Here is a 144,179-nt window from a genome sequence, read left to right as displayed (position 1 = left end):
GAGAACTAGCTATTTGGATACAGAACTGGCTCAAAGGTAGAAGACAGAGGGTGGTGGTGGTGGAGGGTTGTTTTTCAGACTGGAGACCTGTGACCAGTGGAGTGCCACAAGGATCGGTACTGGGCCCTCTACATAAATGATTTGGATGCAAGCATAAGAGGTACAGTTAGTAAGTTTGCAGATGACACCAAAATTGAAGGTGTCGTGGACAGCGAAGAGGGTTACCTCAGATTACAACAGGATCTGGACCAGATGGGCCAATGGGCTGAGAAGTGGCAGATGGAGTTTAAATCAGATTTAAACTGAGGTGCTGCATTTTGGGAAAGCAAATCTTAGCAGGACTTATACACTTAATGCTAAGGTCCTAAGGAATGTTGCTGAAAAAAGAGACTTTGGAGTGCAAGTTCATAGCTCCTTGAAAGTGGAGTCACAGGTAGATAGGATAGTGAAGAAGGTGTTTGGTGTGCTTTCCTTTATTTGTCAGAGTATTGAGTACAGGAATTGGGAGGTCATGTTGCGGCTGTATAGGACATTGGTTAGGCCACTGTTGGAATATTGCATGCAATTCTGGTCTCCTTCCTGTCAGAAAGATGTTGTGAAACTTGAAAGGGTTCAGAAAAGATTTACAAGGATGTTGTCAGGGTTGGAGGATCTGAGCTACAGGAAGAGGCTGAACAGGCTGGGGCTGTTTTCCCTGGAGCGTCAGAGGTTGAGGGGTGACCTTATAGAGGTTTACAAAATTATGAGGGGCATAGATAGGATAAATAGACAAAGTCTTTTCCCTGGGGTCGGGGAGTCCAGAACTAGAGGGCATAGGTTTAGGGTGAGAGGAGAAAGATATAAAAGAGACCTAAGGGGCAACTTTTTCACACAGAGGGTGGTACGTGTATGGAATAAGCTGCCAGAGGAAATGGTGGAGGTTGGTACAATTGCAACATTTAAGAGGCATTTGGATGGGTATATGAATAGGAAGGGTTTGGAGGGATATGGACTGGGTGCTGGCAGGTGGGACTAGATTGGGTTGGGATATCTGGTCAGCATGGATGGGTTGGACCGAAGTATTCCCATGCTGTACACTTCTATGACTCGATGACTGTAAGTGACTGCGATGATGCACTAATTCCTCAGCAAACCAATCCAACTTACAACTGTACCAATAACTGAAGGAGTGCAGCTGGGGTTCTACTGGGTGCAGGGGGTCAGTAAGTGCCTACTTTAAGGGGTGCCCTAAGTAATTGGTTCAAATGATTGGTGTCGGAGAATTGTCCAATTACAAATAGAGACCAACCATGGATCTTGTGAAATTGACAAACACTGATTTATTTCTCGCGATATCACAGGAAGAGAAATTGATGGGACTGATGCAAAATGAACACTTTGCACAGTTAAATTGAGGATTCTCATGCCCGAGCACTAGGTACAGTCAGTTTTATGGGGTTACAGTTGTGTAATGTTGATTACAAGACAATGCAGTTTTGAAATCCAGTTTTTAGAAAACAATTGCTTGTCTGGCAGTATCCATCAGTCACACTTGTCACAGGGGGTTTAACTAATCTGCAAAAATAAGTGATAATTGTTGTGGTTCTGTCCGCTGAGCTGGGAATTTGTGTTGCAGACATTTCGTCCTCTGTCTAGGTGACATCCTCAGTGCTTAGGAGCCTCCTGTGAAGCGCTTCTGTGATCTTTCCTCCGGCATTTGTAGTGGTTTGAATCTGCCGCTTCCGGTTGTCAGTTCCAGCTGTCCGTTGCAGTGGCCGGTATATTGGGTCCAGGTCGATGTGCTTGTTGATTGAATCAGTGGATGAGTCCAGCACACCGACCTGGACCCAATATACCGACCACTGCAACGGACAGCTGGAACTGATAACCGGAAGCGGCAGATTCAAACCATTACAAATGCAGGAGGAAACATCACAGAAGCGCTTCACAGGAGGCTCCCAAGCACTGAGGATGTCACCTAGACAGGGGACGAAACGTCTGCAACACAAATTCCCAACTCGGCGAACAGAACCACAACAACGAGCACCCGAGCTACAAATCTTCTCACAAACTTTGAACAAGTGCTAATGGCTAGCATCCTGGCTTCAACAGATCCCTAGGGTAGTGGTCATTCTTGTCAGGTATCTTGGTGCCACCTAGTCAATGTGGGCTTTGTGGGGATTGAGTACCTGGGGAGACAGGGAATGTCCTCAGAGCTTCAGCAGCAGCGACACTATTGTGAGGTAGAAAATCAGTTAGCAGATCATCTCGGTAGCAGACTCCTCCAATCAGGGAAACAGCTTAGGTAATGTCTCATTTCACTGTTAATTCCTGAGCTGAGTGTGCTCAAGTTGAGGTACTAGTGGCATTATGGGTACACTGTCTTTGACTAAAAACAGACAAGGTTTCTGTAAGCAAGTGGTGAGCAAGCAAAGTGGTTTGCTTTTCTCCCACACTTTAGTTTTAATACACTGTTTGGGCAGAATCTTCGAACAGTTGGAGTTGTTGTTTGGTTCACTGAGCTGGTTGAACATTTAGCAAACATTTCATCCCCTTACTGGGTGACACCTTCAGGGTTGTGTAGCTTCCGGATGAAACTCTGTTGCTGTGATCTGCCCTGAATTTATAAATTCCGTATAAACCGTATAAAGTCAGGACAGATCACAGCTACAGAGCTTCATCCCAAGGCTCCACAGCACTGAAGATATTAGGGAGACGACACATTTGCAGATAAATCAACCAACTCAGCGAACCGACCAACTTCAACCACAATCTGAGGTACACATCTTCACAAAAACCTGAGAATAGTGTATCAATAGTTGCATTGATGCAATGCACTTAATATGACAAAACATCGAGGTCCTTTACAGAAGCATTAGCAACAAGGTTTGTCTGCAAGCCACATAAAGGGATATTAGAGCAGATAACCAAAGGCTTGGTCAAAGAGTCATAGAGATGTACAGCACAGACACAGACCCTTCAGTCCAGCTTGTCCATGCCAACCAGGTATCCTAACCTAATCTAGTTCCATTTGCCAGCACTTGGTTCATATCCCTCCAAACCCTTCCTATTCATATTCTCATCCAAATGCCTTTTAAATGCTGTAATTGTACCAGCCTCCACCACTTCCTCTGGCAGCTTATTCTATACATGTACCACCCTCTGTGTGAAAAAGTTGCCCTTTAGGTCCGTTTTATATCTTTCCCCTCTCACTCTAAACCTATGCCCTCTAGTTCTGGACACCCCCACCCCAGGGAAAAGACTTTCTCTATTAATCCTCTCCACGCCCCTCGTGATTTTATAAACCTCTCAGCATCCGACACTCCAGGCAAAACAGCCCCAGCCTACTCAGCCTCGACCTGTAGCTCAAGTCCTCCAACCCTGGCAACATCCTTGTAAATCTTTTCTGAACACTTCCAAGTTACACAATATCCTTCAGTGGGGTTTCAAAGAATGTCATAAAGAAGAAGGAAAGGACAGAGACTTAGGAGGGAATTCCACACTTGGGGTCTAGCCAGTGCAATACGTACAACCTGAGCGATGTTATCATGATGTGAAGCCTGTCTGTAATTGATTTTCCTGGTGAGATTCTGCACCAAGAATGTGCAACTGGAAAATCAGCCCGAGTACATTTCTAGAGTTCAAGCAAAGAGAGGTATTAAATTTAGAATCTAATTTTCTTAACATTGTGAATTAATATCCAATGAGAGAGCAAATTTGTGAGCATTAAATTCACAACATGAGCTAATCAACCCTTCAAATTCATGAGTAACAGTTGCAATCTTCTGATTTGGACAGCTTGCATAGATGACACGCGTTGAATGATTTTTTACAATCCCCATGGCACCAGTAGCTCCTGAGAAATAATTGAATGACAAGGCTGGTATTTAATTGTCAAAGTGGGCATTGTCTTTTGCAGCTCAAACAACTTTGTGGTGAGATTGTAGAAACAGGAAATACTAACCTGTCTGCTCAATTAGCAATTGTTTAGAGCGTGTTCTTTCCTTGCAAGAGATTTGATGAACGTGAACAGTTGGGACCTGCAATGATAATACCATACAGTGTATTCTGCTGGTCATAACTAGTGGTAGTTGGGTCAAACAGTTTAGCAGCAGCAGCTGAGTTTGAAATCTGTTCCTCAAACTAGCAGGAGATGCAACACAACAGAAATCCTGTCTCCTACTGTCATTCCAACTCCACACCAACTGACTGGTTTGTAACTCATGGTATCGATGGATGTGATTAGATTCCTACAGTGTGAAAACAGGCCCTTCAGCCCAACAAGTCCACACTGACCCTCCGAAAAGGAACCCACCCAGACCCATTTCCCTCTGACTAATGCACCTAACACTATGGACAATTCACCTGGTCTGTGGGTGGAAACCGGAGCACCCGGAGGAAACCTACGCAGAGATGGGGGGGATTGTGCAAACTCCACACAGACAATCACCCAAGGCTGGAATTGAACCCGGGACCCTGGCGGTGTAGAGGCAGCAGTGTTAACCACTGAGCCACTGTGCCAGATGTGTGCACCTTTGAAGAAGAAATCACAGATACTGAGCAGAAATGTAAACACCCAATCTTTTTGAAGTCAGATTAAAAAAAAGAAAATGTTATCATATGAATATGCCAAAGTTGTTGATGGGGAAAAATGGCCATCTAATCTAACCCAGACGCTCATGCTTCCCTATACATATCTCTATCTTTCTGGAGACATGTTATATTGTAGGAGAGGTAAGAAAGAAAATGAAAACCCAGATCAATCTGACAGAAAAAAATCTTAGGTCATCTAAAGTAGTCCAGTAATGAAACAGTGCAGGAAATCATATCAATTCTGAATGTGTTCTATAGATCTTCGGTACAAGGTAATCTCCTGCTTACACAGAGATATGTCCATAACATTTTAGATGGCTCATAACTATTATTCCCAGCTCTCAGTTACCATGTTGTTGCTTCAAGACCTAGACAAAAAACACAACTCCAGACCCATACTGCAATGCAGGACAGTGGGGGCTTTGCACTGTTGTAGGGGCCATATTTTGAATGAGTTGTATCTCTCATCTGAATGCAAAGAAATCCCTTGGCACTATTTCAAAGGAGTGCAGTGGGGAGTTTTTACAGCACCCTGGCCAATATTTAACTTTCTACAAATGCCTTTAAGAAACAGATGACCTGGTTATTCTAAGATAGTTACAACAGGACCTTTGATGAGCTCAATGTTTTTAATTGTTCATAGGATGATGCGTTGCTGGCTAGACCAGCATTTATTGCCCATCCATATTTGCCCAGAGAACAATTAAGGGTCAGACATATTGCTATGGATCTGGATTTACGTCCAGATAACAACAGCAGGTTTACTTCCCAAAAGGACATTAATGAACCAATTAATTCAACCACTATATATTCAGCATAACAATAGTGAGTACAAATCAGAAATACTAAATACTTGGCTCTGCGCGGTTTGGATCATTTTAAGGTTGTGAAAGGCACTATGTAAGTGGCAATTCTATGTTTGTATTTTCATATTAACCCAAACCATGCATTTGACCATTTTGATGCAGTTTTAAAGGAGATCAGTATTCTTTTCTGCTTGTTGTGTTGCGTGTCACAGTGAGCATGCAATATACCTTTAAGAAACATATTCATGATATCATCACCATGTCATAGCATGTAACTGCATGGTATAAAGATCTTTTTTTTTCATCTTACTGAGACCTCTTGAGGCAAAACATGCCAGGGGATGCAGAAACAGTCTGTAACCCAATTGCTTAGTATTAGCCCAGGTATGGCAGTAAATGTGATTGTGATATACAAAGAGCTGTAGTAAACATCTACTGAATCTTTCAGTATTAGGTAACTCCTGTTTAGTTCTAATGTCATGGGAGTTAACATAAATATTACCTCATCAGGGACAAATACCTTGCTGAAGGTCAAAAGCTCATCTAGAGCAAATTATGAAGACAGAATGGATCAGTGTGAACAGCAGTGGTCTGTTTATAAAGAAATGACTGCTGGATCCCACATATCACACCATACCACATCAACGCTAACCTGCACATTCCTAAATTAGTGAAGCGGAGATATCCTTTACAACTACCTCTGTTTATCTTTGGATTTTTGACAAGAAAAATTCAGTTTACTTAAAGGTGGATGTTTTTGAAATCTACACAGAACAGATTCATTCCAAAGAAGCCTGCAAATGACTGTTGGCCCCATCATAGTTCCATCAGTTAACTCATATATATGATATTCCTTTGGTAGGGTCACTTGATGTATTTGTTTGTTGCATCTAATCTCTCTTTGTCGAAAAGTTGTTTCATCTAAATTACGTGTCCATCTTCACCATTACATCTTCATATTGTCAAGCCTTTTCTTTCAGTATCCAACACGGAACTATAGAAACAAATTTAATGTAAGAAATTTGTCAGAGAGCCAGAGAAATCTCTCCTCACAGCAAAACATTATTGGATGATCCCAGCCGATGTTATAGATTCATAGAGTCATAGAGATGTACAACACGAAAACTGACCCTTCAGTCCAACTTGTCCACGCCGACCAGATATCCCAAACCAATCTAGTCCAACCTGCCAGCACTTGGCCCATATCCCTTTAGACCCTTCCTATTCATATACCCATCCAGGTGCCTTTTAAATGCTATAATTGTACCAGCCTCCACCACTTCCTCTGGCAGTTCATTCCATGCACGTACCACCCTCTGCGTGAAAAAGTTGCCCCTTAGGTCCGTTTTATATCTTTGCCCTCTCACCCTAAACCTATGCCCTCTAGTTCTGGACTCCCCCATCCCAGGGAAAAAGTGAGGACTGCTGTTGCTGGAAAAGCGCAGCAGGTCAGGCAGCATCCAAGGAGCAGGAGAATCAACGTTTCGGGCATGAGCTCTTCTTCAGGAAGAAGGGGTCATGCCCGAAACGTCGATTCTCCTGCTCCTCGGATGTTGCCTGACCTACTGCGCTTTTCCAGCAACACATTTTCAGCTCCCCCCCATCCCAGGGAAAAGACTTTGTCTATTTATCCTATCCATGCCCCTCATGATTTTATAAACCTCTATAAAGTCACCCCTCAGCCTCCGATGCTCCAGGGAAAACAGCCCTAGCCTATTCAACCTATAGCTCAAATCCTCCAACCCTGGCAACATCCTTGTCTGAACCCTTTCAAGTTTCACAACATCTTTCTGATAAGAAGGAGACCAGAATTGCACGCAACATGACCATTCAACTCCTGTACTCAACACTCTGACCAATAAAGGAAAGCATACCAAATGCTTTCTTCACTATCCCACCTACCTATGACTCCACTTTCAAGGAACTATGAACCTGCACTCCAAGGTCTCTTTGTTTAGCAACACTCCTTAGGACCTTACCATTAAGTGTATAAGTCCTGCTAAGATTTGCTTTGCCAAAATGCAGCATCTCACATTTATCTAAATTGTACTCCATCTGCCACGTCTCAACCCATTGGCCCATTGTAATCTGAGTTAACCTTCTTCCCTGTCCACTACACCTCCAATTTTGGTGTCATCTGAAAATTTACTAACTATATCTCTTATGCTCACATCCAAATTATTTTTATAATGATGAAAAGTAGATCTTCACTTAACTGTGGCTTCAATTCCCTGTTTGTAACTCTGGTTGCCTCTTCCTTGAATTTTTGTACAATCAAGTTATGATTTTATCTGATACAAATAACATCTTTAGAGCGTTAACCAAACAATCTAGTTTGAAACCTTAAAACTGAACTCTTTACATTCAGGTAATCTACTTCTTAACAGTACTAAACTGCCTGCCTTCTTTCAGAGAAACTATGTCACACATCCACCTTCAGTCAACAGTTCAGCAAAACTATCCAGTACAAAAAGGCTTTCTTGAAGCCATAGCGGTCTTCCCTAATCCAAAAAAAATCCAGAATCTTCTAACTGAAATCCAATGCTCAGAATTATTTACCCTATATTTGTGAATGTAAACGAGTTCCCAGTACCTCCAAGAACTATCGTTTTCATGCTGTTTGTTTTTAGTCACTGTGGCTACCAAAATACTTACAATTAATCATTAAATCTCTTCTCACACACACACAGAAAACTCATTTGTCACTAGTTCAAAATCAAAAAGAATCTTATCACACATCTTAAATGATACAAGTCAACTTTCTGAAATAGATTGTGCAAAGGAACAAAGCAGTATGGGAACTGGGCATGCAAATGACTGAAGCTATCACCTCACATAGAGAGTAAATGGGGGTTTGAACTATAGGGAGAGGCTGAGTAGACTTGGGGCTATTTTCCCTGGAGCATCGGAGACTGAGGGGTTACTTTATCAAAGTTTATAAAATCATGAGGGGCATGGATAGGGTAAATAGACAAGGTCTTTTCCCTGGGGTGGGGGAGTTCAGAACTGGAGGGTTTAAGGTGAGAGGAGAAAGATTTAAAAGAGACCTAAGGGACCACTTTTTCACGCAGAGGGTGGTGCATATATGGAATGAGCTGCCAGAGGAAGTGGTGGAGGCTGGTACAATTACAACATTCAAAAGGCAACTGGATGAGTATATGAAGAGGAGGGGTTTAGAGGGATATAGATTAAATGCTGGTAAATGGGACTAGATTAATTTAGAACATCTGGCCAGCATGGACAAGTTCGACCTATGGTTTATTTCCATGCTGTACATCTCTATGACTCTAAGTACTAACATCGATTTGTTAAACCAAATGGCTGACTTCCATACATGTCATTCCTCTGCTTGGAATGTGCTATTGGTGCCTGATGTTGCTGTCAGTAGCCTCAAGGCAAATTATCTGTAATTTCTCGTTTACCAAACATTAAATGTTTTATATCTTTTGGGTCTGGCTGCAGTAAATGATTGTTGAAGAAGCAGAATTGCAAAATTGGAGGGTAAGTTTGTTTTGCTGGTTTTTATATAAAGCAGATTTTGAGAAGATAGCTAAAAGAGTAACAACTGACAAAAGGGCCCTGATTTAAATTAAATAGAATTAATCAGAAAAACGTTTTAAAGCTTCATTTTGCACTGAGTTTGGAAGTGCTAGGATGAAATTTGTGTTGGTTCACCAGCTCTTTTAGATCTTATCTTGTGCAGGAAACTCTTGACTGTTACGTTTTGGTAAGGTGGAAACATTTCAGGAAAATATGCAATTTCTGAACCTCAACAGTACTTCAGTTGTTGACAAAAATGTTGCTACCTCTGAATTCGTGCAATGCACTAAGTAAACACAAGCTCTTTATTTCATAAGCCTCACTCCAGGGAACCATAATGCCTTTTTAAAAATTATTATTCACATAATACACAGCAAACTGGATATTGACCCTTACCTATAAGTAAAGACTATATTTTCTACAGGTTGGTGAAAGGTTGACAAACATTTCACACTGAACTGATTTAAAAAGACATCATTTCTACAAGTCACTTGGCAAAAACATATTGGTCTGATTTGTTTTAAATGTTTATTGTATCCCCAGGTATTCACATTCCCTCCCTTATGTTATAATTAATCATGGATCAAACAAGCATTACTATTACAAGCAGTTTCCACCATGGAAGTTATTATGGTTACGTAACTATTTTTCACTGTTCCATTTGAATATCTTGGGATGTTACGTGAGCCAAGAATCTCAAAACACTTCATAAATGAGCACCAGGTGCAGAAAAGTTCTGCAGAAAAGTCACAGGTGAAGTTAGGAAAGTGACTCCCAATGGCAGAGCTGGAGGGAAAATGCCAACAAAAGTCAAATTAAACTGGGGGGTATTCGACGATACAAAGGCTGGGTGTCTGACAGAATTTGTCCAGAAACAAAATCTGTGGCTGGAGATCAGGCTTTAAATCTCAGACGCTAGCTTTGACTCCGATGGTTTCATTCTGTCTTGCCTCTGAGTCAGGATAGTTGTGGAGAGACTGTACACAGAAGTTAGGCTGACACAGCTGTCGAGCACTGAGTCAAGGCTGCCATTCTTTTAGATGAGGTGTTAAACTGAGACACAGGCCCTGTTATCTTTACATAACCTAACCTTATTTTGTCAGCAATCTCTGCATGTTTCTGTAAATAAGTTCTATTGGTAACAAATTTGTTATTCTTCATTGACAATGGAAACCTGCCTGAATCATTCCCAATACTAAGCCTGGTACAGTCTAAGGCCTACATAACTTGCTGTGTCATCAGTCTGGTTAATTTATAATATGTTATGAGTGATGGAGGAGTGATCGATTTATTCCTCCAACCTTGGTCAGAACAAGTACTTTGATGGTTCTAAAATACTTTGGGGTTCCTGAGGTCATAGAAGATGTTGCATAACACAAATCTTTCCAATTCCCCTGGGCAAACGGGGATTCTGTTGCAATCTGTAGAAAGGGGCCCTCAACAAAGTCGAGGCTGTGGCCGAGCAGTTAGTCATTCCCATGTGAGTTTCTCCTCTCTCCGTCCCAGCTGATTTCCAGCAGACTAGTTCAGACTGTGTAACTGGCCTTGGTCCCGAAACAGACGAGGAACAACGAACAGGCCTCAGCAAAAACAATAACACCTTGAGATGCCAAGGTTGGAACACAGAGCTTCTCTTCCAGCACGTCCCTGGACATCAGAAAGGAAGGATCTGAAACTGACTATTCCAATTTGGCAGGGATTCAGGGAGCCATTCAGTCTGGAATGGAAACCACCCAAGTCACTGTGCAGACAGGAATAGACTCCACAGTCAATATTTCACACCCTTGTTACTACAATGCTGCTGTAATTTCTACCATTTCTGATTACCTTTTGTCCACAAATATTTGATAGTAAATACTCATAAGCCCTATCACTAAATAATTTGGATCTAATATTCGGAAAATATAATGTCCCAACTTGTATCTTTCACTATGTCAGATCACTGCCAGGAACTTTAAGCCAATTAAATAATTTTGAAGTGTGTTTACTGGTGTGATGTAGGAAACACAGCAACCAGTTTGCGCCTCCTACAATAGTGAGGTGTTAAGGACAAATCCATTGGTTTTAAAAGTAAAGCTGGTGTTGATCAAACAATTGGTATTGGCAAAAACTGAGTGGCGCCTTCCAAGGCCACTTGGAGAGAGCAGACAGGACCTCGGTGTAACATCTTGTCTAAAAGACAGCATTCTGATAGTGCAACACAGTGTGGCTTGTACAGGGAGGTGGTGGTATCACAGTAACATCAAACCATAAGTAATCTGGAGTTCCAGACTAATATTCTGTGGAGATGGACTTGAATCTCACAATGGCAATGAAAAACCTGAAGAAGTCAGTCTAATAGCAACCATTGTCATAAATACCCATCATTAAGGTTCTTTATTCCACTGGTATCAGCTCCATTACAAACATGAAGAGAAATTCAGATGGAAGTATTCACATGAAATGAAGCCCATGGTTTACAGTGGGTTGTGGAATCCTTTGTCTGTTCCCTTTTCCCTTGAGGCTCTTTTCCCCCAAAGACTCCCCTTTTCCCAGGATGGCCAGTTCGACTGTTCCAACTGCCCTCCCTCGCTGTTGCCACCTGCTGCTGGAAACTCTGTCACACATTTCCCTGCTTGAAACCTGTTCACATAGCACACAGCGACTGTTTGCGAAACAGTTGCATGACTAACAGGTTCAGTTGATGGCTAGAATGTTCCAATCCACACAGTAGCAGCATTCCCTTCTTGAGTCATTGACCTGAGCAGATGGGAGGAGTAGGAGTAACATCCAGCATTTCTTCGAGAAGACCTTCTTAGACTCTTCTCTGTACCGGCATTTTCTAAGGGATCTTGGATCTGTGGCAGATCATTGTGACCAAGTGCGGTCAGGTGTCCAGGAGTCATATGATCTACAGGACTTACTGTTTCAATTTTTCACTCTCAATGGGTCCCAAGTGCATCATTCACCAGGGCAGAGTTCTATCCCCCCTCAAAGCAATCCCTGGATTCACAACGCAAACAGGACATTCCAACTTCATTTCGTTCAAACCATCACATACCAACACTTCAGGTTCTGAGTGGATATCTGGGAGACAGTGAGGTCTGCAGATGCTGGAGATCAGAGCTGAGAGTGTGTTGCTGGAAAAGCACAGCAGTCAGGCAGCATCTGAAGAGCAGGAGAATCGACGTTTCGGGCCAGAGCCCTTCATCAGGAATGAGGCTGGGAGACTCGGGGGAACCTCCCATTTATCTCTCTACCCCAGAGGCTCCCAGCCTCATTCCTGATGAACAGCTCTGGCCCGAAAGATCGATTTTCCTGCTCCACGGATGCTGCCTGACATGCTGTGCTTTTCCAGCAATACACTCTCAGCTCTGAGTGGATATCACTAAGTGGAAGGGGTAACCCCACACCTTCCACCAGCCTCCTGGCCTAAAGCAATCCCTCTCCCTCTGTGGCCTGACCTCAGGCTGCTCTCCTGTAAGTGGTTCAACAAATTGGGTGTGTCCACCTGTGTCCTGCTCCTTGAATACTCTGAGCAGTTCAGGCTCCTGCACTTCCTGGATCTTATTCCAACTTGTGATTTTCTGATTTCAGAGGAATACTCTTGTGCTGATTGGATCATGAGTTCTGTCGGTCTTGCAATTGTTCGATATTTTGTCTTCTCCTCATTTCTCCCTCACTCATCTTGGATACCATCTCGAATGCCTGGTGAGATGGTCAGCCCTCCATCCATTCAACCAGCCATCTCCATCAGAAAATGTGGGAACGCAAAGAGACGGTCCAGAGGAAGGACTGAGTCTCATCCACAGAAGAGACAGTGTGGAGAATACCCTGTAATTAGTGTTGGGTATGATTACAAACATAAACCGACACAGAAGGTGCTCAGGCTGCATTTGCTCACTTTCATAAGATGTATGATCATATACTATGAGCATATCATCTGGTCATGTGATCAGAGTCTAGATTAGAGTGGTGCTGGAAAAGCACAGCATGTCAGGCAGCATCCGAGGAGCAGACTTTTGCCCGAAATGTTGATTCTCCTGCTCCTCGGATGTTGCCTGACCTGCTGTGCTTTTCCAGCACCACTCTAATCTAGACTCTGATTTCCAGCATCTGCAGTCCTCGCTTTTGCCTAGTTGATTTTAACCTTACTGCAAATCCTCTTGCAAGGATGACTACCTTGAAGATGTTCTCCTCCTCTCTCTACAAGAATCTCAGTGCAACCCCCAAGTCATCTCCTCTGCCCTGAAGCTCTTGGCTACCTTCTCCCCAGCCCCACCCCCCCTCCCATTTATGTCACCACCCTGGAGGGTCCCTGCCTTCATTCCTGATGAAGGACTTTTGCCCGAAACGTCAATTTTCCTGCTCCTTGGATGCTGCCTGACATGCTGTGCTTTTCCAGCACCATTCTGATCTAGACTCTGATTTCCAGCATCTGCAGTTCTCACTTTTGTCTGGTTATATGGTCAGACAGTTATGCAGATTATGGCTGAATCCTTTGCATTGTCCATTACACTCTGGATGATAAAGGGTGCTGCAGTTCTAGTAAGTAATGCTATAGCTCTTCCAAAACTCACGTAGGAACTTGCTCTTGAAGCTGTACTTCTGTTCTTTGTGAATCCAACGTGGAATACCAAAATGGAGCAAACAATTTTGTGCTAACACTCTGGCTATAGGTGAGGCTTTTTGGTCACGTGTGGGAATGGCCTGTGTGAACCTAGATCCTTGAGCTCTTATTACATGGATCAAGTCTTGAGATCCATTGTAAGGACATCTTGAGGTCTCTTGATGACTTAATTCCCTCTGCTAATATATGAGCTTTCAATGATCCTGGAGCAGCTTCAGCCTCCTTCACAGACATGGCCAGATTTAACTCCTCCACAGCCTACACAATCTCAGCCAGGTCCCTTCTACCCTCATCCACCATGACTTGATGCCTGTGCTGTGGAATCCTACTGATTGTGCCGGAAATATAACAGAGAATTGATCACATGAATAGCCCAAAGAGTATGAAGCAAGGCTTCTTTATTCCTCTGGCATCAGGTCATCAGAAACATAAAAGGAAATCCAGATTAAACAAAGAGTATTTACAGAATTAAATTGAATGAAGTCTGTGGTTTAGATTATGACATTTCTTCCAATGAAACCATCTTTCCCCTAAGACCTGTTTTTTTTTTTGCCAAAGAGGGTCTATTTGACTGTTCCAACTGTCCTCCTTCACCATCACCACCTGCTGGTAGAGATCTCAGCACAACTGCTTGATGTCCTTGCTCAACGTCCTCACTCATTCTTGCTACCTGCTGCTGGAAGTTTAGTTACACTTAATTGGTGTAGCCAACATGTGACTCCAGACCCACAGCAACGTGATTGGTTCTTAACTGCCCTCTGAAATGGCCTCCATGCCACTTATTTCATCAACAATAAAAATTGGCCAAGGCAGTGATGCGCAAATCATTGGAATGTGTTTTTTTCTAAATATTGCTTTCAGAAATATATTAGAGCATCAGCTTTGGTTTTGAGGCTCCAAGGTCTGAATTCTAATTTGAACGAAAAACCTTTGAACTTGGAAGCGAGGGTGGTACCAGCTGAACCACAGTTAACATTCTGACACAGACTTCTGAAGGGAGTGCAGAGTCGAAAATGACTTACTTTATACACATGGTTCTCTAATGGAAGAATTAATCTCAACTTAAATAGTGCCAAGAGCATGTTATAGGAAGGGATTTTAGTCACGTAGCCTCTGACATAACGGAAGTTATAGACCTCTGTTTGCTTTCCATAAGGTCTGAGATTTTTCAGCTAATAGACTATTTTGTCTACATTTGTTGCCCAGTTCCAGTCAGAAGGCAATTCCAGTTTGTGTATAATTCACTCCAGTCAAGAACAAAACTGTGTACTATTACCAACAAAGTAACTCTTACCTTCAACCTCTCCCAATGTCAGCACTTTGAATTTTTTTTTTATGGCCTCAGGAGTAACATCCCCAACTTGCGATGAACTAGCATGTTTGTGAGTAGGTTGAAACTCTGCAAATTGATATCACTTAAACAATGGCAGAAGACTCTCAAAACCAATTGCGACCTTTTTGTCCTCACTATTCTTTGTTTGACTCCCGTCTAAATCCCGGAGATGACTAAGGAAAATGCTCAGATGTTGCAGTAGGTATAACCATCCAGAAATACTTTTGGTGCTCACAACATTTGAAAGCGTGCCTGTGTAACTCCAAGTCAACAGAACAAAATTGCATTTATTTAATGCCTTTACAATTTTAAAGGTTCTTCACAAAAGTTGCGACCCATCCCCAGTCTGCAATTCCTGCCTTCCATATTGAGGGCATAAGACTCCAGTTAGCAATTATTAAAATGGGGGCTTGGATCCAGTCTTTTCATGCCAGGCTACATTGGAGAAAATTTATTTTTCCAACAACATCAGTGTATATAGCTATATTGATAGCTATTAACCTTTTAATGTTATAACCCAAAAGAGCTGAATTCCTGGACAATTAATTATCTCCTCATTTACTGTCTATAACTTGAACTGGTGCACTAGTCGAAATAATAAGTGACTATATTTTGAAAATAATTTAATGCAGATGAAGTACTTTGCCAAGATGTGGTGAGGTGCTTCATAAATGCAACATTGGGATACTCTGTTAATGTGATAAATGCAAGATTTCTTTTAGTTTTTCCGCCTGCACAGACATTAATAACAGTGCTAAACGGCTTACCGCCCATACCATATTCTCAGTTGACTCGCAAATACTAACACATTTGTGATAAATCTCCCTCATAGACTGCTTACTTGAGATGAACTGTAGCAAGCCAGATGCTGATCTTCTCACATTGAACAGTCCCAGCACAACGTTCTCACATGCCAAAACTCCACGCCCTCTCATTCCTCAAGTTGAACTCCATCAACAAAAACCAGCTGTGTGAGCCCTAGTTTTTTTTTGCAAACTACGACTGAGCTCTTCTGTTATGGGTTGTTGCAACTTTGCAGCAGCTCCTGATACCGTGATCGCTGGATCAGAAAGCGAGGACCACTTCATTCTTTTGATTTCACAAGCAACGGCAACGGATTCTTTTGCTAAGACCAACAAACAAGATAGTGTTAAATACTTTTATGGTCGAAGACCCCGTATAGGGGAAGCTATTGGACGGGATTAAAAATTAGGTTGGAGGTTTAATATTTGAATGAAGCCCAGATTAGTCTTTCTCTTCCATTGATAATCCGGGCCCAATTATTTTTCCTCTCAAGAAGCTTTGGGGCGAATGGCCTCACCTTCTCCATTTGGCTCAGTGGTTAGCACGGCTGCCTCACAGCACTAAGGCCCCAGGTTCGATTCCAGCCTCAGCAAAACTATTTGTACGGAATTTGCGCATTCTTCCAGTCTTCCTCCAGGTACTCCAATTTCCTCCCACAGTCCAAAGATGTACAGGTTAGGTGAATTGTCTGTGCTGAATTGCCCACAGTGTTCAGGGATGTGTAGGTTGGGGGCATTAGTCAGGGGAAATGTAAAGTATTGGGGTAGGGTATGGGGCTGGGTGGGTTACTCTTTGGAGGGTCGGTGTGGACTGTAGGGATTCTATGAATTGTTTCATTTTGAGTTCTTCTTAGTTTTCCTGCTACTGTCTTCCTGGAGCATAAGCTGAATGGTATGCTATTCCAAAGAAACTAAGTGGGACTTAGTTTGTTTATGCACTTTTGTTTCTCAGAGATAAACACTACAAGCATGAATCCATTTGTCCAACAACCTAAGTTTTAGTCTGTTTTTTCCTATAGTGACACAAGTGGCTCCCCGTATAATAATAACCATCACCTTCGCATCATGAAATATCATTAGTATACAACAAGCAACACTGCAGACTTGCTGTTGGTTCCTGTGTGTTCAAACCACAGATCTTTGCATATTCTCACTCAATATTTGAGCCCAGTAACTCATTCACGAGAGCATGAGTACTTTGCCTCCTTAAAAGCTCGGAGTCTCAGTGTTCATTTAGACACTGTTGGACTCAGAACCCAGGATAAATGAGTACTTTCTATATTAACAATAACTTTGTTGCTAATTTTAGCACTGAAGTGAACTTGAGCTCCAGACAACTGACAAAGCTGAGATCCCAAGGGGCAGAACTTAACTGAATGATAGCAGCTCAACAACACTTTGGGGAAAGAAATATATTTGCAAATATGTAGCATGTTTGTAATAACATAGATTGCAGATTCTTTTATCAGAACATGGCCGGGGGATGGACAGAAGAAGAAAGCAAAAACAACAATGATAATGTACTATTCACAACAATGTTCACTTGGTCACAGTCGTAATGACTGAAAAGGGTTCTCTCAAGCTAAAACTACAATGACCTTGAAAAACAGTGACAATATTAGTTTTTACTATTAAGTAACCACATCGCCAAAGCAGCATAACAACAATACACTTTAATTATGGAAGGAATCTTCAAATGGATTGCATTGACAAATTACATTTTGATGTCTTGCAAAAGGTGCTGCACTTTGGAAAAGCAAATCAGGGCAGGACTTATACACTTGATGGTAAGGTCCTGGGGAGTGTTGCTGAACCAAGAAACCTTGGCGCGCAGGTTCATGGTTCCATGAAAGTGGAGTCACAGACAATGAGGAAGGCATTTGTATTTTTGACTTTATTGATCTGTGAATTGAGTTTAGGAGTTGGGAGGCCATGTTGCAGCTGTATGAGACATTGGTTAGACCACTTTTGGAATATTGTGTCTGCTACCTGCTATAGGAATGATGTTGTGAAACTTGGAAGGGTTCAGAAAAGATTTACAAGGATTTTGCCAGGGTTGGAGGGTTTAAGCTAGAGGGAGAGGCTGAATCAGCTGTGGCTATTTTCTCTGGAGTGTCGGAGGCTGAGGAGTGACCTTATTAAAATCATAGGGAGCATAGATAGGGTAAATAGACAAGGTCTTTTCCCTGGGTTGGGGGAGTCAAAAACTAGGGCATAGGTTTAAGGTGAGAGGGGAAAGATTTAAAAAGGATCGAAAAGGCAAACTTGTCATGCAGAGGGTGGTGCGTGTATGGAATGAGCTGCCAGAGGAAGTGGTGGAGCCTGGTACAATTGCACCATTTAAAAAGCATCTGGCTGGGTAGAATAGGAAGGGTAGAGAGGGATATGGGCCAAATGTTGGCAAATGGGATTAGATTTATCTAGGATATCTGGTCGGCATGGACGAGTTGGACCGAAGGGTCTGTTTCCGTGCTATACAACTCTATGACTTTATGACTGTACATACAGTAAGATAACTTGTCACACAGAGAGCTGAGCATAGCTTTGTCAGGCAAGAAAGGGTATGGGCAGGAACAATTTGGAATGGGCTGGTATTTGTAATGTTTCCTACATGATGAAACCGAACAGGCAAATAAACAGCAGCAACTTTATCCTACATTGCTGCTTCCTAACGATGTCTGGATGTCCTGAAGTGGTGAAGATAACAAACTAAATCCAAGTCTTCCTTTCAAATTCTCGAAAGACAGTGCTGTTATTGAAGTTCAGAGGGAGGACGGAATAAAAGTCTTACATTTCACCAATTTAGTTTTGGTGACTGTAAACACTGCTGTGAAGATATTCAGTGAACAGGGAAATTAAATTCTAAAGAATCTTAGAATGACATGGAACAGAGGCAAGTCAGCTGACCCTGTGCCAGCTCCAATTAGTCCCTTCTCCCCTTGCCCCTCCCCACAGACTTGGAAAATGTGCCCTTCACCTGTTTGCCCAATTTCTTTTTGAACGTTCTTATTGAATCTGAATCCGCTATCCCTTCAGGCAAAGCATTCCAGATCATAACACATTCTCCTCCGCTCACCTCCAATTCCTTTGACAATTACTGTAATTACATGGAGCTGTTTACATGTTTGACCTTATGGAATGCTTCATCCTAAAGAGGTAGATCATTCCAGATTACACACAGCAATTTATTAACCATGCTATGTGACAAAGACATCATTATCTGAATGTAGTCAGTGAGGAAAATGCTATGGATGGAATCCTCTGCTTTCTGATGTGGTGCACACTGATGGAGAGAATTTTTACCTGCCAAACGCAAGGCCATCATTCCAGATGTAAGGGACAATTTATGTCATATTTGGAAGCAACTCCAAGCTTCTCAAGTAACTGTTGGGGAGTGAGCTTTACTCCTGTGGGGCTCAGCCTGTTGCTGTAGAGCCTGTTTGTACAACAGGCCAAACCCTTTCTGAACTGTTGGGTGAGGTAGTGGACAAGAAAATGTTAATTCATGAGCGAAGCTGAAGCTCCTCCCATTCTGTGATATTACAGAGCCTCAGGTGACTGTCCGTGTGGAGTTTGCACATTCTCCCAGTGTCTGAGTGGGTTTCCTCTGGGTGCTCCGGTTTCCTCCCACAGTCCAAAAATGTGCAGGTTAGGTGAATTGGCCATGCTAAATTGCCCGTAGTGTTAGGTGTACGGGAATGGGTCTGGGTGGGTTGCTCTTCGGAGGGTCGGTGTGGACTTGTTGGGCTGAAGGGCCTGTTTCCACACTGTAAGTAATCTAGTCTAATTCTGATAGAGCATCAAACAGTATTGGAGAAGCTCTGTGTGGATGTAGCTGAAGACGGTCCTGTCTTTTACTCCTCATTTAACCATCAGCATACAGTTCCTTGGATATGGTTACTTAGATGTAACAAAACTTGATACACTTTATTTAAGGTATCATCTGCTGAGATTTATTTGCGGTTTGCCCTGAACCACAAGTCATAGAGTCATAGAGATGTACAGCATGGAAACAGACCCTTCAGTCCAACCTGTCCATGCTGACCAGATATCCCAACCCAATCTAGTCCCACCTGCCAGCACCTGGCCAATATCCTTCCAAGCCCTTCCTATTCATATACCCATCCAAATGCCTCTTAAACGTTGCAATTGTACCAGCCTCCACCATTTCCTCTGGCAGCTAATTCCATATATGTACCACCTTCTGCGTGAAAAAGTTGCCCCTTAGGTCTCTTTTATATCTTTCCCCTCTAGTTCCCCTAAACCTATGCCCTCTAGTGAAAGCTCCTAGTTCAGCAGAGAAAGAAGGATTGGTGACAACACTCTGTCTAACAACAAGGCCTTAACATCACCTCCAATACCACTCTTGAAATAGTGAGCACAGAGGCTTAAAAAAAGTGTCCCATACATCCAGCAGCCAAACAGAGGGAAATATGTTGGTGGGGATCATTTTTCATTTCCATGTTATTTTAAATAAGGAGGCTAGTTTAGGGATGACCTCACCAAATGATGCTCAGCCCAAGAGAAAGAGGAAGAGAGAGCAGGCGACAGGATAGATTATGAAGCTTCTAGTTGGACTGTTTTGGATCAAACAAAATTATCTGCTCTGGACCAAGCAGGATCGATTCAACTATTTTGCAGAAAACAATCAGATGTCATAACCACTGGATAGCTAAGAACTATCTTTTGGGATTTGTTCAGTAGAAACTTCCATTTCTCTACTACTCCCATCTTTGTCATCCCTGGCTAACTTCCAAAAGAATAATTTTCTACTTGCTTCTTCTTGGTGTCTTCTTCGGGTTTTAGGCCAGTGAGCAATGATTCAGGAAATGAATAATGATGCAACTCAAAGAGTTCCAATTGTTTGGAAGTAGTACAGGACCTCAGGGAGGTTACGCTCCAGCTGTACAGGTACTGGTAAGGCCACACCTGGAGTACTGTGTACAGTTTTGGTCTCCTTACTTGAGAAAGGATGTCCTGGCTTGGGAGGACATGAAGAGGAGGTTTCACCAGGTTGATTCTGGAGTTGCGAGGGTTGCCTTATGAAGAGACATTAAGTAGACTGGGACTATACACCGTGCGTGACATGGTGGCTCAGTGGTTAGCACTGCTGCCTCACAGCGCTAGGGACCCAGATTCGATTCCAGCCTCGGGCAACTGTCTGTGTGGAGTTTGTACATTCTCCCCGTGTCTGTGCGGGTTTCCTCTGGGTGCTCCAGTTTCTTCCCACAGTCCAAAGATGTGCAGGTTAGATGAATGGCCATATTAAATTGCCCATAGTGTTAGGGTCATTATTCAGAGGGAAATGGGTCTGGGTGGGTTACTCTTCAAAGTGTCAGTGTGGACTTGTTGGGCTAAAGAGCCTGTTTCCACACTGGGAAACTCCAGGGGAATCTACTCTACACTCACTAGAATTTAGAAGAATAAGGGGGCATCTTATAGAAACATATAAAATTATGAAGGAAATAGATAAGATAGAAGCAGGGGGGTTATTCCCACTGGCAGGTGAAACTAGAACTAAGGGGCATAGGCCCAAAGTAAGGGGGAGCAGATTTAGGACTGAGTTGAGGAGAAACGTTTTAATTGAAAAAGTTGTGAATCTGTGGAATTCCCTGCCCAGTGAAGCAGTTGAGGCTACCTCATTGAATTTTTTCAAAGCTAAGTTAAGTAGATTTTTGAACAGTCAAGGAATTAAAGGATATGGTGAGTGGGTGGGTAAGTGGAGCTGAGTCCATGAAACGATCCGCCCTGATCTTATTGAATGGTGGAGCAGGCTGGAGGGGGGGAAATGGCTTACTCCTGCTCCTAGTTGTTACGTTCTTATGTATATGTTCACTGATGTTTTGTGGCAATACAGAAACTGCTTCACCTTTCAACAATTGGTCAGCTTTATCGTTTGGCTCAGAGTTTTCTTGAGGGTCTCAAATCAGTGACTGAGGTTTGTCTCTTCATCGGGGATAGCACCGTGTCTTCAGTAACAAAGTTCAGGAATTTCTACTTTTGTTTCAGATATCCAGCATCTGCAGGTCTTTGTTTATTTTGAGTTTTCAGTCATGTTTTTTTTAATGGAGACTGGAGTTCTTAGCCTGCAAAAAGCATCACACAGCAACCTGCCCATAGTATGGTTTATTTAACTTCATACTTTCTGGGCATATAATTGCTTTACTTTGTAACTTTGAACTGATCATCAAAGTGTGGCTTGTTTAGGGAAAGCTAACTACAAACAGGTTTTATGTACACACACCCACATTTACTTATACACTAGAAACCAATCTGCTGGGAATAAACTCCTCCAATTGATACCAGGATGGCAGAGGTGAACAATTGGCCCATATTTCACCAAGAACTTGCTGTGTAGCCATGATGCGGAGGTTCCAGTGTTGGACTGGGGTGGACAGAGTTAAAAATCACACAATACCAGCTTATAGTCCAACAGGTTTATTTGGGAGTATTTCAGAGTGCTGCTCCTTCCTCAGATTTTTAAGTTTGCTCTGTAGAGTAATTCCTCCTAAGTATTTGTTTGATCTGATGTATGTTTTCTTATACTTATGGTCTTTTTTGAACCTAATGGAAGTGCTAAGTGACTCCATGTCCACTTTATCAAAATCCTTTCAAGATGTTAAGAGCCTCTATCAGATCCTCTCTTAGTCTTCTCTTTTCCACATTTTCCAGAGAAAGAGAGAGCAGCACTGAAGAGATTGACGAGGAACTCATTCATTGACCCTCAAGTTGAAAAAGGAATGGGCTATGTTTGCATTTTACTCAAGGAGGGGGTGTTGACAGGGAGACACACAGGAGGAAAAACGCTCACATATGGAATGGTTTGAAGGATAAAATGCACTTTAGGATTCATCTTATTCAAATTTAGATGCAAAGTGTAACAAATCTTGTCATGTAGGCAGGTAAAGATCCAGGTATGGACATCGATGGTGACCAAATATATATCTGGATGATAGCCTAATGGTTGTGATATAATTGTTGGAGGGAAAACATGAAGGTTGGAGCAGATACTCTGGAGGGAATGTGTTCTCTTTATTTTGACATGTAGGATAGGAAGCAACATATACTGGTGCTGTGGACTGCAGAGTTTGATCCCAAGGAATCCTTGTCAGGATCCTTCTGGTAGTTGGTGATAGGACAACTGTTTACCACAGACTTTAGACCATGCCAGGTGGGCACTAGGAACCAGGATTGCCTCATCAGGAAAATGGTACTTCTTTTTATTCATTCACAGGATGAGGGGATCAATGGCCAGGACAGCATTTATTGCCCATCCCTGATTATCCAGGGAGCAGTTAAGAGTCAACCACATCACTGTGGGTCTGGAGTCACATTGAGGCCAGACCAGGCAAGGATGGCAGTTTCTTTCCCTCAAGGACATTAGTGAACAAGATAGGTTGTTCCAACTTTCGACATCATTAGATTCTTCAGATTTTACTGAGCTCAAAGTCCACCATCTGTCATGGTGGGATTCAAACCTGGGTCCCCAGATCATTTCCTGGGCCTTTGCATTAACAGTTTAGTGATAATACCACTCGGCCATTGCCCCCCCTCCCCCAAGTGATGCATCACTTGGGGGAGGGGGGGCAGAACCCCTCAAAACATTTCAAGAAGGTAGCCCAGACCTTAACTTTGCTAGTTGTTTTCAGCAGGTGTAAAGTGGATATTCCAGGAGAAATGCTGTGGGTCAAACCACTTTGTTTTTAACAAAACAGAATGTATTTACAAGATTACTGAATGAAACACAAACAACAGAAACCAGAATACTGAATAATTTAACCTCTCTGAAAACCCAACAGATCATCCCAACTTAATGATGCTGTTCCCAATACTTGCAACAATTCCCATAAACATCCCTTAGCACAAAAGGTAAAATCAAACACAGATTTTTGTCAGTATAGAAGTCAGAGAGAGAGTACCAGCCTGGACCTGCTCCTTTTCCCCATTATTGCTAAGAAACCAAACCAAACCAAACCAAAGAAAAGCTGAGCCAGGAGAACTGGCCACTCCCCTTTCATGGTACAAGAATTCCTTTTTAAAACCTGAAAGTCTTCTGCTTGAGGCAGTATCTGTTAGCTATTATCAAATTGGCCCTAAAACCCTTCAACCCCAGACATTTCAGTCTGTGTGTCTTATGACCTCTCTGACGAAAAGCCAAGGACAACATAACCTTGTTAAAGGAGCAGCTTCTTTACAACTCTGACCATGTGCTCAACAAGAACATATCTCATGGAAGGGCGCCTCCTTCAGTTAGAGATAGAAAACTTCAATAACAGCTGACTGCTTGGCTGTGGTGTTAATCATAATAGGCACTGGATCCTTGGTATATCAATTTGTATCTTCATAACTAACCTCCAGGTCATAGCTTCAGCACACATTATGCCAAATTTCACATAGTTTCTTCAACAACTTTCAATGTGAAAGCCACTTTGACGATTGCAATGTCCATTTCTAATCTTTTGGCACACTTACTGATTGCGAGATGCATTATCCAATTGCAATGCCAGTACATTTGGAAAAGGGACAAGCTGGTTATGAGGTTGACTTCTCCTGCCAGATCAATCACAATCCTGTTGGATGGTGGAGCAGGCTGAAAGGGACAAATGGCCTACTCCTGCTCCTATTTCTCCTTGGTTCTTCAGGATGTTCAGCTGCAAGTAAGTGCAATCTAGACCCCCTCTTCCATAACCACTTCCACGTTTTACTAAAAGCCTCTTTCAGAGCATCATTATTAACCCTGCAAGCAGAATCCTCTCAGCGTGTTCCTGGGGAATCCTGAATCACGACGGGAAACTCTTTAGGTGCATTTCCCAAATTGCAAAGTTAACATTCATTGAGGCTATATTTTCAAGTGCCATGGACTTGTGTCACAAATCTAACATAGTAGAACAGAAAGTAAAACAGGAAGCGTTGGAGAACCTCAGCAAATCTGGCAACATCTGTGGAAAAAGAAACCAAGTTAGTGTTTTGAGTCTGACATGACACTTCTTTGGAACTACTGGTAGTCAGGACATTATATACCTTTCCTTGCATTGCATCAAATTCTTCATCAGATTGTCATTGAGAATTAACAGTCAACTTCAAGAACACATTTGCTTGGAGAAAGTAGAAAATATTTGCAAGCTAACTGAACCATGTCACGGGTATTTCTTTGTTAACCAGCAAGTCCTGGAGATAGCCTTGAACCCAGATCTTCTGGGCTTGCAAGCAAAGATGGTGCTACCCACTGAGCCATCATGCCTGTGAGTAGCAATCTCACCTTTCAGGACGAGAACAACACGTCACTGAGACAGTGGCCGACTGGAGAGATTGCAATCAAGGATGCTGCACAGAGAGAAAAAAAAAAGGTTGCAAGATGTTGCTGCAAGGACAACGCTGCTCAAGCAGTTGAGATCGGACATAGAACACAGAACATAGGACAATACTACACATGAACAGGCCCTTTGGCCCACCATGTTGCCATTCTAAATGAATCCCAACTGCCTGCACATGGTCTGTATCCCTCTTTTCCCTGCCTGTTCATGTGTTTGGCTAAATGCCTCTTTAATGTTGCCATCGTATCTGCATCTACCACCTCCCCTGGCAGTCCATTCCAGGCAGGTCAGTCAGCATCCGAGGAGCAGGAGAATCAAGATGGCGGGCTTATGCCCAAAACATCGATGCTCCTGCTCCTCGGATGCTGCCAGACCTGCTGTGCTTTTCCAGCATCACACTCTCGACTCTGATCTCCAGCATCTCAGTTTCTCCTAGTCCATTCCTCTGTGTGAAAAACTTGCCCCCTCTCACCCTAAACCTATGCCCCCGTAGTATTTGACATTTCTGCCCTGGGAACAAGACTCCAACTATTCACCCTATCTGCGCTTCCCATAATTTTCTATACTTCTATCAGGTCGCTCCTCAGCCTCTAACCTTCTAGTGAAAACAATCCAAGTTTGTCTAAATTCTCCTTCGAGCTAAAGCACTCCAATCCAGGCAAAGTTGGTCAAGATCTGTTGAACCATTAGTGTTGAGTTTATCCATTTGAGATGCTGGTGGTTTAGCTTTTCCTTTTGTCAGGATAACATTTTATTTGGGGAAATCATAACTCCCCAACTTCTGACCCAACCTGACAGGGACAATAAAACAGCCAGACAACACAAGGCAAATCATTTAATTTTCCACTGTAACACTGTAAACCAGACATTAATTGCCGTGCACACACTGTGATTACTGAATATTTGTAACGTAATAAGTGACAACTCTGAGCATTTACTTCTTTCCCCATTCCCTGTGACCATACTCTGAACTGTAAGCGTTCAATTTTCTCAAGAATGATATATGGAGAAGGATGTGAAGATCGCTGATTAATCATGATTATTCACATGTGCCTTAATTGTCCCTTTAAGATTTGCCAAGAACACACATTTTTGCTAAGTCGAGAACAATGCTACAATCTTAGCCTCTTGGGCAATGCATTCTGTAGCTAAACCCATCTCGCCCTCAGCATTAATATCTCTCAAGTCACACCAAGGGGCCGATACGTTAAAGCTTCAGATGTAGAGAAATTGTTTTCCTCCTCTTTAAATGAAAGTAAACAAATTATTTGTAATTATTCCTCACCTGTTAAGTAGTTTTCCAAAGAAAATGTGTTAAATATCCTCCTTTTACCCTTACCCAGATTGTGATTTATGTCTAGAAGCAGTCCCGAAAAAGGGAAAAGCTTTCATTTTGTCACAAGCAAGCTGATAGCAAGCTATCACAATCTGAAGCAGCACTGGAGAGAATTCATCTTAGCAGCAATGAATTTCATTTCAAGGAATATAGTCTTGTCAATGCAGTGACAGCCATTTCAACCATCTCTTCCCTCAGTATGGGTTATTTTCCCTGAATGTTTTAATTGTTAGGAGGACAAAAGCTCCACATGCTCATTGATTAGTTTTAATTAAACCTCTTACACTGATACCATCATGCACTAATTAACAGGATGTCAAGCGCAACTCAGGGGCTCCACTGAGAGGGAAGCTTCACCTTGGCAATATGTTGAGATCTTGTAAGATGCCGACTGGCATGTTGATAAGCGACATGTATTTGCATTTGCCTCTGGGTTAATGGTTCATTTTCAGTTGAGAACTCTTTCCACAGTCACTAACTCCACCTAGTGACATTATTGAGAATATAAATGGTTGGACTATGGCACGGCAAATCCATTTTTACATCAGGGTGAAGCAACATATTGGATCATATCTCCAGAAAATTCAAGAGTACAAATTATTTGTTTAATGTTAGATAAGTGGGAAGAAGGTTTGTGTCAGTCTAACATAAAGGCACCGTAATTAAGCACTTAGGATCAATAAAGAGCTCTTAATAAACTAGAAGGGCCCCGAAGACATTTTCTAATCTGAATTATGCTAATTATCAAATTTCCCTGACTTGGTTCAGTTCAGATCAGTTTGAAAGCAGGAAGACAGCTTTGTCTAATGCAGTTTAAAGCAGCAGCAATTCACAAAACATCTGAAAATCAAGCGTGGAAAAAGATCGAGCACAGAATTAGAAACGAGGTCCCAATTTAAATGAATAAAATATGGGCAAAGTGCAAGAGAATATTTATTACAATGGTACCACAATTGTGAGGTTATTCCAATTGATAAGCATACTGGTGCAGCAGGCAGTGAAGAAGGAAAATTATATGTTGGTATTCAGAGTGAGAGGATTTAAGTACAGAGCAGGGATGTCTTGCTGTAATTATTCAGGGAGGAGAAAGTAAGGACCGCAGATGCTGGAGATCAGAGTTGAGAGTGTGGTGTTGGAAAGACACAGCAGGAGATTCATTCCTGATGAAGGGCTAATGCCCAAAGTGTCAGTTCTCCTGCTCGTCGGATGCTGTCTGACCTGCTGTGTCTTTCCAGCACTATACTCTCGACCAATTATTCAGGACCTTGGCGAGACCACACCTGGAGTATTGTGTGCAAATTTGGTCTCCTTATCTGAGAACAGATTTCACAGAATTTCATAGAGTCCCTACAGTGTGGAAACAGGCCATTTAGCCTAACAAGTCCACACCGACTCTGCAAAGGGTATCCCATCCAGATCCACACCACGATCCTGATATTCCACAATTTCCCCTGACGAATGCACTTAGCCTACACATCCCGAAACACTATGGGCAATTTAGCATGTCCAATTCACCTAACCTGCACATCTTTGCACTGGCTTTCAAAGGAGTGCAACAAAGTCTTACCAGTGATTGATTCCTGGGAAATGATAAAACCGTAGACAGGGTGAACACAGGAAGAATGCTTCCAATGACCAGGAACCCCAAATCAGGAATCCCAGTCGAAGGACATATTTAAAACTGAGATGAGGAGAAATATCTTCACCCAGAGATTGGTGAGGCAGTGGAATCCACTACTACAGAAAGCAAATGAGGGCAAAATGTTGCATGTTTTCAAGGAGGAGTTAGACAAAGTTCCTCGGCTTAGAGGGATCGGGAACAAAGTACTGAGTTGGATGATTAACCATGACCAAATTCAAGAACAGAGCAGGCCCAGAGGAATGAATGGCCTATACGGCACCTATTTTCAATGTTTCTACCAGCAGAGTCAAAGAGTCATAGAGATGTACAGCATGGAAATAGACCCTTCAGTCCAACCCGTCCATGCCGACCAGATATCCCAACCCAATCTAGCCCCACCTGCCAGCACCCGGCCCATATCCCTCCAAACCCTTCCTATTCATATACGCATCCAAATGCCTCTTAAATGCTGCAATTGTACCAGGCTTCACCACATCCTCTGGCAGCTCATTCCATACACGTACCACCCTCTGCGTGAAAAAGTTGCTCCTTAGGTCTCTTTTATATCTTTCCCCTCTCACCCCAAACCTATGCCCTCTAGTTCTGGACTCCCCGACCCCAGGGAAAAGACTTTGTCTATTTATCCTATCCATGCCCCTCATAATTTTGTAAACCTCTATAAGGTCACCCCTCAGCCTCCGACGCTCCAGGGAAAACAGCCTCTCCCTGTAGCTCAGATTCTCTAACCCTGGCAACATCCTTGTAAATCTTTTCTGAACCCTTTCAAGTTTCACAAGTTTCACTCCTTCCGCTAGGAAGGAGTCCAGAATTGCACACAATATTCCAACAGTACCCACGGTGGAACAGTGGTTAGCACTGCTGCCTCACAGCGCCAGAGACCTGGGTTCAATTCCCACCTCAAGCGACTGTCTGTGTGGAGTTTGCACGTTCTCCCTGTGTCTGCGTGGGTTTCCTCCGGGTGTTCCGGTTTCCTCCCACAGTCCAAAGATGTGCAGGTCAGGTGAATTGGCCATTCTAAATTGCCTGTAGTGTTAGGTTAGGGGTATGGGTGGGTTGCGCTTCGGCGGGGCGGTGTGGACTTGTTGGGCCGAAGGGCCTGTTTCCACACTGTAAGTAATCTAATCTAATCTAATCTAATCAATGTCCTGTACAGCCGCAACATGACCTCCCAACTCCAGTACTCAATACTCTGACCAACAAAGGAAAGCATACCAAACGCCTTCTTCACTATCCTATCTACCTGCGACTCCACTCTCAAGGAGCTATGAACCTGCACTCCAGGTCTCTTTGTTCAGCAACACTAAGTGTATAGGTCCTGCTAAGATTTTCTTTCCCAAAATGCAGCACCTCGCGTTTATCTGAATTAAACTCCACTGCCACTTCTCAGCTCATTGGCCCATCTGGTCAAGATCCTGTTGTAATCTGAGGTAACCCTCTCCACTGTCCACTACACCTCCAATTTTGATGTCATCTGCAAACTTACTAACTGTACCTCTTATGCTCGCATCCAACTCATTTATGTAAATGACAAAAAGTCGATGGCCCAGCACCGATCCTTGTGGCACTCCACTGGTCACAGGCCTCCAGTCTGAAAAACTACCCTCCACCACCCTCTGTCTTCTACCTTTGAGCCAGTTCTGTATCCGAATGGCTAGTTCTCCCTGTATTCCATGAGATCTAACCTTGCTAATCAGTCTCCAATGGGGAACCTTGTCGAATGCCTTACTGAAGTCCATATAGATTACATCTACTGCTCTGCCCTCATCAATCTTCTTTGTTACTTCTTCAAAAAACTCAATTGAGTTTGTGAGACATGATTTCCCACGCACAAAGCCATGTTGACTATCCATGTTGCCTTTCCAAATACATGTACATCCTGTCCCTCAGGATTCACTCCAACAACTTGCCCACCACCAAGGTCAGGCTCACCGGTCTATAGTTCCCTGGCTTGTCTTTATCGCCCTTCTTAAACAGTGGCACCATGTTTGCCAACTTCCAGTCTTCTGGCACCTCACCTGTGACTATCAATGATACAAATATCTCAGCAAGAGGCCCAGCAATCATTTCCCTAGCTTCCCACAGAGTTCTCGGGTACACCTGATCAGGTCCTGGGGATTTATCCACCTTTAACCATTTCAAGACATCCAGCACTTCCTCCTCTGTAATATGGGCATTTTGCAAGAGGTCACATTTATTTCCCTAAAGTCTATATCTTCCATATCCTTTTCCACAGTAAATACTGATGCAAAATATTCATTTAGTATCTCCCCCATTTTCTGTGGCTCCACACAAAAGGACCTTGCTGATCTTTGGGGGGCCTATTCTCTCCCTAGTTACCCTTTGTCCTTAATATATTTGTAAAACCCCTTTGGATTCTCCTTAATTGTATTTGCCAAAGCTATCTCATGTTTCTGTTTTGCCCTCCTGATTTCCCTCTTAAGTATACTCCTACTTTCTTAATACTCTTCTAAGGATTCATTCGATCTATCCTGTCTATATATGACATAAGCTTCCTTCTTTTTCTTAACCAATCCCTCAATTTCTTTAGTCATCCAGTATTCCCTATACCTACCAGCCTTCCCTTTCACCCTGACAGGAATATACTTTCTCTGGATTCTTGTTATCTCACTTCTGAAGGCTTCCCATTTTCCAGCCGTCTATTTACCTGTGAACATGTGCCTCCAATCAGCTTTCAAAAGTTCTTCCCTAATACCGTCAAAATTGGCCTTTCTCCAATTTAGAACTTCAACTTTTAGATCTGGTCTATCCTTTTCCGTCACTATTTTAAAACAAATAGAATTATGGTCGCTGGCCCCAAAGTGCTCCCCCACTGACACCTCAGTCACCTGCCCTGCCTTATTTCCCAAGAGTAGGTCAAGTTTTGCACCCTCTCTAGTAGGTACATCCACAAACTGAATCAGAAACTTGTCTTGTACACACTTAAGAAATTCCTCTCCATCTAAACCTTTAACATTATGGCAGTCCCAGTCGATGTTTGGAAACTTAAAATCCCCTACCATAACTACCCTATTATTCTTACAGATAGCTGAGATCTCCTTACAAGTTTGTTTCTCAATTTCCTTCTGACTATTGGGGGGTCTATAATACAATCCCAATAAGGTGATCATCCCTTTCTTATTTCTCAGTTCCACCCAAATAACTTCCCTGGATGTATTTCCCGGAATATCCTTAGAGATTGAAGAAATCCTGTCTCTTTGCTTCAGAAATGAGAAGCTGATGAGTGACCTCATAGAGGATTTTAACGTTATGAAGGAGTTTGATATAGTCAATGCAAAGAGGATGCAGATGAAGCCAAACAGCAAGATATATAAAAAGGTTACCCAGCAAATCTAACCATGAACTCAGAAGAAAACTCTCTCCTCAGAGAGTGGTTAGAAGATGGACCTTGCTCCCAAATAAAGTAGCCAAGTTTATATTAGATTAGATTACATTACAGTGTGGAAACAGGCCCTTCGGCCCAACAAGTCCACACCGACCCGTCGAAGCGCAACCCACCCATCCCATACCCCTACATTTACCCCTTACCTAACACTACGGGCAATTTAGCATAGCCAATTCACCTTACCTACACATCTTTGGACTGTGGGAGGAAACCGGAGAGACACGGGGAGAACGTGCAAACTCCACACAGTCAGTCGCCTGAGGCGGGAATTGAACCCGGGTCTCTGGCGCTGTGAGGCAACAGTGCTAACCACTGTGCCAACCTGCCGCCCATTTGGAATGGCATGGCAGCTCAGGAATCTAGGGAAGGTGGAATACACCTGTAGAAGGATGTGCTGATGAGGTGAAAGGCGGGGGAAGAGTCACACTGAGCAGCAATAACTTGACTGACCTTAGAATCAAGAAGACTTAGCAAAACGGGACCTCAATTGGAGTGGAAATAGAGAGGGAATGAGCAGTTATGGTTGTTGGAGGACAATCATCCCAGTCTCAGGACATTACTGCAGGATAACATCCTAAAGTCCTACTGTCCCACTCTCTCCAGCTCCTTCATCAATGATCTTCCCATCCATCATAAGGTTACAGGTAGGAATGCCAGCTGATAATTTCATAATGTTCAGCACCATTAATGACACCTCAAATACCGAACTAGCCCACGTCCAAAAGCAGAACGACCTTGGACAATATCCAGGCTTCATTCATATAAATACTGTGATAACAAGAGCAGGGTAGAGGCTGAGAACTCTACGGTGAGAAACCCACCTCCTGAATTCTCAAAATCTGTCCATCACTCACAGTAGTATGATGGAATACCAACCACTTGTCTGGAGGAGTGCAGTTCCAGTAACACTCAAGAAGCTCAGCACTGTCAAGGACAAAGCAACCTGCTTGATTGGTATCATACCTGCTATTTTGCATAATAATCTGCCGAGTCAGAGGCATCCCACGAAAGAAGAGAAAAGTAATTCTATGTCCAAATCAACAAAAGTGACAGACTGATCTCGAAGTTAATTGAATTGAAAAGCAGAGGTTACAATCTAATCCAAATTCAGAAAACCTTGATCAAAATTCAATTCTAAGTGGATGTAAAATTTAAGTTAGTCTGCTAAGTACTGTGTCAAATCACATGCCCAAATTCAAACTAAGTTTCAAATCTTCAATTGCAAACATTAAAATTGTAATCCTGGATTAAACATAATTTTGTATTTTAACAATGTAATATCAATTGAGTGGTGACACAGTTGACCACAAGACATTTGGAAGACCAAGGTGGGATGATAAATCATCTTGTAGAATGTGTGCATATGGTTGTGACAGTATTGTCCTTTCATCCATCGAGAAAGATGGAATGAGAGTCCGCTGATTCTAACAATTGTGAAACATCTTAAGTGAAATTAATTTGGGCACACTGGGCCGTAGCTATAATCTATTATTTTATACCTGAAGAGCACGAGGCCTTTAAAAGTACAATGTTATTAGAAATTCAGGGTGTAGTTTAATCGTTGCTGTTAAATCAGCAAAGATGTGATTTGCTGACTTTACCTCACCATTGTGCATGCAAAAAATAAGTTAATTTAAATTTTTGTTAAATATTGATTTTTTTTTGCCAAGATGCAGTTTCTTTTTCTTCTCACTATTATTGAATTAATTTTAATTCAAATATATTCAACTGTATTCAAATAGTGCACAGAAGAGTTTTACCTGTGACAGACTCTAGTTGAGGAATCAAAATTGTTCTCCTCAGAGAAGGTTTCAAGGGGATTTATTGGAGGTGTCCAAAATCAGAAAGAAGAGAGAAAGAAAATTTGTTTTCTCTGTTAAAATGGCAAAAAACTAAAGGATATGGATTTAGGATTATAACCAATGGGTTGATGAAAAGAAATTGTATTTTGCAGCCCTCTATGCTGAAAGAAGAACAATCCCAGCTTCTCTTGTCTCTCCACATGAACTGGAATCCCTCATTCTGAGAGCAATTCTAGTAAATTCCTATAAACTTCTCTGTTACTTTAAGAGAGTTGTTTTGAAATGAAATAGTCAAGATTAGAGTGGTGCTGAAAAAGCACAGCAGGTCAGGCAACATTCCAGGATCGGGAAGATTGACGTTTTGGGCAAAAGCTCTCCATCAGGATTCCTGATGAAGGCTTTTGTCCGAAATGTCGATTGTCCTGCTCCTTGGATGCTGCCTGACCTGCTGTGCTTTTCCAGCACCACTCTTATCTTGACTCTAATCTCCAGCATCTTTAGTACCCACTTCTGCCTCGTTGAAATGAAGTAGGCTGTCTGAAAGGCTGATAGAGGTTGATTTGATAGTAGCTTTCAAAAGGGAATTGGATACATTTTTGAAAATGGAAAAAACACTCAGGGATATGGGAAAAGAATAGCAGAGCAGGACAAATTGGATAGCTTTTCCAAAGAGCCATCAAGGCTCAATGGGCTGATTCACCTCCTTCTGATCTGTAAGACTGTATAAAAATACTGTATAACTACTAAGCATTTCATCACTATGGGATTTGGGTCTGCAGTTTCACAGATCACTGAAGGCCGCAGCACAGATAGATAAAGTAAGAAAAAAGGCCTGTGGTACGCTTGCCTTCATTGGAAGGGACATTGAGTATAAGGATAAGTTATGCTGCAGCTTTATCGAACTTTAATTAGGTCACACTTGGAATATTGCGTACATTCCAGTCACCACACTACCCGAAGGATGTGGATGCTTTGGAGAGGGTCCATTTGTTTTCACTGGAAAGCAGGAGGTTGAGAGGTGACCTGATAGAGGTTTAGAAGAATATGAATAGCATGGAGAGAGTGAAAAGTATGAGGCTTTTTTCCAGGGTGGAGGGGCCAATTACTGGGGGACACAGGTTCAAGGTGCAAGGTGGGGGCAAGTTTAAAAGAGATGTGCGAGGCAGGTTTTTCACAGAAAGGGTCTGAGTGACAGGAATGCGCTGCCAGAGGAGGTGGTGGAAGCAGACACAATAGCAGCATTCACGAAGCACCTGGATGAACACATGATTAGGAAGGGAATAGAGGGATACGGATCCTCTAAGGGAAGACAGTTTTAGTATGGAAGGGCAAAATGTGTTGGCGCACCTTTGGAGGGCCGGAGGGCCTGTTCCTGTGTTGTATTTTTGTTTATTCTTTATTCTTCTTTGTATTATCAGTATTAACTTCTAGTTAATACCATTAAAATCTTACTTGCTTTTGAAAACATCTATTTAGTTAGAGTCTAAATGTTTACATATAGAACAAATTCTTGTGTTGGTCACACTTGATTGTAATTCTAAAAGAGTTAAAGAGATCTCATCTTTCATTTTATCAGGGATGTGTTTGAAAAATGCACACCACGTAGTATAGTTTCACACATTTTCAGTCAACACAGTAACAGCAGTGTCAGTCAGTTGGACAGTGAGTTGCTAGATGTAACAAGAGTCACAAATCCTGCTTTGTGTTTCCCACACCAATCTCTCATTGTAATATACAGCAAACTTTGTTTTAATTGGCACATGATCAACTGGCACCCTTAACAAACCTTCAAAAATTATATACCTCAAATACTGTGATCTACTGTGATGTCAGGGTATTTGTGTTATTAATAAAGTATAACAGTAAAGTGTGTACCCCTGCATTACATTTCTATTACTTACTGTGTGTTTTTATATTGATTTTAGGAGGTGTGTTGATATTCTTATACCACTTATAGCTACCATGTTATTCCAGCTATTTGGTTTGTCTCCAGCACCACCTTATTTTGAATTTTTTTGTAATTATTTCTCTGCCTCAATCAATTGGATTGTAGGTCATCCCTTCACTTGCCATTCAGCTGTTTACACTTTACTCACACCATCTGACACTTTTGATCATCTGTAGAGACTTACTATTCAGCCTATCGACACTCCACTCACACCATTTGTCTGATCTTTTGATCTCTCTACTTATTGATCTTTCTGCCTATAAATTCTGTGCCTGTGCGCTTTTCTTCACTCCACCTGGTAAAGGAGCAGCGCTCCAAAATCTTGTGATTTTAAATAAACCTGTTGGACCACAACTTGGTGTCTGTGACTTCTGACCTTGTCCACCCCAGTCCAACACCAGCACCACCATGTCATTGCCATTTTTACTTAGATTTTTCAAGATATGTTGATGTTTTGAAGCTTCGCTTACTGCGGTCAGATGTACTTCTTGATCATCGGGAATATTAGATCAACTGGCACACCTTCTGATCCCAAGGGTATTGGTTAATGAAGAGTTTGCTTTATGTTATACATCCATGCATACTACAAAATGCAACAGATGGAATTGTGTTTGATCAGAACCTGTTGTTGCAGGGAAAGCCCATGAATTATTCATTCTGGCTGAACATTTTTGCAATTATTTCTGCTTCACATTGTGTTGGGGTGTCCCATTAATGAGGATGGGGATGTTTGTGGAAACTCCTCCATTGATTAATATTATAATTGGCCACCAGCATTCATGACTGACTGTGGCAGAAGTGCAGAGCTTGTTGTGATCTGTTGACAGTGGGATTGTCAAGTACATCTCTCTAGGGCAAAAGTGAGGACTGCAGATGCTGGAAACCAGAGTTTAGATCAGAGTGGTGCTGGAAAAGCACAGCAGGTCAGGCAGCATCCGAGGAGCAGGAAAATTGACATATCCGGCAAAAGCCCTTCATCAGGAATACAGGCAGAGAGCCTCTGGGGTGGAGAGGTAAATAGGGGGTGGGGCCGGGGAGAAGGTAGCAAAGAGTACAATAGGTGAATAGGGATGAGGATGGAGATGATAGGTCAGAGAGGAGGGTGGGGGAAGGTTGCAAAGAGTTCAATAGTTAAATGGGGGTGGGGATGGAGGTGATAGGTCAGAGGGGAGGGTGGAGTGGATAGGTGGGAAGGGGGATTGGCAGGTAGGACAGGTCATGAGGACAGTACTGAGCTGGAAGGTTGGAACTGGGGTGAGGTGGAGGGAGGGGGAATGAGGAAACTGGTGAAGTCCACATTGATGCCCTGGATTGAAGTGTTCCAAGGCGGAAGATGCGGCGTTCTTCCTCCAGGGTCGGGTGGTGAGGGAGCGGCGGTGAAGGAGGCCCAGGACCTGAATGTCCTTAGCAGAATGGGAGGGGGAGTTGAAAGTTTGGCCCACAGGGTGGTGGGGTTGACTGGTGTGGGTGTCCTGGAGATGTTGCCTGAAGCGCTCTGCGAGGAGGTGTCCAGACTCCCCAATGTAGAGGAGACCACATCGGGAGCAACTGATACAATAAATTACATTGGTGGATTTGTAGGTGAAACTTTGATGGATGTGGAAGGCTCATTGGGGCCTTGGATGGAGGTGAGGGAGGAAGTGTGGGCGCAGGTTTTGCAATTCCTGTGTTGGCAGGGGAGGGTGCCAGGATGGGAGGGTGGGTTGTTGGGGGGGCGTGGACCTGACCAGCTAGTCACGGAGGGAGCAGTCTTTGCAGAAAGCGGAAAGGGGTAGGAAGGGAATTATATCCCTGGTGGTGGGATCCGATTGGAGATGGCGGAAATGTCGGCGGTTGATGCGATTTATGCGAAGGTTGGTCGGGTGGAAAGTGAGGACCAGGGGGGTTCTATCCTTGTTACGGTTGGAGGGATGGGGTTTGAGGGCAGAAGTGCGGGATATGGATGAGATGTGTTGGAGGGCATCTTCAACCACGTGGGAAGGGAACTTAGAATCTCTAAAGAAGGAGGCCACCTGGTGTGTTCTGTGGTGGAACTGGTCCTCCTGGGACTAGATTAGAGTGGTGCTGAAAAAGCGCAGCAGGTCAGGCTGTGGAACAGGAAAATCAATGGTTCGGGCAAAAGGTGTAGAGCTCTATTCCTGATGAAGGGCTTTTGCCCGAAACGTCGATTTTCCTGCTCCTCAGATGCTGCTGTGCCTTTCCAGCACCACTGTAATCTAGACTCTGGTTTCCAGCATCTGCAGTCCTTGTTTTTACCTGGTCCTCCTGGGAGCAGACACGACGGAGGCAGAGGAATTGGGAATACGGGATGGCATTTTTGCAGGAGGTAGGGTGGAAAGAGGTATAATTCAGGTAGCTGTGGGAGTTTGTAAAAAAAATGTAAAGTCAGTCGTCATTAATGGAGATAGAGAGGTCCAGGAAGGGGAAGCTGGTGTAGAGATGGTCCAGGTGAATTTAAGGTTGGGGTGGAATGTGTTGTTGAAGTTGATGAATTGCTCAACCTCCTTGCGGGAGCACAAGGTGGTGCTGATGCAGTCATTAATGTAGCAGAGGAAGAGTTGGGGGAGTGGTGCCAGTGTAACTACGGAAGATGGGCTGTTCTATGTAGCCGAATAAGAGACAGGCATAACTGGGGCCCATAAGGGTGCCCATGGCTACCCTTTTGGTCTGGAGGAAGTGGGAGGATTCGAAAGAGAAATTGTTGAGGGTAAGGACCAGTTCGGCCAAATGAATGAGAGTATCTGTGGAAGGGTACTGTTGGGGACTTCGGGAGAGGAAGAAACGGAGGGTTTGGAGGCCCTGGTCATGATGGATGGAGGTGTAGAGGGATTGGATGGCCATGGTGAAGATGAGGCCAAGGAAATGGGAGTCTTGGAGGAGGTGGAAGGCGTGGGTGGTGTCTTGAACATATGTGAGGGGTTCCTGGACTGGGGGGATAGGACAGTATCGAGGTAGATGAAGATGAGTTCGGTGGGGCAGGAGTATGCTGAGACAATGGGTCGGCCAGGGTGGTCAGGCTTGTGGATCTTGGGAAGGAGGTAGTATCGGGCATTGCAGGACTCCCGGACTACGAGGATGGAAGCTGTGGGTGAGAGGTGACCTGAGGTGATGAGGTTCCGTATGGTCTGGGAGATAATGGTTTGGTGATGGGGGGGGTGGGGTCATGGTCGAGGGGGCAGTAGGAGGATGTGTCTGAGTTGGCGCCTAGCTTCAGCGGTGTAGAGGTCAGTGTACCAAACTACCACTGCACCCCCTTTATCTGCTGGTTTGATGGTGAGGTTGGGATTGGAGCAGAGGGATTGGAGGGCTGCGCATTGTGAGGGTGAGAGGTTGGAGTGGGGGAGGGGGGTAGACAATTTGAAGCGGTTAATGTCTTGGTGGCAGTTGGAAATGAAGAGGTCGAGGGCAGGTAATAGGTCGATGGAGTGTGTTGGAGGTGAGTGCAGGGGTCCTTGGAAGGTGGGCGGGAGTCCTGATTGTAAAAGTAAACTCGGAGGCGGAGGCGGCAGAAGAAGTGTTCAACATCACGATGTGTATTAAGTTCATTGATGCGTGGACTGAGGGGGATAAAGGTAAGGCCTTTGCTAAGGGCTGATCGTTTGTCCTCAGTGATGGGAAGGTCTGGGGGGATGGTGAAAACTTGGCAGGGCTGGGTGCTAGGAGCTAGGAGCTAGGAGCTAGGAACTAGGACCTGGTGTAGGTGTGGAGCTGGGAGTGGGGGCGGAGCCTGTAGCTGGAGTGGGTGTGGTAGTAGGGGAAATGGGGGTGGAGTCATGAGCAGGGGAGTATCTCTCCCTCTACCAGGGGATCAATCCTGTTTAAATGAGGAGAATATGGCAGCATCCACAGTCGGTGCATCCATTAATAAGGTACCAACCAGAATTAATATCTTATTGTTTAATCAAACAAAAACTACTTGTAAATTGGAAAATCTCTGTCAAGATTCCTTTTGGCCGTCACAGCTAAAAGGAAAGCATCTCCCCAGCTTCCCTACTGTAAGTCATCTCAAATACCATTCTAGCATCTCTTCCGCATCCTCTCCAAGTCCTGAATGCAGCTCCTAACATGCTGTACCCAGAACTGACTTTTTAACTGAGATCCAGAGTCACAGGATTGTAGCTCCTGTGAAACTGGCCTATTTGATTAAAATTGTAGTCCCTTACGTGGGAACAGAGTTATACTTGGTCATGGTGATGTTAGCACATGATTGTTGAATCAAGATCCCCCTGTTCAAAACATGGTAACGTCGTTGAAAACAGTTGTCAAATTTAGATGTAAATTGTCACATTCAGACATGTCAACATTTCTGTGAGGGCTGATATACATTGCAGGAAGGTGAATATTGTTTGTGGAGCTCAACAAACCATAACGTTAAAAATGGAAAGTGTGATGACTGATATTCGAAAGTGTTTGTGGATTTCCTTTTCACAGGTTTAAATACTTACTTAAGCTCTGAAGGGAAAATCTTCTGTAAAATCATTAAAGCCAATGAACTGAGGTTCTGAAGAAGGGTCACTCAACCTGGAACGTTAACTCTGATGCTTCCAGACATGCTGAGCTTTTCCAGCAATTTCTGTTTTTGTTGATCATGTTCAACTGGTTTGCTGGAACTCTTTTGAAGAGGCAACAGGAAGGTGGAAATTGGCTTTCAAAAGTCATTCGCTACAATGTCATTTATCATACTTGTGAGAAAAGTTATAGCTCATGGAATAACACAGACAGCAGAACCATGGTTACCAAGTTTATTGTGTAATAGGTAACCAAGAGCTGTAGTCGAGGGATGTTCTTTGGGCTGGGTGTCCCCAGGACACCTCCTTTTCCAGATTTGTCATAGAGATCTCAATATTGGTGTGCAGAGGGCAGTTTTAAAAGATGACGGATTATATGAAACATTGGAAACTTTGAGGGCAAAAGTGAAGAACTTCAAAAGGATGTAGATAGGTTGGTAAAGTGGGCAGGTAGGTGGGAGATAAATTTCAGTGCAGAGAAGCATGAAGTGATGCAGTTTTGTAAGAATTACATTGGGAGACAGTATAAAATATAGGGTACAATGCTTAGGAAGGTGCAAGAACAGATGGATCTGGGTGTGTATATCGTTGAAAGTGGGAGGGCAGGTGGAGTGCAGTTAATAACACATAAAGTATCCTGGACTTTATTAATAGAGGCAGATAGTACAAGAACAAGGAGCTTATGTTGAATATGTATAAGACACATGTTAGACTTCAGCTGGGTACTATATACAGTTCTGGACACCATACTACCGGAAGGATGTAAATGCATTACAGAGAGTACAGAAGAGGTTTACACAATTGTTCCAGGGAAGAGAAACTTCAATTACGTGGATACTTCAGAGTTTGGGACTTGCTCTCATGGAAAGCAGAAAGCTAAAAGGAGATCTGATAGAAGTTTTCAAAATCATGAATATAGGATAGAGTAGATAGAGAGAGACTGTTCCTGCTTGCAAAAGGATTGAGGACAAGAGGACACAGATTTAAGATGACTTGCAACTGAAGCAAATGTGATGTGAGAAGAAATTTTATGACCTAAGATCTGAACATGTGGTGGAAGTAGTTAATTGAGACATTCAAGACAGTGATGGAAGGCGATTTGAAGAGAACCAATATGCAAGCGTATAAAGAAAAGGCAAGAAAATGGCACTTAGTTGTAATGCTCCTCGGAGACTTGGCAGAAACACAATGAACCAAATGGCCTCTTTTTGCACTGTAACAGATCTGTGATTCTATGATTATGTAAACTGTCAGTGTCGAAGTTGATTGTTAAAGTGTTCCAAAATATTGAGTGACAATGGCGTCCACACTACTGATAAATGAATGACACTGAGCCACTCAGTCGAGATTTATAGTGATATAATCAACATATAATCACCCGCAACACAGCAAATGGGTTCAAAAAGCTTGAGGTACTTATTAAGCCAAAAACATTCAAGCAAATTAGAACTGCTACCTGCACCTTTAAGTCTATTCATTAAAAACTGTGATCCTGCAGTGGAGAAAGCAGTTTAATTCTTTAAATGCAAGTTACAGTCCTATGACACTCATATGAGAAAAATGATGAAAATGACATGACTGCTGCCTTTTAGTCAGCCATCAGTAATGCTCAACTACAAGACAATAAGACTTTTCATCATTCATACAAATGATTTGGATGTAAATAGAAGAGGCATGGTTAGTAAGTTTGCAGATGACACCAAAATAGGTGGTGTCGTGGACAGTGAAGAAGGTTATCTGAGTGTACAATGGGACTTTGATCAGGTGGGCCAGTAGGCTGAGGAGTGGCAGATGGGATCTAATTAAATAAATGTGAGATGTTGCATTTTAGTACGGTAAATCAGGATGGGACTTATGCAGTTAATGGTAGGGTCCTGGGGAGTCTTGCCAATATAGACCTAAGGGTGTAGGTGCATAATTTCTTAAGAATGGAGTTGCAGATAGACAGGGTGGTGAATAAGGCATTTGGCATGTTTGCCTTCATTGGTCAGGATATTGAGTATAGCAGTTGAGACGTCATGTTATGGCTGTACAGGACACTGGTGAGTCCATTTTTGGTCACCTTTTTGTCGAAAGGACGTGGTTAAACTTGTCAGGGTGCAGAAAAGATTTACAAGGATGTTGCTGGGATTGGAGGGTTTGAGCTATCGGGAGAGGCTGAATAGGCTGAGGCTTTTTATCCTGGAGCATCAGAGGCTGAGGTTTATAAAATCGTGAGGGGAATGCATAGCATAAATAACCAGGGTCTTTTCCCTAAGTGGAAGAGTTCAAAACTAGACGGTATAGGTTTAAGGTGAGAGAGGAAATATTTAAAAAGAACCTGAGGGGTAACTTTTCACACAGAGGATGGTGCATGTAAGGAATGAGCTGCCAGACGACGTGGTGGAGGCTGGTACAATTTCAACATGTAAAAGGCACCTAGATGGTGACCTGAATAGGAAGCGTTCAGAGGGATATAGGCCAAATGCTGGCAAATGGGATTAGATCAGATTGGGATATGTGGTCTGAGCGGACAAGTTGGACTGAAGGGTCTCTTTCCATTCTGTAATAATCTAGGACTGTACCATTCTACAACTCTCAGTGTAGAGCTATGTTGGCAGGTTTTACATATTCTTTTGCCATTTCCAAATCTTGTTATTTCCAAGATGGCAATCTTTTCCCAATTTTCTCTATCTCTTTCCCACTAGACTGCATTAATCCTCTCAGATCGACTTAATTTTATAGCCTCATTTTAATAGATTTCACTACCCAGTTTTCATTACTTCTCACAGCTCAGTTTTACTTTATTTTACTGTATAATTTTACAACATTTCAATGACTAATTTAATTACATTCCATGGTCCGATTTATATATTTCATAACCCAATTTTATTACTTCTCACACAGTCGGTTTCTGACTGTATCACATTCATATGAATTATTCTAATACTGGATAATCCAAAATTACTAAAGTTAAAACTCACATATCGTAAGGCAAAGCAGGTTGGTACACTAACTCTTCTTTCTCACATTATTAATTCATGGATTGTTGGCTTCACTGACAGGAGCAGCATTTATTGCCTATCACTCAATGTTCTCAAGAAACACATTGAAGCATTTCAGATCCTTAAAGGGTTTGACAGGATAACAGCTGTTTACTCCAGGCTGGCATTAGGACTGATAGACTCACAGAACCTCTACAGTGTAGAAGCAGGCCATTTGGCCCATCCAGTCCACACCAACTCTATGAAGACCATTCCACCCAGACCCTATAACCCTGCATTTCCCATGGTTAACCCACCTAACCTGCACACTACAAAGAACTTAGCATGGCCAATCCACCTAACCTGCAGATCTTTGGATAGTGGGAGGAAACCTATGCAGACATGGGGAGAATGTGTAAACGCCACAGGGACAATCACCCAAGGCTGGAATTGGTCCCTGGTGCTGTGAGGCAGCAGTGCTAACTACTATGCCATCCCAGGTTCTGAGCAGCAGGAGGGCCTGATGAAGGGCTTATGCCCGAAACGTTGATTCTCCTCGGATGCTGCCTGACTGGCTGTGCTTTTTCAGCAACACACCTTTTGACTCTGATCTCCAGCATCTGCAGTCCTCACTTTCGCCTAGAGGGCAATTAAGAGTCAACCACATTGCTGTGGGTCTGGAGTCACATGTAGGCCAGGCTGGATAAGAATAGCAGTTTCCTTCCCTGAAGGACATTAGTGAACCAGATTGTTTTTTCAGTGGTTTCAAGGCATTGAACAACCAAGTGAAATGTTTGTTTTTGTAAGGGAACATTGAAGCAATTCTAATGTATTTGATGTTTTGTTGCATCAATGAGTCTGTGTTCTCTTTCAATAGTGAAGACCGATAACTTTATTTCCTGTCAGGATTGTTCCTGAGCTATGCCTGTGCTGGATAATGAATTGGTTGGTGATATGTCAATGAGATGGCAGGGGGACTATTAACAGCCATGAAGATGATTGACACAGATAGGTTAAAAGGAGACATGGATGATCAAGTATGTTAGCATGGGGGTATGGGGCATTGTGAGGACGATGGGCAATGGGAGTGGGGGTGCAGAGCACACATTCATGTGATGGCATGAATAGTACATGGAAAAATGAGGGAATGACAGCAGGAGGCATGTTTTATGTTTAATCTTTCTTTCTTAAACTTTGAACACTGTGCTGGACACCCCAGGCAGGCATTCCAACCAGCCTCCTCATCCCTTCACTTCTGCTGGGTCACTGGGCTCAATGGCCATATTAGACCATCCCCTCCCAGCCCTTCACAATAAAATCACGTCACATCATGAAATGAACAGATTACTGCATGAGGAAAGGCTGGGTTTGTATCTCTGGAGTTTAAAAGAGTCAAATTAAGGTTCAAAAAGCGTTAGTTGAAACAGTTAAGATCTTAAGGGGACTTGATTGGGTGAATACGGAAAGAATGTTTCCTCTTGCACAAGAATCTAGAACTTGAAGTCATAGTTTAAAACTAAAGGAGGGGGGGGGGCTTTAAAACAAAGTTGTATGACCAATACAGGGAAAACTCTCCACAGCTCACAATACAGGAACTGAAGAAAGAATTCTTACATCAAATCTACAGATTGGACAGGGAAAATAGATTTCTATGGTATTTTTGAGTAACTGTAAAGTTGAGACTTTTGTTGTTCTGCTTATTTTGAAATCTTCCAAACTGTGTTATATTTAAATAGCTTAGTTTGCTTTCTCATAATTCAATTTATTTTGTGTAATAGACTTCTCAATTATTATTAAAACCAAATCTACACAGAGTCATAGAGATGTACAGCACGGAAACAGACCCTTCGGTCCAACCCGTCCATGCCGACCAGATATCCCAACCCAATCTAGTCCCACCTGCCAGCGCCCGGCCCATATCCCTCCAAACCCTTCCTATTCATATACCCATCCAAATGCCTCTTAAATGTTGCAATTGTACCAGCCTCCACTACTTCCTCTGGCAGCTCATTTTGTTTCAGTGATAGACAGTCACTTTAAATTAAAAAAGTGATATATGAACTGTCGAGACAGATTTCATACTGGGACCTGATATGTCCAGTAGTAACTTTAGCTGCAATCATAGCAAGAACATATAAAAAAAAATCAAAGGCTGGCACAGCTCCATAAATTCTCCAGGAACCAACTCAGTGAAAATTATATCTGGTGCAATATTCATTTCTTTGTACTTTCATTTAATAAGATTTATGAGTACGTTTTGATATAGAGATGGTTTCTTTATCACAATATTAATTTCACTCTTCCAACTTATCAGTCAAAGCATTACTCATTCCAATTATTGATTATGATAAACAGTGGTCAGTGGAAGTCAAGCCCTATCTACAAGAAGGATAAAATGTTCCCCATGGTTGACCCCAGCCAAGTTTTCCAAAATGTCTTTATTGCAATCAAACAGAGTCATAGAATCATAGAGAGTGGCTCAGTGATTAGCACTGCTGCCTCACAGCGCCAGGGTCCCAGATTCGATTCCAGCCTCGGGTGACTGTCTGTGTGGAGCTTGCACATTCTCCCCGTGTCTGTGTGGGTTCCCTCCGGGTGTTCCGGTTTCCTCCCACAGTCCAAAGATGTGCAGGTCAGGTGAACTGGCCGTGTTAAATTGCCCGTAGTGTTAGGTGCATTAATCAGAGGGAAATGGGTCTGGGTGGGTTACTCTTTGGAGGGTCGGTGTGGACTGGTTGGGCCGAAGGGCCTGTTTCCACACTGTAGGGAACCTAATCTAAAACAGAAGGGTCTCCTGAGTAAAAGCATGGTCATTGGAAAGGGTGTAGATTTCAACAAGTGCCACTAGAGGGAGGCAGACTGTTACCTTGCAGTTAACCTACTTGATAATGTCAGGAGGAAACATTGGGTATAGCATGAGTTGGGAAGTGTTAGACTGAAGCGGTGAGTTGTAGTTAGCTTAACAAGTAACAATTATTTGAAACATTTATTTCAAATGTGTTTCCCATTTATTCTTATTCAAGAAAAATAGGTTGAAGAGTTAAACACACAAACAGGCTCAGGATGCCGATAGAGCAGACAGACAGAATTTCGTAAAAGTTTGCAATGTGGCCCGAGGTCCGATTTGGAGATGGAATGACCCTGTACCATTGAACAAACATGTTGAAGACATCGCAGTGGGATTTAGTCAAGATGGGAATGAAGCACAGGCTCTGGGAAAGAAACAGGCAAATGGTTGCAAACAGATAGCTGCCTCTGCCATTTTGGAACATGTGAGAAGCAAGGTGTTTGTCTGAACAATGTACTGTCTATTTGACTTTCAATGTATCAATACCTTGGTGAGGGCAGAGTCTATCTCAGAGTCTTCTCTGGATAGTGCTCTCTCAATGCATTAAACAATTGTTAACCTGTATCTGAGTCTCCTGAGATTGTTTCATAAAATAATCTACCATCCAACAGTATGAGAATATTTTTCTGAGAGAGCACAATGCCACAAAACTGTGTCGGCAGAAGATCAGTTTTATGGCAGGTTAAAAAAAAGAAATGAAGTTCATTTTCTATTTGAATAGAGCTAGAGTTACTGGGACAAGTGAAACCAAAGGAAAATACATTTCTTACTTGGCTTTGTAGTTCAATGCTACAAGGGAATAGGGGTGATGCTACCTCACCACATTCCTTCAAGCTCGAGCTGGTTCTTGTCCATGCTGGGAGATACCTTCCTCGGTGGTCTTTCAGCAGTACCTGGTGGTCTCTCAGCCCAGTGTGGTGGCCTTTCGGCAGTATGTGCTGGTCTCTCAGCCCGGTGTGGTGGTCTTTCGGCAGTATGTGGTAGTCTCTCAGCCCGGCGTGGTGGTCTTTCGGCAGTATGTGCTGGTCTCTCAGCCGGTGTGGTGGTCTTTCAGCAGTATGTGCTGGTCTCTCAGCCGGTGTGGTGGTCTTTCAGCAGTATGTGGTGGTCTTTCGGCTGGTGTGTTGGTCTTTCGGCAGTATGTGCTGGTCTCTCAGCCCGGTGTGGTGGTCTTTCGGCAGTATGTGCTGGTCTCTCAGCCGGTGTGGTGGTCTTTCAGCAGTATGTGCTGGTCTTTCAGCAGTATGTGCTGGCCTTTCGGCAGTATGTGGTGGTCTCTCAGCCCAGCGTGGTGGTCTTTCGGCAGTATGTGCTGGTCTCTCAGCCCGGTGTGGTGGTCTTTCGGCAGTATGTGCTGGTCTCTCAGCCCGGTGTGGTGGTCTTTCAGCAGTATGTGCTGGTCTCTCAGCCGGTGTGGTGGTCTTTCGGCAGTATGTGGTGGTCTCTCAGCCCGGTGTGGTGGTCTTTCGGCAGTATGTGGTGGTCTCTCAGTCCAGTGTAGTGATTTTAAGATGTGTCTTCGAAGTGCAGTCCCACTGTGGGGCTAAGCACTTAAGAAATGTTTGAACTTTCAGCTTTATTTCTTTATTTTCTACTTCAAATTGAGAAGGTCTGTAATGTATAACTTTTAACTTTTTTTGTATATTTTATGCTGTACTATAATTACTGCAATGTTTAACTTTGTTTCTCCTTTCTACCTTGTTCTTAAGATTCTGCACCTGGGTACTTGTACCTGAGATGGTGCCTTGTGTGGCGACATTCGACACTTTTCACTGTAATTTTATACTTGAGTACACGTGACAATAAAATCAAACATCAAAAGGCTGGAGGGAGGAGGAGAGAATTGATTTCACTCCCTAATAGGATCATCTATTCTTTCATCCCTGATGAAGAGCTTATACTCGAAACGTTGATTCTTCTGCTCCTCGGATGCTGCCTGACTGGTTGTCTTTTTGCAGCACCACACTCTCAACTCATCTATTCTTTCACTGTTCACAGGGCCCTAGATGCTCTGGACAGGTGGGAACTGTACAAGACCACAACTGTGTGAGACAGGCTGGAAAAAAACACAAGATCTTTTATATCTGTGAGTTTGGAATGTTTAAGTGTACTTGATGTAGTGAAGTAGCACAGAGCTGGGCGTGGGAAACGTTATCTTAAGGATTGAATAGAAACAGCAAAGCAATGGAATAAAATGAGGTTGAATTTATAAAACATATGAAAAGGCATTCAGCCTAACCAGTTTGTGGTAGCATTTTTTTACAGCCCACTTTGTCCTTCTATTCTTTGCCTCTTACGTATGCTTACCTAAGCTTCCCCCTCAAAGTCAACCCTGCTGTCAAAAGATTGGAAGAGATCACCCTGGAGAAAACTGGAAACCATAAACATTAACAATTAGCAGTCCTTTTCAGACACACACATGAGAAAAGGTTAAAAATAAAAGACTAAATGGAGATATTTAGCAAAGGCTGATGCCGTCACGTAGCAATTTGATTGGGGTATGCCTTGCATTGAACAGGCCATGAACATGAAGGAACATTAGAGGGGACATAAGCAGAGAGAACAAAAAGTGATTTGGAGAACTATTAAGAGTGGGCAGGTAGATAATATTTAATATAATATTAAAACAGCCTCGGGGCACCAGCAGTAAATAATTAAGAGAGCAAACAGGAGGTTAAAGTACCAGACAAAGTTAGTGGTAGGCACAGCTGGGAAAAAGACGAGAAGGTACTTACAGAGGGAAGAGGATAACGATTGTGGAAGGGGACAATCATCTTAAGTGTTGACAACTGCAGTGATTTAGCAATTCAGCAATCCCAGAGGAGAGCAGCACTCTGAGGGACAAGAACTCAGGAAATGGATGGTGCATTACCGGTTGTGTTCCTCGGACTTCCTGAGGTGTGAGCACTGCTTTTAGCTTACATTGTTTTCTCAGTAACAAGAAAATGGATCAAGACTTGTTATGCACAGCTACAGAGGAGCAGCACAATGATTATGACTCAGTTGTGCCAAGATCATTAGAGCTGATACAAGGAATTGTGCCACATTGTTAATAAACATGTTCTTTTCCTTTGCTTGGTGATTTTGTTTCTTGCATTCATCATGAAGAAACATGTCAGGAGCATGAAACGTCAACCCTTTACATTTTGGATATCCAGCGTCAGGATCAAGCATTGGAAAAGTTAAATCCAAAGTAACCTTCATAAGAGTGTGCTATTCACCTCCATTTTCTCATGAGTTGGGCAACAGATATTAGCCCATATCCAATGGATAAATGCAAAAACAAAGTTTTTTTTGTGAGAGGTCGAATGCATCCCCTCCATGCTTTATCAGTTAACAATGTTTGATATTTACCAGTCAGAGGCTGCAAGTTTCATGCCAATTTAAGTTAAACTAGGTGTCATTTTGTGCTGTGAGTGTATGAAATGAGTCCAGTTTCCTCGTGAACAGGTGATCTTCGCAGTAATCAATAAGGGGGGGGTGGGGGTGGAGTTTTCAGTCACCACCAGAGGATGGAAAATTACAAGGGTCTGGGTGGCATTTGCGGTTTGATGTTGTGCGACTTATAAAGAAAATGGATATAGGGTGGAGGAATTGGATACCACACTCCTCCAATCCTGGCCACAATCTTTAACCTAGGGTTGCTGATGCAAGGCTGGACACATTCCTGGAGGTTTCATTTCACTGCCTCCTGTGTCCAACAGCACCATTTCCATGCCCATCCTTGCCTACTAAAATGTCCTGGTTAAAAATCATAATTTGTGCGTAGTTCTGTCTTCCCAGCCTGTAGGTGTCGCCATACAGGGAGGTCCCCTCAGGTGACAGTACCCGTGATTTCCCCTCCCCTCCTGCGGGTGTCGCTGTACCAGGAGGTCCCCACCGGTGACGGTATCTGTAATTCTACTCCCCTCCCGAGTGGTGGGAAGTTTCCTTTCGTTCATTATCTTTCTGTCCTATGGGAGGCGCTGTTTGAGGAGGGCTCCACATTGTCAGCGTCGTTGTTTTTAGGTAGGGCTCTTAATGTGGTTTTTTTTGTAGATTTAACTGCCTTCTTGCCAATGTCGCTAGCCTCTTGTGGGTCTTCCAGTATCTGTGGATTATCCTCCCTTCCCTGAATTTCGTTCTTTTGGGAGGGCTTCTCCTGTTGGTGCCGATGTCCATGTGTCTCCATTCTGTCTTTGTGTGTTGCTCGGGGCCTAGTCTGTGCATTGTCCTCCCAGCCTGTGGGAGACGCTGTGTTGGGAGGATTCTACCTGCGAATTGTCCTCCAATCCTATTGGTGCCGCTCCATTTGGGAGGATCGTACCGGCGCATTGTCCTTCCAGCCTGTCGGTGTTGCTGTGTTGGGAGGCCTCCACCTGTTCATTGCCCTCCCAGCCTGTGGCTGCCGCTGTTTGGGGAGGCCTCCACCTGTTCATTGCCCTCCCAGCCTGTGGGTGCCGCTGTGTTGGGAGGGCTCCACCTATGCATTGTCCTCCCAGCCTGTGGGTGCCGCTGTGTTAGGAGGACTCCTGTGTGTGTGTGTGTGTGTGTGTGTGTGTCGTGGGGCCTGGGTTTGTGTGAATCTATGGTCCGGGTCGGGCCTGGATTTGGAGCCTGTCCCGGGTGAGTATGGAAGACATTCGGGGTCGGTCTGAGGTAATGGACCCGGATTAACCATACACCGGTCTGGGTTCAGGTATTAACCCGGATTAACCATGGACCGGTCTGGGTTCAGGTATTAACCCGGATTAACCATGGACCGGTCTGGGTTCAGATATTAACCCGGATTAACCATACACCGGTCTGGGTTCAGATATTAACCTGATTAACCGTGGACCGGTCTGGGTTCAGATATTAACCCGGATTAACCGTAGACCGGTCTGGGTTCAGATATTAACCTGATTAACCATGGACCGGTCTGGGTTCAGATATTAACCCGGATTAACCATACACCGGTCTGGGTTCAGATATTAACCTGATTAACCGTGGACCGGTCTGGGTTCAGATATTAACCCGGATTAACCGTAGACCGGTCTGGGTTCAGATATTAACCTGATTAACCATGGACCGGTCTGGGTTCAGATATTAACCGGCTTAACCATTGACCGGTCTGGTTTCAGATATTAACCCGGATTAACCATGGACAGGTCTGGGTTCAGGTATTAACCCGGATTAACCATGGACCGGTCTGGGTTCAGGTATTAACCCGGATTAACCGTAGACCGTTCTGGGTTCAGATATTAACCAGGATTAACCATGGACCGGTCTGGCTTCAGGTATTAACCCGGATTAACCGTAGACTGTTCTGGGTTCAGATATTAACCAGGATTAACCACGGACCGGTCTGGGTTCAGGTATTAACCCGGATTAACCGTAGACTGTTCTGGGTTCAGATATTAACCAGGATTAACCATGGACCGGTCTGGGTTCGGATATTAACCCGGATTAACCATACACCGGTCTGGGTTCAGATATTAATCCGGATTAACCATAGACCGGTCTGGTTCAATTATTAATCCGGATTAACCATGGACCGGTCTGGGTTCAGATATTAACCCGGATTAACCATAGTCAGGTCTGGGTTCAATTATTAATCCGGATTAACCATGGACCGGTCTGGGTTAATTATTGACCCAGATTAACCATAGACCGGTCTATGGTTAATCCGGATTAATATCTGAACCCAGACCGGTGTATGGTTAATCCGGGTTAATATCTGAACCCAGACCAGTCCATGGTTAATCCGGATTAATAATTGAACCCAGACCTGACTATGGTTAATCCAGGTTAATATCTGAACCCAGACCAGTTCTGGGTTCAGGTATTATTCCGGATTAACCATGGACTGGTCTGGGTTCACTTATTAACCCAGATTAACCATAGACCGGCCTGGGTTCAGGTATTAATCTGGATTACCCACAACCCTGCCTGGGTTCAGATATTAACTGGGATTAAACATAGGATATTCAAAGTACATATATTAATCTGTATTAAATATCACGTATTAAAATATTTAAAATTGTACCAATTTGGATTCTGTTTTTAAACTAGGTTAGACATGGACTGATAATATTTTTAAACAGTTATAGGGATTGTATTTTCAATGTCGCTTTGTTCCTTTTTGCTTGTCTGTAAACTGTTTGTATCGCACAAGTGAATGCAGAAGTTATGCTCATTTTGATTGAAGTTTATGAGAATAATGTCTATGGAACTTCCATTAAATTATATTTACTAAAATTGTTTTATGAATGAACAGATAAATATAACTGTTGACAAACTTTAATTGAGGTGAAGATAAGCAATAAACAGATGTAGACTACAGTTGTTGCATTAATTTATTTGCACAATGTTTGCTAAACAGCATATTTAAGATAAAGTAAATAAAAATTGTGGGTCCAATAGTGTCACCAGCATGGAGAGAGAAGCAGAGTTTATACTTCAAATTACTGATATTCCGTTCAAACTGAATTAAATAGATTTGAGACAATATTTTTCACTCCGAGTCCCTGTAAACTCTACAGAGGGCACAATTTGGCATGAAGTATTCCAAATATTTGTTTTATTTATAGAGAGAGAGAAATAAAAGAATATTTGTAGTCATCCCATTAAGAGATTATGTGACCCATGGACTTGAACTTTGTGACTCAGAGGACCATGGTGCCATGAACAATGTTTTTGTATGTTATTTGTGTGCTCAAAATTTTTAACTAAATCCATTCACTCTATCTCTCCAATGAACAGATTGTATAAAATGCCGACCGCAGGAGATCCTGCAGCTGATGATTCAGCAGGTTGCCACAGACCAGGTGTGGCTGATTCTGAAGCTCACTTCATTTCGGCGGCTCCCCAGACTCTTCAAGATAATGGATTCTTGGCTAGTTATCTAGATGCTCCTGCTGACTGTGATACCTCGGATAGCAGACCATCCACTTCCACTGCCTTCCAGCCTGCCGACATAAGGAGCACTCAGAAAATCGTCCAGATTGATCGGCAGCAGATCCAAGCCGTGGACCAGAGTGCCCAGGCTCTGGAGCTGCAAGGTCTCGGAGTCGATGTCTATGACCAGGATGTATTGGAGCAGGGAGTTCTCCAGCAAGTGGACAGAGCGATTAGTGAAGCCAGTCAAGCCGCCAAAAGAGCAGATGCAGAGAAAGAGTACTGTTCTGTTTTAGATGATCTGAGGTACTGAAGATTTTAAATGATACTGGGCTAAAGCAATTCAATTTAATGTTTCTGATCAAGATTGACAATGTTCACTCTCACTGATATGCATAATTCTGATTTTGGTAATCTGTATTGAATTTATAAAATATATACTCTGGACTAGGCTAGGCTGTAAATCAATGTACTTGATACTGCATTGGACATAAATGGCAGTGGCGATATCATTTGGAAGGGGGACTGGAATTGAATTTGCTGCTCCCAAAGCGTTATGCTGTAGTATTGCTGCTGACCCCTTCCTACATTTCTAGCACCCAAATACTGACACATTGCCAGTTCTGCACCTTGTGGCAGGAATCAGGTTCTGATGGATTGGGCCTTGAAGAAGCTGCAAATGCTAACTTCTCAGTGGGAGCTGCTCTGTGATCAGTTACCAATGGAAACCTGGCTTCAAAAGGTTGGGTTTTCCTTTGGAGAGCGCGGTGCAGCCTTCAACTGGAGATTTGGGGCTTTCCTGGGAATTGTCTGCCACACAATTGGCAGGAAAAAAAAGACAGGAGGGGCAACTCTTTTACAGAGTGTGTGGTATGACCGTCCAGAGGAAGCGTTCAAAGCAAACATTTAAAAGACATTTGGATAAGTACATGAATAAGAAGAGCTTGGGGGGGATATTGGCCTGGAGCAGGCAGGTGGGACTAGTTTAGTTTGGGATTGTGGTTGGCATGGACTGGTTGGACCAAAGGGTCTGTTTCTGTACAGTATGACTCTATGACTGTAAGTGTCCACATTGGTGAGGCTTCCTGGTTCCTCAAGGTAAGAAACCCCCAACACGAAGATTCAAGAAGCAACCAGAGCCATATGGTGGGCACGGATATCTCTCCATGCCCATTTAGAATATAAACAGGGAACCTCTGAGGCTTTTAGAGTCAACAATTCCTGTCCAATATAGCACCCCTATCAATGGTTTTAGAAGCAGATTTTTTCAGAGGGGCGATTGAAAAGTGTGGTTGAGTGTGTGATGCTGGAAAAGCACAGCCGGTCAGGCAGCATTCGAGGAACGGGAGAATCGGCATTCTGGGCATAAGCCCTTCATCAGGAATGAGATTCAAATGTTAGACCCAAAACGTCGATTCTCCTGCTCCTCGAATACTGCCTGACCAGCTGCGCTTTTTCAGCACCACACACTTGACTCTGATCTCCAGTATCTGCAGTCCTCACTCTCTCCCGATTGATATTGAATAAAGGAAGTCATAAGGAACTGAGTGAGATTTGGTTCAGTGTTTCAGACTGCAATGAGTTAGGCTGTGTCAGTCAGTTTAACTGCAGTCATGAATTGAAACCCATCTGTCCTAGATTTCTGACAATCCCATCATCAGCTCTTCATTAGCTGTGCACCAATCTGCCTGGATTCGTTTGTCACTGCAGTTCTGACGCAAAGTTTTTCTGTTTTGTGAGGCGAGAATTATTCACGTGTTTACCTTTAACTTTAGGTCCACCACCATCTGTCTGAAGCAAACAAATAAGATCATTGAGCAGTTGACTCCTCATGCTGCTACAAACAAGGAAGTAAGGAGAAAGCTGGAGTCTGTGAAAAGGCAGAAGGATAACAAGGTGCAGTTCGTCTCTTGTTTATCGTGCCACCCTTCAAGAGTCCTTTCATCCTTTTTTAGAGATGGCAAATTATTGTCATTTATTCCAATTTTTTCACTCGAGAATCACTTTTATTTTTCATTCATGGAGGTGTGTGTGTGTGTGTGTGCGCCTTCACTTTTATTTTTCATTCATGGAGGGGTGTGTGTGTGTGTGTGTGTGTGTGTGTGTGTGTGTGCGCCTTCACTTTTATTTTTCATTCATGGAGGGGTGTGTGTGTGTGTGTCTGTCCCTAAAGACAACAGCCTAAATAGAGATCAAATAATGTACCTTGCGTGCACATATAATGTCTAATTGCATGCACGGCGGCATGGTGTCTCAGTGATTAGCACTGCTGCCTTGTAGCGCCAGGGACCTTTATTCGATTCTACCTTCTGGTGACTGCGTGGTATTTGCACATTTCACGCCATGTCTCTGGGTGTTCTGGTTTCCTCTCACAGTCTAGAGATGTGCAGGTTAGGGTGGATTGGCCATGCTAAGTTGCCCATAGTATCCATTGATATGCAGGCTCGGTGGGTTAGCTATGGGAAATGCAAAATTACAGGGCTGGGGTGGGTCTGGGTGGGATGCTCTTTGGAGGATTGGTATGGACTCGATGGGCCAAATGGCTGCTTCTACACTGTCGGGATTCTATGATCCTTTCTATGTAAACAGTGTAATTATACAGGGCATCCGCAATCAATATATATTCTCTTAGAGGAACATCCTTGTCTCTGATCAAGTAGTTTGTGAGTATTATTCTCCTTGGTGACTTTGTTTTATCCCTGTTCCTAAGGAAAGACAGTTGAAAAAGATAAAGGCTAAACAGAAACACCTCCAGGCAGTGCTCAGTGGTGCTGACATTCAGAAGCTTGAAGCTGAATACGAATCGTGCGATGAAGGTAAACAAAAGTTTAAGGTGACAGTTTAATATCTGCTTTATATAGATTTTCACCTGTCAGTCTTTCATCACGTCTGCTATATTTTTTCTAAATGGATCAGAGATGGCAAAACCTCATTATGATCAAGATTTCTTTTAATCAACAAGGTTGATTGTTTACCTCTGAGTAGTTAATGAGCATCATGCAGTTATAGTGTCCCTAACTCTGAGCCAGAATGTTTGGGTTCAAGTCCCATCTGCTTCAGAGGGTGTGTAATAACATTTTCAAACAGGTAGATTCTAAAACATTAACCAGTATTCTGTGTGGCTGATTGGAATTGTCAAGTACTCTTGAAACACCCACAGTTTTGACATTAGTGAGAATATCATGTGAATGCTGGGGAGATTCAGAGTCTTTTAGTCCCATTTGTCAGCTATCATGTTCACAGTGCTTGATTATTTTTTATTTGAAGGAGCCGGTGTTGGACTCGGGTGTACAAAGTTAAAAATCACACAACACCAGGTTATAGTCCAACAGGTTTATCTGGAAGCACTAGCTTTTGGAGCGCTGCTCCTTCAACCACCTGATGAAGGAGCAGCGCTCCGAAAGCTAGTGCTTCCAAATAAACCTGTTGAACTATAACCTGGTGTTGTGTGATTTTTAACTCCGATTATTTTGGTGTTTTGATTTGTCGTCTTAATTTCCACAGTTTATCTCAAAACCACAAAGTGCATGAAGTGGATATTGAAACACTAGTGATTTGCTATCACGCTTAGTAAATGTAGCAGTACAACAAATTTAACTTTCTGGTAGCAAGCTCAGTGCAGTTATACACAAAAAAGCACTGGACAGGAATAGGCCATTTGACCTAATTATGGACCTTCATCCCCTCCCCCACTCACCTATTGTACTCTATGCTACTTTCTCCCCACCCCCACCCTCGTCTAGGTTATCTTTCCACGCTTCAGGCACTCTGCCTTTATTCCTGATGAAGGGCTTTTGCCCGAAATGTCGATTTTCCTGCTCCTCGGATGCTGCCTGAACTGCTGTGCTCTTCCAGCACCACTGATCCAGAATCTGGTTTCCAGCATCTGCAGTCATTGTTTTTACCCATTTGACTTAATTAGTCTGTGTTGATGTTTCACTTGAGTCTACTCCTATTCCATTGGCTTACTCTTTCAGAAAATCTTCCTATTGCCTTTACACTTATTTATTTGTTAAAGGTTCTTTTTTGAAAGCGTCTAAGCCAGTTGTTCACCACTTGCTATGGTAACGAGTTCCTTACTGAAACTACTTGGAGTAAAGAAATTTCCCCTTATTCCCCTGTTAGATTTATTAGTCAATATTGCATATTTATAGTCCCTCGTTTTGGATTCTGCTACAAATAGAAGCAGTCCACATCTTTCCTATCCAGTGTCCATTATTTTCCAAGTCTTCTATTTTCTGAAGAGAAAAGAAAACCCTGTTTGATTTTTCCTTATCTTTGTGATCTGGTACCATTCCTCATAAGGGTTTTCAATGTCATTTGTTTAGTATGGAAACCAGAATGGTACACTGTATGCTAGAGTAGCCTGACCAGGAAACTGTACAAGAATGACATTACTTCATAACCTTTCAAGTGTGTTCCTCTTCAGGTAAAACCTGTGCTTTACTAGTATTTTTAAATGTAATGCTTCACTGAGCTGTGATCCTGCTTTTACTGATTTGTTCACCTGAAACTCCCTTTGCTCTACCACTCCATTCCAATTATGTGGAGGTTACATTTCTGCCTTTGCCACCAATGTGTACACCTCCCACTTATTGGTATTTAAATTTATTTGCTACTTACCTGCGCAATTTAGCAATTGTTTCAAAAATCCGGTGTTATTCTTCCTCGGTATTAACTTTATCCCTGTTTGGCGAATTTTGATATTGAGTTATTTATTTGTGGCTGCCAATTATGTATAACAGTGATGCCAGCACTGACCTTATAGAATGCTGCTTGTTGCCTTCTTTCCTTCAGTCAAAATCATCACTCGTTTCCCCCACTCTCTGCTTTCCCGTCTTTAGCCAATTTACTATCCATTCACCTATTTGTTCCGTGTTTCCTGGTGCCCTAATCTTTGACATCAACCTATCGTCTGGTATCTTATCAAAAGCCTTTGTAAATTCAAGAACATGACATCTCTCTTTCTGTCCCAACTGTATCAATATTCATTTTAAGTTCATCCTCTAGTGCCATGTTTCTTTCTTTATCATCATATTAAAATTTGATTTACAGTCGGATTGAGTGATCAGATCATTATTGCATTTGTTGCAAATAATTTTAAGTAGAATAACACAAGTATAAGAGTGAATGTTGCAGTATGACCGAGGGTCCTATTCCTAGCTGGTGCTAAGCATTCAGGACCCCTGCCTACTGTTTCTCTTTATGAGGGCCCTGGCCTGGCACTCATCTCCCAAGGTTTTGGTCCACCTTACTCCCCTTTCTATGATCTTCAATTTGTGTAAAATGCTATCAAACTTTCTTTGCTTATAAACTGATGTATTTGCCAAGTATATTCTGATTTTCATTGCTAATGACCTAAACAGGTCCTAATGACCTAAATAAGTTCCCGGTCTCTTATCCACAAACTTGTGTAACCTGGGCAGGAATGGATAGCCAACAGATATTTAATGAAGCCAAGTGGCTTCAGAAAAATAAACCAGACGGCCTAACTATGTTGTGCTGTCTTTTGTATCTATCTGTAGTATTTAAAGAGTTCAATGTTGCCATTTCTGAAAAATAAATTGAGGAATGAATCATATTGGTTTTCAAAAGCAACAGTTGTTGAACATACATTGAGCCTTTCATTTAACCCAAGAGTTACAAGATAGGGTAAGTAGCCAAAATTTAATTTTGAATTAAACATTGCATTGAAGTGAGACAATTCCTGTCTGAATTTTTCATTACTTGCTCTTTTCCTAGAGATGAACTCTAATCTTGAAACTGCCTTCTTTTACGCTGTGATATCCTGTCATTTCCATTCTGGTTTTCTGAGTGCATAAAACCACATCTTGATTATTTTGTTCTGTGGTGTATTGGTTCTAATTTTCATACCTTGGGTTTTATACAAGACTAAAATTTGGCAATCCATTGTCCCTCAGGGATCGGTCCATGTGTTTGTTTGTTTTTCCCCATGAAAACTGGATTAGGTGGCTTTTCATTGGTGTGAAGGAATTAAACTAGACAGAATTGAGTACTAGACTACTCATCTTAGATACACCTCAGATACATTTCGCCTGCTGACTTTTACGTTATCATTAGATCGAGTAGAGGGGTCTTTGCTGGTATCTTGTTGCACAGTGTGTAGCCACTATCTCAGCCAGAAACTCCAGATTTGAGTCTCATTCCGGGACTTGATAGCCACAGAAGGTGAAGGTTGACCAAGTAGATGAATAATCAATATGCAAATCTTGACAAACAAAGGAAAAGTAGGTGTGTCTACTGATCAGCTGTAACCTGCAGAAGGCACCTACAAACCTCTGCATTTCATTGACAAACAGAATCATAGACCAACACCTGGACGTCCACGGTCGCTGATACCCTCTTAGGCTGTGGTGCCTGAAGAGAGAGTGAGAGCGAGGAGTCTTTAATTAACACCTGAGGATATAATTCTATTCAAAGCACAAGAAGTGCTCAATTTCCTCCAATAGGAAGTGCAGACTAGGAATTTTGTGTTCCATATATGAATATTAATAGATGAAATGCCAACAAGAAGATGCAAATCTGTAAACAGTTGAAACTATCCTTAGTGTACATTACTTGGGACCACAGTGGCAATATTATTTTGAATGCTATAAAATAACATTCTTGTGAGCACTACACAGGAAATATTTCTTTCAAAGGAAGGTAAATTCTTGTTACATTTGATGGTATTCTCTGAATGTCCTTGTCAGAACCAGGTCCTTCGTCGTTAGGAAGTATGTTAATGCCGGCACAGGAAACAGAATGGGAGCATCTCATCCGCACCGGACAGATGACACCCTTCGGCACTAAAATACCTCAGAAAGAAACAAAAAAGGAGCCTCGCAAGATCATGTTGAATGATGCATCAGACTTTGAGAAGTATCTGGCCGATCAGGCAAAGATGGCTGCAATTCGGAGGAAGTCCTTCACAAAAAGAGCCAAGAGGAGAAAAGCAGCAGTTTCTGTGCAGGCCGAAACTGAGACATCAGATGGCAAAACTCAAAATCCAAAAGGTGGCCCCAAGAAAAATAGCACTGTGTCAAGAACAGACCGCAAACTGAAAAAGCAATTGCAGAAACTGCAGCGCAAGACTCTTGAGATTAAATTTAAAGCTGGAGCTCCAACCAAGAAGAACTCCCTGCAAGAGTTGGTGGGAGGGCGAGAAGACAGAGGCTCAGAGAGTGAAGAGTCACTCTATGTTCCTGATGAGGAGTTACTTTATCCAGATGAATTTGGTAACAGTGATGATGAAGTGTCCGACAATGGCACATTTAAGAAAGCACCAAAGAAAAGACAAAAGCAGAGTCACTCGGATGAAGCTTTCTCACCAAGCTCAGGCGAAGATGAATCGAGACGCAGAATAAGAGCACACAAGGATGATGGAAATGAAGAGCTGTACAGGAAAAGATTGAGGTAAGCACATTTGCGTTTATACTAAAGGGTCTCTATCAACATATATATTTCAGAATTAAGTATTGAATTATTCATTGTTCTGTCAATCATGGTTGGTCACACTCGCATCTCTGAGTTGCAAGGTTTAGTGTTCAAGACTCTCATCGGGCCTTCAGCACAAAGATTAAAGCTGACTGACCAGTTCAGAGGGAGTGCTGCACTTTGAGATCCAATGTTTAACCAAGCCCCATCTGATTGAATGGATGTAAAAATTCACTGTAAAAATACTGTTCTGCCTGCTGCACTAGCCAATCCCTCAGTCAACATCTCAAAAACAATTTTCTGGCCATTATCACATTGCTATTTGGGAGGAGCTGTCACATTTTCTACATTACATCAGTGGCTGCACTTTTCTTTTTGGAAAAAAAAAGTACCTCATTGTTTATGAAGTGCTTTGGGCAGCCAATGTTTGTGAAAAACGCTTTTTATTAGCTGAAAGATCGAATGAATGTGAGTATATTAAAGAAACAAATTTGGAGAAGTAATGTCAATCTGAAGGGGGGACCCTCCTCCCAATACCAATACAGATTAAAGGTATAGTACCTTTTAGTATTCCTGCTTTTGTTTTGGTAAATTTAACATTTTCAATCATTTACCACCTCATTTTGTAAAAGACTTTTCCTGTCAATGCCCGATTTGCTGTTAACAAGCATGCTGAAAAATGTGAGGCCTTTTTACTTATTAGCTTGATCATCACTAGGTTCCCTGAAGAAGGTGGTGTGAAGACACTGCTTTCCTAGCCTCTGACCTGCTTATGTCACCGAAGTACTTATACTGCTGTCTGATATAGTTTGTGGTCTATAACTGCCAGATTTTTGATAATTGAGGATTCAGTGATGGTAATGCCATTGAAGTGATGGATCTCCTGATTGAGATGGTCATTGCCTGGTACAAATGTTACTTTGAGATGAAGACCTATGACACATCTCCAGTTTTCTGCAGCCAAAATAACTTGAACCCACTCAACTGGTGGTATAACTTGACTCAAATGGTCATCATAATTATTTTCTAAAAATTTTTCAAATTCCATTTTTTCAGAATTGTAGGGGAGGCTATCAGCCAGAATGGAATCAGTTTGCAGATGTTACATGATTGTTGCCCTGATTGATTTGAGTTGGTTATTTTTCCTGACATTTGCAAAGTCCCAAACATCATGTGCTAGCTATGAATCTGTTCACAACATGTGACATTTCTCCTCACATGTTTGTTAGCTTCAATTTTAACTCTAGAATAAAGTCATTTTCTCCAGCATCCACCATAAATCGCGATAGAAATTTTTGCCTCTTTAAATCGCGATAGAAATTTTTATTCTATTATAAAAGTACATTTGCTCTCTTTCTGAGTTGTTAGTGTTATAGTGAATGCATCCCAGCTTACTTGTTATCACTTTAACCAAATATTTAGTGTCTTACTAGTAATCTGAGACAGAGTTGAAGTTTCTAGTTGACTCTGGTATCTAGAGTATTTTGTTGAGCAATGTTCCGAGGCAAGTCCCAAGCAGCACAAGATAAATTTATGAGGACAGCCTAGAAAACTGCAGGTTTACAGCTGCAAAGAAAAAAAATGAGGGAAGTGATTTTATGAAGCTATGTGAGATAATTTAGAAATTGAAGTGTGATAAATTTATATGTCACTTTAACCTATGAGAGCAGGACATGTGATACAGATTGGAACAAATGAAAGATAAATTTAGAACTGTAATAATTAATTAACACATATTATGACTTTCTGCCACTGGGCTTTCCCACTGCCTGGATCACTTGTAAGTTATTTCTAAATTAACTTTATTTTTATATTTAATCCAAAGATGGATTGGCTGTGCTAAATTGCCCATGGTGTCCAGGTATATGTAGGTTAGGTGGATTAGCCATGGGAAATGCAGGGTTGCAGGGATAGGATGGGGGGGTAGGTCTGGGTGAGATGTTATTTGGAGGGTCACTATAGAAACAATGGGCTGAATGGTCTGTATCCACACTGTAAGAATTCTATGATTCTAACTTGCTTGGACACGTTACAATGCATCTCCAGGGTAGGTGGCATTTGAAACCAGATTTTCTGGCACAGAGGTAGAGGCACTGCCACTGACCAATTGGTGCGGTAAACTAATTCGTAGTTTCAACCGCTTTGTTCCTGAGGAATCTCATAAAATTCAAAAAATTGACTTGAGAGGGTTAGCTCATACGATTTTTTTCATTTTGACTTTTCTTTTGACCAACGTTTAATGTTGTCAAACTAGACAGGCATACTGCTTTACAGTACAGGCTGAGGAGTTGGGAAATGTGAAACTAGCACTGCGGCCAGACTTGGTTGTAATGTGTAAATACATTGTGGCACATTTGTAGTGGCAGTTTCCTAAGAACTAGAGGGCATAGGTTTAGGGTGAGAGGGGAAAGATATAAAAGAGACCTACGGGGCAACTTTTTCACAGAGGGTGGTACGTGTATGGAATGAGCTGCCAGAGGATGTGGTGGAGGCTGGTACAGTTGCAACATTTAAGAGGCATTTGGATGGGTATATGAATAGGAAGGGTTTGGAGGGATATGGGCCAGGTTCTGCCGGGTGGGACTACATTGGGTTGGGATATCTGGTCGGCATGGACAAGTTGGACCGAAGGGTCTGTTCCCATGCTGTACATCTCTATGACTCTATTACAACTGTAAACACAGGAACCTCAGTTGAGAGAAGTGTGACAAACAAAAATTACAACAGAAACTGACAGTTTATGAACAGGTGGTGCAATCTAACATGGAAGCTTCTTAAATGTAATAGAAATGTAGATTTACATATTTTTTAAAAGCTCAATTAAAAGTCCAACTGGTTTGTTACAGGTACTGGAATCATGAGCAAGTACGCACTCTTATTCAAAGCTTATGGCGAGGTTGGAAGACCACAAACAATTGCCTTAGACTTCTGTCTGAAAGTTTTTGTAAGCAAATGACTACTTCAATGCAAAAACTTTAACCATTCAACATTTTGCCCTGTTGTCTCACAGCGGCAGGGGCCCAGGTCCAGTTCCAGCCTCAGGTGACTGTGTGGAATTTGCACATTCTTCCCATTTCTGCATGGGTTTCCTCCAGCTGCTCTACTTTCCTCCCATAATCCAGAGATGTGCAGGTTGGGTGGATTGGTCATGCTAATTTGCCCATAGTGTTCCGGGATGTGAAGGGTAGGTGCATTAGTAAGGGGTAAATCTAGAGCAGTAAGGTAGGGGAATGGGTCTGAGTGGGTTAATCTTCGGAGGGTCGGTGTGGACTTGATGGGCCAAATGGCCTTTCTCTACATTGTAAGGTTTCTATGGTTTCTGCGATTTTGCAAAAATGTTTGACATCTAGTCTCCCTGAAATTTGAAGCGATATATTGAAATAAAGTCAACAAAAGAAACTGCTGTGAAGAGAAAGGCAAACTCCTCAGTGCCACGATGCACAAAGATCAGTGGATTTACAGCTCAGCGTATAGGAAAGACCAAGTTGTAAAGACTGTCATTCTGCATAAAATGTGTTATTTTAACTGTCACTTTCCTTTTTTTGTGTGTGATCTAATTAAGGCACTATTTATCTTTTGTTAAAGGCACACAAAAGGCGAATAATGTAAATAGGTTTCAGTTTTAACTTTTCAATTCATTTTGAAAGTTTACTTTTGGTAATGTAGCAATCGCATTTTACTCCTTTTAATTCAAAGAGGTTCTTTTTACTGAAACCATTCAAAATTATTTGGCTTGAGTTAAATGCTTTGAATAAAACAACACAGTGATGTAATTTTGCTGAATTTCAACTAGGATTGACAATTTGAATGAAGCAACTTGAAATTAAGAGAATTATGAATTTTATAACTTTTTGATTCTATACATTGTTTTTCTTTTGCTGTAGAGTGCATCTTAGTTATCACCTGTGAGGCAGATTTCAAATTTGAAGTTAGTTTCAAAATAAAACCTTAAATGAAAACATTGGTATCCATTTTAAACAAAGGTGGATGTATTCAGTAGCAGTGGAAAAAGATTTGGAGTATAATATAAATTAGTTCAAGATTGTGAATTAGAGTATAAAAGAAATTGCTTTCAAACTTCTTTGTGTGGGAGATATCTAGATTTCATTCATTCCAAAAGGCAGTGTCAACTACTTGTGGAAAGCAACCAAATAAAAGCAGAGTACTAGATGTGCTGTAGATCTGAAAACGTAACTGTGTTCTGGAGAAACTCAGCAGGTTGGACAGCATCCATGAAATCAAAAACAAAATTAACATTTTGAGTCAAACATGACTTTTAATGACTCTTCTTTGGTTCCAAAGATAAACCCATAGGGTCATATTGAACTTAAAGCATTAATTTTGATTCAGTCTCACAGATGCTGCTAGACCTGCTGAGTTTCTCCAGCCCTTGGTTTCTATTTCAGAAGAAAGCAGTGCCGTTGTCGTAATTTGAAGCAACAAACTGAAACTATGTGACTGTGCTCACTAAGGTAGAAATCTCACAACTCCTAAGGTGCTGGCCATTAGTTTGTAACCCTCTGTCCTAAAGTCCTGTCACGTGATTTCAAGTTTCTAGTAATTGTTAGAAAGTTTATGAATGGTAATGTAAATACAACATGTAATATTTGCATTTCTGATGGCCATTTACAAGCCATTTAAATTTCTTCCCATGTTAGCCAACTCCATAGGTTAGCAATAACAGGACAGTTTTTGGGGAAACAGTCAAATCTGGCTGATAGCTGTTAGCTTGGGACTGCAGATTGAAAGAGGAATTGAATATTATGCAGCAGTGACCTCTAGTGGCAGAGTACACACAGTGCGTCCAGTCATCCTGTGTGTGATGTACTTCAGTTGCAAATAAATTCTAGCTCATTCCAGTAATTATCATAATGAATTATCCTTATTGTGAAAAATTAATCTGCAACACACTATCATTTATAATTTTGTGCATTTTTTAACCTTTATATTTGAGCTGTATTGCTAACTTGATCCTGCTAAACTTCACCTTTAAATCTTTTGTCTTTTCTACCATATTGTTAACATTGGAGAAACTTTGCCGGTGAAGTGTTAATTAAGTTTCTGCTTCTCTTCCCTGAACCCTACAAATATATATCATCACCATATCTCTGTTTTTGCAACTAGACATCGATCAGCACTGAAACAGGCGCAACTGAATGAACTTAACGATGTACCACCATAAATATAAAACATTTTTAAGTAATAGCTTTACTATGGATCATGATGTATAGTGAATTAAAAGTGCAATGAAATTACTTAGCAATGTATTTTCTTTCCATTTTCATGATTTATGAATTTTAGGAATACTCTTGGTTTTTGGCACTGACATCCACTTGATGGATTTTATTATCCGTGGGTGGCACAGTGGTTAGCACTGCTGCCTCACAGCATCAGAGACCCGGGTTCAATTCCCACCTCGGGTGACTCTGTGTGGAGTTTGCACTTTCTCCCCGTGTCTACGTGGGTTTCCTCCGGGTGCTCCAGTTTCCTCCCACGGTCCAAAAACCTGCAGGTTAGGTGAATTGGCCAAGTTAAATTGCCCGTAGTGTTAGGTGAAGGGGTAAATGTAGGGGAATGGGTCTGGGTGGTTGCGCTTCGATGGGTCAGTGTGGACTTGTTGGGCCGAAGGGCCTGTTTCCATACTGTAAGTAATCTAATCTAAAAAAAAATGAGGGCCATAAATGTCATATGAAGAGAACTGATTGAAATTCCAAAATCACAATTATTGTTCTTGCCTAGCTAATGATTCATCTGAAACAAAATATGAGGTCCCCCATTTATTGCCAAAGCACAACAACATTAATATGCCCAAGATGTTAAACATTTGTATACCAGTATACTTGTGTAGCATTAAACAATATTCCATTCAATATGTGTCCTTATTACAATATTCTTGTTTATTAGTTTGAACTTTCAGGTTAGGCAGAATTGATTCAATAAAAAGCAAATGATTAATAAATTCTAAGAGAATTTGACCAGTGTTCAAGAATCCTGTGCTTCCTTAAGTATGTTGGCATGCAGAAAAATACTAGATATTTGTCAGAGGAAACTAACTAGCTCTAGCTCTACACCCTTTGTGCTCCCAATCAAATAAGCTTTACTTATGTACTATGTCAGGTGTGAGTTTGGGTCTTTCAAGCTTCACTTTTCCCAAATGACTAATTTAATTCACATTCTCAGCATTCTGATTTTATATTGTAATGTATATTCCTTACATTTGAAGTTTTTTTTTAATCTCTCAAACTAATTACATACCAAGTGTTTGTGAAAGCTTAAAATGAGTGAGGGTGCATACTTGTCAAAATGGCCAAACTGGGAGTTGGACGAGGGAAACTATCTGAAACTCTCTGTGCACACCTTTAATTTCTCACTCCAGTGTACAATTAGCTTTATCAATCTTAATTTTGCTAGATGATATCTGTGCCAATAAAAGCATGTCTTATGACAGTTAAGACACATCAATTAAATCCACTCAGTTATGCCATTAAAGTAAGATGGCGCGCCAATTGCATTGAACATCTTAATCTACTGAATTAGAGAAGTCAGCTGAGAATGCTGTGTTGTTTTAAATGGATGAGAAATTGCTTAAACACGCGAGCAATATTAAAAACACAGTATGGAGCCAGCAAATATAACACTTAAGAATCAAATTCCAGTTCTTATTATCCTTTTATAGTGGAGCAGTTTCTGCTTATGAATGTTAGGATATTATACTCTAAAAGAAACAGAAAATGCAAATGAAACTGCCTTCACTGCTCTGAAATCTGCCCTTATTGGTCTTCCAGGACTTTAAATCTTGGGTAAGAACAATACAAGCTCTTTGCTTCTGCATTACGATCAGTAACAAAGTACTGTAGAATGCAATTATGCAAATCTGAGTGGCAAATTTATTTCCCAGCATTTTTGTTCAGCTTCTGCAGCTCACAGCCTTTCTTCAGATAAGGGTAATTCTGAGTCTGACTGAGAATGGTTTCAGTGCAGAAAACGAGTAGCTTATTGCTAGCGTTGCTTCTCTTTCTCAAAATAGGAAGTCCGAAGTGCTGAGGATATGGGAGGCTTTCCTTGTACAACAGGACATTAAGAACTGTAGCTCAACAAACCCATCCAAATTTTGATAGGCTTTCTCAAAGTATCCTTAACTGCCATGCACTTCAGCATCTAATACTCTCTCGGACATGATGAGATTGCTACATTCTAATTGTTTACAGGATGTGAACCATTGTGGCACGGCTGGCAGTTATTGCTCATCCCCAATTACCCTGGAATGTCTTGTAGTGCAGCAATAAAATCCTTGCCCCTGAACTTCACACTCAATTCCCACTCTGGCACTTGGTGGCTATGGAAGGTATGTTTATAATGTGTGTTTGCAAGGTTGAGTGTCAAGTTATAAATCCTTTCAACACATGATTGTAAGACTAGAACATGCATGTGAAAGTGAATGTTGCCACAGTAAAGCTGGTAGGAGAGGAAGCATGGAGCCCAGTCAGGACAGTTGACTGGATGGCCCATATGGGTCAGATTTATGCCATTATCACAGGATTCAATCTTTATTTAAGCTGGCTTGGATTTAGGTCTTGACAGCATATTGAGCCTTTGGTGATAGTGATGTCCTCATGTATCTGTTACAGTTGTCTTTATAGATTGTTGTAGTTGTAGGTTTTGAAGGTGTTATCGAAGGTGCCTTGGTGATTTTCTGCAGTTTATCTTGTAGATGGTACACACTGCTGTTGCTACGCGTTGGTGGTGTAGAACTGCATGTTTGTGGATAAGTAGTCAATCAAGCAGGTTGCTTTGTCCTACATGGTATCAAGTTTCTTCAGTGCTGTTGGAGCTGTACTCATCCAAGCAAGTAATAAATACTCCATCACACCCCTGACTTGTAGATGGTGGACAAGCTTTAAGGAGTCAGGGGATAAGTTGCTTGCTGCAGGATTACACTCCTCTGACCTGTGTTGTGTCCAGAGTTTTTATATGATTAGTTCTGTTCAGTTTCTGGTCATTGGTAGCTCCCAGAAGGTTGATGATGGGGGATTCAGTGATGTTAACACAGTGATTAGTTTCTCTCAGATGTAGTTGACCATTGCCTGGCACTTCTGTGCCATAAATGTTACTTGCCATTTGTCAGCTCCAACCTGAATCTTGAGTTACTGTATTTAAAAATGGACTAGGAGTTGCAAGTAGTGCTGAGCCTGTGCAATTAACAACAATCATGCCCACTTTTGGCCTTATAATGGGGTGAAGATCATTGCAGTTGAAAAAAGTTAGACTTACAACACTGCTCTGAGGAACACCTACAGAGACATTAGCATTGATAGATTAAATAAAAAGTAAGCAAAATGTTTGCAAGTGGAATATAAAGTGAGAAAATGCAATGCTGTTCATTTTGAAAGGGAGAACAAAAAAACAGTATTATTGAAATGGAGAATAACTGCAGAAAGCTGCAACACAAAGGGACTTGGGGGAATTTGTGCAAGGAATCCAGAAAGCTAGCACAGTGACCAGGTAATCAAAAGGCGAATCAAATGTTGGCCCATATTTCATGGGGGTTGAAGTATAAGAGTAAGGAAGTCTTACTGCAGCTGTACATGGTGCTGGTGAGACCACATCTGGAGTACGATGAGCAATTTGGTCTCTCATTTTCTTGGAGTCAGTTCAGAGAATGTTCACTTGAATGATTTCTGATATGGAGGGGAGTGTCTTATGAGCAAATGCTAAACCGGTTGGGACTCCACACACTGGAGGTTTGAAGAATGAGAGGTGATCTCCTTGAAATATATAAGATTCTTAAGGGGCTTCACAGAGTAAATGCTGAGATAATGTTCACGTCCTGGGAGAATCTCAGAACAAAGGGTGTAATGTCAGAATAAAGGAGCACCAATTTAAGACTGAGATGAGGAATCATTCTTTCTCAGAGAGGATTGAGAGATTTTGGAATTCCTTGTCACAGAGAGCTTTGGGGGGGCAGAGCCCTTAAATGAATTTAAAGCTGAGATAATTTCTGTACTGATCAAGAATCTAAGGGTTACAGGACAGAATAGTAGGTCTGAGGAATGATGGATTAGCCATGCTCAGAAGGCTCAAGGGGCCGAATGGCCTCCTCCTGTCCCTATTTCTGATGGTCTTATGTCCTGGAGATGAGATAGTAACCTTCACAATCACAACCACCCTGTGTCGTGCTATGTGTGTCGTCTTAATGCTACGGTCGGTCGAATGAAGTCTTGATGACAAGCGGAGTCACTCTCAACTCTCCTCTGGAATTTAGTCCTTCTGTCCATGTTTGGATCAAGGTTGTGTTGAGATCAGGACCAGAGTTACTTTGGCAGAATTCAAACTGAACGTCAAGGAACACGTTATTTCTAAGCAAGTGCTACTTGATATTACTGTTGATAATTTCTCCCATTACTTTACGAATGAACCGAGAATAGCCCAATAGGATGGTAATTGACCAGGTTGTATGCCCTACCGTTTGTGTACAGAACATACATGAGTAGTTTTCCACATCTTCGAGTAAATGCCATGTAGTTGTATTACTTCAGCTGATGGAGATTCCCAGTGACCTCATTTTGACTAATGCTGGTTGATGTCAGAGACTGCCCTGTGTTGCCCTATGTCAAAGGCAGCCTCTTTATTTCAGATACAAAAACAGAAATTGCTGGAGAAACTCAGCAGATCTGGCAACATCTGTGGAGAGCAAGCTGAGTTAGCATTTCGGGTCGAGTGACCCTCCTTCAGAACTGATTTTAGCTCAGGTGCATATATTGAAGTTGGGGTGGAGGGAGGGGTGTAGAGTGAGTGATAGGTGGAAATGGAGTCCAGAGAGAGAGAGAGAAAAGCAATTGGGCAGGCGAAGGAATGGGTAAAGGTCAGCCAACGAAAATCTCTAGCTGCAAGCGAGGGCCACGAGTGGCTGGCAATGGGTTATTTGTGATAGCAGCCCATTAGGTGTCAAGGTCTGGTTTGTGGGGTTTGGGGTAAAGACAGTGGGCGAAGGTGCTCAAACACTGAAATTATTGAACTTGATATTGAGTCCAGAAGGTTGCAGCGTTCCCAAGTGGAAAATGAGGTGCTATTCTTCCAGCTTGTACTGAGCTTCGCTGGAGCACAGTAGCAAAGCCTGAGACACAGTGGCATGTGGAAGTGGCAGACAACAGAAAGCTCGGGGTCATTTTTTTCAAATCGAACTCAAGATATTCTGCAAAGAAGTCGCCCTGTCTCTGTTTCATTTCCTACTGTTTATTCCTCCCTTCCCCAACCCCATCTTCAACATATACACCAACCTTTTCCTAGCTAACATTAGTTCTGAAGAAGTGTCACCGGACCGAAATGTTGACTCTGCTTTCTAACCACAGATGCTGCCAGACCTGCTAAGTTTCTCCAACAATTTGAATTTTGTTTCTGATTTCCAGCATCCGCAGTTCTTTGTTTTTTTTTTCCTTTATTTCAGGTCCATTGTCCATGTTTTGAAGCAGATGGGACTTGAATCCAACTTCCTGACCTAGATGTAGAGATACTACCATTGCGCCACAATGGCTGATTGCTGAGAGTAAGCCAGGTTGTATTTGCATCATTTTTGGGTAAAACAGCTTGACTAGAGATATGTGGCTAATTCAGGACACCCCTTCGTCTTTTGGTTTAAGGTGAGAGGGGAAAGATTTAATACGGACCTAAGGGGCAACTTTTTCATGCAGAGGGTGGTGAGAGTATGAAATGAACTGCCAGAGGATGTAGTCAAGGCTAGAATAATTATAAAATTTAAAAGGCATCTGGATTGGTGCATGAATAGGAAAGGTTTAGAGGGATAAGGGACAAATACTGGTAAATGGGACTAGATAAATTTAGGATATCTGGTTGGCATGGACAAGTAGGACCAAAGATATCTCTGTGTCCAGTGTCAGTGTTACTGATAATAGTTTGATTTGTTCTTCAGTTTATTTTCTTGGTAGCGATTTGGTATGGCTAATCGGCTGGATTGTTGGCCATTTCATCACCATCAGGAATGAGATTTAGAATTAAGCCTTCTACTTCCATGAAAAATGAGGGAAGTGATGGCCTAATGGTATCATTGTTGGACTATTAAGCCAGATAATGTTCTGGGGACCTGGGTTTGAATCCCACCACAGCAGATGGTGGAATTTAAATTCAGTAAGTGTCTGGAATGAAGAGTCGAATAATAACCTTGAATCCATTTGTCAATTGTTGGAAAACCCCCATCTGGTTCACTAAAGTCCCTTAGGGAAGGAAACTGTCATCCTTACCCGGTCTGGCCTACATGTGACTCCAGACCCACAGTAATGTGGTTGACTCTTAACTACCCTCTGAGCAATTAGGGGTGGGCAGTGAATGCTGCCTTGTCAGCAATGCCGTCATCCCCTGAATGAATAAAAACCACAAAGGTCATGCTAATTTTATGAAATCATTACAGTTCACCTTTGCCAAGTCTTATTCTTGTCAAAGTATGATGGTAAGTGTAGGTGTAAAGGCCAACTGTTAACTAATGAGTTAACTAGTCGAAAGTTGGCAGATTTATTGGTGTCCTTGTGACCAGGTGGGCAATATTGCTGCAGTCAGAAGTACCATTTAAAATCCAGAGCAAGGTGGTTCCAAGCCAATCTTCGTTGGAGCATGTCCACTCACTCTCTTTCCATCATATTCTTTCTCCTGTAGTCAGAAAACTCCATCATTACGCAGTGTTTAAATCTGTCCTTGTCATCTCTCTTGTGCAAATAATTTCATTCATGGTTCCCTTTCTGTTGCCCTAGGCCCGTTACAGATTCCTTTGCTTTTCTTTCAGGCAGTTCTTTTCCAACATTTTCTTCCATTAGTGGCTCTAAACCGCTGCCATTTTCTCCCATTCACATTTCACTGCAACCCATCCCATTTGAGACTGTCTTATTTCCCTTACTGGCTTTCTAAAGCTTACCACAGCTTGAATGAAGGACCCGTGCCTATTACCCATCATTTTCTAGCTCTTCCTCATTTTTTAAAGAGTTTACAGCCTATAAATCATCAGCTCTACCTTTACATTAGCAGTATCACTGTGCTTATGTCCTTCACTTGCCGTTTTCTGTGATTCCTTTGAAAAAATTGTTGACTGTCTTCCCCATCTTTTATACTCAAGCACTGGTGTGTCGTCTCCCTTTGTTGCTCTTGTTGGACTTGCTGCCTGTTGCCTGCCATATTCTGCTTGTTTTGCAGTGTTCCATAATTCACGATTTTACATTAACTGTATAATCTCTGCTTACAAATTGACTTCATGGCAGCAATCATAACTGGTTGCTTTGTACCTTGTAGCCCACCTGACACAAACAATAAATAAAAAAGTGACAGAAACACAACCTACCTCCATTTCTTTGTTACAAATATAATCTGAGATGATGGCGATCAATCTCTCTATAGTTCAGAACTATTTTAATGACATGCGATAAAACTTTGTATAAACTTTTGGTTCATGCCTGAGGTACCTTAAAACATTCTGAACAGCCTACCTTGGCTGATACAGGCTATAACTTGAGGCTAATAACAAAGAACAAAGAAAATTTGCAGTCCAAGAACAGGCCCTTCGGCCCTCCAAGCCTGAGCCGATCCAAATGTACTGTCTAAACCTGTCGGTCAATTCCTAAGCATCTGTATCCCTCTGCTCCCCACCTACTCATGCATTTATCCAGACACATCTTAAATGAATCTACCGTGCCTGCCTCTACCACCTCTGCTGGCAACGCGTTCCAAACGCCCACCACCCTCTGTGTGAAGTACTTGCCGCGTGTATCCCCCTTAAACTTTCCACCTCTCACCTTGAAATAAAATTGAGACAACTACTATATTCTATTCTAAAACAGGAAGTGCTGGAAAAATTCAGCAGGTCTGGCAGCATCTGTGGAGAGGAAAATAGAGTAAACGTTTCCAGTCCAATGACCTTTCATCAGAACTGAAAGCAGCTGGGAAGCGGTGGTATTTATGCTGATGACATGCTCCAGCACTTTCTGCTTTTGTTTCCGATCTCCACCATCTGCAGTTCTTTGTTTTATTCTTCTTTTTTTAGCAATTCTTTTCATGGAGCAGGGTAATCAGAATTGTCAAAATCTAAACGGGAAGAACTCAAAGTTTAGCAGAACAGCAATTAAATAATAAACTCTACATCCATCATTCATCGATCGAGTTTGCCTGTGAAGATAAATGATTTCTGAACATTTTTTTAACATTTGATTTTGCAATTTCTGGTGCCTTTGTTAGCTGTTCTTCATATCTCTTTGTAAGTTTACGTAGCAATCCTTCCACAGGTTGGTTAGATTGAGATTGTTTTTGGTCTTTCAGACGGTCAGACGTTTAATTTTGTGTTGCATTCTATAAATCAGAATTAAGCAGTTTAAGCGCTCTATGCAATGTTTATGATGGGTGCCTATTAAACAAGTCAGGCTGTTTGGTTGCTGCTGTACTAGAACTTTTCTTGCAATTTTGCAAATCCAGTGTGACTTTGTTTTCAGTGCATTTTTCATTAGCACTACACCACGGAGTCTGAAAATGCCATGAGCCTTTTGTTTCTCCACTCTGTTCCTTGTATGCTTTGCTTTCCATTTTACCTATCTGTCACCGTCCCTAACTGTCTTCTCTTCCTAGAGTATTTTCTCTGCATTCATTGTGTCCTCCTTGGTACTGTTGTATAAAGCTGTCCTGTGTTACATAGATTAGATTAGATTAGATTCTCTACAGTGTGGAAACAGGCCCTCCGTTCCAACCTGTCCACACCGACCCTCCGAAGAGTAACCCACCCAGACCCATTTCGCTCTGACTAATGCACCCAACACTTTGGGCAATTTAGCATGGCCAATTCACCTGGCCTGCACATCTTTGGATTGTGAGAGGAATCCGGAGCGCCCAGAGGAAACCCACACAGCTGTGGGGAGAATGTGCAAACTCCACACAGACATTTGCCGGAGGTGGGGCTCTAACCCGGGTCCTTGATGCTGTGAGACAGCAGTGCTAACCACTGAGCCACCGTGCCGTCCCTTAAACAAAGGAGGGAGCACTCAAGCAATTCTGCTTTTGCCAAAACCCGGGATTGAATCAGGAACCTTTAGGATTTCTTATCCATCATAATTAATTTCTGGTCAGTTGAATTTTTCTCCATTTTCATTGTGTATTACTGTGCTAAAACAGTTGAAAATTGCATAATTTATGGTCATTGTCCAATGTAAACCAAATTATGGAATTCACCCAAAGTCCTACAGTGTCACGCACAGTAATCTTTAATGAAAAGGAGAAAGTAAGAAGGTGGAGGGTTGTTTCATCCCAATCATGCTAATCACCTTCCATCATATCCATTAACGCACATGTTAGCTGAATTTAAATTAAGTATGCTTTTGTTAGGAGTGCATCTTGCAGCAATGTATTGGGTCGACATCTCAACAGTCTAGGAAAGTCGTATTGATTTTTGGGTAAACAACACAGCACAATGGTTTGTTCAAAGCTGATCGTAAATTGTTTTAGAGCCTTTGCAAAGTTACAGAGTCAAACTTGTTGATACACTGAGTATTTTAGATGCGGTGTGTATGGTGTATTGTCTTTTTTAATATCCTGTTTGAAGTTATTTAGAACTTATACAATGCTCTGGAATCAACTCTAAGCATTAGTGTGTATTGCTGTCTGATAATGGCCAAATAATTTGTTTACGATGTTGGTTCAGTCTTGGTCAGTAAAGCAAAACTGCCATGAAGCTGTGAAGGAGCTATGGCTGTCTGGTTCCTCCCCATCAAATGAGAGTGAAGAATGGCATTGTTCATTTTTAGTTGACTGTTGGATAGCATGCCATGCATGCTATACATTAAAGCAATGTTGTTATTCTGGTAGATTACCACACTATTTCTGTGCTAACGGTAACCTAATTGATCGCCATACAGGAAGTGGAAAAGGAAGAGGCTGCTGGAAAAGGCAGAGCAGCAAGCTAATGGCGAAGGTGCAGAGTCTGACGAAAGCGATGCCGAATTTGATGAGGGGTTCAAGGTGCCTGGCTTCTTTTGGAGAAAGCTATACAAGTACGTAAAGTCATAATGACTCTTCTGGGATATAGATAGTGTTGCAGGGTGTGTGGTAGTGGCAATGGCAGTAATTTTTTCCAGAAAGGGACATGCCTTTTTATAATGGTGGGCTCTTTGTCTGCCTCTGACTAAGAAGCAAAAGTCAGTTTAGAAGTAACCAGGCTGTACTGCAGCTAACACGGGAACAACATTAGGTGCTGTCGAACAAACAAATTGGGAGAATATGAGGACAACATGTTTGACTATTGAGAGTGATAGAGCTAGTGACTTTGAATTTTATTAAAGTTAATTGATCTGAATATACTAACTGGCTCTCATCAAATGCAGAGACAAAGTGATGTGTAATTTCAGTCTTGGGCTGGACACTTTTCAATACCATCACTTAATGTCACTGTGGGAAAGGGTGCTACGCACTTCTATATTTTCCTTACTTACCTTTATTGACCATTAAAACAATTAATAACCATTTCTAAATGGAATAGACATGGATCATGAAGCATTTAGCAAATTAGTTGAAAAGTTCAGTGCCCACTTTTAAAATCTATTAAGCCATGTATTGTTAGGAGAAATATATATTCATAAACATGGGATTTATTGCTTGTGAGATATTGACAAAGACTTAAATCGAAACTATACATAACAAAGAGTGTTCTGTAATGCGTTCTGTCAAATTAATTGCACTTTCAAGCATTTTTTTTTTATCTGAAGAAACATTTGTCCTTGCACCAAAATTGCAGTGTGATTCAAATATTGTCACAGTGGGCTGGCATGGAGCATCTTTATTGTTTCTGGTTTTGAATTGAATTAGTAATTGTAGAATAGTAGATAATTCATTTATGAATGTATTTCATTATATTTTGCTTTTTTAAAAATAATTCATTTTGCTGCACCCAGGTATCAGCAGACAGGTGTTCGTTGGCTTTGGGAATTACACTGCCAACAGGCAGGAGGAATTTTGGGGGATGAAATGGGACTGGGCAAGACCATTCAGATAATTGCCTTCTTGGCAGGCCTGAGCTACAGCAAGATAAGGACACGAGGCTCAAATTACAGGCAAGTACCCCACTGCAGACTGTCAGTCTGTGCAGCTCAATTAATATTTCATCAGTTGCATTGCTGTTGTAGGAGGGACTCGTGAATTTTTAATGACATTTCAATTACAATATTCCTTTAATTCTTTTAGTACAACCATCAAAGGGAATTTTTACGAGATGCAGAAGCTGAAGGGCAAGAGAAATTAAACATGTAACACATTTTATGAAAGGCAAAACATTTATACTTCACTTTACAGATGAGAAACATGTGATGTCATGAGTCGATAAGTTGCGTAAGGTTACCCTTCACAGTAGGGTTTGTTTGCAAACTCACTTATGCCTCAATATCAATAGTTTGTATCAACAGAATTTTAAATTGCCTATATAAATAGTAGCTTAGTTTATTAAATATTGCATAAAATCACTTTTGGCAGCATGCAGTGTCCACAGCTTTTACACAGTAATGAATATCTTTGAATACTGTCAGTCTGTGTTTAAAAAGACAGCATAATGCAGATGTACTTTATTGCCCTGTAGAATTATACCTTTTTTTTTTGCGAGCTGTTGCCTTTGCGTAGCTGTGCCCTGGAGAACCACCAGCTGTTTTGTACAGCAGCAACCTTTGTCTGCATCAGAACTTAGTGATATGTACATTGCATCTGACCATTGAAACAAAAAGCCTGTGTTAATGGATTTTTTGAAAAGTCAGCATGTTGGATTTATGAACAGTGAGCTTATTAAAGTTGGTGACTCATTATTTCTTTTAATTTAAGATATGAGGGCTTGGGTCCTGTGGTCATTGTTTGCCCAGCAACTGTGATGCACCAGTGGGTGAAAGAATTCCACACGTGGTGGCCACCATTCAGAGTAGCAGTCCTGCATGAGACGGGCTCCTTCACCAGCAGGAAGGTTGGTACCTTGAACGGCTGAGATCATGATAACGTTTAATGCCATACTGAAGACACTTTGAGATGTTTGTGAATATAGAAAAATAATTGTCCAGTTTTGATCAAAATGTGAACAGTCAGTGCTTTAAACAAAATAAAAGTCATTGATTAATATTGATGCATTGCATAAACTTATTCTGGCCTCAGTCACACTGATGCTAGCAAATGAATTTGCAGAAATAGAATGCTGCAACTGCCAAAAGTCTTATAATTAAACAAAAAAATGTTGAAATATTCAGTAGGTCAGCCTGCACTTGTAAAAACTAAGATTTAAGACTGACAATCCTTTGTCAAAGTACTGCAAATTGTTTTACTTCTGAACTAATGTTCATTGCTGAAGATAAGCCGTTTCCACACCATTTAAGTGTTGTGTTCTTTCGAAAACCTACAACAAATACTCCTTTCATTTAATTTTTTTCAGAGCAACTTGTTTATTCACTTGAACAATTCTGCATACCTTTGTTCCCTGAGATTTGGAATGGCCTTTATACCATTTTCCTTTATAATGTTTCTGTATTCAGACAACATAGTGATCAGTTCTTTGTTTGCAGTTCTACATTATTTTATATTTAAGTAGTATTTGACCTGGCACTAAAATCAACAAAACCTGTGCTGCCAAAAGACAGCTTGAATATATAATTTCTTTGGAATTATTTCCATTTTGGTCTTAGGTGTTAATAATGGCTTAAATATAGAAACCAGCCAGATTTCCGTGCACAGGTACAATTCAACCTGATCATAATCACATGAACTCAGCTGAAGAAATCTTTAATAATTCTTGGAATACAGTTGATTCTGCCTGTAAAGGTTCCCGAGTTTTCTGATTTAACTATATCCATGTTTATTTATGGATCATCTCCCATCATCTGCCAATGCCATTGATTTTAATGATAAATTACTAAAAGGAGCTACTGTGCTGAGAGCTGTGTGCAAATCATAAATTTTGAGCCCACTTTGCATTGTCCATTACGATGTGAAACACTTTCTCCAGCTTTAGGAGGTTTAGTAGCGCAGAAAAAAAATACAAAGGGATGTTTTTATTTTTTGTGTACATTATTAAGAGGTTTGACAAAGACTACTTTCCTTTTTTAACTTCAACACGGAGCTTCCTCCCTCTTGCTTTTTCCCCTTGTCAGCACAAGACATTGTTTATTTAAAATTTTGCTTGAAGGAAGTTTAAATTAATTATAGGTTCAGCAATTCATGACTGTGAGCCTCCTATGTTCTGTTTGCTGTGAATGGCCTTCATATGCCTGCATTTAAGTCCCGTTTTGTTGGTACCTGACAGTGTGATTTATGACTGTTGTTTTCTAACAGTCCACTATTCGCCCTCTAGGAGAGATTGGTCTCCAGAGCATCAATAACAACAGCAGCACTTTCACAAAATGTCTTTTAATGATAGCAGAACTGTGTTCATCGAGTTAGGCTAATTGCAGACGTCCCTTATTAATTGCAAAAACTGGGAGAGGTTACATATTTTACAAGCACTTAATTTGGAATCACGAGAGATGATTTGAGTATTACATCAGTAGATGGAAGACTTGGTACACTTTATAATGATTTTCGTGATCATTCTGTATGTGAGAGTTCCATGTTTGTACTTTTCATTGCAATTACAACACAATATATTATGATATTGCAGGAGAGGCTCATTCGAGAAATTGCGGCATGTAATGGTATTCTGATCACCTCGTATTCCTACGTCCGAATTATGCAGGAGTCCATTGCACACTATAACTGGCATTATGTAATTTTGGATGAAGGGCACAAGATACGAAATCCAAACGCAGCAATCACTGTCGCGTGTAAACAGGTACCCTGGTAATATTTTTCTTAACCTTTTATATTTTCTTTTGGAATGTGGGCATCACAGCTGAGGCCAGATTTGCTGCTCTTTCCCAAGTGATTGTTGATCCTGTCATGTTGGTTGGCTAAAGTTTGGCGGCTGCTTTAACAGAGATGTCACAACAACTCCCAAATGTTATTCCACAGGGAGGCAAAATTGTGTATGCTGTCATAAATGTGTCTGCCTCACCTTGGCCAGCTGCCAAATAGTTCTTAAGTAAACGTGGGGCTAGATTGGTTGATTGTATGAGGAGGAACAAGCCCTCAGTTGATAAGACGCTGATAACAGACTAGCTTCTTATCACATTTTCAAGCAAAATCATCTTAAGATGCTTTGCAAGGCAGGGAAAACACAAAATAAACGTATAACTAATTATGGATGGAATAGTGATCAGTGGTGAGAGTTTTTAGATAGGCATGACTGAAAGTTTGGTCAAAAAGATGGGTGTTAAGAAAGGTTTTAAATGTGGAGTTAGAGTAGAATTAGAATTTCTGGTTACTATTTATTTAGAGAGGGCATTCCAAATAGAACAGCTGAGCTCAAGATGTTTACGAGCAGATCTAATCCTTTTACCCCACTCCAAGCCTGTTTCACTGTTGAATATGATCATGGCTTTCCTGTCCATTCCCCTTGACTCCCTTGTTGATCAAAAATTACCTAACTCTGCCTTGAGTATATTCAATCAACCAGCCTCCACTGATATTTGGGGAAGATAATTCTATCGGCTGAGAGAGAAAGAGCATCATCTAAGTTTAAAATGTCAAATCCCTAAATCACAAACGAAAACAGAAATTGCTAGAAACATTCAGGTCTGGCAGCACCTGTGGACAGAAATAAGAGTTGATGTTTCAGGTCCAGTGACCTTCAGAACTCAGAGGTATGACTTTCTTTCTGGAAACTATGACATTGGGGCAGTTTGTATAGAAGACAAGAAATGGTACAGGCAAGAGCTTACTTGTCAGAGTGGAATACAGGGCCCTAATGGTAATCCATATGGTTGTATGGAAAATAAAGGAACAAATATGGCAGGTGTCTGAAAGGTATGGTTGTAATCATGGGGAATTCTGCATGTAGTCTGGAAAAATACAATGGGGAGAGATAGTCTAGATGAAGAGTTCATAGAATATTTTTGGGATCTTTTCTTAGAATGGCAAGTTCTGGAGCCATCCAGAAAGCAAGCTGTACTGTGGGATTGTGCATTGAGATATGATTAACCTCATAGTGAAGGCACCCCTAGGTCACAGCAATCATACCATGATTGAATTTCACATTCAGTTGGATGAAGGGAAAAGTAGATGCAAGACTGACAGTTGAAACCTAAAATTACGGGTAATTGTGAGGAAATAAAAGCTTAACTATCTCATATGAACTGGCAAACTAGGTTAAGGAGCAGACCAGTAGAGGTGCAGTGACAAACATTCAAAGGAATATTTCAGAATACATAGAAGGGGTACAATCCAACAAGAAAGAAGAATTCCAAAGACAGGACTCACTATCTGTAGTTGACTTAAAGATAGCATTAAACTTAAAGATACAATTTTGTAAAGGAGATCGGACCGAATATGTTAAAAAGACCAAAAATAGTAAAACTTAATAATTAAAAGATTAATAAGGAGGGAACAATTTAGAGTTCAAGAGAAAGCTAGCTAAAAATATGAAAGCAATTGTAGATATGTAAAAGGGAGGAATTAACAAAGTTTGCATTGATACTGTAGAAAGTGAGTTTGTGGAATTAATAATAGAAAATATGAAGGCAGCAGATGAATTCAAAAGGTATTTTGAATGATCCTACCTGTATGGGACACTAGTAACATCCCAGAGATAGCTGAACCACAGGAGATAGAAGGGAGGGTGAAACTCAAGAAAATTAGGATCCCCAGAGAAGATGTACAGAAAAAAAATCAGTGGAGCTGCAGAACAACAAAATCCTGGTTGTCCTAGGGTCTTAAAAGAAGAGGCAAATAAGACATTACATGGGAAAATAACTAATAAAATGAATTTGTTCACAAAGGGAAAGAGACAGAAAGCAAGAAACTACAAGACAGTTAGCTTAACATTTATCATAAAGAAGCTGTCACTAATGATGCGAAAGATATGCGTGGAAGTTGAGCAGAGTTAACGTTCTTTTGTGAAAGAGAATTCATGTTTATTTGAGTTCTTTTGAGGAAGTAGCATGCCCTATATTTAGTTTTCCAGGAGGCATTTATAAGATAGCAGATCAAAAGTCGTTGCAAAAAATAAAATGTCATGATGTAGGGAATGACATACTAGCTTGGTTAGAAGATTGGCTACTGAACAGTAAACAGATTAGGTAAAAAAATGAGTTGTTTTTGTTGGCAAAATATATCGAGTAGTGTGTCACGGGGATCAAGGCTGGGGTCTCAACATTTTGCAGTTTGCTTGACTGATTTGGATGAAAGGATCAAAGGGGTGATTGCTAAATTTGCTGTCACAAAAATTTGTAATAAGTTATGAAGAGGGCATAAGGACCCCACAAACGGATAACAGAGAGACCTAAGGATGTAGGTATATAGTTTGTTGAATGTGGCATCGCAGGTAGACAGGGATGATGAAGAAGGCGTTCGGCATGCTGACCTTCATCAGTCAGAGCATTGAGTACAGGAGTTGCGACTGCAGAAAAAATTGGTAAGGCCACATTTGGAGTACTGTGTACTATTTTGGTCACCCTGCTATAGAAAGTATGTTATCAAACTGGAAAGAGTGCAAAATGGATTTACAAAGATGCTACCAAAGACCGGAGGGTTTGAATTATAAGGAGAGGCTGGATAGGGTGGGACTTGTTTCCCTGTGGTATAGAAGGCTGAGGGGTGACCTGGTAGAGGTTTATAAAATCATAAGATGCATAGATAAGGTGAATAGCCATGGTCTTTACCCCAGGGTAGGGCACTCCAAAAATAGAGGGCATAGGTTTAAGGTGAGAGGAGAAAGATTTAAAAGTGATCTGAGGGGCAATTTTTTTCACACAGAGGATGGTGCATTTATGGAATGGGTTTCCAGAGAAAGTGGCCAAGGTGAGTACAATTACAAAAATATTTGGGCAGGTACTTGGAGAGGAAAGGTTTAGATGGAGATGGGCCAAATACAGGCAAATGGAACTACTTCAGTTTATAAAACCTCAAGGTATGGACGAGTTGGACCAAAGGTCTATTTCCATGCTTGATGACTTTATAAGAGACTGCAAAGAACCAGCAAAAGGGATATGATGTGGGAATATATAAAATTGTCCATTTTCGTAGCAAGAATAAAAAAGAAGCTTATTATCTAAATGATTAGGAATTGCAGAACTCTGAGATGGAGAAGGATCCAGTGGTTCCAGTACATGAATCACAAAAGGTTAGTATGCCAGCAAGCAAGTAATTAATGTGGTGCTGGAAAAACACAGCAAGTCAGGCAGCATCCGAGGAGCAGGAGAATCGATGTTTCAGGCATAAGCCCTTCATCAGAGATGTCCTTCATCACCTCTCAGTCCTGATAAAGGGCTTATGCCTGAAACGTCGATTCACCTCCTCGGATGCTGCCTGACCTACTGTGCTTTTCCAGCACCACACACTCAACTATGATCTCCACCATCTGCAGACCTCACTTTCTCCCACCAAGTAATTGGGGACGCTAATAAAATGTTATTGTTGATTGCAAGGGTAACCAAATACAAACAAAGGGAGATTATTCTTCAGATGAGACCAATCTGGTGTACCATATACAGTATTGACACTTTATTTAAGGGAGGATATGAAAACAATGGAAGCAGTTTGGAGTAGGTTTACTAGGCTAATATGTAAAATGGGTTGGTTGCTTTCTGAGAGAAAAAAAATGGTTATACCTGTAATCCACTAGGAGTTTAGAACAGTAAGACATGACCCGATTAAGCATATAAGATCCTGAGGGATGTGGAAGGGATACTCACTCTGGTGGGAGAATGCAGAGTCTTAGGTGCCTGTAACTTGCTTTCCTATCTATCTTTCTGTCACCAGTAAATTTAACCATCATACCTTTGGTGGTGCCATTCATTTAGCTTATTATTTGACCTGTTTTTCTGATCAACCTATTCAGAATGTTATTGCACACCTCTGGAATAAATGGGACTTGAGCCCAGGCCTACAGTCCAGAGGTAGGGACAGTACCACCGCATCACATTTAAGTCATTGATTGCAAGTGGACAAATCTTATTGCTTACCATTATTTGAACTATCTCTCCTGATGTATCTCATTCTTAAAAGTATCTTTGTGAACTTAATTTTAGCACTGCTTTATTGAATCATAAGAGCTTTTAATGTGGATAAATATTTAAAGAGATTTATTTAATGTGGGTTTTACTGTGATCTTGCACTTAAGCAAGTAGTATGCATTAACAGCACTAAGAGAACCAAAAATTAAAACATTACAGTCATGGTATTTTTGTACTGCGGTGTTTTACATTTTATTATTTGATTGAGTGCTTTAAGCAAACCAACAACAAGAAGTTCCTTTTGAAAAGAAAAACATCAACTCTGTTGGGTTGACATACCTCTTTAGGAACTAGCTTTGAGAATTCAATTAAGATCACGCAAAGATTCGGACCAGGAGCAAACCAAACCACCTCTGTCTTTAAATGAGATCATGACTGAACACCAACATTGACAACACCTGTTCACATATCCTTTAATTCTCATGGGCTAAGCTGAAGCAAAAGCGTGTATATATTTTTCTTTTGTTCACTTTTTTTTGTGTGCATTAATATGGGGTTGTGGGTATCCATGCATTGGCAAAACTGTTGCAAAACTGATGTTTTCAAATGCTGTGAACTGAAGAAACTTTGAGTGTTTTTTGAAAAACGAGGTATGTTTTTGTTGGGATTAGTTAACAATTGTTCTTATACTTCCTAAAATGACAATTTGCATTTTCATTGTGCATATATCATAAAAAGATACCTAAAGAGCTTACTGAAGGCAGTGCAAGACAAAAATGAATGCTCAACTGAAGAAATAGAAATTAAAAATAATTATTGAATGGTTAAGAAATAGCAAAAATCATCCATATAGCCCCTTGCAGCAGCTCTGCTAGTCAATAAGATGACAACTGATCTGATCTTGATCCCACTGCAGTTACCTGTCTGTTCCCCGTAAGTAGATTTAAGAAAGCGTTGAAGAAGGTAGTGGGAAGTGTAGAAGCAGAGGGTTTTAGAGTGAGCATTCCTGAATGTGAGATTTAGAGTGCTGAAGGCACAAACATGAATGAGGTAAAGGATGTGCAAAGCAAATGTTTAACGTGCAGATCGTTTAAGCAGCTGTTCTAGTCTTGAAGACATTTTAGAGAAGTGTTGCAATTTCATAAATGATTTTTAAAATTCTCTTTGCAGTTTCGTACTCCACATCGTATTATCCTGTCTGGTTCGCCAATGCAGAATAACTTGAAGGAGCTCTGGTCTTTATTTGACTTCATTTTTCCAGGAAAGCTAGGAACATTGCAAGTCTTCATGGAACAATTTTCTGTCCCTATTACAATGGGAGGCTATCAAAACGCCTCACCTGTTCAGGTACGTGAAAGAGAATATGGTGCTTTCTGGACAATATAATGAATAAAAAGAGTAGAATGAGTCCATGGTTTGTGGATTTGAAATGCTGACATGCTTGCCATGTTGTAACATGTTCTGCTTTAGATTTCCAACATTCACACTTTGTTTTGTGACATTATTAATGGAACGAAGAGTATGGAAAACTAGAAAAGTACACATAAAGTTGAGATTTGGAAAAAGAAAGGATAGAAAATACAAGGGGAGAGATAGTAAGAATGATAGATGGATTACCTTTGTTGTCTCGCAACAGTTTCATGCCTGCTAAAGTGTCTCCATTCTGAAATGCTGAGTGTGCATATTTTCTTTCCATTACAGTTGGCAATTAAATAATGTTGTTCAGCATGTGGAACTTCTTCTTTTAACTTCGCCAGTTTTTTTCATTATTTTACCTCAGTTGATGTCTTTTATTTTGATACACTAATACTCTTAAGTTAATTTATTAGGCTTTTCAATTCAATCATGTATTTTAACACTTGCCCATTTTATACAACAGATCTGTACGGTGCCATATGTTCTTTAAACCAAAAACACCCTTCTATTTGTGTGATACCCTTTACTATTCCTTAAGCCTACTTACACAGTGGCAAGTGGGCATTTATCATTTGGTATTGTGTAGCATCTTTCAGGCTTCCTGCAGGTTTCCTTTTGATCCTTAAACCACTCAGATTAGTGATAAATGGGATTTTGGCTAATATAGGATTAGACACAAAGATAACGTACCATGATGAAAGGGCCATTTCCCTGAGGGTAAGGCTTGCACAGCTAATAAAACTTCCATTTTGTGTCCTCCTGAGAGCTTTGAACTATATTGTTGAGTCTAAGCCATTATACATAGAGCCAAACATTAGTATAACGGAGCACTGGTATCATTAAGAATTAAACATTAAAGCCACATTTGCCACTAGAAGTATCAGAATTGCTTGAAGACAATTGTAGTTAATAGTAATATTGCAATATTAATTACCAGGCTTACATTTTTACTCAATTTAGTTTGACGAAATTAACATACAGGAGACCAGATTGACACTATATTTGTTATGGTGCCCAATGAAATGTCGTCTTAATTTGTTTTTAGAATGAATTTACCAATGTATTACTTCTAAGGACTCTGTTAAGTAGTGAGTTAGCTTTTATCAAAGCACGTTTTTCTATAACTGCTGTGTAAATGTGTCCCTGCTGGTTCATTATGATTGCAACCTGCACATGTATCCTTCTCAAAGTTATTTTAAAATGTTCTCAGGTGCAAACTGCCTATAAGTGTGCTTGTGTTTTACGGGACACCATAAATCCATACTTGTTGCGACGAATTAAAGCCGATGTAAAAATGAATCTGGCATTGCCAGACAAGAATGAACAGGTGAGTAAAACTCAGGGGTTTATTTTTGAAGGCTTAAAGTAAATTTTTTGCCAAGCCATTCCAAGTATTATAGTTTTTGTAGCATAATGAGAGCATTCTACATTCCTATCCCATTGTATGGAGACAGAAATTTCCTGCTCTTAGTGGGGGGCTCTGGCCAATTATTGTGCCAGTTATTGCATTGGTTCGGATTATTTGATAGCACAGTACATGGAATGCACATGGGATCTAGCTGATTTGTTAAGACTCACTGCTACAATTTATGAATGCAATTACCCACTGAGTTATTGATATTTCAGAATTAATAAGTTGATTATTTTTGCATCACTTTTGGGGTAGAGTATTAATTGCAGCACCATCTCAATTTTAAAGTTAGCTACTAATCCAATTTGAAAAAGCTGTTGTTCACAGTGTAACAAGAGTCCCCGATGATAGCTAGTTTGCTGAAAAAACAGATGAACAAAATATTTAGGAGGAATGACCTCCAGAACTTCATTCGGTCGTTCTCTCCCTTGGCTTGGTGTGACAGTAGTTACATTAAATATTTAAATGCCATCATGATGCACAGCAGGGGAAATGAATGCAAAATAACAAAAGATTTCAGTCCTACTACAAAAATAGGAGCACTTCACATCTGTGAACACAGATGCTGATTGTGTTTTTAAAATTGTGCCCTGTGAATTTTTAATTGCCTGAATAAGTTATGGCTGAATTGCAGAGGCAGTGCGTTGTTTTAATCTTATCTCAATAACTGTAATGGCCTTTTTTTTGTAATTGTGAATTTCTCTTTAATTAGCAGCCCTCTTGTAGTATCGAATCAAAAATTCCACACGCACCAACAATAAACAGTAAAACTAGTCTAGTTTTTTGTTTTGATGTGTTTCTTTAAGAACTGGTGGTAATGTATTCCAGCAAAGTTGTTGCAAAGAGCAACTAGTGATTAGTATAAAAGCAGAAGCTAAAGACCAAACTAATCACAAAGTGGAATATTCATAAATAATGCACAATACTTCATTCAGTAATGTTGTTGCATTATACTGTAGATATAACATTCATCATCACTTCATGAAAGGATATAAATATTTCCTGAATATCGTTGTGTATTCCTGTTCAGTTAGTAATCCGAAGAACGTGAGTTCAAATCCCACCATGAAAGGAATAAAATAATTTAAATGAGCTGCTTCCAGTTAAATTGCACATCATTGTCAAAGAAATATAACTGGGTCATTAATATCCTCTGGGCAAGAATCTACCAACTTGATTGACTCTTAACTTGCATCTGAAGTGGCCGAGCAAGTCACTCAGTCCTATTACCACCTTCTCTGGGCACCTGGAGACTGGCAATAATGTTGGCCCAATCAGTGATGTTGACATCACAAAAATAAATAACAAAGTGATGGGACCAGAGTCCAAGTATTTTACCAGCAGCAGTGAGAATTTTATCTTGCAGTTGACAATGTTCTTTGAAACTCCTACGGAGGAATGCATTGTTTTAAAAAATCATCAAAATTCTATGCAAAAAAGCTGTTCATTTGATGGCAGTGCAACACTTTCTCTATTTTTACACTCTTCTGTACAGACAAACGAAGGTTGCGTCTTTTTGTCAGTTTTGTGATCAAGTAAGTCTAGCCCTGAAAAGGGCTTGGGGCAGAACTTAAACATTAATATTTTAAAGAACGAATGGGGGGACATCTGTCACACTTCATATTGCAAACTGCACTTTTCGCAAAGCTGAAACTCCAGGAGATTTGTTTTGTGCTCATAAGGCTTCGCAGGCAATACCCTGTGATCCCACAAGACTGTTGGCAGGTGCATGGATTAGAAACTTAAGTAAATCAGCCCTGGTGTGCTTTAGTTTTGGAAGATGATTCACCATGTGACTGAAAGGATTGCCCTTTTTTCTTGGTGAATCCGCAGAATTTTCAGGGTCTACAGGTTAATATTCTATTGATTAACCAATGGGTCAGCCTTTAGAGCATAGGTTTGCAGCCGCCATCTGATTCCTCTGAGGTGCCTTGAATGGTCTTAATCCGTGCACCATAGAAGGTGGTATTCTGCCCAGTTGAACCAAGAAAATTCTCTTGGGGTTTGAATCCCACTTTGCCCCAAACCCTATCCTTGATCCATTGTTAGAACATATTCCAGGAGATATTGTATAACTCTGGTTGCTGCGTTCTGGATTTATGATAGAATTTACGATACACATCATTGAATTCACATCATTGCTTTGCTCTTGGGTCGTCTTTCTGATTTTTGGCTAGTTCACCATCTGTTAGGTTAGTCACATAGTTTGATGAGGTGAAATTAAGATTACAGTCACCACACCCAAATTGGGATCATGCCTATTGTATGGCATTTTAAATGAAATATTAGTATTTTGTTCATGCCCAACTGAAAAGGAGAAATACGTATTTTTGACATTACAGATGTTTCCAGTAAACTGCCTGTTTTTTTCACTTTTCTGTAAGTGTGGTCTCTGAAGGAATAAACTGTTTAGGCGTGCAAGAGACAGCAAATCGAAAAGAGAAGTATCCACTTTAAAATATGTGATGCAAATTCCTGGACTTGTGTTAGTTACCCACTGATCTGAATTAATTTTGTTTTGAATCTTGACAGTCAAAGAAGCATTCCAGTTGCTGAATGTGATCTTGATGGTTTAGCTTTAAGCTGCCCAATTAATAGGACATTTCTGGTATATTTGAAGGGTATGAGTTGTCAAATTAGTTTTTTTTATAGAAGTTCTCATTGTTGCACTTAGATCTGAATTTGTGTTGCTTATTTTTTGATTGATTTGGATTCAAGTTTTTATTGTCACGTACTTAAATACAAGAGTACAGTGAAAAGTGTATCGTGTTGTCATATATGGTGCCGTCTTAGGTACCAGGGTTATTCTTGAATCTGTTAATTACTGCTAACATTAATGTTCTATCAAGTTTTGAACTGAACATATCTCCTGTTTTCAGCATTTATTACATGAATACATTAAAGTCACAGCATTGTCTAAGTGAGCAGGAAAGAAAACTGCAACTGACTCTGAAACTATTTCTCTGTAGGTTCTATTTTGTCGCTTAACAGAAGAACAACGTGAAGTCTACCAAAACTTTATAGATTCCAAGGAAGTCTATCAGATTCTCAACAGAGAAATGCAGGTCTATTAATGCTATTATTGTATATTCTTGCTGCTGCTTTAAGGAAGGGATTGTTGAGAATAGTGAGCTGCTTCTTTTGTCTGTTGAACCAGTGAAAGGTTCTTCTTTAACATTAATATGAATCCGTGAGTCTTACAGAGGATAACAAATGGAGCTTCAAGTGTTTGATAAATAATTAAAGAACTCCATTCAGTGCTGTGACGTAGAGCTGCTTATTATCAGTAATTGACACATGTGTAGTCCAAACACACTGCATGCACCTACTTGCGTAGTGCAGTGTTGTGTACAGTGGTCTGTTGTGCTCAATTTCTTATGTCTTTATGGAAAAACATTCATGTTTACATAGTGGAGCAAATAATCAAAGGCATTGATTGTTCTTTTTTTTTCCTCTCTTTTCCCCACCACCCACACAAATGTAGGTATTCTCTGGCCTGATAGCTCTCAGAAAGATCTGTAATCACCCCGACCTGTTTTCTGGTGGCCCCAAGATTCTGAAGGGGGTGCCTGATGAGCAGCTGACAGAAGAAGAGCACTTTGGGTATTGGAAACGATCTGGAAAGATGATTGTAGTCGATGCTTTGCTAAAGCTGTGGTACAAACAAGGACATCGAGTACTTCTTTTCTCTCAATCCCGACAGGTCAGCACGCCCAGCAGAGAAAAAAAAGCACGTTTTGACAATTGTTTAATGCAGCATAAACTCACTTATTAACACCTCTTCACTCCCTCAAAACTAAGATGTCAGCTGCTTATTATAAATGTTTTGGTCTTATTTTAAAATCCAAGCCCTCCACATGTTTGTTTCACACTACTTTTAGTTGAATTTAATTATTTCTCCTCCACCTTCTGTGCTACTGAGTTTCTGTGCAAACTATATATTTTACAGATACTTTAAACTAATCTAGGTTCAATTCCTGTGCCAGATTTTAATGTTTATTAAATATTAGCCAAGAAATCTTTCACTTGTAACAGTATATGAGTTGGCAAATTGCCAAGTTATGTTACTTAAAATGGGTTTTGGCACATTTTCAACACATTTAATTGATCAATATTCAGATTCTTGTCATTTCATTTGGTTTTAGAATGAAAACAAGTTTAAGATTAAAATCCATTTTGTTGTACATTTACCACCTGTTATTAGAATAAATTGTCAAATCTGTATCCCTGTTACGAATAATGGCTTTTTATTTTTCTCTTAATATGTATTTAGAGCAGATTCTAGATGGTAATCATAGAGTCATAGAGATGTACAGCACGGAAACAGACCCTTCGGTCCAACTCGTCCATGCTGATGTTTAATTTGTTTTTAAAGAATTGTTATAGACACATCCACAAAACAGATAAATGTATTCTTTTTCTCCATTTTACTAGATGTTGGACATCTTGGAGGTGTTCATACGGAATCTGGGCTATTCATATCTTAAAATGGATGGAACAACTTCAGTGGGTTCTAGACAGACACTCATTTCCAGATACAATGAGGTAAAGACTTCAAAAAAAAAAGCTGTTTGTGCTTATTTCTGTGTTGCATTTTTCTCTTTAATCAGTGCCTGCCAAGTTTACATTTGATTATTCAATTAACAAACATACTTTTCTTGGAAAAAAGTTCATTCAAAAAACAAAAATCTGTTCTTCTTCTGTTGTAGAATTCCTCTATATTTGTCTTCCTCCTCACAACTAGAGTTGGTGGTTTGGGAGTAAACTTGACAGGAGCAAACCGAGTTATTATCTACGACCCTGACTGGAACCCGAGTACTGACACACAGGTGGGCCCTTTTCAGTTTGTGTCAATGCAAACGGCTTTGGATTGTTTCATCTCTCATCTGCGCTCAACTTGACGCCACAAACATGCATGTGCATTTAGAGCAGTTATTAAGCAATTATGTATATTTGTAAATGCGAACTGAATGTGTTACATTGGGAGCAGCTAAAATCTACAATCTGTGCATTTTATTACCTCATGCTCTGGTAGTGTTCCTGGTTTCAATTGTTCTGGTTGGGACAGAGATTGTGATAGATTTCATGCCTGAGAAAGAACAGTACATATTGAAATAATCTGAATTGCTTTGAAATGTCTGACCCCGTGCTGACTCTGAACAGCTTACTTTGCACAGTTGTTAAGAGTATTCTGAAATAAAAAGTTGCCCACAACTTTGGTCGATTCACATGTGGTTGGGTGTATGCAGCATGGTTGTTCAGCTGTCAGCAATTAGACTGAGTATAAAGCTTGGAGAAAACTTAATTAAAAACTGCTGGAATCCTAGCAATATGACTGCTTTGTGCAGGTGGGGCTGTAACAAATTTTTGCTAAACTGTAATGTGACTAAACCTTTGCCCTACTTGTCGAATGTTTCCCTGCAGTAAAGGATCATCGTTTCAGCAATATAAAAAAATAACTTGGAACTGCAACAGTTTAAAGAAATTAATTGTGCATGAACTTTTCATGTTGACATTTGATTATGAAGCACTCTGCTCTGTGCTGGGGAAGCCAGTGGATAATAATCACTAAATGCTCATTCTTTTAGGCCCGAGAGCGTGCTTGGAGGATAGGTCAAAAGAAACAGGTTACAATTTACAGGTTACTAACAGCCGGATCAATTGAAGAAAAAATCTACCACCGGTATGTCCCAAAATTGAGAATGTTCTGTCACACTAAACTTTGTAAATTGTCATTTGTTTTTGTCAACAATGTACATGAGCTCAAGATCCATTTGGTTTTATTCTTAATGGTTTAGCAAGCAGAAACATTTTAATTTCACACTGGTTGACCACTAAGACTCCTAATTCCCCCTCCCCCGAGTTATTATCAGTTATCAGTACAATTATATTTTTGTGCATTCATTCATGTCGAAATTTAAAAGAGAAACATGAATAAACACTGGAAACATACAGCAAAAAAATAAATATCTGAAAGGGAAAGGCCAATTGATGTTTTGTTTAGGATCCCTACAAATAGTCCTAAAAGGGGCTCTTTAGCTGGGTTTTGGAACTGTTGACCTTTCAGGGACCCTCTACTGGATTATGAAGAATGCCTTAGCAAAACATTTTGTATTATGCCAGTGATAGGTTTTCATATCCTGTATCAGCCATGCAGCAGCATTTTTGAGCAACATTATTAATACTGAAATAGGAATGGTTTTGAATTATAAGTCTGTGCTTACTAGCAGCTCAATTAATCCTGGTTTACACATTTATCCCAACACCTTTTTAAAAGATAAGTGGCAAAATAACAGTTCATTCATTAACCCAAGCTTTATTTGAATCCAGGTCCCAGACATGAAAGGCCATTATTTTTACCCACTGCACCTGCTATTTCCCTTTCACTAGAAGTTTGAACTGAGGATTCCATTTGAAACATCAACCTCTCTTTCTCTTTCACATGTCAGCTATTCACATTCAATACTTCTGGTTTCCTGCAGCCATCCTTCATTGTTTGCACTCTACGGTTTGGTTTCCTTCATGTAAGTAAGCCAAAGTTACAAATAAGTGCAGAAGTCTGTTGAGAGAACTCGTGAAAAATAAACTGTTCAGTAACATTCAACCAAATGTATCGATGGTGCGATTACAGCATTAATTTTCACATAGCCGACTGCCAACAGGTTTATCTTATTTGCAGTATGTTCCTTATTGGAGGTGCTAGTTCTCACACTAAATAATGGGAGAACTGAACACCTGCTGGCACACCACTTCCCTCCCCATACTGACTAAATATGATTTAAAGTGCAATGTTTGTTGAAGGGACCATGTTAAATTAGTGGTCGACAGCTACTTTTTGTGAGCATCGTGGGAAAATTGAGGCATCTTGATTTCTGCATGTAATTATTTAGTAATATTTTACATATTTAACCATTTTTGTCTCTGGTTAATATGAGCATTGGGAGATAAAACAGATTTAAAATACAATAAATTCATAATAGTGAAAGGTTCATGAATGTGGAAAGATTATATGATTGCATTTAAAATGCAAGTTTGTTCGAGCACTACATAGTTCGGATGAAAACTGCTAACTAAGGTGGTATGTAATTTAATATTTTATTGCTAACTTAATTATAGGAAGTTGTAAATCATTTTATATGTGGTTTCTTTAGATAAATTATATAATTCTCACTTTATTATAGGCAAATTTTCAAGCAGTTCCTGACTAATCGAGTATTGAAGGACCCAAAGCAGAGACGGTTTTTCAAATCTAATGATCTTACAGAGCTTTTCACGTTAAGCAGTCCAGATGGTACTCAGGGAACAGAAACAAGTGCAATTTTTGCAGGTATTATCAATTTAAAATTAACAAGCAGAATCCAGTGGTTTATGAAATAAAGTGCCAGGATTGTAATTCACCGTACTTCTCATTCCCAGTTTTACTTCTTTAGAGAGCAATTCGCTTGGTGAGTTTCTGTATACAGTTAACCAAATAGTTAAAAGTGTCTTTCAAAACCTCAGATTGTCCCAATGTAGTACTTAGAAATGCAGTCACTACTGTAATGTCAGAAACATGTTTATTGATCTGCATACACTGATCTTTCACTAACCAACAAGTGATAATAGCAAGATAAGCTATTTTAGGTGCTTCCCTACTCTTGTTTAAGTTGTTTAAAAGCTAAAGGAGCAGTGTTAGACCATTTGGCCCATCGAGTCTGCTCTGCCATTCGATCATGGCTGATATACTCCTCACTCCCATTTTCCTGCTTTATCTCCGTATCCCTTCAACCTATTACCAATTAAAAATCTGCCTAACTCCTCCTTAAATTTACTACTGTCCCAGCATCCACTGCTCTTTGGGGTAGCGAATTCCACAGATTCACAACCCATTGGGAGAAGTAGTTTCTCCTTAACTCTGTTTTAAATTTGCTGCCTTTTATTGTAAGACTGACCTCTTGTCTGAGAATGCCCTACAAGAGGAAGCATCTGCTGCACATCTATTTTATCCACACCTTTTATCGTCTTGAATACCTCAATTTGATCTCCTCTGATTCTTCTAAATTCCAGACAGTACGGGCCTAACCTGTTCAATCTATCTTCACATGACAAGCCCCTCATCTCTGGGATCAATCCAGCGAACCTCCTATGAACTACTTCCAATGCCACTACATCTTTCCTCAAATAAGGGTACTATGCACAATACTCCAGGTGCGGTCTCACCAATACCTTGTATAGTTGCATCAATACTTCCTTACCTTTATATTCTATTGCTTTAACTATAAAAGCCAACATTCCATTCGCTTTCTTTATTATCAGCTAATTTCCTGTGACCCATGAACAAGTACACCTAGATCCCTTTGCAACCTCTACTCCCGGCACTTTCCCATGCAACCGCAAGAAATGCAAAACTTGCGCCTACACCTCCCCCCTCACTTCCCTCCAAGACCCCAAGGGATCCTTCCATATCTGTCACAAGTTCACCTGCACCTCCACACACGTCATTTACTACATCCGCTGCACCCGATGTGGCCTCCTCTACATTTGGGAGACAGGCCGCCTACTTGCGGAACGTTTCAGAGAACACCTCTGGGATGCCCGCACCAACCAACCCAACCACCCTGTGGCTGAACACCTTAACTCCCCCTCCCACTCCACCAAGGACATGCAGGTCCTTGGCCTCCTCCATCGCCAGACCATGGCAACACAACACCTGGAGGAAGAGTGCCTCATCTTCCGCCTAGGAACCCTCCAACCACAAGGGATGAATGCAGATTTCTCCAGCTTCCTCATTTCCCCTCCCCCCACCTTATCTCAGTCCCAACCTTCGGACTCAGCAGCGTCTTCTTGACCTGCATACCTGCATTCTTCTTCCCGACCTCTCTGCCCCCACCCCCTCTCCAGCCTATCACCCTCACCTTAACCTCCTTCCATCTATCACATTCCCAACACCCCTCCCCCAAGTCCCTCCTCCCTACCTTTTATGCTTTGCACACCCTCCTCATTCCTGAAGAAGGGCTTATGCCCAAAATGTCGATTCTCCTGCTCCTTGGATGCTGCCTGACCTGCTGCGCTTTTCCAGCAACACATTTTTCAGCTTCGATCCCTTTGCACCAGAGCACCACAAAGTCTCTCCCTATAAAATAATAGGTTGCCTTTCCATTTTTTTGATCTAAATGTATGACCTCGCACTTAGCCACATTAAACTGCATCTGCCACGTTTTAGCCCATTCTCCAAAACTATCTATATCCATTTCCTCGTTGCAATTTAGTGTCCCACCTATTTTGTGTTGCCTGCAAATTTAGCCATAGAGCCTTCTAACCCTGTATCCAAGTCGTTAATGTAGACTGTTAATAGCTGGGGTACAAGGACCAAACCCTGTCGCACTCCCACTGGTTACATCTTGGAATCCAGAAAGAAACCCATTTATCCCGACTCTCTGTCTTCTGTCCATCAGCCAGTCATCTATCCAAGCTAATAAATTGTCCCTAATTCCATATGATTCCAACCTTGTGAATCAACCTTTTATGCGGCACTTGATTAAAACTTTTTGGAAGTCCAGATAAATTACATCGACAGCATCCCCATTATCCACTTTGCTTGTTACCTCTTTGAAGAACTCCAACAAATTAGTCATGATTTGCCCTTCATAAAACCATGCTGACTCTGATGGATAATGTTTTGACTTTCCAAATGTCCTGATATTGCTTCCTGATCATTGATTCTAATGCTTTCCCAGCAGCAGATGTTAAACTAACTGGTCTATAATTTCCCACATTTTGCCTCCTTCCCTTTTTGAATAGGGGCGTTATTTAGCCCATTTTCCAATCCACTGAAATATTTTCCCTGTCCAGGGAACTTTAGACATATTGTAACCAATGGATCTACTATCTCTGCTGCCCCCTCCTTCAGTACCCTAGGATGTAGGCCATCAGGCACAAGGGACTTGTTCATCCTCAGTCCTTTCATTTGCTTAGTAACTTTTCACCAAAGATATTGATTGTTCTAAGTTCTAGGAGAAAGTGAGAACTGCAGATGCTGGGGATCAGAGCTTAAAAATGTGTTGCTGGAAAAGCGCAGCAGGTCAGGCAGCATCAAAGGAGAAGGAGAATTGACGTTTCGGGCATAAGCCCTTCTTCAGGAATCCTAAGAAGGGCTTATGCCCGAAACGTCGATTCTCCTTCTCCTTTGATGCTGCCTGACCTGCTGCGCTTTTCCAGCAACACATTTTTATGTTCTAAGTTCTACCTTATCTGTTGCTTCTGACTTGCGTCATAGCATTTTTTTTTAAGTCTACTTGAAAAAACAGATGGTTTAACTTGCTATGTGCAATACAGCACCTTCAACAGTGCAGCACTTCCTCAGTACTTCATTCCAGTGAAAGCCTTTGCTTTTGCTCTTGTCTTTCTAGAGTGAGACCATAACCTTCCAACCCGCAGGTGATGTTGCTATTCCTGACGATTGGCACGGATAGTGTCACCTTTGTTCATTTGTTCCACCAGCTGGTGGTTCATGGACCAAATCAACATGTTTGGTGGAGAATGATGGCAAATAATTGAAGGGACCTAAGCAATCTGATTGTTCAGGAAACAGAGTGGCCACTGCAACCAGTTTCAGATGATAGAAATCATTGGCAGGAATTTGTAGGTTTACTCAAAGCTTGTAATTTTGTTGTGCCTTCATGGACTGAGAACATCCCAAAGCAGTTTGCACAAAGTGCTTAATTTTGAAATATGATTGTATAAGTTAATGCTACTGCAAAATCCAAGAGTTGTACTTGTTTTGTTCTCCATTAATTGTAGTGAATGTGTTTGTTCCTGGTTAGGCACAGGTTCGGATGTTTACGCTCCTACCAGAAAAAAAACTGGGAAAAGCTCCAGTTCATTCAGGAAGAGAAATGTCATGCTATCAGGTCAGGATTCCAGCAAGCAAGTCAAGTTACCACCGGATTTGTCTCTCCAATGCCATTCAGACAAAAGTCAGTCAGGAAAACTTTCTGTTAACCCACAGAATGAATTAAAAGAGAATAGTGTTTTTGGCAGTGATGGGACTGTTACTCAGGTAAAACAAGAAATAAAAAGTGCTGAATTTCCAACTGTTTCACAGTCTGAATATCGAAGGCTTGATCAACCAACCAATTCTGCACATAAGGAAACTGACAACAATAACGTAGAATCTGCACTCAGCAATAAAGCTGGACTACTTGATCATGGCCACACACCGGGACAAATCATTCTAAATGAGGAGAGGAAAGATTGCACTCAGAATTCAGAAAAACTGCAAAATATAAGTAGTGCTGACTTAGAAGAAACTGGCAACAGCCATGAACTTCATCATAAACACCAATCTAAAACAAAACATCAAATAACTAAGAGTGAGCATGATGATGCTCTTTCAGAGTACAAGCGCAAACACAAAAAACACAAACGCCACAAAGATGCATATTTTGAAGGCGAGCGTATCCCCCATTTGGTAAAAAGGCAGAAAATCAAAAAGAGGGATCATGAGGAAGAGCAGAAAGAAAAGGAAGTCTGCAGGCAGAGTGATGATTACGTCTTGGAAAAGCTGTTCAAAAAATCTGGTAAATTTCATTTATTTTGCTTGTATCTATCTTTAGGCTGCAAGACCATTTTTAATGTTCAAATGAAAGATTTCCATTCTATAGTAAGATTTTCATTCCTTGGTAGTATTGAATCAAGTATTCCAAAAGTGACTGTAGTATGCTCATTGCTAGATACATAATTATACTACATAGCACTGTGGTTAAATTTTACAAATGTCATTAAGCAGTTGGGCAGATTATTAGTGAATTGACTTGAAAATGATACTGAAAGATTTGTTTATTCAATTCGTATTTTATTATTGCACCATTTAGTTTCATTTGGTTATGGGAAAACTGAAAAAAGTCATATTAGCAAGACTCATTCCTGTTTAATTCAGTGCATGAATGCTGTAAAGTTGGTATATTGTTGTGTAAATGGCAGTGTTAATTTGACATTGTTTTCTGATTTATTAAGGAATCCACAGTGTGATGAAGCATGATGTTATTATGGAGTCATCCAATCCTGATTATGTATTAGTTGAAGCAGAAGCTAATCGAGTTGCTCAGGAGGCTTTGAAAGCATTGAAGGCTTCGAGACAGCGTTGCCTGGGTGTCTCTTCTGGTGTGCCATCCAGGATCAATAGCAGTCAGCTGTCAGGAACAGCAGCTGCTGTAAAGTAAGATATTAGACAGAACATTATTTTTACAAAGGAAGTTTTTATTTACTTTTTGCTTTGGTTCAATTATTTTTTTGAAAATGTGGTGATGGTGGATCATCTTGAAAGCAGTTTAATATAACTCGGTGACTTCTTCAGCTATATAAGAGGGCAGCCCATTTGTGTGGATTTACAGACACATATCTGTAGAGTAAGAATGGCAGGCTTCCTTAACTAAAAAGGTTAGTGAACCAATTGGGTTTCCCTGATAATTTGATATCTCTGTGGCCACTTTTACTGGTACCTGCTTAATTTATAACAAACCTTATCTTTTGCTCTGCGTAATAAAATGACTAAAACCGTGAAAGCCAAACCAACAGCACTTTTAAGATTTTAAACTCTGAAGCATTGTTTATGCATCAGCTCTTCCATCTTTGTTGCAGAGAGATATTTAAAAAATTAAAATCAAAAATGTTACCCACAATGCAAAATAAGAATTCGCACATTGAGCTTCAAGTTACAACTTGAATGTATCTACAAGGAAAATGCTATAAATCAGATTCTTGTCTTCAGCTTAGTATTGGCATCAAACTATCATTAGTACATTTGATGAGGCTTGGTTTCCAAATTGGTTGAGTTTTACTCCTAAATTTACAGGTCAGCTGGTCCTGTTGATTATTTGTTTCCTTCCTTTCCATGATTATTTTCTAATGTAATTTGAATACCAGCTGCATTAAGAAGAGAAATTTATGGAATTTAAAGCACAGTATATTCATGTGTAAACAGCATTCTTATGAACTGAAAATGTAATATTATGCATTCAAAGTGAAATTAGTAACAAATTGTGAACATAACGCAAGTCACAATTTTGTAAAATGTACAGGAAATTTCAAAATCTTACTCCTTTTTCTCATGTCCTAGGCCAAGATTTGGTCAGAAGAAAAATCCACTGCTTCCAACTAGCAGTCCTTCTTCCAAATCCACTCCAGAAAAATGCAAGGTATAGTTAACATGCTTTTGAATAACTCTAGTCATAAAGGATGATAGAATGTGCTCAGTTTATTGCTTGGCAGTTTATTAATTGAGGATTGAGGTCAAATTCAACATTTTGCAATCACTTTAACCAGTACTCATTGTCCTACACTGCAATTGATAGTTGTTGTTAGGACTTGAATAGCCAGTGTGTCTACTGATGAGTGTAACCACATATTCCAGGATTTTATAGATGCTAGGTCCATAGCAAAACAAAATGAATTTATTCAAATCATAATTAGACACAAAGACAAAGGAGGCATCAATAAGGTTGAGGAATCTGAAGACAAACACAGTCCTTGAAGTATAAAAAGAAAGCAGGAATGAACTTCAACAAGGAGTTAAGAAGGCTAAAAAGGCCATGAAATCTCCTTGGCAAACACGATTAGAGAAAATCCCAAGTGTATTACATGTATGTAAGGATCAAGAGTGTAGCTAGGTAGATACACTCAAGGACAAAGGAGGGAATTTATGTGAGGAGCTGGAGGAAGTGAGTGAGGTCCTTAATGAATACTTTGAATCGGTATTCACAAAAGAGAAGGACAGTGTTGGATGGTGCATCTGGAGAAGTATCTGTTGATATTCAAGGGTAATTCAAGATGAAAAAGGAGGAGGTGTTGGGTGTTTCGAAAAACATTAGGTAGCCAAGTCCTGATGGGATCTATCCCAGAATACTGAGGGAAGCGAAGGAGAAGGTAGCTGGAGTCTTGTAGAAAATTTTTGTAACCTCTTTAGACGCAAGAGAGTCTTAGGGGATTAGAGAATAGCCAATGTTGTTCCTTTGTTTAAGAAAGAAATCAGGGAAAATCTGGGAAATTAGAGATTGGTAACCCTCGTGTCAGTGGTTGGGACATTATTGGAGAAGACTTTTAAGAACAGGATTTAGTCACAATTGAATAAAGTATGGTTTTAATAGCAATAAGAAGCATGGTTTTGTGTGGGGAAGGTCGTATCTCACAAACTTGATTGAGTTTTTTGAGGAATTGACAAAAATTATTGACGAGAGCAAGATGGTGGATGTTATCTACTTGGACTTTAGCAGGGTTTCTCAGGATAAGTTGATACAGAAGCTGAAGTCACATGGGATCTGTACTGAGCTGGTAAGATTGATACAGAACTGGCTTGATTATAAAAGACAGGGGAGGAAGGGTGTTTGTCTGACTGGAAATCTGTGACCAGTGGTGTTCCACAGGAATCAGTGCTGGAACCCCTGTTGTTTGTAGTATATATAAATGACTTGGCGAATGTAGATGGTCTGATTATTAATTTTGCAGATGACACAAAGGTTGTGCGGGCTGCAGATAGTGAGGAGGACTGCCAGAGGATACAGCAAGGTATGGATAGGGTGGAGACTTGTGTGAAGAAATGGCAGATGGAATTTAATCTGGACAAATGCAGGTGACAGAACCCTTCGAATCATTAACATACAGAGGAATATAGGCATATAAGTTCACAATTCCCTGGAAGTAGCAACATAAGTGGTCAAGAAGGCAAATGGCATGCTTACCTTCATTGTTCAAGAGCAAGAGTGTAAAATTTGGCAAATCATTTTGCAACTGTATAGAACATTAGTTAGGCCACATTTGGAATATTGCTTATAATTCTGCTAAACCACACTATCTGAAGGCTGTGATGGCTTTGGAGAGGGTACCGAAGCGGTTTACCAGGATGTTGTCTGGTTTGGAGGGTGTTAGCTGTGAGGAGAGATTGGACAAACTTGGTTAGTTTTCACTTGAACTTTGAAGGCTGAGGGGCAACCTGATAGACATTTACAAAATTATGAAAGGTGTGGATAGAATGGATAATTACAGTCGTTTTCCCTGGGTAGAAATGTCAATTACTAGAGGACATAGGTTTAAGGTAAATGGGGGGAAAATGTAAAACAGATGTGATTGGCAAATTTTTTTTTACACAGAGGATAGTAAGTGCCTGGAATGCACTGCCAGAGGAGATGGTGGAGGCAGATACAATAGCAGTGTTTAAGAGGCATTTGACAGATATATGAATAGGCAGAGAACAGAGGGATACAGACTATATTTTAGCAAAGGTTTAGAAAGGCATCATGTATCGGAGCAGACTTGGTCCGCCAATGAGCCTGTTCCTGTGATGTACTGTGTTCTTGGTTGAATGTAATTAATAAAATTTGCAATATAGAAGACGCATTGTCCAGTTTAAAATAGGTTACACACTGTCGATATATTGTAAAAAGTAAAAAGGACCATTTTTAACATTTTTTACAAGCATTTGTTTGTTTTTCAACTCCTCTACTTAACCCTAATGTTTCTATTGATAACCAGAGGAACAGGCAAAAGTTATTTTGTTACTTTCTTGTGCTTCCTGGACTGACATTAATAATCACAGCTTCAGTCTGTTACAAAGGAAAAAAAATTAGCCTCAGAGATACTGGCACCTAAGATCATTTATAGAACATAGAAAAATACAGCGCAGTACAGGCCCTTCGGCCCTCGATGTTGCGCCGACCGAAGCCTACCTAACCTACACTAGCCCAATAACCTCCATATGCTTATCCAGTGCCCGCTTGAATGACCATAAAGAGGGAGAGTCCACCACTTATACTGGCAGGGCATTCCATGAACACTCAACCCGCTGAGTATAGAATCTACCCCTAACATCTGTCCTATACCAACCTCCCCTTAATTTAAAGTTGTGTCCCCTAGTAACAGCTGACTCCATATGCAGAAAAAGGTTCTCACTGTCAACCCTATCTAAACCCCTAATCATCTTGTACACCTCTATCAAATCTCCCTTAAACCTTCTTTTCTCCAATGAGAACAGCCCCAAGTGCCTCAGCCTTTCCTCATATGATCTTCCTACCATGCCAGGCAACATCCTGGTAAACCTCCTCTGCACCCGTTCCAGTGCCTCCACATCCTTCCTATAGTATGGTGACCAAAACTGTACACAATACTCCAGATAAGGCCGCACCAGAGTCTTATACAACTGCAGCATGACCTCAGGACTCCGGAACTCAGTTCCTCTACCAATAAAAGCCAGTACGCCATATGTCTTCTTCACAGCACTATTTACCTGGGTGGCAACTTTCAGAGATCTGTGTACATGGACACCAAGATCCCTCTGCTCATCCACACTACCAAGTAGCCTACTATTAGCTCAGTAATCCATCTTCTTGTTACTCCTACCAAAGTGAATGACTTCACACTTAGCTACATTGAACTCCAAAAATTTATTCTGTTTAATTTTGAAGTTGATTTTGAAACCTCACATCCTTGTGTTCGAGCAAAAAGACTTTGGAGTGCTGGTTAATAGTTCCTTGAAAGTGGAGTCACAGGTAGGTAGGATAGTGAAGAAGCTTTTGGTGCAGCTTGCCTTTATTGGTCAGTGGATTGAATACAGGAGTTGGGATGTCATGTTGTGGCTGTTCAGGACAGTAGTTAGGCCACTTTTGGAATATTGCATTCAGTTATGGTCTCCCTGCTATAGGAAAGATGTTGTTAAATTTGAAAGAGTTCAGAAAAGGTTTAAAGGATATTGTCAGGGTTGGAGGGTTTGTATTATAGGGAGAGGCTGAATAGGCTGAGGCTATTTACGCTGGAGCGTCGGAGGCTGAGGAGTGACCTTACAGATGTTTATAAAATCATGACGTGCTAGGTAGAGTAGCCTAGATCTTTTCCCCAGGGTAAGGGAGTCCATAACTAGAGGACATAGGTTTAAGGTGAGAGAAGTAAGACTTAAAAGGGATCTAAGTGGCATTTTTTTTCACGCAGAGGGTAGTGCATGTATGGAATGAGCTGCTAGAAGAAGTGGTGGATGCTGGTACAATTACAATATTTAAAAGGCATCTGAATGGGTAGAAGAATATGAAAGGTTTAGAGGGATATGGGCCATATGCTGGCAAATGGGGCTAGTTTATTTGAGGATATCTAGTCGGTATGGATGAGTTGGATCGAAAGGTCTGTTTCCATGCTGTACAACTCTGTGATTCTATCCTATTGACCAGCTGAATCACTTGAACCTTAAAAATATTGTCCAATACCCTTTAATCACTTTTTATGTCTTGATTTGGCTCTTGTTCCTCATGTCTTTAGTGACATTGCCTTGGGGCCTGCAGAGCAGTCAATGTTGTTTACATGGATTTTAGTAAAGCCTTTGACAAGGTTCCGCATGGTAGACTAACTGGTAAAGTTAGATCACATGGGATTCAGGGTGAGCTTGCCAGTTGGATACAAAATTGGCTTGATGGTAGGAAACAGAGGGTGGTGGTGGAGGGTTGTTTTTTGAACTGGAGGCCTGTGACCAGCAGCGTTCCACAGGAGTCAGTACTGGGTCTGCTTTTGCTTGTCATTCATAAAAATGATTTGGATGAGAATCTAGGAAGCATGGTGAGTAAGTTTGCTGATTATACAAAAATTGGTATAGTGGACAGTGAAGGAGGTTAAGATTGCAAAGAGGTCTTGATCAATTGGCTCAGTGGGTTGAGAAATGGCACATGGAGTTTAATTTGGATAATTGTGAGGTATTGCATTTTGGTAAAACAAAAAAGGGCATGACTGATACAATTGATGGTACTGCCCTGGGTAGTGTTGTAGAACAGAGACACTTATGGGTTCAGGTACATTATCCTCCGAAATTTGCATCACAGGTAGACAGGGTGGTTAAGAAGGCATTTAGCACGCTTGTCTTCATTGCTCTGACCTTTGAGTGTAGGAGTTGGGGGCATCATGTTGAGGTTGTACAGGATGATGAGACCTTGCTTGGAGTAATGTGTGCAATACTGGTCGCCCTGTTACAAGAAGGATATTATTGATTTGGAGAGGATTCAGAAAAATGTTTACCGGGGGTTGCCAGGAATGGAGGGTTTGAGTTACAAAAATAGGCTGGGATGTTTTTCACTGGAATGTAGGAGTTTGAGGGATGACCTTATGCAAGATTATAAAATCATGAAGTGCACAGATAACGTGAATAGCAAGGGTCGTTTCCCTAAGGTAGAGAAGTTCAAACCTAAGAGTTCAAATTCTTAAGGTAAGAGACAAAAGTTTTAAAAAGGGCATGAGGGACAGCTTTTTTCTTAGAGCACGGTTAGTGTGTGGAATGAACTGACAGAAAAAGTGGTGGATGCAGGTACAGTTACAACATTTAAATGACATTTTGATAAGTACATGAATAGGAAAGGTTTGAAGGGATATGGGTCAAATGCAAGCAAATTGGATGGTTTAGTTTGGGAACATGGTTGGCATGGACTAATTAGACTGAAAGGTCTGATTCCGTGCTGTATGACTCTGTGCATAAGTCGAACGTGTGACCAGTATTGGATCCAATAAACTTAAGTTCCTACTTGGAAAGTATAGATAATTTAGCCATTGACTAATTTAAAGGATTTCTCTACCGAGATAACAGAAGCATCTTCCTTCTGATTAACTATAGACACAAATATTTCTGTCTGCAGCTAACATATTGTGGAATGTTAAGAAAAGCATTGTTCAAAACAAATGACAGGTAAATAGAGAGAAAAGTTTTACACTTATGCTGAAAGTTTGTGTTCTTTGGCTCTTGGTTTTCGTAACCGTGCTTAATTGCTGATGGCCAGTATGTTAACTGGTCAGCTGTATTCAGTGATGCTACTAAGTGGTGTGTGAAAACCTAGTCAAGCTAGTGAATAAACTATTTAGGCTTGCAGTTTAAGCAAGGAGGTTTGTAGAGCAAATGATGTTTGAGCTAATGTTAGTTCAGAAAGTAACATGCTGAGATATCTACAAAATTAGTAGCATCTTACCTGCCTTCACAAAGCAGTTTTGGTATGATTAAATTCTGATTCAGCTGTTAGAAACAGTTGTTTAAAGTCAACATACTGTACTTTACTGTATTATCCAGCAAAATGTGATCTTTCAACACTGTTCAGTGTTGGACCATGAGATATTGCTGGTACACTTAACATGTTGGAGGTTTAGTGATCAGAGTAATATGAGCTGTTCCTTTACAGATACAATTTTTTAAGACAGCTTTTGAATATAGTTTTCTAATGAGTCTTGATAAACTTACTTTATTAGTACTAGAAATGAGTGATTAATTTTCTTAATCTCTGCAATAGCTGCTGCAAGAGTTGAGGGCATTTTGACTTTTGTTTTGTTTTCTTAAATCTTTGCTGTGTGATTACTTTCTTCATTGACCAAGAGGACAGTGCATTAATTGTAGAGATCTGCTACTTTGGTTTACTTTTTCTGCTTAGGATGCTGCTGTAATTGAAAAGGACGAAGCTGCCAAATCTCACTTCAGTGGCGTTCCATCAGAAGAAGAGGCAGGTCGTGTGCTCCCGTCCTCTTCCTCGTTACTGGCCAAAATGCGAGCAAGGAATCATTTGACTTTGTCTCAAAGCCTTGAAATTGATGAGAGCTCTGAGCCTGCAGCAGTGCCCCCGCCTGTACCAACCGAGCACGATGAACTATTGGTGGAAATGAGGAACTTCATTGCATTCCAGGCTAGCACTGATGGGCAAGCCACAACTACTGAGTTGTTACAAGAGTTTCAGTCCAAGTTATCACCTGCACAGACAGCTGTTTTCCGAGAACTTCTTAGAAACTTGTGCACTTTCCACAGAAACGCATCTGGGGATGGGATCTGGACACTGAAACTAGAATTCCGATGAACATTCCTGGTGCTGCTACTAATCATGTCAGTAGTGTCATGGAGAACTAAGTTTAATTGCTGCTAAATAATGCAATAATTTCATTAGGAAAGCTTGAATTATCCATGACAAATTTGTGTTGTCAAAAAGGAAACTTGAAGATAGGGAACTGATTTCATTTGCTTCTTTGCAGGGATAAAATTTAGCACTGAAAATAAGATTCCAAGAAAGCTGTATTTTATTGTCAGTGACATAAACTTAAAGATTTTTAACTTGCATTGTGTTTCCTGAAAATTTAATGTTGACTAGTTGCTATGGACTGCATATGAAAAAGAACATTGCATTGTGTCAGGTTTAAATTCATGATTTCAAAGCACTTCTTTTGTATTCCTGAATATGACCATATTGCTCCTGAGATGTCTGAAATTTTATACCGGATTCCATTGGAAGGAAAAATTGGGGAATGCTTAATTAGCATAGCCCAATTATATTGGTAAATAATACACAATTGTAAATATTATTTAAAAACTAAATGTATACAACATCTTAAATAAACCAAAGATGTTTTCTACTTTGCGAAAAATTTCTTTTTGTTACAGTGAATTGGTATTAAATGAATATAATCACATTATGGGTTAAAATTATAAATTTTAACATGGAACACTGGATATATCAGTGAAAATAACATTTGTTTTCTTTGTGTGCTATAGACCAGTCCATTAAAAGCCAATGAGATATAATATGCCAATGTACATTTAACGATAATGCATTATCTATGATTGCTCCATTCACTTCCATTTAAACTGCCTGATTTTATTTTCACAGTTTAAGCAGGCATAATATGAAAATTTCTTGCCTGCAATATTTGTTCTTTTTCCTGTGTGCTGCTGAAATCTCAAGATTTGAATTTATGTAGCACCTCATCACATCCACAGGGCATTTTAAAAAGCTGTTCAGCCAGTGAGCCACCTTTTGAGGTGTAATCATTCTTAATGCAACATCCAACCTAAGCAGAAAAAAAATGAATCAATCACCCAATCGTCTGGTTTTTGATGGTTTTGGTCAGAACATTAGAGAATTGCTTGCACCTCTTTGAGTATCACATTGGGCTCCTTCTGAGTAAGTGTAGCTTGGGTCTGGTGTCTCACCTTTGATTGTACAGCACTTCCTCAATTCCAGAGGTGAATGCCTGAAGATGAAATTCGGACCACATTCTGCTGATTCAGGTAAAAGTATTAGCAACTAAACATGCCAGTTTAGAATTCACGATATTTAGCTTAAATTAGAAAACTTCCTTTTAAAATTCCAAACCTAGTTTCCATTGAAAAGGAACACTAACATTTTCAGTTTCTTCAGTTACATCAAAAATTATCATCTTCATTTTGCACCCATTTGGATTTTTTTAAGATGTCTTTATACATTGCTGTTTTAGTGTTGAACATAACTAACTTGTGTGAGGTGGTTAAATTAGAATTTGACCAAGTGTTTGACTCCTTACATTGACAATAATGTGACCTCATTCTAAATGTTCAATCTCTCCCAAGCTGCGTTAGGAATTTAGCTCTTCCATCTCACTTAGGTATTTTAAAGCTGAATCCTGGACAGAATTAAGAGTCAGCTCACGTATTAAGGATTGTCCAGTGTTTCATTGTAAAATTAAATACTTTCAAACTTTTTTTTATCCCTCGCATGTAAGCTTCTGTAGAAATAATTTAACTGTTCCATATTGAGAGTCCTCAATTCTTTGACCTAAAATGAAAAGTTAGCGATGCAAATCATGACCTACTCCAGTAACCGGTAATTAAATAGCTTGTGGGCTAATCCAAGTGAGGAGTGTAAAATTTCTCCTGTCAGTAATTTTGGGTGAGAAAGCTCGTGCTGAATAATTAGAGAACTTTTTAGTAAAACTTTCAGTAGGAGGGGTTTACCTGCTGTTTCCAACAATGTGCAATTGCATTCAACATCAAATTAAATCATCAAACATTGCTCTAAATGCAACTATTTGTTACTGTATACTTTGATCACTGTTCAATGTTCACAAAATTTCCTGAAAAAAATCCACCAAACAAGCTAATACGTAATTTTGAATTACTGTTATGCATTTCAGACAGGTGAACACAAAATTGTGCCTAGTTACTGACAGACAATTGTCCTTAATGAGAATGACTGTGGGTTTTGTGATATATTTTTAACTGACTGTACACAGTTCCCCCATTTCATTTTATTCTTTCACCTCATTGTCACTCCAAATCCTTCATTACCTCTCTGACACACTGCTTTTTATTTAATTCTAAGCAACTCATGAATTTGTTCAAATGCTCTATTTGGAAACCTTGCAACAAGAATACTTGCAACTAAAATTTTGCTACAGTTGCTTTACAAATGCAGCACTGCTCTCTAATTTGCTTAACTAATGCATAAGATGCTAGAAAGTTGATTGTGTACCTTTGTCACAGTAGATGTGAGTGTGTTGTAATGTCAAAGAAAAGGTTATTTTCACATTTCAATTGAATTTTTCAAAGCATTAAAATACTTGAATAAAAACCACCATTTCTATCATTTTTGACAAGTGAAGTTTCACATGACACCAACTCTTGAGATTTCATTTCATAGCCTGAATTGGTGATAACTTCATAAATATATTTAATATATTAGATGACATATATTTACATTGTGATTGGTAAGTAGGGTGGTGATAGAGAAAGAAAAAAAGACTTTTGGAAATAAATAAGTAAATGATATTGAACATTGGAGAGTGGAATGAGGGGTTGGCAGAAAACTTCATTAAAAGGATGATTTTTCCGATGGGAACAAAGTCTTAATTCTGAAAATTCTAAACACATTTAATTTCTTCAGTTTTACAAATGTGGATTATAATAAGGTTATCCTATAGCCAATAGGAAATTCTAAAAATGCAACACTGGAACATAATTTATTTTATGATTTCCCATCTAGGCAAATGAATATTTGTTTGGATTTAATTTTTTGTACTTTATATAATGAAGAGACATATATTTACCACTAGGGCGTGCATTTAAGATACTGCTTTTGAAATGCATTTATTTATAATTTCTCAAAGCATTATTAATATATGTGACAGGACCAGTTTTTGAGTCATAGAGATGTACAGCATGGAAACAGACCCTTTGGTCCAACTCGTCCATGCCAACCAGATATCCCAACCCAATTTAGTCCCACCTGCTAGCATCTGACCCATATCCCTCCAAACCCTTCCTATTCACATACCCATCCAGATGCATGTTAAATGCTGTAATTGTGCCAGCCTCACCATTTCCTCTGGCAGCTCATTCCATACATGCACCACCCTCTGCATGAAAATGTTGCCCCTTAGGTCTCTTTTATATCTTTCCCCTCTCACCCCAGGGAAAAGACCTTATCAATTTACCCTATCAATGCCACTCATGATTTTGTAAACCTCTATAAAGTCACCCCTCAGCCTCCAACCCTCCAGGGAAAACAGCCCTAGCTTATTCAACCTCTCCCTATAGCTAAAATCCTCCAACCCTGGCAACATCTTTGGAAATCTTTTCTGAATCCTTTCAAGTTTCACAACATCTTTCCGATAGGAAGGAGACCAGAATTGCACACAATATTGCAACAGTGGCCTAACCAATGTCCTGTACAGTCACAACATGACCTCCCAACTCCTGTACTCAATACAGACCAATAAAGGAAAGCATACCAAACACCACCTATCTACCTGCAACTCCTTTCAAGGAGCTATGAACCTGCACTCCAAAGTCTCTTTGTTGCTGAATAAAGTTTCGAGAGTGAACTATGATCACTAAGACAATAGCCCAACCAAATGGACAGAATGATTTTCAAATGCAATTGTATTTTTAATTTTTTTTCCTGCCTTGGATACCTTTCAATTCCTGTCTAGTTTAATCAATAGGATGTTCTCTGAAACTTGAATGCTGCCCTTTAAGTGCAAGATGCCCACTTAAAAAAAAATTGTTGAATAGATTACCTGCTCGGTAACCTCAAAAGCGTGGACATTTGTTGAACAAACCCATTTGAAGTGTGTAGTTTTCTTTCCAAGAATTCTAAACAAATTCCTTTGCACAATGTAAGTTGTATTTATAAATGCCTTCAACATTAAAAATAGCCTCCCCAGTTCACTTTAGGAATTGTGAATGAGGTCAGTAAAAGTTAAATAGGAGTAGATCAGAAAACAAATGATGATAGAGTTTTTATTGGCAAAGTAGAGGCAAAGAGTTTATGTAAAGTTATTGTGTTAATAAATTGCTGAATCTTTATTTAAGAACGAAATTGTTATCTGGAAATGACTATTTGTAAAGTCTCAGATTAGTTATTCAAAGTTGTGAAACTTGAAAGGGTACAGAAAAAATTTGCAAGGATGTTGCCAGGATTGGAGGGTTTGAGCTACAGGGAGATGCTGAAAAGGCTGGAGCTATTTTCCCTGGAGCTTCGGAGGCTGAGGGGTGATCTTTTAAAAATTTATAAATCATGATGGGCTTAGATAGGGTTAACAGGCAAGGTCTTCTCTTCAGGGTAGGGGAGTCCAAAACTAAACAGCATAGGTGTGAGATGAGAGGAGAAAGATTTAAAAGGGTCAGATTCCATGCTGTTCGTCTTTATGACTCTATAAATGAAGGTTATGGATTTATAGAGAATAGGAGAAAGATAGGACAATAATCTAAACGTAGGATGCTATAGCAAAGGACAAAAATGCTGAAAAAAGAAACTCAGCAAGTCAGGCAGCATCTGTGGAACCAGAGTTAACATTTCCAAGTTAAGAAACTCAGCAGGCACATTTGTTGGAGAGAGAGAGAAACTTGAGTTATTGCTTCCAGTCCAGTTACTTATTTTTGAACCGAGTTTTAATGTTTCAGGTTGATGACTTTTCACCAAAACTGAAGGAAGGTGAGTTTTTTTTAAACCAAGTGAGAGTGGGGAGGGGCATGGAAGAACAAGGAAGATCCCTTTTCCTGAAACCCAACTGGTCCAATATCCTGCCCTGCAGTGCACCTCACTCATCCATTAATCATTGCTGATTTAGACTGGCTGCTTGCTCTTTGTATTTTACGTACTCACCTTCAACAGCCAAATCCAGGCATGACCCCATTCTCCTATCACTGTAGCACTCGTTCCCATGTCCTGACTTTATCTCATTCAGAATCTCCTCCCCTGTACCAGCACCGAAACAATTTGTGAGCATCTCAATCCAACTCCCACCAACCACCCCCGCCCCTCTTCTTAGCAGTCTTGGAAACCTTCAGATTTTATCTGATTTCTTTCTTCTGCTATGTTTGAGTTTGATTTACTGTTGTCAGCCTCCTGATGAAATAGAGATGATGATGTGCTTTTTTTTGATGGTCACGTCGACGTGGGTGGACCTGGACATGTGATCTTCACTCTCAGGAACTTGAATTAAGTATTTTTTGTTTAAATCATGCAGCAATTCATTCCTCACTCGGACACAACCTTTTGTTTCTTAACTATATCGATGACCACCGTATTTGGCAGTGGCGTCATGAAACCTTTTGTTATGTGACCTTCTCTAGCAGGTCTGGGAACAGAGGATGACGAGCTGGACATTTAAGAAAGTTAGTTGTTAGGTAACAGTGAATATTATTTTCAGGTTCAAGCAGAGTGCGGGGGAGGTATTAATCGGGGTGAGGTGGGGTAAGTGAACAGCTGAGAGCAGCCGCCCACCAAGTTTTGTTTTAAATGTCTCAGAAACAACCAGAAATTGCTGGAGAAAGGCAGCAGGTCAGACAATATCTGTGTAAACTCAGAGACAGCCTAGAAGAGTAACTGGGAGAAGGTTATAGGTATTTGAGAAGGATTTGGGAATTCACCTCCTGTAAAATAAGAACCCTTTATTAAAAATAAGGTTTAATATTCTTAGAACTTAATAAATAAGCTTGAACTGGCAGGGTTCCTAGAAGTTTGGTCACAGGATTTCAAGTTTATTTACATAATACCAAAACCGCTTAAGTTAATTCTGAGGTGCTTTATACAATTTTGAAGAGTGGTCAGTGGACTCGAAACGTTTACTCTGTTTCTCTCTCCACAGATGCTGCCACACCTGCTGAGTTTCCCCAACAATTAGTTGTTGGTGTTTCAGGTCCGCAGTTCTTGATTTTGTTTTGCTTTTGGTTTTGTCAGGATTGTGTAGTCTCACTCACTCCACTTGCATTGATCGACTTCAGAAATTAGCCCTGAACAGAAAGCCAAATCGAATTGAACGTTCACATAGAGTGCGCACTGGCCGAGCTGCAGTCTGCGTGGTATAAAACCACAACACCTGGTCAATAGAGAAAAAGTGCTCGGCCTTGATTTCGAGACACTTGAATCATTTACAAACCGAAGTATTGCTAGGTCCTGCAACAGGAAGAGATGCATTAATATCAATCCATGTAATTACATTTTGCTGAACTGCCTTCTCCTTATCAATTACATTTTACTTATTACACCGCCAAGATCTAACCTTTCAATGCTTCGGGAAACCGAGGAGATAGACCGAGGAATTGGATTAGATAACTATGTCAGCGGAATCGTTGTGTACTAATGAAAAACAACAACAACACGCCTCTGAGGCTCTTCCAACCTTGCCTCATGAGAACCTACTAATGAAAATATGGGCCTTTATTACTCTCTCCTCACCACGCACACATTAAATAATGCTTTATAATCACATAATGGGTCCTTTAGTTAATGAATCTGTTCTGGAAGAAAAGTTTACCACAAAATTAAATTTGCTTTACTTTGGCTTTTGAATTTGCACATCAAATGCTTTTTGGGTACTTGGGTAAAAAAAAACAAATATCACTTTTTTTTTGCAGAGTTTGAAGAAGAACATTTAATCACAAGGCATCAAGAGAGAGTTAGTGAAAATAACCTTCACAGGAAACTGAATACGACTGAAGCACAAGTGATCCCTGGTGCATTTCACGACTTTCCATTTCAATATCATCCTTGTTTTGATGCCATTTTATTTGAAGACATTCTGAACAGTGAGTCAATGCTGTTCCAGAAACATTTTCAGGGGGCAGACAAAAGCTGGCGCTGGAAATCTGAAAAAAAAAACAGAATTTGCTGGAGCAGCTCAGCAGCGTCTGGCAGCACCTGCGAAAACTTGACTCTGCTCTCTGCCCACTGACGCTGAGTTTTACCAACAATTTCTGGGGAGGGGAGGGGAGGGGACGGGGAGTTATTCCCAGCATCCGCGGTTCTTTAGGCTTACCTTTTTGGAGACAGTGAGGTCTGCAGATGCTGGAGATCAGAGTCGAGAGTGTGTTGCTGAAAGCACAGCAGGTCAGGCAGCATCCGAGGAGCAGGAAAATAGACATTGCGGGAAGGGCTTGGACTCGAAATGTCAGTTTTTTTCTGCTCCTCGGATGCTGCCTGACCCGCTGTGCCTTTCCTTTTTGGGTTGAGTATAATCTTTTGTTTGTTGATCTGTGAAACGAAATCTTTTTTTAATCTATTAAAAATAGTAATTCCTCAAGTTTACTATCGAGAGATGCAGTTGTTTGATAGAATCTGGCATTTTCCTCTCTTCAAACTGTGTTGAAATCCCTCCCTTTGCCTCGAATGTAATTTGTTTTTGAACAACGGTATGTATTGGCGTGGAACATTTTGGATTTTTTTTTCCGCATTTCTCCTTGCTGTTAACCAGATCCCGAATTTGTGACAGAATGTTAGTCCCACTTCAGAGATAACTGGCGCAGAGTTAATTTCAATTGTCACTGAAATCCCCAGAAATGGGTGAGAGTTGTTTCACGTTTTATTTGTGTTTTTTTTAACAAAGTGATTGAATGAATTGGACTGAATGTAATCCGAAACTCCAGATTCTGATCACCAAGAAATATTGGCGTGGAGCTCCTTCGGCCTCACCCTGTAAATTACTTCCTGATCGATGCGATTACCAGAAATGGAGACAAATTGGCAAATGAAAGGAAAGAAATTGACAGCGTCCTTTCCACCCGCGTTGGAAGGAGAGACAGCAAGCACCAGGTTTTCATTTGCGTCAATGGCAATTTTTTTTTTCGTTTACTTTCCCTTCCAAGCCTCGGCTGGCAGCTCGCAGATAACGCGACCCAGGTTCCCTGGGAGACGGGATGAGCAGAAATTAACCAGGGCATGTGGATCCCAACAGGGAAAAAAAAAGTGTCTCTGACAATTAAACCAACCATTTACATCATAATACTCCCCGTGCACAGTTGATGGCAGATCCTTAGTGTAATCATCTGTTGTAACACTGCAGTAGACTTATATATAATATCTGGCCCGGGTGCAATAAGACCTGTACATTTTTGAAAGACTAGTGCCGACATATTTCTGAACACTGCAAAGGTCAGCACCAAGCATAAAGGCTAGGTAACAGTTTCTGCATTTTTATTTTTGCAAATACTTCAACCCAAAACGTTTCCGAAGCAAGGCGTTGTTGCATTAATTTCTCATCAACAGAAATTGAAGTAGCAGCGATTAGTAAAAGGAACGGATATACAGTATATTAATTGAGCATTACATACAAAACAGTTCCTAGGAGGAAGGATCATTATATTGCTGTGCTTTTGTAAAGAATAATTCTTCTATACAAACTGCACTTGAATATTGGAAATGAAAGCAACATATTTAATGGAACCAGTTGTTTTGCTCCAACAAAACCCACCTTCGTCTCACAATGAGCTAAAAACGCCGTTTTTTTAAAAAAAAATACATCGGAAAAATCAGTGTCTGCAACAATAACTTGCTAACAACTTGCCTTCTGATGTTCAGTTTAGAAAAAATTCCAGAAAGCTGAGTGGGTCTTGTTTGGCGTCAATGGTTGTTAAGGAAACGAGAGATTAAAAGGTACAGGTAAAATATATTGGACTAAAGATCACTGTTTAACCCAAATAGGGCGGCTTGCTGGGGTTTGGGGAGCATGAATTGTGTTGGCTTTATTTAAAGATTAACATAAAATTCTGATCGAGTAGAATTGTAGCCATTGAAAAACAAAACTCAAGTCCATCAATCAGGAATAATGTGATCTATTAATAGTGTGTATTTGAAGCGGCCGGAATTCTTTTATTTTTTTATTTTCCTGTACTAAACCTTTGATTTAGTACATTGTTGCTACATGCGTCCAGCACCCTCATGCTTTATATAGTGTGTCTGAGAGGGACCACTCCGGGACTCAATGTAAGCTCTGATATGTTTCGGAAAGGCAGAGCTAACAACCCTCCCAGGATGTCAGCGCGTTTCCTTCCACACTGGTGGGGTGCGTTGCTCTGGCCCCTGTCAGTCCTCTCGTCCAGGGTCCCAGTGGAGAGCAAGGGAGAAGCGGCCAAGGACCAGCTGGTTCCCGAGACCGTCCAGAGGCTTCGCCAGGTGCTTGGGCTGGGGGAGACGCCGCGGGCAAGTGGCCCACTCAGGAGAGCTCCACGGTACATGTTGGATCTCTTCAACGCTGTCGCAGATGCTAATGGTGTGAGCAAATCCCCCGGACTGTTGCAGGGCAATGTTGTACGAAGTTATGAGGATAAAGGTTGGTAAAATGCAAACAAATTGCACACACTTAAAAAGTTACTGGCACCCAACAGCAAATTCAGAATTAAAATAGAGCCACATTCCCCATGCAGGATAGTGTTAGATAAGATTATTATAAGGATTTTAACATAATTTGGATACTTTAACATAACTTGGGGATTTATCCATTATTTTACCGGGTTAGTATGGGGGAAGGAAATATGCCTGAGCGATATATTTCCAAATGTAGATTTTATGTAAAATGCAAGAGAATTAATTTGACCTAAGTATCGCTTAATATTGTGAGTTAAGTGGTCAATTTTTTCTAGAGTGGTTAAATGTTTAGATCTGGAACAGGAGCCCCTGAGTTATATACACGCGTCCGCCAAGACTTTAAATATACTCAGGGGCAGCATGACATTGTTGGAGTTAATTATCATGTGAATGTGGGGAAGGGGTTGTTTCAGCTCGATGCACTGACCCGGAAATGTCTTTCTTTTCTTATAGTTCACGGTAACCAGACCTGGTTTTATTTCAATGTCACTTCAGTTGGCAGGAACGAGCAGCTCCTCAAAGCTGAGCTGAGGCTCTTTAAGTTAAGAGAACATTCTCAGCCCGCTTCTCAATTGTGTAGGGTGAGCGCTTTCACTCATTGACTTGTCTTTCTCCTGTTCAGCTGGTCGAGCTGATATTGGGTTGTGTCCTGATTACCCCGTCCTCAGTGGGGAGACTTGTTGCTGCGATTTCAGCTTCATGTCTTGTGTTTTTGTTTATTCATTTACCAGGTCGATCTGTGCGAGTTGCTGGACAGCAGCGGAACACGAGTTGAAGTGATTTCCTCCAGAATTATCCCTCTATCGGCTGAAGGATGGCAGGTGTTCCCTGTCACTCAGACAGTAAGTGCAGGACACTGGTTTTATGAAGGGAATTTCGTTGTCAAATTATTAATGGAACCATTACGCCCCTCCGAATCCTAATAGCCAGGGGAACGGCATGTCAATTGCAAAGCATTGATCCAGCACCACACTGCGGTTCATTAACGCAGGAGCCTTATATATACCACTATTATTCGATTTAGACCATTAATTGCAGTGTTCAATAAGGCTTCGTGAAAATTAAAACAATCATTTATTATTATTCCTGCCCTCACGTTTTGTCTCATTTTCACACCCATAATGAGCTGAGAATATAACTTTAAGAGATACTCCAGATGTAATGTTGCTGGTCACAGAAGGTTTGAGTTCTAAAGAAAGGCTGGATTTTTTTTACACTGGAACCTAGGAGGTAGAGGGGTGACCTTATAGAGGTTTATAACACAATGAGGGGTATAGATAGGGTTAGCGGTAGATGTCTTTCCGTAGGATATGATTTGGAGGAGCCGGTGTTGGGCTGGGGTGTACAAAGTTAAAAATCACACAACACTGGGTTATAGTCCAACAGGTTTATTTGGAAGCACTAGCTTTCGGAGCACTGCTCCTTCATCAGGTGGTTGTCGAAGGATCAGCGCTCTGAAAGCTAGTGCTTCCAAATAAATCTGTTGGATTATAACCTAGTGCTGTGTGATTTTTAACTTCCCTAGGATAGGGGGTTTTATGACCTGGGGGCATTTTTTTAAGGTGAGAGAAGAACTTTTTTAAAAAAAATGACAGGAGGGGCAAATCTTTTTCACAGTGTAGATCGCGTGTGGAATGAACTTTCTGAGGAAGTGGTGGATGTGGGTACAATTACAACGTTTAAAAGACATTTGGATAAGTTCATGAATAGGAAAGTATTGGAGGGATATGGGCCAGGAGCAGGCAGGTGGGACTAGTTTAGTTTAGAATTATGTTCAGCATGGACTGAATGGACCGAAGGGTCTAATTCTGTGCTGTATGACTCTAGCATTCTGTGTAACACACATCTGGTCTGGTCGAATCTGAGATCTTGATGTTATCGGTCAGGGTCAGGGGTTAACGGGAGATGGAAGAGGGAAACTTGCTTATCTGTAGCTCTGTGCGGAAGATAATTGACCGGTTCTAACTCTTCCCCAGGTTTGGCAGTGGGTTAGGAATAGCAGCTCAAACCACGGCTTCATGATCAGCGCTGGCATCCCGTCACAACCCAGCGCTGCCAGATTTGCCAAGAATGGCGATGCCAATACGGACTCTCGGCCTTTCCTGGTGATCTTCAGCGAGGACCATGAACTCGAGGCTCTCAGGCCCCTCGATCCAACAGGTGAAAGGGTCTCTCTGTGTTCCAGAAGCTAATTCATTCACTTCCCACCAGTATCATTACAGCTGAGAGCAAATGGCAGCTTGCAAAAGCACTTTGGGCAAACCTAACCTTACTGCAGTTTGTCTCAATCATGGCCAACCCTTGATGGTTCTACATCGAAAATCCACCTTGACCTGAGATTCTCCTGGAGTAAGAAGCTGTTTCAGTTTAACGTGGTCCTAGAGGGTGATTAATGTTTAACAAAGACACCCAGAAATTGCTGGAAAAGCTCAGCAGGTCAGGCAGCATCTGTGGAGAGAAATCAGAGTTAACGTTTCAGGACCAGTGACCCTTCCTCAAAACTGCTGAGGATTTCTGATTTCTTTCTGCAGATGCTGCCAGACCTGCTGAGCTTTTCCAGCAATTTCTATTTTTGTTTCTGATAACCAGCATCCACAGTATTTTCAATTTTGATCAGTGTTCAATACAGAATTGATAATATTTATCAATCTCTCTCTCTCTGTGTCACACACATACACACACAACTCCTATCTCTCTCACACACACAGCTCTCATTTCTCTCTCTCATACACACACGCACACACACACCTTCCAAATCTCTCTCTCTCACATACACACACACCTTCCATCTCTCTCTCTCTCACATACACACACACCTTCCATCTCTCTCACACACACATACCCACCCCCTTCCATCTCTCTCTCTCACACACACACACCTTCCATCTGTCTCTCTCACACACACATCCCTTCCATCTCTGTCACATACATACCCACCCCCTTCCATCTCTCTTTTTCACACACACACACACCCCTTCCATCTCTCTCCCTTACATACATACCCATCCCCTTCCACCTCTCTCTCACCCACACACGTTGATCACAATTCATAACTAGGAATATAATAATCTTGACTTTAGTTCTTGTTGACTGTCTCTCTTAGTCTGTGTTCTCTCTCTCTCTGGGTGATGTGATAGTAATCACGTCAATGGTTTCCCTTTATTTAGGCCACAGACCATCACGGATGAAGAAGGAGTCAGTTGTTTCCGCAATGCCAAGTCCTTTAGCCCAGCTCCCGCAAAGCAGGAAGATCCGAGCTGTCCCGCTCCCGACCATGCTGCCCTGCCAGAGACATCCTCTGTATGTGGACTTCGAGCAGATTGGCTGGTCTGGCTGGATCATCTCCCCAAGAGGGTACAGTGCCTATTACTGCCAAGGGGCCTGCCCCTTCCCACTGGGGCAAGGCTTTAAGATTACCAACCACGCCACAGTGCAGTCTATAGTGCATGCCCTGAAACTGTCCACAGAGCTGGGGAGTCCATGCTGCGTCCCAGACAACTTACACTCCATAAACCTGCTGTACTTTGACAATGAGGAGAATGTAGTGTTGAGGCAGTACAGGGACATGGTGGCAGTCAGTTGCGGGTGTCACTGATTCAATGCTCCTGCTCCCCCCTCCCAATGTGGCACAGTGGCTCACTCTCAATGAGGACCTTAAACTGGGGGTACTCTTTGGGCAGAGAGTGACACGGAAGGGAAAAGGGTGTGCTGATCTTTTAAACATTGCATTTGCTTACATAACTCCACCTTCAGAGTTCATTCGTTTGGTTATGGCGTGCTTTAACTGAGAGGCTGAATAAAGGGCAGGTGTAATTTCTTTCCAACAAACTAAAACGGTGTTAAGTTATTGCGCTGTTAATTAGCTGAACACTTCCCCAATCCATATCATTACCTGGACGCAACTCAGTATTGATTACTTGTAATGAAACGGTTGAGTATGCGTTGCATTTATTGGTTGTCAGGTTGGTCAGATGAAAAATTAGTTCTTTACAATGTTAAGTTAATCGTGATAATACTGACATTGCAAAGAAGACCATCTCCGCTCACAAATTTGATCATCTGTGATCTCAATTTCCATTGGATATTTATTAGATCTGAATTATGAAAGGCGGTTAATCGGCTATCAGTTATTCGGATTTGCAACAGTTTGCAACAGTTCAGTACTCTGCCCCAGCTCCAAACTTGAAGGATAACTTCAACAAATAAGTTACAGAGCAGACATATTCCCTAACCCAATTGGCAATTTTAGATGGTTTTAAGGCAATTTTGCGGGAACAAAAAGTGTTTGTACTTTTCGTCGTTTACTTGATCAAGTATTTGGGGGAAATATATATCTTTGTAAATAAAAATAAACTAATAATAAAACTTAGAAGTCGTTTCACTCCCGTTTTCATTCTATACTATGTTATGCTACAGTCTGAATAAATTATACGACAGTTCCCAGTTATTAATAATGTGCACCGAGCTTTAGTGAACTTGTGGAAATCTGCAATATTTCATTTCCCCAGTATACCTGCAAAAGTGTATAAATACAAGCGCCGATGTCCAAATGATTACATGCTCCTTCAGGACATGAATTTGCCCGTTAATGGCAGTTCACAATTAACAATTTACAGGTACAGTAAAAGCAAACTTACCACAGTGCACTAATTTTCCTGGCTGCAGGAGATAGGTAACTAAATGGGGCTTTTTTTTGGAGGGAGGCGCTGTTGAATTTTTTTTTTCTGCTCGAGACAATCAGTGCAGCCAGTTCTGTCTCAGATTTCAACATCCTAGCTTGCATACATTCACTTTCAGTTGTGTGTGAGCCTGTGAAACGCGCGTCCCTGCAGAGTCCAGAGTAACGAAAACTGTTGCTACTTTCAATGTCTTCATCCTGGTTTCTCCTGTTCAGTAGATCTGGCGCTACTTACACCTATGGCCTTGAACTTCCAAAACGGTGTATCCGCTCTGCACGGGCGGACGATCATTGCTTGAGTTCATCCTAGTACCTCGATTCACATTCCAGAACCTCAGCTGATAATGGACCAGGTAATGCTGATAATTTAACTTCTAATGGAAAGAAACACCTTATGTTCTAATACTGACTCGATGCACCATCAACACATTCCAGGTTGGCTGGTGACACTAAAAATGGATTGAGAGTCACTGACTGACAGAATGTTAACCATCCCACAACCGAGCAGCTCTTCTCTCTACAATTTTGGGTTTAGGATGTGAATTAGCAGCGTGGTTGGAAGGGGATACTCCTCTGGATGGTGCTTGAATTGAAAGTAATTTTGTCGGACAACACGCCAGGGACAACTTAATCTTTCGTTTAGACACTGGGATGGACTTCATAAAGCGAAATGTTTACTTTCCAAGCGATACAATAAGTCAGAAGCAATTGCACGATGGGTGTGGTGTAACTGTTTATTTGTTACATTAAGTGGAATAAAAAAAGATAGCGCATACGGTCACAGGACAATTATTATTCACTGGGGAGGTAAAGGTCTCTTTATCACCAGATTATTAATCCAGAGACCCAGATAATGTTCTGGGGACCCTGGTTTAAATTAAGCCATTGTGCAGATAGTGCAAGTTGAATTCAATACAACATCTGGAATTCAGAGTCTAACGATGGCCATCATTACACTGTCCATTGTCAGGAAAAGAAACATCTGCTTCTCTAATGCTATCTTTACCTGGTCTGCTCTACATATGATTCCAGACCCACAGCAATGTGGTTGATTCTTAACTGCTCTCGAGGTAATTAAGGATGGGCAAATGGGCAAATCATATCTTCATTCCAAATAAAAGCAGTGCTGCTGCCCTTCAGGAGATACATTAAGTTGAACTCCCAGCTATCTGAGCAAAAGGGTTTGGTAGACATTACCAGAATCATAGAATCCCTACAGAGTGAAAGCAGTCCATTTGAGCCACTGAGTCCACACCAACCCTCCGAAAAGCATTCTATCCAGACACAGCCCTCTATCCGATTTCTAGCAAATCCCACCTAATCTGGGATTATGGGAGGAAACCAGAGCACCCAGAGAAAACCCACACAGACTTGGTGAGAATGTGTAAGCATCACACAAGCAGTCACCCAAGGCTAGAATTGAATCGAGGAAATGACTTCAGATCCACAGAAATTCAATAGAATTGTGAGGCAGCAGTCCTAACCACTGATGACCATGCCACACAAGAACAGACATAGACAAGCAGGAAATTGCATGCATCTCTGGTCAATTTTTCTTGACAATTCTTGTCAAGCAACAGCAGAAAAAACATCTGGCCAGTCATCCCATTTCTTGCTCCAGGAACATTTGGATCACTCTGATTAATACTGACAAAGGGGATGTGGGATAACATAGAAAATAGAACATAGAAAAGTACAGCACAGAACAGGCCATTTGGCCCACAATGTTGTGCCAAGGGTTAATCCTAATGCAAACTAAAATAACTTAACCTACACACCCCTCAACTCACTGTTATCCATTAAGAATGGAGTATTAGCCTGCTGAGTTCCAAAAGGCATCACATGAATGCTATGCACTGACTAAAGTCTTCTTATGCCTGCACTGCAAGCCGAGAGAGATGTTTGCTGTGCCCATATTAATTTACCTCCAATATGTGGGCTGGTGTGAAGCAAATCACATCTGCCAAGTGTGGTGTGTACGGTCATTCCTATGGAGGAGGTGCAGGCATGATGATAACGTCACTGGATCAGTAATCCCAAAGAAGATTCCTGAAGAAGGGCTGATGCCCGAAACGTCGATTCTCCTGTTCCTTGGATGCTGCCTGACCTGCTGCGCTTTTCCAGCAACACATTTTCAGCTCTGATCTCCAGCATCTGCAGTCCTCACTTTCTCCTCAGTAATCCCAAACCCCAAGTCAGTGTTCTGAGGAGTGGGTTCAACTTCCAATCGGGCAAATGGTGAAATTTAAATTCAACTAAACTGTGGAGTTAAAGACAAGCTGGTCTAATAGTGACCAATTGTTGTAAGAACCTGGGTCTGGGTCACTAATGCCCTTTAGGAAAGTAAACTGCCATTTTTACCTAGTCAAGCCTACAAGATGACTTCAGATCCACAGAAATGTAGTTGACTCTTGATGAGCGCTGGGTAATTATCGGGTTTAAATGGCCTAGTCAGAGATCTTATCAGATAAAACTAAATTAACCAGCAACAACCTGTTGGACAACAACCTGCTGAACTTCTGCAGCAAGCAAAATCTGTCCACCAATTGGTGTAACAAATTGCAAGTAGGATGGGGTAAATCTCGGATATGACTGTGTAACCCGTCATTTAATGAAATTGAATCTCTCAGGAACACATGCCCAGTAAAGCTTGTGAAAAGTTTTCTAACCTGACAGTAATTGATGGGATAGTTGCTTGGTCATACAGAACTTGCACATTGCTAAAAGGAGACAAGAATGAGAAGCTTTTCATCTCACACTCACTGTGACTAAATAACTTGGAAAAAGGGACATTACATTCTACAGCATAAGAAAAGGATATTGATTGGTTTGGCCATCACAGAGATACAAGTATGAGCAGTTAACTGTCACTCTTCATTCTCACACCAGTCAGATAGATTCCGTTTGGCCAGGGTGTTGCCATGGAAATGGATGAGAGATTGGCAGTCTCCATGACCCCTTTTTTTATGAAGAGGTGCAATGTATGTGCAAGTTTGTTTTACCTACATAAAACAGGGTCAGTGTACTTAAATATTCAGCTTTTAGCACATGCAAATACATCACCTGAATGATGATGAGTTTTAAACTAGTTTCCAGTGTAATTCTTAGCACAGTCTGGATTATTTAATAAATTATTTCCAATGGCAGAATCATATCTAATCCTGGATATACTTTTCTGAGGTTTGAAAGTACATCCCAATGATGAATGCACAGGATCAAACAATATACTCATTGGTTATTCACAGTGGCCAGCACACCACTGCTGCGCTTTTCCAGCAACACATTTTCAGCTCTGATCTCCAGCATCTGCAGTCCTCACTTTCTCCTCGAAGATTTTAACCTACTGCGAATTCTCTTACAAGGATGCCTTCCTTGAAGAAGCTCTCTTCCTCCCTCTACAAGGACCTTTTATCTTAGCCTGCTGGACACACTTTCCTCATTCCTGATGAAGGGCTTATGCCCGAAACGTCGATTCTCTTGTTCCTTGGACGCTGCCTGACCTGCTGCGCTTTTCCAGCAACACATTTTCAGCTCTGATCTCCAGCATCTGCAGTCCTCACTTACTGCTCACTATACTCTGTACGGATACATTTTGAAATTCTGAGGGCACATGTGGTGTCCAAAGCCCAAGTAGATATGAACCCAATCCTAACAATGTGGTGTATCATACAAGCATGACAGTATTACAAATTTTAGGGTTGTGTGTTAACTTGGATATAAATATAAGATGGTTGGCAGCATATCATGTGACTTTGACAGTATCAGACCAGCCTGAAATGCAAGCACATAATCAAAAGGTGGGCGACCATCGGACTATTTTAAAAATGGGTTCACATCAGCCACTACTGCTCAGTCCAAAATCCACATCCATTGACACTTGGAGTTAAACCAAGTTCAACGGAAGAAGGTTGTGGTTGTTAGAGGCTCAACTCACACTCAGAACATTGCTGCAAGAGTTCCTCAGAATAGTGTAATCAAATCCACCACCGTCAGCTGTTATCTCAATGACATCTCCTCCACCAGAACATCAGAAATGGGGCTGATTGACAAAACATTCACAGTGTTCAACATCATTGTAAGCCATCAGACTCTGAGACATGCTGAGTCCATATACAGCAAGATTTGGATGACACTGTGGCTTGGCTCCGTAAGTGACAAGTAATATTTATCGCAGTCAGTGACCATCTCCAAAAAAAGATTCCATCTGGATTTCCTTGTCATCACGATCTTTGCATCCCCAGGATCATCAGCCTGAGTAACAAGGTCAGCCAGGTGGAGCTCATAGAACATGAGATCCTTGATTGGGCCTGTTAACCTGGTCCAATCAGGGAGCCCTTCCTGACAGAGATAAATAGAAGTGTCAGAGGTTCTGCTCACTCTGAGAGCTGGCTCTGAGGAAGCCGGACCAGTGTCAAGTACTACGGATATGTAAATATAGGGTGACCCAGTGATGGGGTAACAGCGTTTATGGATTCATTTCACTGAGGATCATTATTGACCAGAAATTTAATTGGCCAACTGTATAAATACTGTAGTTATAACAGTGCATTAGAGGTTTGGAATTCTACAACAAGTAACTCAAAGCTTGTCCACCATTTACAAGGTACATGTCAGGAATATAATAGAAGACTGTCCCCTCGCTTGGTTGATTACAGCTCCAACAACACTCAAGAAGCTCAACATCATCCAAACCAAAACAACATACTGTATTAACGTCTTTAGCCACCATATTCAACATGAACTCGCACTACCACATGCAGTGTGTGTACCATATAAAAGACATATACAACAACTCATCAAAGCCCCTTTGACAGCACATTCCAAACCCGTGACTTCTACCACCTAGAATAACAAGGACAGTGAGCAAATAGGAGGTAATCATCATCTGTCAAATTCTCTCCAGTCCACTTGCCATCTTGACTTGAAAATCTATCACTTTCCTGGATCAAAATCCTGGAGCTCCCTTCCTCACCGTAATGTCCATGTTCCTACATCATGTGGACCACACTGGTTCAAGAGGTCGCTTATTACCATCATTTCAAGGGCAGTTCAGAATGGACAATCAATGTTTCCCTGGCTTGTAATGCCCACATCTCATGAATGAATGAATAATGAAGGACTAGCCATAATGCAATACTGCCCAACATCAATCTCAACCCCACAGGGTCCCAGTATCCTTTGGGTATTAGCAAAAAGTTGATGAAAGGATTCCACAAGTACTTGTCATGGAGAATTCATTAGCTCACATTAATTGCATGATGCAGACTGTTTGGTGATGGTCTATTGTCTGGCTCTCATCAGTTAACTAATTATAGGTTAGCCATTATCCTGTCTGAGAGCTGTTGTGAGGCACAAATAATATAAGATAAGCCAAGGATACGAAAAGCTATTAGGCTCATCTAAGCTTATCGCTCTCAGACTTTAACTTCCCTGTTATAACATATAACCACATTTTCAATGTCTCTAAAATTCTCAGCTCTACGATCATGCCTGGCAGATTGCTCTGGGCATTCATCATTCTTTGAGCAGAGCTCTTTCGAACACATGCTTATAATGCTCATAAATAATTTACCTGTTAATATCCTGAGGTATCTTGAGGTAGACTCTTCCAAATTTTGTTTGTACTTTTATTCCTCAACAGTTCAAAAAAACTTTGCCTTAATCAGTTGTGCATAGATTATAAGGTCAGTGAGGTTACATTGAACTTGGACAAAACTTTGGTTATGTCACAGCTGGAGTATAGTGTGCAGTTCTGGTCACCGCACTATGGCAAGGGTGTGATTGCCCTGTAGGGGGTGCAGACGAGATTCACCAGGATCATGCCTGGGATGGAGGTGTTCAGTGATGAGAGAGGTTGGATAAGCACAGGGTTTTCATTAGAGCAGAAAAGGCTAATTGCAAATCTGATAGGGGTGGATAAGATTACGAGGAGAATGGACAGGATGAATAGAACTGCTTTCTAGCCCTTAGTAGAGAGTCAATAATGAAATGTTATCATTTTAAGGTGAAAAACAGGGGGCTTAGAGGGGACTTAAAGGAAGATCATTCACCCAGAGAATGATTGGAATTTGGAATGCACTGTCTGGGAGGCAGTAAAGAGATTGAAGAGACTTTCCAAGTGGTGCTGATTATGGTTCTCATTCCAGATTCACCAGATTTGAAGCCATTTATTTAGTCCACCATTAACAAGAACTTAAAAGCAAAAACAAAGCAATCACGTTATTGGGAGTTGTTGCAGACACCCTAATAGTCAGGGAGAGATAGATGGGCAAATTTTTATGGAAGTAAAAAAAGGGTAATAATAGGCTGGGATTTCAACTTCCCTAAGACTAACTGGGATAGACAAAGTCTGAAGGGCTGATAGGAGACAGAATGCTTGAACTGTGCACAGGAGAGCTTTTTAAGCCAGCCCATAGAAAGTCAGTCAGAGAGGGAGTAGACCTGGACCAAATCTTAGGGAATGAAGTCAGGCAAGCAGCAATGGTCTTTGTGACTGGAAGCGTGTATCCAGTGGCGTACCACAGGATTTGGTGCTGGATCCCTTGTTGTTTGTTGCATACATTATTGAAGTAGACACAATTATGTTGAAGTTGTACAGGAAATTGATGAGGTCTCTTCCGGAATACTGTGTCCAGTCTAGTTTCCCTGTCATTGGAAGAATATTATTAAGCTAGAGAAGGTTTTGAAGAGATTTACTAGGGTGACGCTGGAAATAGAAGGTTTGAGTTATGGGGATAGACTGGATAGGCTGAGACGTTTTTCACTGGAGTATAGAAGGTTGAGGGGTGACCTTATAGAGGTTTATAAAATCATGAAAGGCATGGGTAGAATATAGAGACAAGTGTTCTTTTTTTCCTGGGGGGTGGGAGATTTCAAGATTGGGGGCCATACTTATAAGGTGAGCAGGGAAACATTTCAAAAAGATGAGGGGCACTTTTTTTTCACAGAGAGTGGTTCATGTGTGCCATGAACTTCCAGAGGAAGTGTTGGATATGGGTACAATTACAACAATTAAAAGACATTTAGCTAAGTACATGAAGAAGAAATGTTTGGAGGGAAATGGGCCAGGAGCAGGCAGATGGTGCTAGTTTAGTTTGGGATTATGTTCGGCATGGAATGGTTGGACCGAAGGTTCTGTTTCTGCACTGTGTGACTGTATGACTCTATAATTATAGGAGTAAGTTTGCAGATGATATGAAAATTGGTGGTGTGGTAAATAGCAGGCAGGAAAGGTTTAAACTACAGCATGAGCTGACCAGATGGACAGAACAAACGCAGTGTTGAGTGATTTATTTTAGGTGATGTAAAAAGGCAAAGGAGTACAAAATAAATGGTAGGACCCTGAGACCATAGTATGCATGCACATAGATCTTTGAGGGCAAGAGGGTAGCTTGATAGGGTGATTGACTAAGGATACTTTCCTTAATTGATTGAGACATTGAATACAAAGCTTAGAGGTTAGATGGAGTTGCATAGGACCTTGGTTAGGGCATAGCTGGAGTACTCTGCACAGTTCTGGTCACTACACTGGAGGAAGAATGTGATTTCATTAGAGGGTGCACAGACAATTCATCGGAATTTTGACTGGGCTGAAACATTTCAGTTATGAAGAGAGACTACGTATGCTGGTGTTACTTTCCTTGGAGCAGAGAAGGTTGAGATGGGATCTGACTTGGGCCAACAAAATTATGAGGAGTATAAATAGGGTTGATAAGGACACATTGTTCCCCTGAGTAAAGGGTACAATTACTAAGGAGCACGGATGAGGTAAGGGGCAGGATGTTTAGAATGATTTAAGGAGTAAAAGGGGCAGTAGTTATTTGGAGCTGTCTGAAAGTAAAGTAAGGGCTGAAGCATTACAAACATTTAAAATGTATTTCAATGAACAGTTGAAATGCTATGACACACAAGACTATACAGGGAATGGGATTGGAGTAGATAAGTGCTTGATGATTGATATGGACACAATGGGATGAAGGGCCTTTTACATGCAGTAATACATGTTGACTAAAACGGGGAAATTTTCAAAGTTTTACTCTGCTCGTGCTTCTAAGCAGAATGGTTATGACAGTCAAATCACTACCCACCATCTGTAACCCAGCAGGTTTGCTGCTGAACGTAGAATGTTTCACTGAATGCACATATTTGTCGAAATAAAAAAAGTTTACATTTCAGTTGAGGATCTTCCAGAAAGTTGTGGTATTAAATTTCCAGGTATAATTTTACCCCATCCTTTTTCAGTGCCAATAGATCTGGTTCATATTTCTTGCTCTATCTAGGGTTGGTTCATTGTTTTGTCATCTACATTTTTTAAATTGAACATTCTTAATGGGCTGGATTTTGTTGTCAGATGTGAAAGATTGACATGAGGCATTTCCTACATTTTTCCTCACTAATTAATTTCTGCTCTAAAAGTTTCTGTAAGCCAACCAGCCTAACAATCCATTATCCTCCTCAGAGCATATGGATCCTCTGTGAACAAGCCATGGAATTGTATATAACCAATCTGACAAAAGAATTTGTAATGAACAGTGCAGAATGTGAATCAAGAAATGACAGTTAGAATATTGATCACAAGGTCACATCAGGTACAGTAAATGAAATACTGCATAGATTGAAAGAGTGAGAAACAGACAGAAAGAAAATATGTACAGTTTAAAATTTCTTTCAAATCCCCCAAAAGTAATTAAAACCTGAAGGACTAAGACTCCACATCTATTAAAGATGATTTTAAGTGCAGTAAGTATTTGTTGTCTGTATCAAAATGAGATCTAATACTGAATTTGATAAGCCCTAGCCTTTTCTGGCTGTTTTAGTTTGCATATAACAGGTAAACATAACAAATTCATATTGTTCAATTTCTTTGAATAGTCAATCTTTCGATGTGATATAGATACCAAGGAGTAGAGATTTCCATGTTCAACAGTATTATATAGATAAAGAAACTCTCTTTAAAGCAAAATACAATTGTCGCCAGAACTCATTCTTTCTGAATTCCAACTCACAAGTTGAGGTCATTGAGTCAGTTTGCTTTTTCTCTGTGCTAAGTTCTTGCATTTTTCTTATTCATTCACGGAATGTGGGTATTATTGGCTGGGCCAGCATTTATTCTCCGTCCCCAGCATCCTTGGGAAGTTGGTGCCTTCTTGAATTGCTGCAGACCATTTGGAGCATGTAGACACACAATGCTGTTAGGGTTGGAATCCCAGGATTTTGACCCAGTGACCCTGAAGGAACAGTCACACATTTCCAAGTCAAGTTGATGAGTTGCTTGGAGGAGAACCTGCTGGGGGTGGTGTACCCATGTATTTGCTGTTCTTGTCTTTCTAGTAGCTGTCATGGGTTAGGAAGATGCTGGTTAAGGAGTCTTGGTGAATTTCTGCAGTGCATCTTCTAGATCATATGCACTACAACTACTGAGCATTTGCGACAAAGAGACTACATGCCTGTGAACTTGATGCCAACCAAGCGGGCTGCTTTGGGAACACTGTTAGTGAGTTGTTCACAGCAGGATTCTTAGCTTCTGGCCTGCTCTTGCAACCACAGTATTTCATATAATTTGTTCATTTAAAATTATGGTCAATGGTAAATATTGATAGTGGGAGATTCAGTGATGATAATGGCATTGAAAATCAAGGGGTCATGGTCAGATAGTTTCTTGTTGGAGATGGTTATTACCTGGCACTTGTGCAACATGCATGTTACTTTCCACCTGTCAGCTGAAAACTGGATCTTCTCCAGATCTTGCTGCATTTGGACATGCACTACTTCAGTATTTGACAAGTTAAGATTGGTGTTGAACATTGTGCAATCATCAGTGAATCTCATAATGTAGGGAAGGTCATTGATGAAGCTGCTGAAGATGGTTGGGCCAAGGAAGAACTCCTGCAAAGATGTCCTGGAGCTGAGATGATAGACCTTCAAGAACCTCACCCATCTTCCCTTGACTTTGATTCTCATTGACCTGAATTTGGCTAGGTCCTTGATGCTACACTTGGCCAAATCTTGCCTTTGATTTCAAATGCAGTGATTCTTGTCTCACCTCTGCAAGTCAGTTTTTTGGGCTGTGTTTGAATCAAGGCTGTAATGAGGTCAGGAGATGAGTAGCTTTCGCAAAATCCAAACTGAGTGTCAGTGAGCAGATTATTGCGAAGGAAGTGATGCTTGATATCATTTTTATGACCCCTTCCATTACATTACTAATGATCAATACTAAACTGATGGGGGTGTATGTTGAGTGGAATACATCCTGCTTTTTATGTCCAGGACATTCTGGGATAATTTTTCACATTATCAGGTACATGCCAGTATAGAAACTGTACTGGAACAGCTTGGCTCAAGTCTTTAGTACTATTACCAGAATGTTGTTGAGGCCCCATAGCCTTTGTAGTATCCAGTGCCTTCAGTCACTTCTTGATATTCAGCCAATTGGATTGGCTGCAAGCTGACATCTGTGATACCCTGGAAGAGGCATGTCTGGCTGAAGACTGTTGTCAATACTTCAGAATTCTTTGAGCACTGGTATGCTGGTCTCCCCCATTATTAAAAATCGGGATGTTTGTGTAGCCTGCTCCAATGAACTTATTTGTACAGCACCATCCGTGACTGGATGCGGTGGGACTGCAGAGCCAGTTTGCAGATATGTTCTTTCAGACTCAACCAGCTCAATTAGTAGTGGTACTAATTGACTTTTTGTTGATGGACGTTGAAGTCCAGTGAGTACAGTGTGTTACCCTTGTTACCCTCAATACTTCCTCCAAGTATTGCTCAACATGAAGGAGCACTGATTCATCACTTGAGGGGAAACAGCATGTAATAATTAATAGGGTGTTTCTTTGCCCAAAGTTGACCTGATGCCTTGAGACTTCCAGAGTCAAATGCTGAGGACTCCCACGGCAACTCCTTTTTGAATACATTCCACTGTACTGCCACCTCTGCTGGATCTGTCCTGCTGGTGCGACAGGACATACCCAGTAACAGTGACGGTAGTGCCTGGGTTTTTGGCAAGAAGCTGTGATTCCATGAGTATAACTATGTCAGGCTGTTATTGACTGGTACTGTGAGACAGATGCCCCCATTTGATATTTCTGGAGTTTTTCTCATTAAATAAACACAATACATTTGGACCCAGAGTTACTCCAATGCCTGAACAATTTGCATCATGAAGGCTATCTTTCAGAAACCGTTGTGCTACTTGTTAGTCTAAAACACATTACCATAGAGATTTATAAGACAGCAAAATTTGTCAAAAACCTAATTAAGTACAAGTTTTACCAAAGTTATGACAGGTGGACAAGAGGGTAAAGATTTGAACTTGTAAATAGCATCATTAAGATTGATGCCAGAAACTTCATCCTGCAAAATGTGATCAATGCGTGGAAATGACTTCTGAGCAGAGCAGGCTAAAAACTGGAATGGTTCAGATATTGGATCAATACCATGCTCTTTAAGACCACAGTACATTGTAACAGTAGTAGGCCATTCAGCCCTTCGAGTTTGTTCCACCATTCAGTAAGATCATGACTGATTTGATCAGCCTCACCTTTACTTCCCTTCATGTTTTCCATAATCCTCAATTCCCTTATCGATTAAAAATCTGTCTATTTCAGCTTTGACTATTCTTAACAACTCAGCTTCTACAGCCCTATATGGTAAAGATTCTTCAGCTAACACTTGAGCTAAAAAAAGAGTAAGTTGGCTTCCTGAGCCAGATCGACCTTGTGACCTTTCTGCCAACCACCAGGAGTAATAGAACCTTGATATTGAAGGGACTATGTACATAGAATTAAGCTTTCATTCTGTGAATACAGTGCTATCATTGCTATGATTTGATATAAGCTGCATTCTGCAATGTAATGGCAAAGGTTAACACAATGGAAATATGGATTATTATACAGATAAACAGTCAGCTAAAAACATTTATTATGTCAGGTCAGACACGACAACAAAGACACATTTGAAGGCAAAACTATATTTGTAAAGAACAATGATTTAAACCACAGGCAAATGTGTGCACCAGGTTATAAAGTTAGTTCAGAAAGAATTGTTAAGTTAATTGAGCACCAGCGACAGGAGGGCTAAGTGGAAAACCCAGAGTTGAACTTTGCAATGAAATTGGAGAATTCCGGTATTTTATGAAAAACGTTTTGAATTTTTTTGGAGTTCCAATGGAAAGTTGGAGACAAATTGTCTGGAAAACTCAGACCAAGTTGTTTATTCTAAAAATTGGTCAAGATCTAAAGGTTTTATTCGTGATCCCTATCAAATTATATACAGCAAAGCAGGTGTGTGAGATCGGGTTGCGCTGGGAACGCTTGCCCATCAACATCATATTCAATTGTTCTTATAGTCATCTCTTTGATCAGGCATGATTGCACAACTTAGACTACAGAAGCTTTTAAGTACAGGCGAATAACTTTTGGCTTGAGACCTAAACTTATGGATGAGAGATTAGTGCTATCCTTGTGCTTCATCATATTGGACCAAGTTTGAGGAATTTTTTTTTATCCATAAGCTTTGATGGTTATTCACCTGTGTCAGAATTATCTTTTAAAAAGGGATTTTAAGTATTCTTCAGCTTGTTTTATCTTCATTAGCTTTTTTTTAGATTTATTAATCTCTTATTGTAACTTATTGTTTTGCTTAGTTTTCAAATCCAGTCATTTTAATTCATCCATACATCTGCCCCCACTTGACATCAAAATGAATCTTCTATTAGAGTCATAGAGATGTACAGCAGGGAAACAGACCCTTCAGTCCAACTCATCCATGCTGTCCAGATATCCTAAATTATTCTAGTCCCATTTGCCAATATTTGGCCTACATCCCTCTGTACCCTTACTATTCCTATATCCATCCAGATGCCTTTTAAATGTTGTAATTGCATCAGCTTCCACCACTTCCTCTGGCAGCTCATTCCATTCACACACCACCCTCTGTGTGAAAATATTACCCCTTAGATCCCCTTAAAATCTTTCCTCTCTCATCTTAAACCTATGCTGTCTACTTTTGGACTCCCCTACTCCGGGGAAAAGACTTTGGCTATTCACCTATCCATGATCTTCAAAATCTTATAAACCTTTATAAGGTCAGCCCTCAGTCTCCAACATTCCAAGGAAAATAACATCAGCCTATTCAGCCTCTCCAATTAGCATAAGCCCTCGAACCCTGCCAACATTCTTGTAAATCTTTTCAAGTTTTACAATTCTTTCCTGTAGCAGGTAGACCAGAACTGAACACAGCACTCCAGGCGTGGCCTAAAATTGTCCTGTATAGCTGCGACGTGACCTCCTAACTCCTACACTCAGTGGATTGACTAATTAAGGCAAGTGTACCAAATGCCTTCTTCACTATCCTGTCTACCTGTGGCTCCACTTTCAAGGAACAACGAACCTGCACTCCAAGGTCTCTTTGTTCAGCAACACTGCCCAGGACCTTTCAGTCCAACTCATCCATGCTGTCCAGATGAGTGTCTAAGTCCTGCCCTGATTTACCTTTACACAATGCAGCACCTTACATTTATCTAAATTAAACTCCATCCGCCACTCCTCAGCCTATTGACTCCGCTGCTCAGCTACACAGATGTATGGCCATCCATTGTTTTGAATAATACCTGTATGCAATTAGCATCCAACATAAATCCTTTCAATTACTTTTGGAACTAAAATGAATTCAGCTGGAAACATTCTGTCTCCTGATATTATTTAAGGTTGATTTGTCTGTGGATTCTTATGATCTTTGCATTGATTGTTGAATTATAGGACATAGAGGAAAGCTATAATCCGGATTATAAATCTGTTAGTTTGTGTTCATAAAAAAATCATCAAAATTTTGATTTGAAAATGACAGGACACAAAAATAGAAAAGGATTCATAGGATTCCTTGGCTGATTTAAAGGCAAAATACATTTTACAAATGAACAAAATGGGACAAACAATGTATTTGGATTCGACCAAGTTCCGACTGGAAAATTGACAATGACAGAAGCAGTCTCTACTGGAAGAGAAATATTGAAAACATTTCAATATTTCCAAGCAGAAAACACATAAAAAGAAAGCAAACTATAATGCAATCATTATAGGTTGTAAAGCATGTGCAATTACTTTAATAAACTAGGTAAATGCTCCACAGAAAGACATTCAATAAAATGTGTGCCAGAAGAAAGCATTAATTTTGTTTTATTGCAGCCAATGCTACCATTCATTTTTCTTCTATAAAAGTCAAATTTCATGTACAGCTGCCTCTCTCTAACCTATGTGACTGGATGTTTTGAAAGGTAGATATCCAGAAAGATCAACTTTAAATCAGTTTTATTGCAGTTGATCCTCAATTTAATGTGATGTAGTACATGAAATATGTAGCTGCTTAACCTAGGGACAAGACTATTCATTTATCATCTGGTGATTTTCCATGTATATAGTGAGCGTTTGTTCCCATTGCAAGGAGTCAGATTACTGGCCAAGAAGAACTTGGACATTTAAGGTTGGAATTTGGTCAACAGCGTGCTATTGCTGACACTGTAACTGGAAGAATGTGCCAAATTCACTTCATTTTCGCCTTTTTCCACTGGATTATGATGAACATTCGAAGTGCAAGAGGCATGCATGCATGCAAAACACTTTTGATTTTGCGACAAAGGAAGCTTTACATCGGTGAAACCTGCCATCACTGTGTCCATGAGCAGCTGAATGAAGAGTCCCTAAGTCAAATAGGGTGACACCCCATCATTGCCCAGGCCTTCCTGCCCACGTCCATTGAAGTCATGTAAAACTTCAGATCACTGAGGAGGCATGGATACTTTACAAAATTAAATTTCACTTGTAGGTATTTCAAATTACATTTGTTTTACTTTATTCACATGTGCAACATTATTTATCGAGACAGTTTTAGAGAGCTAAGCGTTTGGAATGCCTCATAGTTAGCACACATGCAAAACAGCAGAGTTTGTAGCATTTTCTTTATTGTAGAAGAAACAATGTTGGTTCTTTTACTTATTCTTTATCAGTTCATTGTCCAGTGTTGCATCCATTAGTCTGTGGGACATGTGAAACTTGGAGGCTCAGTTGGCAGTCTTTTCTGTCCATTTATAAGGATGCTGAATGAGATTCTCTCAGCAAGGGTAGATGAAATGTATGTGAACTCAAAGATACTGTAGTCATCTCCTAACAAAGATCTACCAGTCTGACCATTGCCTTTACCATCTTTCCTGCTCACTCTCATCTATCCTAACCCCTGACACCACTAAACCAATGTGCCCTTTTCCACCCTACTCACTCATTCTGAAAATCACCCAATCAGCATTAACAGCAATACCTGTAATATGTGCACTTTCATCTCACATTCTACCTGCATCTGTCTATGAAAACAGCTTACCATAGAGCAGAAATAATCAAGACAATGTTGTGCTGCCCATCCTTGGACTCCTCACGTTATGAGCAGAGGACCCTGCCCCAAGCAATTGAACCTGCATCAATTTTTAAACTCATTTTTAGGACACTGACAGAATATCGCTAGCTGGCCCAACACTTATTGCCTAGCCCTAATTATCCAGAGATCAGTTAAGAGTCAACCATATTACCTTGAGTCTGGAGTCATATGTAAGCCAGACCTGGTATGTTTCCTTCCCTAAAGGGCGTAAGTGAACCAGATGGGTTTTCTGACATTTTTGTTTTTGGTTACCATTAATTCTCGACCATTATTGATTTCAAATTCTACCATCTGCTGTGGCGGAATTTGAACTCAGGAACATTACTAGATGAATAGTCCAGCGACAATACTATGGGCCACCATCTCCCCTTGTTTTTCTATAGGATACTGAATCACTACATGCAAGCTGCCAGAGGAAGTGGTGGAGGTTGGTACAATTACAACATTTAAAGGCATCTGGATGGATATATGAATAGGAATGGTTTAAAAGGATATGGGCCAGGTGCTGGCAGGTGGGACTAGATTGGAATGGGATATCTGGTCAGCATGGATGAGTTGGACTGAAGGGTTTGCTTCCATGCTGTACATCTCTATGACTCTCAGACTCTATGTCTAACACTCAAAGACAGTGCATGGATGGTAGTAAATCTTAACTTCCTTCAAGAATCAAAAAGGTGAAAGTTCCAATATATTAAATGTTGGGGAACATCTGAAGAAACATTTGGCAAACCTTATGTAAACTGCAGCTCTTGCTCCCCATCTGTTCCATTGGGTAATAGGCAGTAATACTTACGAATGTTGTTTATCTAATCTGCCAGGGTAGCTTTATAAATGAATGATAAACACATCTTACAAATTGCAACAAAGTTTAATAAATCAACTATTAGCCAAGAAAGCATTTATAAGCTGCATCATAAATAACTCAAAGGCTTGCAACCATTATCTAATTTTCGAGAAAGTATTCTGCTTTCTCTCGTGAGCATACTGTTAAAGCTATAGTTATTAGACACAGGACAGAAAAACACAGCCAGATTGTCAAACAGAAATGCTGTCCACTTTTAAGTGATACACAGGCAATTCCCTTTATTCATGATATTTTCAGACACCTTCCTCTGCTAGTTTTGTTTGTTTTACCCTTCCCCACCATTTAGATTACGTTACCATTCTACAGAAGACAGATATCCCCAACAGTATGCCCAATATTTAGTAATAATTTATGTTTAAATATTACATAGGTTTAGGTTTGTTCTTTTCTCAGGGGATTTACAACAATTAGTAGATCCAAGCTATTGATCAAGAGCTCTTTGAATTAGAGTGATTTGGCTGCATATCCCAATGTTTGTTTAAGGTAATGGTCAAAGGAAGCTTTTGCTTCTAATATTGATAGAAATTTATATTAATATTAGACTTTGGTTTCTTTGGTTTTCTGGAATGCGATCTTCCCATAGAGGGATTCTTATTGTTACATAAGAATATAATAATCATACAGATACAAGAAAAGTTCATTCAGAACATTCATCCCTCTCCATCCAGACTTCATTTGTTCTTATTAAAATTTGGACTCCCCTCACAGCGCTCATTAATTCTCTCCTTTAACCAACACAATGATTCTCTCAGTACCTCTAGTGTCTACATCTCCTCTTGAGAGCTTTAAATCCTTTATGAAGATGTCAATTGATCTTGAGTAAGTTACTTTCTCTGTGAGTCTGGTCAATATGTCTACATTTCTGAATGGGAAGGACTTTATGTTATTTTGTGATCTTGCTTTGTGTTCCCCAGTCCAATGTTTATTGCACAACTTTCAAATTTCAACCTTTTCACATACTTTGCCACGTATATAATGCCTGATGAGTTTTGAGAAGATTTGTAGCTCAGGTCGAAGTTCTGGATGTAGGTTTGCTTGCTCACTTGGAAAGTTCATTTTCAGACGTTTCGTCACCATACTAGGTAACATCTTCAGTGAGCCTCTAAACGAAGCACTTCAGGTGTTTCCTGCATTCTATTTATATGTTGGGGTTTTCTTGGTTGGTGATGTCATTTCCTATGATGATGTCATTTCCTGTTTTTTTTCATGGGGTGGTAAATGGAATCCAAGTCAATGTGTTTGTTGATAGAGTTCCAGTTGGAATGCCATGCTTCTAGGAATTCTCATGCATGTCTCTGATTGCTTGTCCTAGGATGGATATGTTGTCCCATCCTATATAATGTTTATAAGCAAACTTCTTTCCACTAATACGAAACAAGTTTAACTTCTAGTTTTTACGTATTTCCCCAGTCCCCTTGATTACAGTCATCCTAGTCACATTCTTGTCTACACATCTAGCAACTTCAAAGGTGTGCAATACAGTGAGCATGCTAATCAGAGGTCTAACAGTAGCCTAAATATTGCCTGTTACTTCCCATTCATCCTCCACTATAATTTAGCTAGATATAACACAATCTGACAACTGCCCATGCCAATTCTTTATGTTCATGTATGCTGCAATAATAATCAAGTCATAGGCTCCAAATCTGGAACAGTAGAGATTTTATATGCTTTCAGGGATACTCTCAAATGTAGGAAGTCTTGAAATGGAATGGGAACATCCTTACCTCTGGACAAGAGCTCTGGATTCAAGTCTCATCTCAAGCCATGATTGCCACAGAAGGTGCATCATAACACAGTCAAAAAGGTTGACTATCAGTCTACAAACAGTTCCAATGTACCAGAGACCCCCCCCCCCCATGTTAAAAACCTCCATTATTAGGTTTTAGAAATGAGCTAAACCTTTCTTAATCTATGCTACACTTGCTCTTAAATGTTTTTATGGATGTTTTTATTGCAGTAAAATGAAATAAAGCCTAGGGTATTGTGTTATTCAAACAAGCAATTTTTTATTACTTAAAATAAATGAAAATATTTCAACAATTCAATCAGAGTCAATGAGATTTACTCTTAGGGGAGTTCAGCAAATTCCTAAGCAAACAGTTACTGAAATGAAAACAGACTTGGTTCTCCCTGTCTGTAATCAAACATCAGGCCCTCAACCCAACAGATCAATGTCTAAATTGTGTAATAAACATCAAGAAAATCTACCTGACTCCCCAGCCCAAGATAATTTCAGAAAACCAGCAATTAAAGCTTAATCAGTTTAATATCGGTGGTGGGGAAACTTTCAGAAAAGAGAACATTAACAGCCAAGTGGACAAGCATAGACTAATCAAGAAGAGTTAGCATGAACTTGCTCAGAGTAAACCAGGTTTTCAGAGTAAACCAGGTTTGACTAAGTTAGTTGAAGTTTTGCTAAAGAAACACAGGGTGAATGAGGGCAGAGCCGTAAGATTTATATATATATGGACTTCCTAAAAATGTTTGAAAATGTACCATTTATCAGGCCTGTTAGCAAAACTGAAGTTCAAAGAATATAGAGAAGTGTAACAGTGTGGATATAATATTGGATAAGGGATAGGAAGTAGAAAGTTCAACCGAATGGCTTTTATGTTAGGGTAGCTTTTATGAAGGAAGGTATAACTGAGTTGTTCTTCTTGTTCAGCAGTTGGATGATTGGCATATTTAATATATATAAATAATTTAACTTGGAGGCATGTAATGTAAATTCATAACTTGCAAATGACATGAAGCTAGGAAGTACAGTGAGCAGTGAGGGAAATAGTCATGGACCTCAACAAGACATTGACTGGTGGAATGGATGAATCCAGGACAAATGAAATACAATGAAGAGACGTGTGTGTTGATAAGAAGGATAGGACTTTACAATCAGATCCTAAAACATTTGGGACCCGGGGCTTTGTAGAGGCAGAGGGTAATAAAACCAAGAAATTATGTTAAATCTATACAAAAGGTTAGTTCAATTCCATTTGGAGTATTTTGGCCATCATGTTTTAAGAAGATTGTGAAAGCTGTGGGGAGCTATTTACTGGAACGATTCCAGAGATTTGAGACTGCAATTGCATGGATAGATTGGGGATGCTAAGATTGTCTTCCTGAGGTGTGGCAGATGGAGTTTAATTTAGATATAAGTGAGGTGCCACATTTTGCTAGGGCAAATCAGGGCAAGATATCAGGTCCTGGGGAGTGTTGCTGATCAAAGAGACCTTGGGTGCAAGTTCAATGTTCCTTGAAAGTGGACTCACAGGTCGACAGTGGTGGTGAAGAAAGCATTTGGTATGCTTGCCTTCATTGGTCAGTGCACGGAATACAGGAATGAGGAAGTCATGTTGCAGGTGGACAAAACATTGGTTAAGCCACTTTTGGAATACTGCATTCAATTCTGGTCTCCCTGATACAGGAAATATGTTGTGAAACTTGAAAGCGTTCAGAAAAGTTTAACAAGGATGTTGCCAGGGTTGGAGGGTTTGAGCTATATGGAGAGACGGAATAGACTGGGACTGTTTTCCCTGGAATGTCGAAAGGGGTGACCTTTTAGAAGTTTATAAAATCATGAAGGGCATGGATAGAATGAATAGCCAAGGTCTTTTCCCTTAGGCTAGGGGACTCCAAAGCTGGAAAGCATAGGTTGAAGGTGAGAGGGGAAAGCCTTAGAAGGGACCTAAGGGGCAACATTTTCATGCGGAGGATGGTCTGTGTATGGAATGAGCTACCAGAAGTGGTAACAGAGGCTGGTACATTTAAAAGGCATCTGATTGAGTATTTGAAAGGAAAGGTTTAGAGGGATAAATGCTGGCAAATGGGACTAGATTAATAAATCTGGTCAGCATGGATGATTGGAATGAAGGGTTTGTTTCTGCACTGTACTCTATGACTGAAGAGTAGACAAAGCTGGAAAAGTATTGACAGAGATATTTAAAGTAATGACAAATTTAGATGGAGTACATCTAAATTGTTCCCAATATTAGAATAGTTGATAATAAGATGAAAGAGATTTAATGTGTCTGGCAAGTGCAATAAAAATACAAAAACAGAAATTTCTGGAAAAACTCAGCAGATCTGGGCAACACCTGTAGAGAGAAAGCAGAGTTAATGTTTTGAGTGTAGTGACCCTTCTTCAGAATTGTAGTAGCTAGGAAAATGTTGCAAAGCATAGTCAACTTGTTTCATCTACTTGAATAGAAAAATCTAACAATCCCACTCCAGTACAATATCGAAGAAGTGCTGCACTTGTTGGAGGTCAGAGTTGGAACTCTGATCTCCAACATCTGCAATCCCCAATCTCTCCCTGCACTGTTGGAGGTTCCTTCCCTCAGCTGACATGCTTAAATTGATAAAATCAGTTTGGACCCAGAGATTTGCCAGCCAAGGTTCAAAAGTTTATTTGGTATCATCTTTCCTGTGATTATAATGTCACTGAGTTCCTCTCTCCCTTCCACCTCCTGATTTACAGCTGTTAGTGGGAAGTTTTTAAGTTTGCTATAGTGAAGACAGAAGCAAAATATTTATGTGTTCAACCTGCCATTTTCTTATCACTACCATTATGTATCGATTCTCATTCTCTAGAGGACCAACACTCACTTTACTTACTGATTCCTGTTTTAAAATACCTTCAGAAACTCTTGCTATCATTTTCACATTTCTAGCTAGCTTCCCCTCATCTCTGATGTCTCCCTCTTGATTAATCTTTTAGTCATTCTCCGCCATTCTTCATTTTGAAAAAGAGAGGAGCTCTTCAGGATGAGTCTTAGGCCCAACCACCTTCAGTGACTTAATCAACCACTTTTTCTCATCATAAAGTCTGAAATATGGAGATTTGCTGATGGTTGCAGAGTGTTCAGCACCATTTTTGACAGCTCAGATATTGTCCAGGTCTTGTTGCATTTGTACATGTACAAATGCAACAAGACCTGGACAATATCCAGGTTTGTGTTGACAACTGCTAAGAAACATTTGTGACACACATGTGCCAACAATGACTTTCTCCAGCAAGACAGAATGTAACCATTGCCCCTCGATCAACATCTCAGAAGTTAATATTGACCTGAAACTCAACTGGACTAGCCATATAAATTCTATCAGAGCTATAAGAGCAGGTCAGAGGGTAGGAATTCTTCAGTGAGTAACTCATTCCTAACTCCCTAAAGCCTGTCCCATTCACAAGTCAGGAGTGTGATGGAATACTCCCCACTTGCCAAGATGGGTAGAACTCCAATAACACTCAAGATGCTTGACTCTAGTCAGATTAAAGCAGCCCACTTTAATGGCACCACATCTACAAACAACTACTCCCTCCACTACCGATGATCAGTAGGAATATTATGTATTATCAACAGAGTTCATTGCAGACACTTACCAAAGTTCCTTAGACAGCACCTTCCAAATTGAACGCTGCTACCATCTAAAAGAACAGGAGCTGCAGATAAATGGGAACACCACCATCTGCAAGCTTCCTGTCAAGCCACTAGCCATGTGACTTGGAAATATATCACAATTCATTTTGTGTGAACTGGGTCAAAATCCTGGAACACCATGGTGGATGTACCTATACCAAATGGACTGCAGCAGCTTGTGAAGGGAGCTTAACCACCTTCTCAAGGGCAATAAGTGATGGCCAAGGAATTCTGACACAGCCACTGGCAGCACGTCTCATGAATGGATTTGTTGAAAAATCCTCGATGTCACTCTCAATATTCAATTCTCAATCAACATCAGAAAAAAGCACATTAATTTATCACATTTTATGAGAGCATACTGTGTGCAAAATGGCTGCCACGTATACGTTTTTACAACAACAACCATACTTCAAAAGTACCTCATGGAAGATCATGAAAGGTGCTGTATAAATACAAAGCTTTCCTTTTACAGTGAATTATCCTTCCAAAATTGAGAACTTTGCACTAGAGTTCTATTTACATTTGCAGATAAGGATTCCAGAACACGTGGTGTAATAATGTGAAACAGCATTGCTGTTGTGTTGTTGCAATGCTAATGGTTAATGTGGGTGTATCTACATCAATAAGCTGGCTTCATGTGAGTCATCACTGGAACACATCCATAAATTGCAAATGTGCATAGCCAAGAAAAATGTGGGAAAAATTAAAGGAAAAATTAGATCAACTTTTTCTTCATAAAACCTACTTTCATTTGAGAAAGAGTAAATGGGAGACTCAGAATGAGACATTCTACAGATGTGCTTTAGTCCATTCTTGTCATTTTTTAATGATGAAAGTAAGCTAAGAATAGTGTCCACCGAGAGAAATCTGTGCAGTTCAACCCATGTCCATTCAACTGCCTATTAAATTAGTTAAGGGAAATTCCTTTCTCAGTTTCAGTGAAGAACAATGTACAGTCATTATACAGTTATTATCCAGTATCAATTTAGTTGAAAATTAGTTGAATATATCTTACAGTTAATTAAATTAATAAATTATCTTTTGAAGTATTTTCAACCTAACATACATTTAAAGACCACATGCAAATTTATTATTGAGTAATGATATCCTTTTGATGAAATTCTGAAGATTGTTACCATTTCTCGGTCTGTCATTTCTAATTATAATTTTGTTCATGTCTCTACTGTTCTTCTGAATTCAGCTTTTGGTAATAATATGTGAAACTAAGAAAAGCCTGATCTCATTCAATTTTGCACATAAAGTGCATTCTTGCCTCCTCTTCTTTGAACCTCATTTCTACATTTGAATTTCATGATTTGCGTCAACTTTTCACAAAACAATAACACAGTCTCAGTTGTTTTGAATCACCTATTTTAAAGCAGCATTTCACTCTTTATAGAGACAATTCATACTTCTGCGATGGTCCGTTGATGTTAATTTATTTATTCCTATAGTAATCCAGGAGTGTAACAAAGCTCTAAATCATGAAAAACAAAATGGATGTAAATAAATTCAATATTAATTAAGCACTAGTGCATGTACTTTTCTGTTTGCTAAATGGCCTATGGCCTTCTCAAGCTCGAGTGATGAGGGCTCTTCATCGAACACATCCATGACAGAAAGCTGCTGGAAAGTGTCAAGTGCCGACTGGGAGATGTCTATCTCTCAGGATTACAGCACACACTCATGTTTAGCCCGGTGGGACATATGTTTACATCTGTCAGTGAGTACTTCACCATCTGCCAATTTCAGAGAGGCAACTAGAGGATAGAACCAAGTGCCCCCTTGATCCCTTCATACAGAGATCACAAATTTCTATTGCCACAGGCAGTTTGGATTTCTGGCCATAAGCTAATTGGTGTTTGTTTGTACAAAGACTCTTACCTTTTGTTCTGGATTCCTTGGCCACTTTCAGGTGGTGCACTATTTTCGCTGCAGGATTCAAGTTGTGCCTCATTTCACCTTTGTTTTGAGCATCATTGGCAGATGTCATCTCAGGTCAATAGGTCAGAAAGCAGTCTACATTGAGGGTCTCAGCTTGACCAAATGATGCTTCTGCTGTGTCATAGATTATTGAGCTCAGTTATTTCCAACCATTAATGAAACCGTAGCCATGGGACAAAGTGTTGAATCTTCACTCCAGATCACACAAAATAACATTTCATTAGAAGTGGTCAGCAACTTCGGCTGCCTGTCCATGACCTGTCCCTTGATGGAGAACACAATGCATGCACAGGGAAAGCAGCAATCATCTTTGGCCAACTTAAGAAAAACACGTGGAATCATCATTGGCGGCCCCTTGCAGACCAGGATGACTCTCTTCTACTCTCAGGGTGGTTGTATAGACTGATGTGGTTACCGCAGGCTCTGGTACACTTGGTCACGGGAACGGGCACTGGTGTGAAGTAAGATCAAACTGACCATCAGGACTAAGCTGATGCTTTCAAAGGCCTATATTTTCAACACCTCATTGCACGGATGATGAACAATTATTGAAAAAGAAATTAAATAATTTTCATCTTTGCTGTCTGTTGCATGTTATAGATATATCATGGGAGGACAGAATCACAGGTAGAGGAGCCCTCTCAAAGGCAGAGCTCCCATGCTTGTTGTGACATCCACAGAATGGAAATAGCTCCAAACCCAAGGGCTTTCTGTGTAGTAAGTTGGCTGGAACCAGACACCATTGGGGCACCCAAGAGTCTACTTCAAAAATGTTTGCATGATGGTCGTAGAGATTGATTATTGCACTTGGATGTCATTAGCTGATGACAGGGGCAAAAAAGGACTCAGCTCCTGGGGGCTGGCAGGTACAATCCTGATGATCAAC

The 144,179-nt window shown here is 40.8% G+C and overlaps 2 protein-coding genes across 5 annotated transcripts; both read left to right on the top strand.

The window, feature by feature from the left end:
- The first annotated feature begins 49,362 nt into the window (after positions 1–49,362).
- On the top strand, positions 49,363–105,973 carry ercc6 (excision repair cross-complementation group 6). Of its 4 annotated transcripts, none has more exons than XM_072583202.1 (21): positions 49,363–49,435; positions 52,151–52,591; positions 54,061–54,181; positions 54,996–55,101; positions 58,999–59,701; positions 74,617–74,751; positions 75,649–75,807; positions 76,562–76,697; positions 78,378–78,548; positions 83,938–84,114; positions 85,394–85,510; positions 88,564–88,659; positions 89,079–89,297; positions 90,029–90,139; positions 90,304–90,423; positions 91,183–91,277; positions 92,776–92,921; positions 96,397–97,152; positions 97,589–97,790; positions 98,691–98,769; positions 105,007–105,973. In XM_072583202.1, exons 2-21 carry the CDS (start codon positions 52,161–52,163, stop codon positions 105,421–105,423), a joined length of 4,497 nt encoding a protein of 1,498 aa, XP_072439303.1. In that variant the 5' UTR covers positions 49,363–49,435; positions 52,151–52,160; the 3' UTR covers positions 105,424–105,973. The 4 variants fall into 4 exon arrangements, with proteins under 4 accessions (XP_072439303.1, XP_072439302.1, XP_072439304.1 ...); XM_072583201.1 differs by lacking the exon at positions 49,363–49,435 and adding an exon at positions 49,916–50,032; XM_072583203.1 differs by lacking the exons at positions 49,363–49,435; positions 85,394–85,510 and adding an exon at positions 49,916–50,032.
- Positions 105,974–114,620: 8,647 nt separating this feature from the next.
- LOC140484514 (bone morphogenetic protein 7-like) lies at positions 114,621–119,276 on the top strand. Its single transcript, XM_072582894.1, has 5 exons — positions 114,621–114,925; positions 115,414–115,541; positions 115,692–115,802; positions 116,937–117,120; positions 118,128–119,276. The coding sequence occupies exons 1-5, from the start codon at positions 114,628–114,630 to the stop codon at positions 118,553–118,555; spliced, it is 1,149 nt and encodes a 382-aa protein (XP_072438995.1). The 5' UTR covers positions 114,621–114,627; the 3' UTR covers positions 118,556–119,276.
- The last annotated feature ends 24,903 nt before the right edge of the window (positions 119,277–144,179 follow it).

This window comes from Chiloscyllium punctatum, chromosome 13, assembly GCF_047496795.1.
Source record: "Chiloscyllium punctatum isolate Juve2018m chromosome 13, sChiPun1.3, whole genome shotgun sequence".
Classification (NCBI taxonomy): Eukaryota; Metazoa; Chordata; class Chondrichthyes; order Orectolobiformes; family Hemiscylliidae; genus Chiloscyllium; species Chiloscyllium punctatum.
The sequence above is the reverse complement of the archived record's forward strand: the minus strand, read 5'-3'. Positions and strand labels throughout refer to the sequence as shown.

Coding starts and splice junctions, on each gene's coding strand:
- ercc6 (XM_072583200.1), top strand. CDS start 52,089: ATGTTATTTGTGTGCTCAAAATTTTTAACTAAATCCATTCACTCTATC. Junction 90,140..90,303: donor TCATTTCCAGATACAATGAG/GTAAAGACTTCA, acceptor CTTCTGTTGTAG/AATTCCTCTATATTTGTCTT. Junction 91,278..92,775: donor GAAGAAAAAATCTACCACCG/GTATGTCCCAAA, acceptor ACTTTATTATAG/GCAAATTTTCAAGCAGTTCC.
- LOC140484514 (XM_072582894.1), top strand. CDS start 114,628: ATGTCAGCGCGTTTCCTTCCACACTGGTGGGGTGCGTTGCTCTGGCCC. Junction 114,926..115,413: donor ACGAAGTTATGAGGATAAAG/GTTGGTAAAATG, acceptor CTTTTCTTATAG/TTCACGGTAACCAGACCTGG. Junction 115,803..116,936: donor TGTTCCCTGTCACTCAGACA/GTAAGTGCAGGA, acceptor ACTCTTCCCCAG/GTTTGGCAGTGGGTTAGGAA.